General features: G+C 52.9%; 4 protein-coding genes across 15 annotated transcripts; 1 reads left to right on the plus strand and 3 right to left on the minus strand.

Moving 5' to 3' along the window:
* Nucleotides 1-453: 453 nt before the first annotated feature.
* C1QTNF6 (C1q and TNF related 6) lies at nt 454-8,670 on the minus strand. Of its 6 annotated transcripts, none has more exons than XM_039519867.1 (3): nt 8,556-8,670; nt 4,526-4,775; nt 454-3,186 (listed from the first exon to the last, which is right to left on the minus strand). In XM_039519867.1, the coding sequence occupies exons 2-3, from the start codon at nt 4,767-4,769 to the stop codon at nt 2,639-2,641; spliced, it is 792 nt and encodes a 263-aa protein (XP_039375801.1). In that variant the 5' UTR covers nt 4,770-4,775; nt 8,556-8,670; the 3' UTR covers nt 454-2,638. The 6 variants fall into 6 exon arrangements, with proteins under 6 accessions (XP_039375801.1, XP_039375802.1, XP_039375800.1 ...); XM_039519868.1 differs by lacking the exon at nt 8,556-8,670 and adding an exon at nt 8,485-8,531; XM_039519866.1 differs by lacking the exon at nt 8,556-8,670 and adding an exon at nt 8,345-8,424.
* Nucleotides 8,671-17,296: 8,626 nt separating this feature from the next.
* On the minus strand, nt 17,297-23,156 carry SSTR3 (somatostatin receptor 3). Its single transcript, XM_039494247.1, has 3 exons — nt 22,783-23,156; nt 22,622-22,683; nt 17,297-19,304 (listed from the first exon to the last, which is right to left on the minus strand). The coding sequence occupies exon 3, from the start codon at nt 19,265-19,267 to the stop codon at nt 18,050-18,052; it is 1,218 nt and encodes a 405-aa protein (XP_039350181.1). The 5' UTR covers nt 19,268-19,304; nt 22,622-22,683; nt 22,783-23,156; the 3' UTR covers nt 17,297-18,049.
* A 3,698-nt stretch (nt 23,157-26,854) lies between these two features.
* On the minus strand, nt 26,855-36,645 carry RAC2 (Rac family small GTPase 2). 5 transcript variants are annotated; one of them, XM_039511297.1, is made up of 7 exons: nt 36,445-36,645; nt 33,409-33,480; nt 31,479-31,596; nt 30,168-30,230; nt 29,182-29,341; nt 27,799-27,931; nt 26,855-27,097 (listed from the first exon to the last, which is right to left on the minus strand). In XM_039511297.1, the coding sequence occupies exons 1-6, from the start codon at nt 36,477-36,479 to the stop codon at nt 27,801-27,803; spliced, it is 579 nt and encodes a 192-aa protein (XP_039367231.1). In that variant the 5' UTR covers nt 36,480-36,645; the 3' UTR covers nt 26,855-27,097; nt 27,799-27,800. The 5 variants fall into 5 exon arrangements, with proteins under 5 accessions (XP_039367231.1, XP_039367222.1, XP_039367204.1 ...); XM_039511288.1 differs by having other exon boundaries at nt 26,855-27,104; XM_039511270.1 differs by having other exon boundaries at nt 27,795-27,931.
* A 9,176-nt stretch (nt 36,646-45,821) lies between these two features.
* CYTH4 (cytohesin 4) lies at nt 45,822-76,113 on the plus strand. Of its 3 annotated transcripts, XM_039520718.1 has the most exons (14): nt 45,822-45,961; nt 53,725-53,810; nt 54,499-54,581; nt 58,851-58,915; nt 59,421-59,487; nt 61,622-61,740; nt 62,254-62,334; nt 63,326-63,438; nt 66,484-66,632; nt 71,046-71,157; nt 71,490-71,566; nt 71,950-72,021; nt 74,188-74,342; nt 74,882-76,113. In XM_039520718.1, the coding sequence occupies exons 3-14, from the start codon at nt 54,558-54,560 to the stop codon at nt 74,952-74,954; spliced, it is 1,107 nt and encodes a 368-aa protein (XP_039376652.1). In that variant the 5' UTR covers nt 45,822-45,961; nt 53,725-53,810; nt 54,499-54,557; the 3' UTR covers nt 74,955-76,113. The 3 variants fall into 3 exon arrangements, with proteins under 3 accessions (XP_039376652.1, XP_039376651.1, XP_039376653.1); XM_039520717.1 differs by lacking the exon at nt 53,725-53,810; XM_039520719.1 differs by lacking the exons at nt 45,822-45,961; nt 53,725-53,810 and adding an exon at nt 46,689-46,822.
* Nucleotides 76,114-141,107: the final 64,994 nt, after the last annotated feature.

Genomic DNA, 141,107 nt, shown 5'->3' on the forward strand with positions numbered 1-141,107 from the left:
CAGCCAACCAGGACCAAGATCGGCCACAGAACAAGAAAAAGCATCTGTTCTCTTACAAGCGACTTCCAGCCCCCTCCCTATGTTCAGCTAAAGAACCCCCTCGAAGAATTTGTACTTTTCCCTTCGCTAGCAGTTTATTCTCCAGTAACTCCTGCATTGTTTTGGAGCTTTGGTAGCTGAGAACATTTTCTACGAAGGATCAGAAATGTCCTACTAATGACAAATCTCACATAGCGCCTTTCATCCATAGATCTCAAAGGAGGTTGAGCATCATTATCTCCATCTGACAGATGGGGAAACAGAGGCACTAAGAGTAACTTGCCCAAGATCACTCAGTAGGTGAGTGACTGCGCCAGGAATAAAAGCCAAGTCTTCTGGCCTCCTAGACCAGTGGGGCCCCCGGTCTTAACCCGACTGGAGACAGAAAGAAAAGACCCTATAGGGGAAATCATCTCAAAGTGCAAAAAAAAAGTTTTAATAAAACTGAAAAACATATATACAAAAGTTCTTGGTAGTTTTCTGTAATGTAAAGCACCATTAATTCCACAGTACTTTGTGTCTCTGCTACCCTGACACCCCTCCCAGTAAGCACCAATGACTCTCTTGAAACCTGGTTTAGCACCAAGGGGCTGCCATCTTATTTAGCACCAAGGGGCTGAAGCTGGCCCAGGAAACACACATTCTCCCTCCCCCCCAATGCATTTTAAGCACCGACCAGCTGCCCTTTTGCAGTGTTTGCGCCCCCAAGCTGCCCCTGCAGAAGTAAACAGTGACACTGGAAAGGGAGGGAGTTCAGGTCTGGAAGTTATTCAGCATTAGAGATTCCTGCTCCTCTCTGGGGAGACACAGGGACACCACATGCTGTAAATACACAACAGCTGGGTTGGCAGTCTGTGGCTTCTAAAGAGAGAGGGAGAGGAATTCAATTGCTAGCTCCTTCACTCCTAAATCTCACCCCCAGCATGCGGCTCCCTCACGACTCCCCCAAGCCCGACTCTGGAGCCTTTTCACACTCCACTGGGCCGGGAGAGGGGAATTCCAGTCTCCATGTTCCTCACACCCTGGCGTTCCATCAGACGCATGGGGCCCCTGATAGGACCAACCTTCCTTGGAGGGATCCTGCTTTTCATACCAGTTGTGCTAATGCAAGCTGTTATGAGGGTCAGGTGGGGAAGAGCCTGGGACTCGATCCTTTCCCCTCAGCCTGAGTAAATGAGGGGCAGCAATATGAACAAGAGAGAAACTGGCCTGCAGTGTTCTCGAGTTCACCTCTCCTTTCTTTCCCTCGGATGTCTTTCTGGAGTGAGTTTAGTCCTGTTGAAAACGGACCCAGTGACAGCCTGGCATCTCATCTTTACTGTGTCCTCAGGACACGTAGGCAGGGGTTTGCAAAAGCACTCAGAGCTGATTCAGCTGCCAGCGAAGCCAGTGGCAAAGCTCCCTTTGATGTCAGTGGAAGCAGAGCTAGGTCAGTGCTGAGGGCCGCAGAAAACCCCAGCTGTCACGCACAGGCAGTGGCAGCACAAGCTTTGCCATGCAGCCCTGCCAACATGTCTCACCCCTGACTGGAAGGGGTGGGAGTGTATTTCAGTCTCCATGGCTTCTCCACTGAGATCACCAGCAAAGGAGACAGAGTCAGCAGTGGGGACGTTTTAATGATGTGGACACCTGTTCACTGGGAGCAGGACTGAAATGCCCAATTCACCTTGTACAGGTTATGAAGCAACCACTGGCTATCCCTCTTCCATTGGAGTATCAGGGAGGAACTGGACCGAAGCTGACCCTGTGCATTAGTAGTAAAAGGTGTAACCTACCACCATATGCAGCCAGTCCCTCCCTATTGTGTTTTCAAAGGGATTGGAGGTGGGATTTTAAAGGAATGATTGTCTCCTAGCAGAGCTGTTCCAGCCACACCCATGGGACAGTGGAATCCAGTGCCTGATCACTGGGCCTAATTCTCTTCTCACACCAGCATGCAGGAGGGGGAACTCTGCTGAAGTTGATAGTTACACTGGTGTAAATCTGGTGGGGTGGGGGAGCAGAATCAGGTCTGTTTCAGCCTCCAGAAAAGGAACAGTCCAAAGCTGGGATGGCTTTGAACCTAACACGGGAGTTGAGACTGGAGAGCATCCCACAGGAGGCTTGGAGGGGAGCTTTGCTGATGGCCAACAGGGTCTCACTCTCTTTCAGTACTCAGGGCTAGATCCACAGCAGGTGCACCTGGGTGTAACTCTGTTGACTTCAGTGGAGCGACACCGATTTACACCAGCGGAGGATCCGTTCGTCTACATCCCAGAGGAGCAACGGTCTACACAGCCAGGGACTGTACCATCACTCCCTTGCTTTGTATCATTATCTATGTCCCTGCCGCTGAGTTAGGCCTAGCAAGGCAAGGGGTGACCTGAGGCATCCACTATCCAAGGTGAATGGGGCTTACCTGGAAGTCAATGACACACTTTGAATGAGGATGGCCCTGATTTGGATAGCTGGTGTTTTCTTTCAGGTTCCCTGGTGCCCTCCCATCCCATGACCCTCCCAGGGAGCCCCCGGTCCATTTCCTCCTTTGTGGTTTGCAGTGATTGCGGGCAGTGAAAAGAGAAAGAGAGGGAGAGAGAAGGAGAGAGAGGGAGGAGGGCCGTCATTCCAGGCTGGGCTTGATCATGTAGCCACTGAAGGTGATGTAGATGTCCACATCATCACTGTAGATGGCGTTCTCCCGCTCTCGCTTGTAGAGGCGCACCCAGACCTCGTCATTCTCCCGCAGCTCCAGCATGAGGCTCTGGCTCTGCATGATACTGCGGTCGCTCGGCTGGGCGTACAGGATGACCTGCTCCTGGTCGTTGTGCATGACGTGCATGTAGGTCTCCTTGAAGTTCCAGGTGTGGACGTTCAGGCTGAAGTAGTAGAGGCCGGCTGTGTAGCAGTAGAACTTGCCCTTGAACATGTCGAAGTGGCCGTAGAGGTTGACAAAGACGGTGTCGAAGATCAGGGCCTGGTAGCCCTCGCTGCTGTGCAGTGCCTTCTTGCGGCCCACCGAGAAAGCGGCATACTGGTGCTTGCACGGATCCCCCGGGGCACCCATCTGCCCCTTGCTGCCTTTCTGACCCTGGGGGCCCCGCTCGCCTGGTGGCCCCTCTTTGCCCCATTTCCCTGGAGTCCCAGGTTCCCCCCGATCTCCTTTGTCTCCTAGGAAACAAAGCAGAGGGATGCGCTCCATAAGATACCCAAGTGAGATGTGAAAGCTGCCAAGCACTGGGCTGTCTTGAGGAGGCCAGGGTTGTGGCCAGAAACTAGAGCTGTGTACAGAGGACCTGATTCATCCCTGTGCAGGCACCAGCACAGCTATTCTGTGCTTTCCCTGTTCAGGGGTTGTGGGGGCGAGTGCAGCCTCCCACACAGGCTATGACACTCCTCACTTGTTACCCTGTTTCACGGGCCTCTTTGGGGCTTTGCAGGAACACAAACTTCCTTGAGCACCGGTTCCCCTGGCCACCCCTCCCTGCTCTGGCCCCAGAATGCCCCCCAGTGCTGGGAGCTGTTGTGGAGGGGGTTCTGAGCGCCCCTATGCCTAGCTAGCACAAAGGGGCTGCAGAGCAATGATGAACTGGGCCCAAAGAGCAGAATCTCCCATTCAGTGCCAGGACTCACCATGCATGCACATCCTAGGCATGAAGCCTCAAATGGGGACCCTTGAGGAAGTAGCTGATCTGCACCGGAGAGCCACCCCCATTCCACCCTGAGCTAAGCCAGCAGGAGCTGCCTGGAGCAGGTCTTGGCTGGGAGTCACTCTTTGCAAATATGAGTGTGGGGGAGTTCATGCAAGCATCCTCCTAGCTGCTTGGGGAGAAAAGTGAATGTTAGGGCTCATGTCATTCCCCTCCTCCCTCTCCCAGATGACATGAGGTCCACGGAGATGGCCTCCCATTAGCCTTCCCTGCGCAGGACATTAGTGGTGGCACTGTGCCTTTGTTAACAATACACCCTCTCCTTCTTCCTGGCTGGGCAAAGACCTGCTGCTCCCTCCCGCTGCACTACAGGGCAGCTTGATCCTGAAGCAGGTTCAGATTGGCAAGAGGCAACTGCTGATGCTTCTCCCCCAGTGGCAATAAACAGGAGCCAGTGGAAAGCAGGCAAAGAGGTGGCTCCCCTGAATTCAGAGGCTACAGCAGGAAGACTGCTGGGTTCAGGGGAAAACTGGCATTCTGCAGGCTAATTCCACCTCTCTGGCTACATGGGCATAAGTCTACATGTACCAGCATGGGCACTTACCCTTCATAATGACAGACAACTAGACGTCCATCAGTCTGGACATCAGGCACTGGACATGCTGGGACATGCCTTTCAGTCTGGCAACTGGGTGTTTGATGGGTATAACTGATGCACTGTTTCCCGTCAGTATGGTGACACTGAAGTCACTGGTAGTCTGTGGGCACCTGGTATGCCAGCACAGAACCTTACCTTTCACTACAGCGATGCTGGTTCCCAAGCAGACCTTGGGTCCCAGGCACACTGGCTTGGCACTTACCCTTCAGTATGGTGATGTTGATGTATGGACGCACCTCTGGCATTGGGTACAGTGACGCATGGGGTCTGGCAGGGCCGGGGGTGACCTCTGAGGAGCCATGGGAATCCAGTGGGTCGCAGCAGCGTCTGCAGCCATTTGGGAGGGTTGTTGCTTCTTTGGGGTCAGGCTCGTCAGTAGGTGCCCCAAATACAAACAGAGGGAGCACAAGGAAGGCCACGCGAGCTCCTAGCTGAATCATTACCATAGTGACCTGGAAGACATGAGCCAGTAAGAGAGAGAGACAGAAGAAGGGGATGACTGAGCCAAGGCAGAGGCCAACATGAAAGGACAGGGCACTGCACCTCCATTCTCTGTGGCTAAAGCCAGTTCATTCATCACGGGAGCAGAGAGGGAAGGAGGGAGACAGAAAGACAGAGTTAGTCACTGTTCTGTAGAGAGCTGCTACTTTGGAGTCTAATACATGCCCGTCCCTGGAGGGCTACGGCTGCAGCCCAAGCCGCAGTGGTGTCACTGCTAGGGCGTGCCCGACTCCCTGGAGCCTGGGGTCCTGCCACTAAGAGGAGGCCTGTCCTCCAGAACCTAGAGCACCAGCGCCCATAGTGTAACCACTGGAACCCAGGGCACCAGCGCCCGGGGATTCAATCTTCAGGCTGCAATAAAAGGAGAAGAGGAAAATCCAAGAGCCCCTGGTGATGAAAACAAACTCAGGTCTCAGAGGTTAGCTCTGTGATAAGGGTCGTGACCTTACAGCACTAAAAACATCCTGCTTGGGCCATTTTCTCACCGCCTACCACTGGAAAAGCTGAAACCATACCTACTTCTGAGCTGATGCCCTGACATATCTGAGGGGTCAGGGAGGGGGGAAAGCACATTGCCAGGGTATTCCTGAGCTGTCTGCTGCTGTCAGGAAGGACAGCAGATCTGGTAGGGGAACGATACATTTGTTAGCTCATGAGAGCATCAACTCGGTTTCTAACATTGGGGGAGGGTCACAGACAAACGTCTTGCGGCTCACTCAGCAATGGGTATTTTCTTTAATTGGAGTCTTGCTCTAAATCCCATTAGAGAGCATCTAGCCAGCTCGCACCCCCGTGGGTACTGTTCCATCACGGCCAAGGTCACACGGTGCGGCCAAGTGACCCGCTCACCGGACTAGAAACCACATGCTGCCGAGTCCTCTGCCACTGACTTAGTCTGTGACCTTGGCCAAGTCACTCCCTCCCCTCTGCAGCTCACCTCCCCCCATAGGGGATTAGCAATATTTACATACCGCGGGGGCAATGAGGCTTAGTTTGCAGTGGCCAACTTCTGCTCTCAGGGGCATGAAGCCTGGCAGAGCCACATCTGGCCCTGCGGCGCACCCACAGGAGGGGCAGCGCAGAAGGGGCCGGGGAGCCGGGACAGGCACGTGTGGTTGCTCAGCTCTGCCTGGTCCAGCCTACGCCGGGGCTGGAGGGTGCAAAGGGCCCCAGCGAGGCGGGCGAGCCGCGCTTGCGATCAAACCCGCAGCCCTCGCCCCTCCGCCCCCGGCTCACCCTGCAGAAGAGGCGACAGGCGGCCGCCGGAAGGGTCCCGTGCGCTGCGAGCCGCTCACTCCCCGCTGCTGGCCGGGCAGCCTCTGCTAGCGCCGCCCGCCCCGAGTCCCATGGCGCGGGGAGCTCGCTGCTGGCAAAGGCACCGCAAACCGCTGGCTTCGGCGCAGAGCCGGGCTGCGCCTCCCTCCCCGCCCCCGGCGCGCCCCCTTCTCCCCGCGCCCCGCTCCGCTCCGCCGCCTTTAACCCTTGCCTGGGGCAGGCTGCAAAGCGAGGAGACCCCCAGCCCCCGGCCCTGCCTTCAGCCCCCCAGGGCCCGTGGCAGCAGCTGCCTGCCCGGAGAGAGCTCGGGATTGACACGCACTGGGCGTGTCCCCCTCTGGCGGGACAGTCCCTGCAGGCCTGACCTGTCCCCGCCTGCCCCGCTGCGGCCCAGTGCCCCCCCGAGCCCTGCCCAAACACCGTCCCCTGCATTAGCCCCCCTGCTGCCGCCGCTGGGGCAGAGCTGCTGCTCGCCCCCCAGGCCCAATCCCTACTGGGTGGCTAGGGCAGGCCTGCCCCAGTGTTCCCTCCTCTGCCCCATTCCTTACAGCGCCTCCTGCTGACTGGGGTAGGGATCTGTCTCTTCCCTGGTTTGGTTCCCTCTCTGGCGGGGGCACAGACCGGTCCCCTCTCTGGCGCGGGTCACATCCTCTGCCTGAAATCTTGCCCAGAAAGGGCGTCTCCAGCTGGACCCGCTCTGGAATGTGGCCTCGCTGGGGAAAGCCCACGCCACCCACTCGTCTCTCGGGCCAGATGTGTACGTGGCTCTTTGTAGCCAGCCCTGGGCTAGCTCATCATGCCATCTGCGAGGGGCCTGGGGCCGAGATGCTGCACTGTTGCAGGGCACCCTCTGCCCTCAGTTCCCCATGCAGCTACGCCAGAGGCCTTCCAGGCGCCTTCTCTAGCCAGACCTGGCTCAGGCCTGGGCGAGCAAAGCGATTTCCCCCTCCACTCCGCCAGCATAAGTGCCGACTCAGCAGGTTTGCTCCGCTCCTGTAATTCCAGAGGAAAGCTGGAGAATGTTTAACGGGCCATGGGAGCCTGAGGAAAGGAAACATTTTTCCGATTGTTTAGTTTGGGAGTCAGAGGCAGTTACAGCCAGCTCGCTTCCCGAGGAGTGGCTGGGGCTTGGCAGGAGCCCCAGCACCACTGGAGAAGCAATCAGAAAGTCTGGGAAAATATGTGCAGAGAGCATAGGAGGGAGGGGAATGTTATTGACCTCCCTGCTCTTCTGGAACCCCCACAAATGAATGCACATAGACGAATGCCCCTTTCCTCCCAGCCAGCAGGGTGGATGCACCAGGGCAGAGGTGCTCTTCAGCAATTCACAACAGTACTCCTGACTTCTAATCGAGGTTCTGCCATTGACCTGCCTGGCCACTGCTCTGTGCCTCAGTTTCCCCAACATGTAAAATGGGGATGCTAGGCCAAATTCCCTGCTAATGGAGCTGTGACAGAGATTATGGCCCAAGGACCCTGAATTGCCTACCTCCCATGGCTAGTGGTTAGGCTTAATTAGGGTTGGGAGCATCCTGTGGGGTGGGAAAGTGAAGCCACAGCACTGTGTGAACATGAAGGTAGAGCTGATCTCTGAATGATCTTGGCCTAGCTCCTCTAGGAGCTATTGAATATTTCCAGGTAGGATATTTTCCAGCCCCTTTTGCAGCTCTGCACCTTATCTTTAGGTGACATTTTCCTTGGAGCAAGGGGAGAAGGTTGGCTTCCATCTTCTCTCCAGCCTTCTTGCTACACTCTTGTGAGCTAGTGGGGTAGGTGAAAACACAGTTTACTGAAGAGTTCATGGGCTATTTTATCATCTGATCAGATGGGGACTCCACAGGGCTTTGCACAGGCGCACACACAGATGCTTTCTCTCTGCCTTGAAGCCAACACAGGAAAGCTCTTGCCAGATTGGATTCCAGTACTCGCTGCTGAAGTGCAGCTGCTCCCCCCCACCCCTCGGACACAACCTGGAGAGTGAAATAAATGAGCTTCCCCAACATCCCCTTCATTATATTGTCCCTCCCCCCCCATCAAATGCACATGACTCCTAGCCTAGCTACAGGGACTGACCCCCTGCCCTGTCTCCTCCCCCACCACCATCCCCTGCAAGTGGCCCCTAACCTATCTAGAAGGACTACTGAACCCTTCCTGGCCTAATCACAGGAGCCCCTCCAACCCCCTGCAGTCCAAGCTCTCTGCTCTGCTCCTTTTCCATTTCTCTCTCTCTCTCACACACACATACACATTCATTTCCTTGCATCTTCCACGGCCACGGAGCAGGCTGGCTTTTTCCTCTAAGCTGGAGGCATTATGCTTATCTAGACACAGGCAAATAGTCCCTTCCCACTTCTTCCCAGCTACTTATCCTTTATCATTAAGTACCTTTTCTATTGCCACCCCTTCCTACTCTCCAGGTGCTTTGCCTTGTGAGTGGAAGGTAGGGAACTCCTTACCTCTGAACCCCTTAAGAGAGGCCCTGCATTGAGCTACGTGTATCCTCAGCTGCTCCTTGTTAGCACTGCCAGAGGAGTGGGTGAGAGGAGGCCCAGCTGATTGAAACCAGCTGCTGGCCAAGGGCTCTTATGTAATTACTGTCTTTTCCATCCTCCTTGGAGAACGGTCTGGTCCTTTGTGAGTCCTTCCCCCACGCTCTGGACTGTACCAGGCTGAGCAATCTCCCTCCCTACCCCCACCCCCCATCATTACTTGTTCAACTCAACAGCTGATTCCTCTTTTAGAGCAGGGCCTACTCCTTAGGAACAGAGCCAGCTCTGTCCTGGAAAGGAGTGAGTGCTTTCTAATAGCACAGGGAGTTGTTAGTCAGGATTTTCTGTTCTCTTCCCAACCCTGCTACTGACTCACTGTGTTACAGGCAAGTCACTTAGGCTCTCCTGGCCTTAGCGAAATGGGCCGATAGGCCAAGATATTGAAAAATGACCAGTCATTTTAGGTGCCTGAATACTTGGGTACCCAAAAGACACCATAAAGAGGCCTGATTGTCAGGAAGTGCTGAGCTCCTGCCCTCTGACAACCAAGCCCCTTTAAGGCAGCTCAGGTTGGGCCCCCAGAATCACTAGTAACATCTGATCATCTCGGCCCTAATTCCTGCCTTGCAGGGGTGTTATGAGGTTAAATTACTTCATGTTTGTAGACCCTCAGAGGCCTATATTTTACACACCCAGTGCAGTGCCACCCACAGCTCTGCCGGAGGATGAATTAAGGCTAGATGGAGTCTGAACTGAGAGAAGGAGAGCCCCAGACTGGTCCCAGGTTTCAGTGGTAGCCGTGATAGTCTGTATCAGCAAAAAGAACGAGGAGTCCTTGTGGCACCTTAGGCTAGGTCTACACTGGGGGGACGGGAGTGTCAACCTAAGATACGCAACTTCAGCTATGCGAATAGTGTAGCTGAAGTCGGCGTATCTTAGGTCAATTTACCTGGCTGTGAGAATGGCAGCCACTCCCCCATCGACTCCACTTCTGCCTCTCGCCGCAGTGGAGTTCTGGAGTCAATGGCAGAGCAATCGGGGATCGATTTTATCGTGCCTACACTAGAAGCAAAAAATTGATCCCCGATCCGGCAGGTAGTGTAGACGTACCCTTAGAGACTAACAAATTTATTTGGGCATAAGTTTTCGTGGCTAAAACCCACTTCATCGGATGCATGCCGTGGAAAATACAGTAGGAAGATATATATACACAGATAACATGAAAAAATGGGTGTTGCCATGCCAACTATAATGAGACTAATCAATTAAGGTGGGCTATTATCAGCAGGAGAAAAAAAAACGTTTGTAGTGATAATCAGGATGGCCCATTTCCAACAGTTGACAAGAAGGTGTGAGTAACAGTAGGGGGGAAAATAGCATGGGGAAATAGTTTTTACTTTGTGTAATGACCACACACCACACAACAAAAACACTAACCCAGGAATCTATCATTGCAACAAAGCCTGTTGCCAACTCTGTCCACATATCTATTCAAGGGACACCATCATAAGACCTAATCACATCGGCCACACCATCAGAGGCTCATTCCCCTGCACATCTACCAATGTGATATATGCCATCATGTGCCAGCAATGCCCCTCTGCCATGTACATTGGCCAAACCGGACAGTCTCTATGCAAAAGAATAAATGGACACAAATCAGACGTCAAGAATTATAACATTCCAAAACCAGTCGGAGAATACTTCAACCTCCCTGGTCACTCGATTACAGACCTCAAAGTCGCAATTCTCCAACAAAAAAACTTCAAAAACAGACTCCAATGAGAAACTGCAGAATTGGAATTAATTTGCAAACTGGACACCATTAAATTAGGCTTGAATAAAGATTGGGAGTGGATGGGTCATTACACAAAGTAAAAACTATATCCCCATGCTAATTTCTTTCCCTTCCTCCCCCCCTCCCCCACACACTGTTACTCACACCTTCTTGTCAGCTGTTGGAAATGGGCCATTCCGATTATCACTACAAAAGTTTTTTTTTCTCCTGCTAATAATAGCCCACCTTAACTGATCATTCTTGTTACAGTTGGTATGGCAACACCCATTTTTTCATATTCTCTGTGTATATCTTCCTACTGTATTTTCCATTGCATGCATCCGATGAAGTGGGTTTTAGCCCACGGAAGCTTATGCCCAGATAAATATGCTAGTCTCTAAGGTGCCACTAGTACTCCTCGTTCTTTTTCCAGATTGGTCCGTGACCTTTGGAGGGCAGCTGCAGGATTTTAGGGCCCCTTTGGAAAATGTGAGGTGCTGCCTGCATTAATGTTTGTTTCTGCTTTCATCTGCTCTTCCTGCGCAGCAGCTCAGTGCAATGGTGCTTGCTTCATGGTGCACAGATGGTGACATTGGATCTCTGCATCTGCCCCATTTGCAGGGCCTTGCGCCCAGGCCCCCCCAGCAAGGAGCACGTTAAAGTCACCTAGATGAGAGGGGTCTCACAGACAGTTAGAGCGCAGGGCCAGCTTGGGTTCCCATCTAAGCCGTTTGCTCAGTACTGGTTATTCACACAAGGGTCCCATTTGGTCACATGACCCACTCCCCTCCCATTCACCTCATGCCCAGCCCCAAAGCCGTCCAGCACACTCAGCTACCCGGCAAAATTCCACATTGTCAGAGTGGAGGAGACTGTGCCCCTCCCAGCACAGGGCGCCCCTGTGTGGGGAGACCCCACTTCTGCAGGACAAAACGACCTCCCACCCCGAGGAAACATTCTGCATGCTTGGTGTTGGGCAGCACGTGTGGTAGTGTTACCTTGGCCACCGCCAGGAACTGTCTGCAAGGGAGTGATGGGAATCTCATGTTTTGGGCCTTGATCACCCCTACTCCTCCTGCCCCCTCTAATCCTATTTGCCCTGACAGCTGTGCTGGGAGCTCGACAGCCCTGACATGCGGGGGGCGGGGAGAGGCATGAGACCAGGCCAGATAGGGGCCAATGTGAGCAAATAGCTCCCCCTGCAGGAGAAACGGGGATCAGCACCTACAGCCACTGGTAAACTTTCCCTCTGCCTCAAGCCTTGTCCACACCTGCACGGTCTGTGCCCCGTAGGGAGCAAGTGCAGCTGCCTGTGTTGGCAATACTATAAGTCTTCTTTGCATGGGGCCCAGCCCAAATCCCACTACGGTCAATGGAAAGGCTGCCACTTCTTGCAGTGAGTGTCCGATGAAGCCATGGTGCCCAAGCAGGTTAGCCCTGCCTACTGCAGCACTTAAAAACATGGGTGCAGCTGTACCTATGGCTGACAACAGACACACAATGTGCTAGGCAAGGTGTCTTCCTGTACTGCAGTCTGATCTACAGCCCCTTGCTCCTACCTTAACAGGAGATGCCAATATAACACCATTTGCAGGGAACAGGATGTGTTGCAAGCGTGTTTCTAAATGGCCGCATAGGCACCATACATGAGTCAGCATGCACATATATGTTTTACATGTATGCATCTGTGTGTATGTTTTTAGGGTTGCATTTATGTCTAGAGTGACCAGATGTCCCGCTTTTATAGGGACAGTCCCGATTTTTGGGTCTTTTTCTTATATAGGCGCCTATTACTCCCCCACCCCCTGTCCCAATTTTTCACATTTGCTGTCTGGTCACCCTGTTTGTGTCCCACAGGCGGAGTGTATACATATTAGATGGTACATGTTATGCTGAGTGTGCATGTGTTTAGATGGGCACTGTGTCTGTGTTTCTGTGCTGAGCGTTTTGTCTGTCTGAGTGTGAGATCTGTGCGAGGTGGGTGCCTAATGTGTGCGTTTGCATATTTTAAGCTTGGGAAGGCAAAGAACACTAAGTTTTCATGAGCAAATATTTGCATATTTTCCACTTGTTCAAGCAGATAAAGGGTTTCAGTTTGCTATTGCATCCCCAGGAGAGCAGGGAGCATCTAATCTGTTCACATCTCTCTGCATTTTTATCTGTTTGGTTCCCCTGCATCAAGAACTGTTTAGAAACCACCCCCAGCCTGCAGCCTTGACCCATGCTCCCAAACAATTCAGAAGCGAAGGCACACACCATGTGCCTGCGTAGGTTTGCCATTCACCTTATCGGAGCCGCTGTTTTACCATACGGATCGTGTAAACAATGGCTTCCTGAAAATAGCTGAGAAGGACATCAAGTGCAGGCTGTGTAAGCAGCGCAGCCTTGGAACGTGCCCTCCCCTCAGTTAGGCCGAACCCCTCCATGTGGCCCTTTTCATTTCTGCAAAGTTCTCTTCAAAGAAGTTACAGCAGCAGGGTACGGTCAAGCAGAGAGCAGGTACAGCTCAGTGACTGTGTGGGTGCAGATTGTGTATCGTTAGGCTTAGTGGGGGTACATAGGGTATTGTGTTATGAGTATATTTTCAAGGTCAGTAATCAGAGCCCGGCTTTAAATACACACACACATGCGTGTGCTGGTGCGCACACACACATTCTTGCAGTGCCTGCAGAATGGGGTCCTTCTATTTCTAAGCACTCTGACTGTGAACAAACACAAGCAGGGAAGAGGCATTGCAGAGGCTGCTGGAAGCGTTGTGGCCTCTGCTAGACTTGCAGCTCTGGTCGCTACGTGATAAGAATGAAACCCTTTGTGTGGCGGAGGGTTTGATGGCACCCTTATCTCTGTGTCTCTGCAGCCAGAATAGAAAAATCCATTTCCACGTCTGATTAGAACAAATCCCCCTGAACATGTCCAGAATTCAACTAGCTGCTGTGCATGACTTCAGCCCCTATCGTTCCCAGAGCCAGCCCACTGCAGGGCCCAAACCAGAAGGGATGCAATGGGCCAGCCACATGAATGCAGTTTGCACACGTCAATACGAGCTGACTGCAGCCGTGAACTCACCAGGGGGAGGGGGAGGGAGGGCTGTGGGACAGAACTAGTTGAAAATTTTCACTCCCCTTATCCCCCACTCCTCCCCATGAAAAACAGACTTTTCATCAACATGGAAAATTTCTGCAGACAATTTTTGGTATTAAATTTTTTTTCTGACTTTTTAATGAAAAAAGTAAAAAAAAAATTGTTTTCCCATTTTCATTTTCTATTTGTTTTCTCCCCTCCCTTTCCCCCCGCCCCATTTTGCAACTGGAAAAAAGGGGGGAAACGGAGGGAACGATAGAAAACGTGGGAGAGCGAGCTTGTTTCAGTGCAAAAATTAGAACGTGTTGCAATTTTTCACGAAATATCTTGAAAAAATGAAAACTGTTGAACATGTCCCCCCAGACATACCATTTTTCAACCAGCTCCATGGTGGGAGACACTGAACGGCCTTTCCAGTGGGCACAGCCTAGTGAAATCGACAGCACTCTGAGTCCCGTCTGCAGGGCTGAGCAGCCTAGCGTTTCTGCACCTAGGTGTTGTGGGCAAAAATCTCTTTGAGGTTTCATTCCTGATCTCTCATTGCAGAGGGGGCTGCAGAGGTTGACCATGAGCTCCCTCTAATCCATCAACCTGGCAAAGGGTTTCTACTTCATCCTATGGCCAAGGTGGCATGCACAGTACATTGATAATATAATTGACAGCCAGGGATCCCTCCCTCCCTAAGGCAGGAGCTGGAGCAGTCATGTAGCCAGTCTAAAAGGAGATGGAAAACCTTCATGTGTCTGTTCCCCATGTACTCTGAGCTGCCTCTCTCCAGCTACATCCTCTTCTGGCTGCTACTCTCACTGCTCAGGAATAAGCCACCAGCTGCCTCCCTTCCCAGAAGGTCAATGCCATCTCCACTACGTCCTCCAGCAGTGCTTTCTGCTTCAGAATTACCCAGCATTGCCCTTGCTGTGATGCCACCTAATAGCAGGATCAAGACATCTACCTGGTTACCTCTATCATTGTGGGATCTAGGCCCTTTCCTCTCCAGTACCTGTTCCCTCTTGTACCATGCCATAGACGGGAACTCAGGAAGTTTGTTATGATCCCTTCTCCTCCTGGTGACCAGATGACAGCTGGAACTCTTTCCGCAATCAGAATGGCCTTTTTGGTCTAGCCACGGAGATTGGCTAACTCCCTGCAGTTGCTGTGGGTTTGCTCCTTAGACTGCAGACTGTATTAGAGTCCGTGAGAGCATATCTCTGCATGGATTGAGCCTCCAAAGGTGTAGGAGAAAGGAGGAGACTTGAAGAGCCACCACAACAAGTGATTTACAAGGAAAGAGAGCAGATACTAAGGCCCTGAAATCTCACATTGTGATATATACCTATCTTTATATGTGCACCCCTTTCCCGGCCAAGCAAAGGGAATGCATTTCACCAAAGAGAGACGTGCAATATCTGGCACAAGGGTGGATGCTTCAGGAATCAGGAAAGGGAATTTGTGGGGATTAGCCTTCACTCATGGATTGTCTGGTACCAAGATACTGGGTTCAGGGAGAAGAAAGGATGGATCTGGGGTAGGGGTAGGGTTATTACTCGCAGAAAGTTCAGTGCTAGGACTGCAGGGTTAGGGGGATCTGCCCCAATCCCACCCCAGTCACAGACAGTCCAGCACCAAGGCAGATGGGTGGTCAATATCTGTTAACCCTCCCTGACAGCCAGTCCAGCACTGGAAGACACCTACCCTAGTACACTCCTTGCCCAGTCCTGGCTGCTTTCTCTGGGCTTGGCTATCCCCACACTGACCAACAAGTTCTCATTTAGCCACATATTGATTCTGAGTGAATTTGCTCCTCAGGAACGTGATTCCATTGTTCAGTTGATCTCACCATTCAAGCCTCCTTTCTCTGCTGTTCCCACTGCATTTTTCTACTTCGGCTTCAAATCTGTTCTGTGTTTTTGGTCTTGTGGCTACTCCCTATGACGACACAAATAGCCCCTCACAGTTTCGCCCCCTCCCTCTCGGAGGTGCCTCTTGATCTGAAAAGTATTTCTGCCCCAGAGAGACACTGTTTACACATCCCGCAGGATCCTTCCTTATCTCTTGGAGCACTTTCTCTTTTTGGCTGGTCTTTAACACCCACACATCCACGCCGCCTCCAATTTCCCCAAAGCCGCCCCTGGAGGAAGGTGCCCAGAATCCTACTGAAGACTCTGGATTTAAAGTCACTCTTACTGATTGCTGTATCTTAGCAACAGCATTTATAGAAAAGTTCAAGGTATGGGGAGAGGCATTTATCAGAGCCTGCAGGAATGGAGCAAGGTAGAGGGAAAAATGCTCACACATACACCCCCATGTGCAGCCACCTCTCCACCACACACATGCAGACAAATCCAGCTTCACACCCATGCAGACCCACCCCCTGCATGGACACCCCACGGACACTGCCAGAGACAAATCAACCTCCTGCACCTGTACAGACACCCCCACAGAGACACCCAGAGACAAATCAACCCCCTGCACCTGTACAGACACTGCCAGAGACAAATCAACCCCCTGCACCTGTACAGACACCCCCACAGAGACACCCAGAGACAAATCAACCCCCTGCACCTGTACAGACACCCCCACAGAGACACCCAGAGACAAATCAACCCCCTGCACCTGTACAGACACCCCCACAGAGACACCCAGAGACAAATCAACCCCCTGCACCTGTACAGACACCCCCACAGAGACACCCAGAGACAAATCAACCCCCTGCACCTGTACAGACACCCCACAGAGACACCCAGAGACAAATCAACCCCTGCACCTGTACAGACACCCCACAGAGACACCCAGAGACAAATCAACCCCTGCACCTGTACAGACACTGCAGAGACACCCAGAGACAAATCAACCCCCTGCACCTGTACAGACACCCCCACAGAGACACCCAGAGACTAATCAACCCCCTTTACCTGCACAGACACCCCCACAGAGACACCCAGAGACAAATCAACCTCCTGCACCTGTACAGACACCCCCACAGAGACACCCAGAGACAAATCAGCCCCCTTCACCTGTACAGATATCCCCACAGAGACAAAATCAGTCCCTGTACCTGTACAAAAATCTCACATACACATACCTACAGAAAAACCGGTCCTGAACCCCTGTACACACACACACATCTGCCCACCATACACCTATATGGGAATTACCATTTTCACAAAAATTCCCACCCTCACTCCCAGTATGGTTGCCAGCTTTCCAATTTTTTAAAAACCAGACAATACAACCCCCTCCCAGTTGTGCACTCCCCCCTCCCATGGGACTCGCCTGCCACCTGCAGAGCTGGGCTGGGAGGAGCTGACGCGGCGCCTGCCTGCTTGCCCAATTGGGGCATGGCAGGGCAGGGGGTAATCGGGGCCCAGCAGAGGGGGGTTTGGTCCCTGGAGCAAGAGCAAGGGGCCACAGCAGGGTGGATGGGGGAGGTGGTCACCGGAGCGAAGGGCTATAGAGAGCCGGGCCCCGGCTGAGAAGGCGGTACCTGCCTCCTCTCCGCCAGAGCTGGGAGCCAGTTCCTAAGCTTCTCTCCAGTCCATCAGCTGAGCTCCTCCAGTAGCAGCTGCTCTTCCCACCCTCCCGGCAGCAGAGGCTGGTCACTGCAGGAACCGGACTTTTGGTGTCCGGTCAATAGTACTGACCAGACACTGCACAGGTCCCCTTTTGACAGGACTTTCCAGTCGAAAACCAGACACCTGGCAACCCTAACTCCCACATAGCTGCCTCCGCCCACAGACACCCCCATTTTTCACACCTGCACCCTCATCCTCTCAGCACAATCGTACTCACACACAGACCGATCCTTTGACATTGTTCACAGAGTCCTAAATCTTTATGTTTATTCATGATAAGATGGAGGAGGGCGGTGGAAATTACAGCTTGCAGAAAGCCCTGCCCCAGCCTATGGTGTCTTGGTCTTCTTCAGTCGTCCACCAGGGCACAATACCACCATGAAACTCTGGGATCTAGAGGTGGGGAAGGGTGTGTCTAATACTCTGCCCCACTGTCCTAAACCAGCCCTATGAGACCAGTCTGCGGGTGGGACATGAGAACCCTTTAAGGAACCAGGGTATTCCACGCGGTTGAGATAGTATCAGGTCACACAGGAGGAGGGGAGCCGTCCCCAAGAGACACTAGAGCAGCTGGAGCTGTGGGGAGGACAGCCCTAGGGGCGGGCTGCATGTGTTTGTGGGTGGCGGGGGGGGGGGGAAATGTCCCCAGGATCCTGCCCCAGAGTGTCTGGTTCCCATGGACACTGGGACAGCTTGGGCACCTGACGAGGGCACTAGAGTAATTAGCAACCACTCGTAATACTGTCTGTCGGTTGTAGGGAGATTCAGTGCTGGACTCCTCTCTGCAGCTCCGCACCCCCCTCTGCCCTTATCCAGTCCCCCTTCCGAGCCCAGCCCAGATACTGTCGCCCCGCCCCTCCCACAGGGATTTCTGAAGTCACAGGAGGCGCTCTGCCCTTCCAGACACCCCTCGAGCTCGCCCCATCTCCAAGTGGAGCCTTGGACCTGGCTGCCCCGCAGTCCACAACCCCCCATGGATACAGAGTGGAGTGTCCAGGAGACAGTGGGACAGCGCCTCCCCCTTTCATTCACTACAAATAACTGATGTGCAGTGCATTGGGTTTATCACAGCTGCCGGGCTCCTCCGGGAGTGGCTTCTGCTCACTGCCTCCTGCTGCTCCACTGGTCAGGGGACACTCCTGTCGGCCATTGCCATTCTGGGCAATCTTGCTGACCCCGCTGTCCTCCGCTTCCTCCTCCTCCTCCTCTTCAGTCTTCTCTGGGGGACGTGCCACCACATCCTGGCTCTGCACCCGGCGGGACGGCCTCAGGATGGCCCTGAGGAAGCCCTGCTTGAACCGGTAGGAGAGGAAGCCATAGATGATGGGGTTGGCGCAGCTGTTGGCGTAGGGGAGCAACACGACGAGGAAGTAGACTCCGAAGAGAGACGGCTCCTCGGGCAATGGGCAGACCACGTTGATGATGTTGAGCACGTAGAAGGGAAGCCAGCAGAGCACGAAGACGGCCACCACGGCCACTACCATGCGCGTGACCCTACGCTCTGACCGCTTGCGCTTGGACGAAAGGGCCCGCACCCTCCGGCCGGAAGAGCGGACCTTGACAACGATGAGCAGGTAGCAGAGGCAGATCACCAGCAGCGGCCCAAAGAAGCCCAGGGCGGCCGTGTAGATGATAAAGCCAGCTCTCCACACGGAGGCTGGCTCGGGCCACTGGATGTGGCAGGTACTCATCCCCAGGGGGACGTTAGAGAACACCACCACTGGCAGTACCACCACTGACGACAGCACCCACACCGTGGCGCTAACAACCTTGGCCACGCGGGCCGTCCGCCACTTTGATGATTTCCCTGGGTGCACCACGGCCAGGTAGCGGTCGACGCTCATCACAGTCAGGCAGAAGATGCTGGTGAACTGGTTTATGGCATCCACGGCCATCACCAGGCGGCACATGAAGGAGCCGAAGGGCCAGTAGGAGAGTGCGTTCTGTGCAGCCAGGAAGGGCAGACCCAGCATGAACAGCTCATCCGCCAGCGCCAGGTTGAGGATATAGACATTGGTCACCGATTCGCTCACCGAGTGGCGCAGGACCACGTAGATGACCAGGGAGTTCCCAACCAGCCCAACCACGCAGACAATGAGGTAGACCAGGGGGATGAGGACTCCGCTGACATCCATGCCTGGGCTGGCAGTTGAGGATAGGTTCCCCAGGATGGAACTTGCCCAGCTGGTGGAGATGTTCCCCTCCTCCGAAGCCACAGGAGTGGGTGAGGTGAAAGCAGGAGAGTCCATGGCAAAAGAAGGATGGGGCGATCTCCCACTGGATCAGCTGGAGAGTTGGAGGCAGGAGGAGAGGAAGAAGAAAGGTATTTACACTTTAAAAGTCAGAGCCGAACAAGCCACACGTAAAATAGCAGGCATAACGACATGTGGGCACAGACACAGGTGGGAAGGAGAGGGGAGTTCAGATGCCGGAGTCGCTGGAGCATATGGGAGAATGTCAGATGTGACCAGCTGTTTAAGAACCACTATTGGGTGATCGAGACCAGCGGGAAAATGGCCTGGTATACAGCCAAGGGACTTCCCAGGGGAAAGAGCCCAAGGGAGCAATCACAGGCCTCCATTTCCTATTGAAAATGGCACCAGGGCTGGTGAAGTTAATTTCAGGGGGCCTGATTCTCATGTATGCTGAAGCCTTTTTACATTGGACGGGATCCTGCTGTAAGTCACCAGGACATTATTGTCCACCCCCCTCCCCTCGTCCACTATTGAGGCTGAGAAATCCCCTTGAAGTCCAGAGCAAATGTCAGAAGCTTGGCTTAGTGCCCTGGAAGAAGGAGAGGCCGGTTTGCATCATCCCTGCACATGAATAAAGGAGAAGCTGGAGTATTTATAACATTCCCACTGGAGGCAGATGGAGTTATACATCCAGCCAGCACCCCCTCTCACTCTCTCTGACCCCAGCAGCAGCTCTCAGCCTTCTCGAATCCAGGTTGCTAATGGAAGGGGAAGTCCCTGCCTTACCACTCCACAGCACCAAAACAAATGTCAAGGCCTCTTAATCTTCAGATGCCCAATTGCCCGTCACATCAGGCTTTGGCAAGGAAACGCTCAGAGTGAACCCTGTACAAACTAGCAGCTTATGTGTGTGCCAGCTCTCCACTGACAATGGCAGAGATTGAACATGGGACGGGAGGGACGGGATTCTTGTCCGTCGCCTCTTTGGGGCGGGGCTGGGGCCATGTGGGAGCCGTAGCTCAGCACAGGGCAAGACGTGGAGACACAGCCTCTTGCCCCAGGCTATGCCGGGGGAGTCTATGGTGGCATGTCGGCGATGCTCTTGGATTATCAGAGGTCTGGAAGAGCCCCTCTGAGATATCAAATGGCAGCCCCATGCCTTTGTCATCCCTTGGTGTATTGATCCCACTGCTTGATTAGCTCCTCAAATAGCCATATTGTAAGTGGGGAGGACTTGCATGGAAGGGGGTGGATGCTTAGCCCCAGGAATAGATGGCACCTTCCCCACCCCAGTCTCACCTGAGGGTTTGGGCCAGGAGACCCCTCAATCTTTCAAAGCTTATCCCAGCTTTTCCCTAGTAATGAGGGCTCGGAATCTCAAAGGACACAATTTCCAGTCCTACCCACCTCCAGCAGCTCAGAAATATGCTGAGAACTATTTTCCCTCATGGTGTTTTTCAAACCATACAAAACCAGGGCAGGCAAAGATTTGATATTAAAAATCTAAAAAAAACCCCAAACATTAATCAAACTTCTGGAAGCCTCAGGCAAAGTCTGAGGTTTGGGCTGGTTCTTATAATATCAGAACGTGTTGTGAGGAGCCCCACAGAGATACCTCCTCTGGTCGCCCCGCGCCTCCCATGTTTCAAACCTTCTACTTGTGCCCACATTCCAGTGGGCACCCTCTGCCCTGGTTCTCTACCAAACACAGCTAGGACATCGTCACGTTATCCTTGTTATCTGTGTTGAATGAGCTTCTGGTTTATGACGGGGCGGGGGGGAGTGGAAATGCCCAGAGTGGGAGCTGAACTGTTTAGAGAAGTCCAAGGGGGGTGTCATGGGATGAAATTGAACAATGGGAAGCTCAGGCTGAATATCAGGGAAGGTTTCCTGACAGTGAAGTCCATTGGGCTGTGGAATAACCTTTGCAATGGAAGCCCCACCACTTGGGCCATTTAATACGAGGCAGGCAAAGCCCTGAGAATACACTGTAAGGGACTGCCCTGCACTGGCCAGGAAAGATGGACTGAATAGAAAGCGTATCCTGCATCTTGGCAGGGGGTTAGACTAGATGACCCCTGCGGTCCCTTCTAACCCTCTGGTTCTATGATTCGAAATTCTTTGAGCTCTTCCAGAGCCTTCTCAGTGATGTACATAGGTGTTAATTTTTTCAGGGGAGTGGCAGGCATGGGGGCCAGGTACAGTGATAGAGGGTATGTCCCCACTGCACAGTAAAGCCCAGGTCTGTGAGACCCGGGCTTGGGGACTCAGTGTTTCCAAGCCCACACTTGAGCATCCACACGGCATTGTAAGCCTGGGTTTACAATTGCTGGCCCCAAGTCTCACAGCTGTGCTAACATGTCCATACGGCGCTTCGCAGATCTTCTGACTCAGGTTCGTGACTTGACCTGCCTCCCCACTGCAAAATGACAGGGCTTGGACCTGAGTCTCAGCTGGACTCAGGCTCTGACCCACCCAGGTCCTAAATGCTTGCTGACCCAGGCAGGCTGATTTGTGTGTGGACAGAAGGGGGCTTGGGCTCAAACCTGAGTCAGAGCCCAGACATAGTGTGCTGTGTAGACATACCTAGAGAATAGGAATAGACTGGTGGCAGGAAGTAAGGAATGGTGAAATCTAAGTCCCATAAAGAGCGGCAGGTAGAGGCAAGGGATCTCAGTGAGCGCTCTGACTGCAGGCATGGGGCCTCATGGGAGTATTGGTGCAGTTAGACCTCTGGGAGGGGGGTGCAGATGTGGTGGACCCAATGGGATTGAGGAAACTATTGGGAGATGCCTGGGGTATAGGATCAAGAACCTGGTTACTTAGCTTATAAGCTCTTTGGGGCCAGGACTTTTTGTATTGGGGCACCTGATGGGGCCTCTAGGTGCTCCAGTAATGCAAATAAACAATAACAACAGTACGAGTGTGTTTGTGCTTAGGGGCTGGGGTCCCAGGGAGGTGGGGGGTTGTGAGTTAAATGCCATTTTCTATCTTTATCCAAGAAATCCAAAGTCTTTAGGAATAAGAAACCACATTGTCAGTGGGAAACGAGGGATAAGAGGGAGAAATTGGCCGGGGGTCAGGGAGCAGAGAGGGGAATCACCCACGCATAGATCAGCTTTGTAAATGATGGGAAACCCACCTAGAATTCCCTAAAGCAAGGTACATAACCTCCCTCTCGAATCCTGCACCTTCTCCATCCCTCCCGCCTTGACTTGCACCCATTCATTCCTACTCCAGTTCATGACTCTCTCACCTCCTGGCCATCACCAGCCACCAGTCTGTGGGGACAGAGCGGGGCAGGGGAGGCAGCAGGTTCTATTTGGGGGAACTGCAGAACCAACTTCTGCACATGAGAGCGCCTGGAGGAGAGGGTGGAAAGAGGAGGCAGATCTGCCTGGTACTTACGCGTCAATGGGATTTACATGTTCCTCCACGCACCGGGAGAATGTGTCATATTGTTTCTTCCCCTTTAAAAAAAATTTCCCAATGAAATCTCCGTGTGGTTTCAGTCCTTGGGGGGCTGGAATTGCTTGTCACACTTCTCCAGAGGTGCCTGCTGCCCTCACCTCTTCTGCTGCTCCAGAGGTGGTGGGACTTTTCTGCCTTCCTCCAGCACTGCCACATCTGTCTGGTCACACTCTCCCATCTGGTCTCCAGGGCTTGCCTGCTGCAGGGACCAGACCCAGCTACCAGCACTGCTCAGTGGAGCCAGGACTCCCCTCTCCAGTTCTCCATCCGCTGAAGTGGAGGCTTGGCGGACAGGGTTAGGTAGATCAAGCGTGTCAGTTACTCCCGGGAATGATCCCACCAGCCAATCAGCATAGACTAGGGTGGGGGGGAGAGCAAGCATGAGAGAGAGAGAGAGAATGAATGGTAGCAGAGGGAGAATGGGGAGAAGGAAAAGAGGGGAGTGCTAGAGTGATTGTGATGGAGAGAGAGAGGGAGGGAGGGAGAAAGGAAGAGGGGAAGTGAGAGAGAGAGAGAATGAGGGGGTGGTTGAGACAGATGGTGACGGAGGGCAAGCCAGAGAGGGAGAAGGAATGAGGGGGAGTGGAGGAGAGTGAAAGCAGGAAAGGAGAGATGCAGAGAGCGGCTGGGTACTGTGAGAACGCAGTGCAGGGGAGGCAGGCTGGATGGAGCAGGTGGCTGAGCCCTGCTCTCCAGGGGGAGTTTTGTATAGGGCTGCAGGCGGGGTTAGAGATTACGGATGCACAGGAGAGGTGTTCTCTGCCCCAAGCAGTTTACAGTCTAGGCAGGCACAATTGGTGCCCCTAGGGCTTCATCATGATCACAGCACATTGGTATTTATAGGGGTCCTGGGTGGGGGGGCATGAACACCGGCTTCCGCTGCACCCTTCTCCCCTCCTGTGTCCACAAGCATCTCCAATAGGACAAGGGAGAGTGAATGGGGGAGTAAGGATCTTTCTGTCTCTACCACCTACCTATCTGAGGCCATTTCCCTGCTGGAGCTCGCCTGAGGAATGAGATTCCCCGCCACCCCCCCCCCCCCCGCCATCCTCTGCCGATTGTCTCACCTCTGCGAACAGGTGATCTGATCTCGGGCACAGAAAGGGATTGGCTCCAAGGGGAGAAATCCAGCCCCCTCTGCAAACACGTCCCTCTGGATAAAAACAATAACCACACATTGCCAAGCATTGTTCCTGCTGTGGTCCTCCCATGAACTGCTTCTCTTGCCCCAGCTCCCTTCCTCACCTCCTCCACGAGAATGATTTCTGTTTGTTTCCTACTCCTCTCTGGGGGCGCATTTCCCCCTCACTCAGCCTCTGAGATCCAGCTGGATGCCACTTCCCACCTTCCGTATTTGAGCTCCTAGGGCCAAATTCGGACCTAATACGAAGGGGTGCAAGTGCAGCTCCATTGGCTGAACATACACTCACAGAAATGTAGGGCTGGAGGCAGGGCCGGCTCCAGGCACCAGCACAGCAAGCAGGTGCTTGGAGCAGCCAACGGAAAGGGGTGGCACCGCCGGCTTTTCGGCGACAGGTCCCTCAGTCCCTTTACCGCTGCCGAAAAATGAAGCGGCAGCGGTAGAGCTGATGTGCCGCCGATCACGGCTTTTTTTTTTTTTTCCTGCTGCTTGGGGCGGCAAAACTCTGGAGCCGCCCCTGGCTGGAGGGGACCTTGAGACGTCATCAACTCCAGCCCCCTGTCTTGAGGCAGGGCCAAGTAAACCCAGAGCATCCCTGACAGGCGTTTGTCCAGCCTGCTCTTAAAAGCCTCCAGTGATGGGGATTCCACAACCTCCCTTGGAAACCTGTTCCAGAGCCTACCAACCCTCGTAGTTAGCAAGTTTTTCCAGATATCTAACCTAAATCTCTCTTGCCACAGATTAAGCCCATTACTTCTTGTCCTACCTTCAGTGGACATAGAGGACAATTGATCACTGTCCTGTTTATAACAGCCCTGAACTTATCTGAAGACTTATCAGGTCCCTCCTCAGTCTTCTTTTCTCAAGACTAAACATGCCCAGTTTTTCCAACCTTTCCTCATAGGTCAGGTTTTCTAAACCTATCCTCTTTGTTGCTCTCCTCTGGACTCTCTCCAATTTGTCCACATCTTTCCTAAAGTGCGGTGCCCAGAACTGTTTTCCAGGTGAGGCTTCACCTGTGCAGAATGGAGCAGGACAGTTACCTCTCATGTTTTAACGTACAATGTTCCTGTTAATACACTCCAGAGTGATATTAGCCTTTTTTTGCAACTGCATCACACTGCTGACTCCCATTTAATTTGTGATTCGCTATAACCCCAGATCCTTTTCTGCAGTACTACCGCCTAGCCCGTTAATTCCCATTTTGTAGTTGTGCATTTGATTTTCCCTTCCTATGTGTAGTACTTTGCACTTGTCTTCATTGAATTTCAGCTTGATTTCAGACCAATGCTCCTATTTGTCAAGGGCATTTTGAATTCGAATCCTATCCTGCAAAGTGCTTGCAACCCCTCCCGCCTTGCTTGCAGCCTACAGGCTGGGATCCCAGTTCTGGGCTCTGCTGGAACCTTTTTGTGTCAGCTGAGCTGCAAGAAAAGGACTGCAATGCTGGCTTGGGTCTGGTTTACACTTAGAATGTAGATCAACACAGCTATGTCACTCAGGCGGCTGAAAAAGTCATTGTTTAATTTATCGATTAGTTCCCAAACCTCCTCTGTCAACACCTCAGTCTGGGACAGGTCCTCAGATTTTAAGCCACTCTCATGATTTTGGGGAGCCTGACTCCTGAGTTTTGAAAGCTTGGGGTTGGCGATAGATACTGGCGTTTACACCCCCCATACATATGCGCGTGTAGGGAAGACCAGACTCCACTGTGTTGTGCCTACAGTGCTCAGACCAGCTGTGAATTGGGCCCAGGCACCTCATCTCACAATGCAGGTATCTGCGGAACCCACCGCCACAGAATGTTATGAGGGGTTAATGCATGAAACATGGTGCCACAGGCTCTCTCTGAGGTGAGCCTTGCCTCTCTGAGCTACCCCTGAAGTTAACCTGTGGAACTCACCACCACCAGGGTCTAACCCATGGAATTTTCTGTTACAGGCCCTAGCTGACATTAATCTGTGAAACTCTTTGAAGCAAGGTAGACCCTGGGGAGCTCAGACGCAGGCTGGTTGCAGAGTGGAAAGCTGGTTCAATCCAGTCCCCCTGCCCTTTCCTGTGACTGCCTCTGGATTTTTCTTTACCATTTGCTTTGTCCTGAACCCTCCTCCAACTCATACAGCTCCTGGTAGTGGGGGTGGGGAAAGGGAAGCCTGGGTGAGCCTGGATCTGCAGTGCTTGGGAGAAGTATGCTCTGGCATCTGCCCTAACAGCCGTCACATAACGTTGCTTTCCCTATTCTTAGCAGCAGTCAAGGCTCCTGGCGCCCCTGCAGTGAATCAGTCACCCAGGTGCCGGCAGCTGCAAATTCCATGCCCTGCTGCTGGGGCAGCTCTCATCTGTTTGATTTCAGCAGATCCGTGGGCTATTTGCCTTGTTTGGTGACTCATTCCCGCCCTGCCTTCCTGCTTACCTCTCTGTGTGTCTGGCTATGTAAGTGAGCGCCAATGTATGTATAGGTGTGTGTATGGGTGCAGGCATAAGTGACGGTGTGTACAGGTCCCTTGGGGAAAGTATGCAAGCTCTGACAGACCATATTAGCAGGCGCTGTAGAAGATCCATAAGTTCAGGTTGTCCTAGGCTCCCTTCCTGTGCCCCTCACAACAGACTTGCTGGCCTTACCTTTCCACTGCCTTTGGGGAAGAGGCTTGCCTGGGCTCTGTCAGGCGAGGCCCTTTGGCTGGTAGGCCCCTGAGGAGAGGAGACTTTCTCCCACAGACACAGGCAGATCTGAAGGAAGATTAGTAATAGCTAAATGCAGGCACCTACCAGCTCAGCCTCAGATAGCAGGCCGCTCGCTTGCAGCTGACACTGCCTTCAGAACCCCCCACCACCGTCCCCAGCTTGAATCTCAGCTGTGGTGATGCCCAGCCAGTCTGCCGGCTGCCGGAGGGATTCAGCTGGTTGGCTGCGGTCCCTCCGAGTGGAGTGGCCAGAGATGCCACAGCCAACATGGTGCAGCCACAGCATCAAACCCGGACAGCCAAGCTTGCAGCGAAGTGCCAGAGAAGGGACACAAGGCACTGATGTCAGGAAGGTACAGTTGGTTTATTGACTCTCATTCCCTATACAGAAATTGACAGGAGGAGGGAGGGAGGTTGTGCAAATGGACAAAGGAGTGCTACAGATCCATACTGGTCCTTCTAGGCAGCAGAAACAAACAAGCGCTGTGACCACCAAGAGGTACCAAGGTCCAAGATGTTGAAACCTTCAACCCCTGTTGCATCGGCAGAGCCTGGTGTAGGGAGCGAGCTGAGCGCTGGGGCTGGAATCTGGAATCTGGAAACCAAGAGGAGGCAGGTTGTGAAGCCAGCACGTACCCTTCCACCCTCCTTCCCCACCTCATCCATCCTTCCCATTCCAGCCCAGCTGTGGCATGAGGAGAGAAGACAGCCTTTTCTCTCCCTCACCTGGCCCTGATCAGCTGTCTCCTGTCCCTGGCCACTCTGTGCCTCTCTCCTGCCTCCCTGCGGCCTTATGCAGAGGGCGGGGGAAGAGCAGAGGAAGCAACGTGAAGGGGGAGGAGAGGCAGCGGCTGCCTGGTAATGGGCAGCCACAAAGCAGCCCCTAGTGGCCAAGCAGGAAAAATACAGGGGGAGGGGCTTTTTTGCAGTTTTCCGTATATGGTGAGTCAATTATTAAGGGGAGGGGCTTAAGCTCCACAACCCCCACAACAGGTCGCCCCTGCCTCCAAGGAAGCGCTGAGGTCCCAGGTCAGAGGCAGGTTTGGGGATCCCATTGGGGGAAGCTGGTGACAGCAGCTTCTCTTCAGGGTAGAGTCAGGAAGTCCAGGAGGAGAGTGGTGTGGCAGGAAGGGGAGTTCTGCGAGGGGTCTTTCTTCAGGGCAGAGGGCTCCCCCCAGGAAGCATCAGGGTCCTTTCAAGGGAGAGAAGGGGCGAGGGGGTTATCAATGGAGACAAATCCCCTTAGTGCTGATAGACTGGGGTCTGGAGGGGAGCCCTTTCTCACCTACTCCTAGAGGAGGCTGCACCCCCGTTTTTTCGGTCTGGTGGGCTGGGGGCAGAGAACCGCTCGGATCGCCTCGTCAAACACCGTTTTCAGGCCACGTTGTGTCAGCGCCGAGCACTCGAGGTATTTCACAGAATCTGCCAGGAGAAAAGAGAGCAGCATCACTGGGAGGAAATGGGAGTGAATCCAGGAGTCCCCATCCCAGCCCTGCAACTGTGAAGGGGCCTCACCCAGAAGATGCCAATGAAGAAATCTCAGGGGCCAGTGTCAGCCAGAACAGATGCATCCATCTGTCTCTCTGTCTGTCTGCTCTGGCCCCCAACACTGCCGTGGCTGAGCATCTCACAGTCAGTAACGTCTCAGTCCTCACAACACCCCTGTGAGGTAGGCCAGTGCTATTACTCCCATTTCACAGTTGGGGAACTGAGGCTCAGAGAGACTGACTTGGCCCCAGCCCTGCCAAAATGGCTTCACAGCCATGGGAGACAGATTTGATGGATCCCCAACCCCGGTCGGGCTGTCAAGATATGTGGCCAGGCTGGTGGAGCGGAGAGCACCCTCGCTCTGAGAGGGGAGGATGTGGTGGCTGTGTGGAAATGGGAGGTAGGTTGGGGGCGAGTGCTTGTGATTCATCCCTGGGGGGACGGCTGTGCTTCACTGACTAGCCCCCTCTTCTCTGAAATTCCAGCTGAAAACACCTCATTTCTCCCTACCCTGTGCCTCTGCGTCTCCCCCTCTCCTCTCACCTAGCTGCGGCTTGGGTTTAGGGGCCACACGAGGCAAGGAAGTGCTGTACTGTACGGCGGAGCAGGGGAAAGAGAGGGACACAGATGAACAAAAAAGGGCGGGGCAGAGCTACCATCTTCCCCTAGTCGCTCGCACAAACCCCAGATCACGGGGACAGGAAGAGGAAGCAGCGGTTGGGTCTCTCTGAGACAAGTTAAAGACTTCATTGTCCCTCCTACTTCCGGACTTGGGGAGGAGGGTTCTGCCAACAGAGCAGCTGTGGCTTTCACAGCAAAGACTGACCAGCTAGAAGAGGCCAGGGAGGGATAGCTGGTGGGGGATGGGTCGGCAAAAGATCCCGGCCAGAAAAGGGGCAGAAGACAGGGCGCCGAGGGGTGGGACTCCCTCACAAAGGGTGTCACAAAAAGAAAAGGCCAGGCCTGCCCTTCCTGAGCCCTCAATACCCTGTTCCGTCACACACCCCTTGGCATTTCTTCCAGGTGCCCAGTAGCAGCTCCCACTCAGCTTCATGGGATCCTGCCCACGTTCCCCATCCCCTGCCAAGGAAGCACATACCAAACTGGTGGAGAGCACATCCACACACACACCTGTCCTCTCCCCCAGAGGCCTCGGCGTATTGCCAGTGTGGCCTTCTACCTACCGATCTCCTTGGCCAGCGCGAGGCCCTGCGGGTATGTGATGGGCGACAACTTCTTCTCCTTCAGCTTCTCGATCGTGTCCTTGTCGTCACGGAGATCCAGCTTGGTGCCCACGAGGATGATGGGGGTGCTGGGGCAGTGGTGTCGGACCTCAGGGAACCACTAGTGGGAGGTTGAGAAGGGGCCGGGAGGAGAGAGAGAGAGAAAGAAAGACACACACACTCACACACCAAATAAAATCCAGCTGCCACTGTTTCCTCCTGCACTGTCCTGTGGGTGGGGTCCAGAGGCAAAGCCCCTGACAAGGGAGCCCAAAGTGGGACTTCCCTGCCCCAGGAGTTGAGACACCGGAGCAGCAGAAGGGAGAGAGCTATGCAACAGCCTCAGGCTGCCCCCACCCCCAGCTGTCTCCCTCCCCTTTAGGTGGGAGCTGAAAGTTGGGGGGAAATACATTGTTGGGTTCCCCCCACCCCCGAATGTTGGGGGAATATATCCCCATGCCCCATAAATTACCCACGCAGAAGAGCTGTGCTGAGCTGGTCTTGGTTGAAAGTTGCCCTCTGAATGTGCAGGCTGCAGCAGTGAAAGCTGCTGGAGCCAGGGCAGTGAAGGGGCAGGAGTGGGGGGCGGGTGCTAAGGAAGCACCCACGGGGAACAGTGTGTTGCCCGCTCTCGTGTCCTGGAGCAGCACAGTTGGTGGGCCCTAGAATCTAGCCCGGTTTGTTCGTTAATCTCTCTTGGACAACCCAGAGGTTGTGGGAGGCCAATATTCTAGCTACTCCTGAGAGAGACACAAAGGAAAATAGCTCTCAGGATCCAGATAATCCATCAACTGTTACCGCCCACGCTCACTGCACAAGCATTCCTTTTTCAAGGCCAGTGCCTGTTCGTGCGGCTCTCGCTGGCTCCTTGAGCTGCACGTGGCAAGTTAGTGCAGACCTCTGCTCTCTGCACAGAGACACCTCCACGCCAGCCACGATGCGCTTACCTTGGCACGGACGTTTTCATAAGAGGCCGGGCTGACCAGAGAAAAGCAGATCAGGAAGACGTCCTGTAAGAACACAACAGCATTCGGGGATTAGGCTGAGGGGGACCCCTCCCAGCACCATGCTGAAGCATTCTGTCCAGCATAGGAGAGGGGTGGGCCGGTGAAAGGTGCTGGATTGATAGCCCTGAAGACTCAAGCTCTCTTGTTATCTCCCCCACCCAAGAGAGGTACAGCACCGTGCACCTTCCCTCCATCCCTCCCAATCTGTGCAACTCAGTCCTGACATTTGTGAGCCACCTGGAAGAGTGAGACGGTTGTTCAGTCTCCTGGCCCAGCCAGCCCTTGGTAACAGCTGACACCGCTACTGAGGGAATCTATCATTGCTAAGTGTGGCGGTGGAGTTTTTGTGATGCGGACTCCTGTTCTGCTGGGGAAATGGACTGACATCCCCATACTCATTTCCCACAGATCATCAACCAGTCATCAGATGGGGATGGTTTTGGTTTCTGCCAAGGTGGGGCCAGATTCAAACTGGTCACAATAAATGCAGGAGTGAGACCTAGCTGGTACTCGGGTACTCAGAAAAATACTTCTCTGGTGGCCGCATCACTGCAGAATTTAAACTTTAGTTTAAAAAACAAACAAACACTGAGCCTATGTTTCTAGCCCTTCCAAGTTGTGAAGGAAACCTGTTAAATGTGAACTGATGCAGGGTTGCCTTCCTGAATCTGCAACCAGACTGCTTGGGGCAATAGCACTGATGTGTGTTAACTCTGAATCTTACTGATGACCATATCAACACAATTAACTATTTCACTGCTGATTGTTTTAGCAGACTGTGGATGGAGCTTGAGTAGAGTATGACCATTCTCTCCCCCGTCCCCCGCCCATCAGACCCTGTTTAAACTTAAGAAGCTCTGTTTCATGGACTCAGAACTCTCCAGTCTCACAATCAGGACACAAGAAGACATGAAAGTCTCCATACCTCATTTGCAAATCCCCAGAGTCATTCAAATCCTATGAGAGACACCTTTAGTGCTGAATGATACTGTATGATTTTTAGATGGCTCTCCAAAATATTCCCCATAATCCCTTCACCCTTTTGGACCCCCAGATGCATAGCATATACAAAAACAGGGATGGGTCTTCGGGGGCTGGTGAGCTCTCAGAGAGGGGCAAATTAAGAGAGGAACTCTAGCGCCATCTCAGGCTGATAGTAAGTCCGACTTCTCCAGCACAGGGAGATGTCGCCAAGGGAATGCGCCCTGGGTGCAATGAGTGGGGAGCAGGGCACAGTGAGGAATGACCCACCGTCTGCGGATAGGAGAGGGGCCTCAACCGGTCATAATCCTCCTGCCCAGCTGTATCCCACAGCCCCAGGTTTACGGGCTTGCTGTCAACCATCACGTTGGCAGAATAGTTATCGAACCTGCAATGCAAAGAGAGAGAGAGAGTCGGTTCCTCAAACTAGGGAGAAGAGCACTCAGGGGGCAGGAGGCCATGGCCACAATGCACCTCTTTCTTGTGCACCTGGGGGGAAGGAGGGGAAAAGACACCCCCTTGCAGTGCTTCAGTGCTGCTGGCTCACCGAATACCTGCACCTGTCCCACCGCAACCTACCTCCCCATAGCCCAGCTGTCCCAAATTCCTTCCCAGCTCCAGCTTCTCCCACTGCCTTTGGGGCTTCATCCTGCCTGCGAAGCCCCAATCTGTTGCTTCCCCTCAAGTTCCCCTTGCCAAGCCCTCCCCACTCCCCGTTCCAGCTCTGCGCTCTCTAAGTCTTCATCTGCACCCTTTTGTTTTAGAAGCCAGACTCTTAAACAGTTTCACGCCATCCGCCTTCTCTATACCACTCAGGACCGTGCTCCCTGCCGAGCGCCCCGCTGGAATTGGGTCAGGACGCCATGGTTTGCACCCCTACTCGTACAAAACACGCTGTGGTATCTCTAATGCCTATAGCCAGTGAGGCTCTCCTGTCTTGGGGCAGAGCATCCCCTGGCACTGTGCTGGGACACAGGATCACTGGCGCTCAGAGAACAGTTGCCACCCATGCAGGTGCTCCTTGTAGGTCTCCCATCCTGAACCCATTTGTTATATTTTTCCCTATGCAGAGAGCAACCACAAGCTCTCAATCTAAAGTGAAAGAAAAGAGCAACAAGAAAGAACCAAAGTAAAGTCCCCATGAGGGAGCACACCCTGTGCATGTCTCCTCTGTTACAGGCTGCCCCAACTCAGAGAACAAAATGGCTGCCTCTCTCTGCACACAGAGCAGGGATCCTAGATATGAACAGGTGTGGTGCACAGCAAGTAGAAGGCTTTGCACAGCTACACACACCACACCGTTTGGCACACAGGAGGGGACAGTATCGCAGCACAATCCAGCCACCAAGAAGAGGCGGCTTCTCGCAGCCAAAAGCTCGGCTCAAATTGACCATGCCAAAGGGCGAGGATTTCAGGTGCTCCCAGCCCTGTCTGCACAGTGATTTAGATGCAGCTTCCCAGGGTGCTTTGCTTTGCTACTGTGGTATAACAGCAACACACACCTGTCTCTTCCAGGGAGCTGGAACCCTAAGGGCCAGATTCTGACACCCTTACCCCCACATACATGGAGTGACTTCAGTGGGACTTCTTGTACAGTAAGACGCTATTCATTGAGAACAAGGGATGTGCTCACATACATGCTAACAGTGGTGAAGGGAGAGAGGAACGTCAGCTTGTACCATCCCTAATCAAGAGCTGCTAGTAGCCTGTGCTTGGGGCCATCCTAAATTGCATCCCTGCTTCAGTGGCCACTATAGGAGTTTGCAGGGGTGCAGATCAGTCCCGGCCTTGCACCTTGCTGCCTGGATGCTCCTTGCATCCTTTACCCTGTCCCCCACAGCTAGGGCTCCCCCCAGAGGCAGCAGAGAGTTGGCTCTGCACCAGGTATGAAGGCTCCCTGTGCAAAGGCTTATGTCTTCCTTGTGGTCCCTTTAGGTCAGGCTCCCTGGTGCAAAGGAGTCACAGGGCAATGACGAATTAGGCCCCTTGTCCATTTCACAGCTGGTGAACTGAAGGCTGGGACTATCCAGATACCAGACAGCCCCACAGCCTACAAATGAACAGCTTTCTGGTGTCGAGACTTGACCCAGTACTGACTTCGGGATGCAGAGAGCTAGTACTCCCGGTGCTTGTGACCCCCTCTGCCCTCCTGCTTGCTCTCTGCCTGGCCCCCCCAGCCTCCCATCTGCTGGATACTCACACAGTGGGGATGTATTCACCTGGGAAGGCATTGGTGGTGTAGCTGATGAGGAGACAGGTTTTACCCACAGCTCTGAAAGAGACAGAAAACACACCCAGGGCCTGTTACTGTGATTCCTGCTGGGGGGTATCATGCCTTCTCCGACCAGAAAGCCAAACGTAGCAGAGGGCTGGAGGAGAAGAACAGAGAAACCAGATTCCCAGCCCTAAGCACTGCACAAGCAGGGTTAAAGTGTTAGAGGGAAAGAGAAGGAGTGAGGATGTTACATTGCGCTAGTGTCTTCTAGCCTGAAAGTTGAGGTATTTACAGACCTTACACAGGGATCACTCAGCTGAAATGCAGTCACTCTGGAGTGGAGCACAGCAGCTGTTTATCAGTGCACAGCAACAAAGAATTTCTGACAGGAAACGGAGGAGTATATGTATCCGTTTGATTCAGCAGTGACAACATAGAGTAACCGAATGCAATTGCCCAGATGGCACCCCCAACAGGACAGCACTCTCTAATGCCATGATGGGACATGGTGCCAGTACCAGGGAAAGGACACCTCACGCTATATGAGCACGGCACCATATTGGCTTTCCTGAGGCTACCTACCAAGCGTCATCGCACGCTCCTTCCAGCTGACATGGCACTCATGAGCCGGGCTACCAGCAGTGAGGCTGCTCTTGGGGCTTCTGAGCAAGCAGCCAAAGCTTCCTCCCCCCTCCTCCTCTCATAGAGTCATAAGGTTTAAAGCCAGAAGGGGCCATCAGATCATCTAGTCTGACTTCCTGTATAACACAGCAACTAGACACCTGCAGCTGGCCTGTTCTCGCCGACTCAGGCTCACGGAGCAGGGCTGTTTCTTTGCTGTGTAGAATTCCAGGCTCGGGCTGGAGCACAGTGGGAGGGTCCAGAGCTCAGGGTCCAGCCCGAGGCCAGAGGTCTACACAGCAATGAAACAGCCCTGTGAGCTGGAGTCGGCTGGCACGGACAGCCACGGGTTTTTCTTTGCTGTGCAGACCTACCCTCGCAGGCCACCAGCACCACCCAGCTTTCAATGGAGCCTGGTGGAGAACTAGGTGGCCAGAGCTGCAATACAGTCCAACCCTAGAAGAGGGCACTACTGGGAGGGACAGGCCAAAGGGACTTCAAAGAAATGCAGGGAGAGCAGGGACTTGAACCTATGTCCCCCACAGCCTGAGTGCTCAAACCACTAGGCAATGGGATATTTGGGGGAAACCAGCCTCTCTTTGTGTCCAGAAATTCCATCCTGGACCTGAGACACCATTCCAATGAATCGGCATTTTCTGTCACACAAAAAAAGGTTCCACGGAAAAGTTTCCAACCATCTCTAATGAAGGGCAAGGGAGCCAACTGTGAAGGAAAAAAGATTACAGAGAGGGAAAGGAATCGCAGCCAAGACAAACAGGGGGAGGATGGCCTAGTGGCTAATGGACTGGCCTTTCCCGGCTCTGCCTCGCTGGGTGACCTTGGGAAAGTCATATAACCTTACTGTGCCTCCATTTCCCCATCTGTAAAATGGAGATAATGATACTGACCTGCCTCCTGGGTGGGTGGCAGCACCTTAAAGCAATGGAATTAGCAGAGTTCTGGAGGAGGGTTATAGGGTTACTGTGCTGGGGGCCGGTTATGGGGATGGAGCCGTTGAGCTGAAGGAGGGAGATGGGGTGGCAGAGCTATGGGGGAGGGTTATGGGATTATTGTGTTGGACAGCTGTGTTGGGGTCAGTGGGGAGGGATATGGGGCTAGCAGAGCTATAGGGTTTAAGGGGTTAACAGTTATGGGGGAGGCTCTGGGGCTGGCTGAGTTATGGGGCAGAGTACTGGCGTTGTGTTGGGGGAGGGGTGGGGAGTTAGCAGAATTCTGGGGAGAGGTTGTGGGGTTAGTCCCAGGGTGTTTCCTGTGCAGGTGGTTTCAGGGACAGCTCTGTAGCCCTTAGTTTCTGGTCTTTACGGTACTTTCCTGGCAGGTACCACCATTTGTTTGGGGTTTGCTCTGTATTTCTTTGTCCCTCCCCCACCCTCTCGCCTGCCCCTGCCTCCAAGGTGGTTTCTATAATTTGATCGTTTGTTTGCAAACTTCCTCCTGGGGCCAGTTGAAAGGAGGAAGTGACTGCGGGGTGCAGGGCCTCTGCAAATGTCACTTCATCTGCTACTGATAGCTGCCCCAGATAACAGCATCACCAGCTCCTAGCCTGGAAGTGGCTTAACCCTCACAGTGCCAGACGCTACTCTCGCCTCACAGCTCTCCTGGGCCCTGGCTGCTTGTCTCCCAGTGCCCCGGCGGGGCAGCAGCCCACTGGGGCCCGCCTTGAGGAAGCTCCTGCTGTTGAAGGCCTTGGCTGGGCCATATCCACTGACAGCAGGGTGCACACTGGCCAAGCGGTGGAGAAGCCAGGCAATGATTATGCTGGGCTCAGATGCCCCGGGTTTCATTGCCTCACATACCTAAGGCAGACGGAGAGCATCGCGTGTCTCAGGGGCAAAGGGGAAAGAAACATCTCCTCCCTGCTGCATCCATGCGAGTCCCACTGAATGATCTCCTGGACAACTCATGGAGAGAGCGTAGGTTCTGAGATCCACAGAAGAGGACCCCCAGTGCTATCCATGCACCACTGCCATGTGTCAGTCACCGCCTCCCCCCACCCCCATGGCTTGTGGCGTGACCCAGTAGAAGGGAAACCACAATCTCCCCCACTGTGTGTTAAACCTGACTCCAGTTCTACCAGCAAAGCTGCAGCGGGGGTGGCACTGTAGAGGGGCCAGTGCCACCTTCACGTAGGGGAGATCGGCCAACCTACAAATAGTTCGTCCTTCAGAGGGCCTTTTACACCTTCCCTGGAAAATGCCCGTCCCCCATCCCGACATAACGCATGACCTCCATCGCAGACTGCCCCCCTACACGCCCTGCCTGGCAGAGAAAGAGAGCGAAAGCAGTTCAGAGGAAGTCAAAAGCAAAGAAGATGAAATGTCACCAAGAAACAGCCTTCCCCCTTCTCTGCCCCTCCCCCCAAAATAGAAGGGTACGTACCCATCTCCCACCACCACACACTTGATGGCCTGCATTTCTCTGGCCTCAGGGAGGAGGGCGGCTCCTGGGGCAGGAGGAGTCAGGCACAGCTAAGGCTCTCAGGTGACCAGAGGAAAGACCTGTACAAATGTAATGTCAAATCTAGCGTTGAAGGGAGCAGCAGATCGTGGGGAGGGAGGAAGTGGAAGAGAGAATGTTACTTAACCCTCCCTTTCCCGTCAGTCCCTCCCCTCTGGTAGTCCAGGCCACTGGCTGAAGGCGGGGCATGTGCAAACATGCAGTTTGAAAGACAGTTTCATGCGCCAGATGACTCAATTTCTTTTCTATGCTTCCTATCCTCCAGCTTTGAGCAGCAGGGGGTGCTGTGCTGCATCCAGCCAGGCGTTAAATTAAGGAGGAGAAAGGGGGAACACCATTCCCTCCCCTTTGCAGAGAGCAGAGGGAGGGGTCCCCCTTTTCTTCCTTGCTTCCCCAGAGCTCCCTTTCCTCTCGGGCAAATGCAGTGAGGACTCACCAGTCAGGGTAATCTGCTGTGGGTGCTGGAGGAGGAGCCAGCTCCTGGCTGAGAAGTTTCAGGGTCTCCCAGCCTTCCTGCTGTCAGGTGAGAGTGGTAAAGAATCACAGAGAAAGCTGAACAAGGAACTTTACTAGAATCAGGAAAGCAGCGTTATCCCTACTGCTACTCTGCCTCTCCCTCTGCTTCACTGCTCAGCTTCTGTCTAGAATCTTCCCCGCTCCCTCCCTCTCCTGCTCGGCTTGCTACTGTGAAGAAACAGGACTCACCCCTAGGTGGAGCAGCAGTAGCAGCTCCTGATGGACGAAGAAGAGGTGTCCCAGCCTGGACAAGTCTCCTATCCATCTCCTTTCTCCTAAAGGAAGATCTATCTGTACCAGGTAAATTCTTATACTGTGTCTGTCACTGTAGTATCTAAGTGCCTCCTTGGCTAGCTTCATGCTATATGGAGATCCAGTCCATCTTAAACAGGAGACTTTTATTAAACAAGTCAGCTACAACTACAGCAAAACCAGGCTTCCCTGCAGCTTGAGCCCCAGCTTTGTCTCCTTTGTTTACCAGGAACCACCTCCCTGCCTGGAACCTATACAATCCACAGAGACATCTAGTGGCTGAATAGCATAACTGCAAGTGAACGTTTCATTTCAGACCCACTTCCAGCCACTTTGCCCTGTGCGCCTGAGCAGATGGTCTCCCTTCTATCCAATCTGCTTGCATTATTCTTAAACAAGGGATCCTCAGCTGGCTGGAAGGGATATGATTATACAACAAAAGGGGAAATTAGCTTAGTCTGTGAAACACCGGCACACATCCGTGGAGGGCCAGACTGTGAGCCATTCAGTGAAAACATAACAAACCAAATAATGCAGGGGTTGCTATAGCTATAGAAGCATCTCAGACCTCCTGCCATTGTCCCAGCCAGTACACATGCCCTAACCTCCTGCCCAGCAGGGCAGGGCAGACCCCTGGATGCTGGGTCTCAGATGGTGCTCTGTGTCCCTCTCTCAGAGGGCCCAAGGACTCCTTCCTGGTAGTCTGTACAATGCAGCATCTTGAGAACCAAGCCGCATGGGGGCAGAGACTGCAGTGTTACCAATTCTACCAGCCAGCCTTGCCACCCACACTGGAATTTCAGCCTGGGGTGGGTGGTAGAGCCCCCTCTGATTGGCTGCTTCTGGGAAAAAGCAGCCAATCACAACTGCTGCAGTAAACAGGCAGAGCTTTCCCCCTACTCCAAGGGAGTTTTTGGGTAGGGCAACGGTGAGAGGGATTAGCCAACACCATTCTCACAGCAGGGGAGGAAGGACTAGAAAGCACCTAGCAGCTCAGGGCAGTTCTTCATCTCCCTCCCTCCCCTCCTGTGAACAATGGGTCAGTCTGCTCTCTGCTCCTCCTCCCCAACTCGCATTCCTGGTGCATTCCCAGGCCTGGAAGGGGGCATGGGATGCCTGGAGCTGCAGAGGGAGTAGTGGTTTACTGAGGGGCAAGGAGCAGGTGTGGGACTGGGGGGGCACAGAATTAATTATAATTTTGAAGCACCATCAGGCAGCCAGAGGTAGCCCTGTGGTGGGGACAAAGGCCATCTTAGTATATACATTTACTGCACCCCATGCCTCCCCACCCACACACACACACACATTACACTGGGGCTGGGCCGGGAGAGTTCAAAAACCAGCAGACAGACCAAAACCACAATATTAGCTATAAAAAAACCTCCTGATTTTAGGGCTAATCTCCTGATTTGGGGAGCATCTGATTCACAATTTTGAACTTTTGGGGTTAGCAAGACTGGGCTTGGGAGAGAACGGAGGTCCTTGGGAAGGTTGTTCTCCGATGTCGCTAAGCTTTCTGAGGGAAGTGCAAGACTCCCAGCAGGTAGGCAGTCCCGAGATAACCTGCCCCCAGGGGAAGTTTCTCCAGTTGCTAGAGGCTGGCATTAGTGCTGAAGCATGATGATATGCAACCCTTCCACAACTCCTGGTTACTTATTCTAGGTGGAGCTACCAGCTGTGGCTATGTCTATACTGGAGCTGGCTGGTGTCATTCCCAGCTCAGGCAGACATACACATCGGTCCATACACAGAGCAGGGATGGAAATGGTCTGCAAGGACTTCTATACAGAACTGTTCAAATCAAGAATCAATGTCCCTCTCCCAACACTCCAAGAGTCAGAAGAACGCGTCCCCTCAATAATCGTCAGCGAAGTCCGAAGCACACTACACCAGATGAAGAAGGGGAAAGCTCCAGGCAAAGATGGAATAACGGCAGAAATGATTTCCACAGGATGCAAAAAACTTTGGCAGGCCCTCGCTTTAAGATTCAGTTGATATCTTGAAGAAAGAAAAATACCATCAAGCTGGAAGGAGTCGAATACCATCTTGCTGTACAAGAAGGGGAATCGAGAAAATCTTAAGAACTATTGCCCTATATGCCTGCTCTCTCATATCTATAAACTCTTTATAAAGGTGATAACAAACCGACTCTCGCAGAGTCTGGATGAACAACAGCTGAGAGAGCAGGCAGGGTTTCGAAGAAATTTCAGCACAATCGACCATATATTTACCCTTAGACAGCTCCTAGAAAGAGCGAGGGAATACAAACTCCCGCTGTGCATTGCTTTCGTCGACTATGAAAAGGCCTTCGATGGCGTCGAGTTCAGCGCAATATTAAAGGCGCTCGCAGAGCAGGGCACTAACACGCAGTACATCAGTTAGTAGAAGGAAGCGAATACTGGATGTACAACAGACATTACCCGGTACTCTCCTTGAAACTCCCCTCTGCATCCCAATCGAGAAAGGCATAAAGCAAGGAGATATGATTTCACCAAAACTATTTACCGCCTGCCTTGAAAGGGTTATGAACAAGATCCATTGGAGGAGTGGTGTTAATATAAATGGAGAACGATTATTTCCTCTCAGATTCGTGGACGACATCGTACTAATTGCCGAAAGCACCAACCAACTACAGAGCATGCTACAAAGACTCGACAAGAAAAGCAGTCGCGTCAGTCTGAAAATGAACTGTTGCAAAACGAAATACATGCGATCAGATGTCTTACAAAAAGCTCGAATAACAATAACAGGAGAAGAAATTGAAGAAGTGGAACAGTACATATATTTGGGCCAAGAAGTTAATATGTGCCAAGACATGAACGGAGAACTCTCGCGAAGGATTATTCGAGCAGGATGGTGTGCGTTTAATTCCATTAAGGACATCCTCAAAGGAAAAATCGACAAGACCACACGTACAAATATCTTCAGTTCAACGTGCTGCCAGCCATGCTGTATGGCAGTGAAACATGGGCACTGATGAAGAGAGAAGAACAGAGGCTCTCGGTAGCTGAAAAGGCAATGGAACGAGCTGTGTTGGGAATTTCCCTTCTGGATCGTATCCCAAATGAAATGATTAGAGAATGCAGCAGTGTGAAAGATATTGTCATGGAAAGCAGATATAATAAGATACGATGGGCAGGCCACGTAGCACGGTTCACGGACAATAGGTGGACCACAATCATTACTGAGTGGTACCTGCAAGAACAGAAAAGACCACCTGGTCGGCCTCCAAGAAGATGGGAAGATGACATTGTTAAACGTTTCGGATGAACGTGGAGAAGAAAGGCAAGAATGCGAGAAGAATGGCAGACGGGTTGTGATCAGCGCAGTCTTAACGACAGCTGAAGAACAATCGATCCAGGTGAGGCTATCTGGTCACCCTAAAGCTAGCACATATGTGTAGGGTGACCAGATGTCCCGATTTCATAGGAACAGTCCTGATATGCAGGGATTTTTCTTATATAGATGCCTATTACTCCACTTCACCCCCATCCTGATTGTTCACATTTGCTGCCTGGTCACCCTACATATACGTCTACCTGAGCTGGAAATTGCACCTCCCAGCTGCAGCGTACACGTACCCTGTGGCTCCAGGCACAGGAGCTGAGAGCAGGGCCACAGTGCTCCCTCTGCTGGCACCAAGGCAGGATGGAGGAGAAGGAGGAAGCTGCCTGTCTCAAATACAAAGGAGTGTGGTGGGAGGTAGGAGCAGGAGTAGAGAGGGACAGATAGGGGGGGATAGGAGCAAGGGTGGGGAGGGGCAGAAACCAAGGATGTGGGAGAGTAAAAGCATGGCAGAGGAGGACAAGAGCCATGGAAATGGGAGGATAAGAGTGGGACGGAGTGGGGAAGATGTGCAGGAGCTGGGGACAAGGGCAGGAGTGGGAGGATGGGGCAAGGACAGGAGCCAGGGGAGGACTGGAATGGAGGGACAGGGACCGGAGTTGGACAGAGGGAGAGCAAGCAGCCGAGGGGATAGCAACAAAGGAGAGGACAGGGGCAGGAATGGGGATAAGGATAGAAGGGGACAGAGAGAAGCTGGGGAAAAATATCTGTAACCACTAGGGAACACTCCCCTACAGAACCTGAAAGTTCACAGAGCCCAAGAGTCCAGAGTTTCACCATTCCTCTGCTGTCTAACAAATAGCTGTGAAACCCCCTGGCAAAGTATGTGTCTCCATCCCCCTCTACTGGCAGGTCCACAGAGAAGATAACAGACTTCTACTGCTACCAGTTACGCCATTACTTCCAGCCTAGAGGACTGTGCTGTGAATCCAAAGATTCCAACCCTGCGGATGACCCATAGGGTTGTGGGGAGGACAGTCAATATGGTTCCATGTGATGAAATTATTGGCTTTTAAAAGTTTTAAAAACTTAGAAATTTACATTCTGAAAAATCTGTGTTAAAAGACCATTAAGGTTGCAAAGTCAAGCACTGCAGTGTTAAGACAGGCCAACATTAGACTAGGAGAATTGGTGGCATCTGCCCCCTTGAGACCTACTAATGCAGGTGCCATGGGCTTGGAGTAGGGTGACCAGACAGCAAGTGTGAAAAATCGGGACGGGGTGGGGGGTAATAAGAGCCTATATAAGGAAAAGGCCCAAATATCAGGACTGTCCCTGTAAAATCGGGACATCTGGTCACCCTAGCTTGGAGACCCATGGGCGGAAGAGGCTTATATCCTGGAATTACTTGGCACAGCTACATCCTCAGCACGCTGTGATTTGCCTTGTGCCCCTCTCCAGCCACCAAGGGGTGCTCTTGGCCAGGGTTTGCTGCCCGGACGGAAGTGGGGGAAGGGGATGCTGGCTTCCGGCATGTCTTGTTTCTTTCTCTCACAGAGTTTGAGGAAGAAGCTAGGAGGAGGAAGAGGAATTTGTTGGTGAGATGGCTGGGCTCTGACAGACTCACCCAGGCCTTGCTGTATCGTCTCTGCAGCTTGGGGACCCATAGGAGTGGAATTGCTGCAGAACCCAAAGGGGAGCAGGGGTCAGGCGGTGGAGGAGATGGGGGTTCAAATATGAGGCTTCCCCAGCCTGTAAATCCAAGGGAGGAGAGAAACTTGAATTACTCCATTGCTCCCCGTTCCTGTCATCCCAGATGTCACCCTGTCCCATCGCCCAACCGTTGTCCCTGCCCTTCCTTCTGACCTCAGTGTACCCTGTCCCGTCCTGCCAGGACCAGCAGGCGCGGCGGCGGCGGGGAAAGGCTCTTCTGGGGGGACTGTAGGAATGACTGGGAAGGGGAACTCCTAGCCCAGCACAGAGACATGGGGAAAGCAGGAAGTGGGAGAAGATGAAGAGGCCTGGACCCTAGCCCAGGGGATGGGAAATGAAAGTGGGAATAGATGAGGAGGGGGTGTCTTGTATCCCGGCACAGGGACATGAGAAAGAGGACTCTACCAATCCAGGGGCGGCGGGGAGGGAGAGATTTGTACCCAGGGCTCAAATGGCAATTACTTCACAAGAAGGGATGCAGCCTTCTCACATCCCACCCCAGCCCGGGGGACTGGCGCATCCTTGACTGTGTGTCTGGCCGGTGCAGAAGGGCAGCATGATGGGTTCCAGGCCAAGAGCAGCCCCAGCTCTATTCCCCTTTTGCCCGCCTCACTTCCTCATCAGCTCAGCTTCCCATCAATTGCCTCCTGCTTTTTGTTCTTCCTTTACTTCCTCCCTCCTGCGGCTCTTTCCTGCTCGACTGATCTCTTTCTGTGGTCTTTGATTAACTGACGTGTTCGTTTCGCCTGGGTTGAATTCAGACATAAGGTCACTAGTGAAATGAGTGCAGGGAGTTCTCAGACCACTCATCCCTGGATGTTTAGCTGCAACACCAATTCCCCAAGACTCAGAGGATTTCCCAAGACTGGCTGCCACCAATAAGGAAAGAACCTGGAACGGGAATAGCAGAGGGGACGCTGGCAGAGTTGGTGAGGGGGCCAAGAGCGAGGGGAACCGCAGGGCTGAGTCAAGGCGCAGTGGCGGAGCTGTGTCAGCAGCTAGCACTGGATGAGCAGGGAGAGCTGCAGGCCAGGGATGAGGTGCCTCTGAAGAGCCGTGTGGGGATCCCAGTACTGGGATAGGAAGGGGTGCCGCAGGCCAGGATACAGAGCTGTGGGAGGACTGGAGAGCAGGTCTGAATGAGGCTCATTGGCAGAACTTGGCCAGGGCCTCTGGGGCTGAAGTGACGGGGTGTGCTGAAGGACTGAGCTGCATTGCCTGCACTGTGTGGGTTTCGTGCAGAGGCTCCTCCCCTGGGTTGTGGGACCTAGAAATCTCAGCTTGCAGTTAATAAAAGCCCCAAACAATAAGTTTCTAGCCTTTTGCCTTGTGAAAATGGCCTTGGACATGTAAACCTGAGGGGTGAGGGGATTTGTCACTGCTTCTTCCTAAAAATCGTGGGTTATTCATGATCATCCCCCCACCCGTGGCTGCTTGGGTTTAGTCTTTGGGACACCTGTAATCCACAGCTGTGGGGCGCTGGATTTGTGGGAGGACCCCAGGCCCCACCTGGGCTGCCACAAGCTCCCTTCCCCCTCAGTGAGCCCCAATCCTCCAGTGTATTTGGAAAATTGTCCCTTGAACAGGGCCGGCTCTGGCTTTTTTGCCACCCCAAGCAAAAAAAAACCAAAAACAAACAAACAACAACAACAAAAAACACCTGCGGGCAGCCAGAGCAGCGAAGGGGGAAAACAAACAAACAACCTGCCCCCAGGCTGGAGTGGTGAAGGGGGGTTAGGGGGGACACAAACCTGTGAGCCGGCTGGAGCGGGGAAGGGAAAAAAAAAACCTGCCGGGCTTGCTACAGATCTGGCACCGCTCCCAGCAGGGTGCTCCCCTCCTCCACGCTGCTGCCCCCTACAGGGCGGCCGGAGCAGCAAAGGGGGAAAAAAAAAACTGCGGGAATGCCACCCCTTGGAATCTGCCGCCCCAAGCACGAACTTGCTCAGCTGGTGCTTGGAGCCAGCCCTGCCCTTGAAAACCTGTTTTACACGGTAGCAACTGTGCACAGAATCCAGCCCAAGTGGCCAGACTGCAGCTTTGCAGCAGGAGGCTGAGGGTGACCTAAGGAGCTTTCCAATCTTCTCATTTTATATAAAATGAGCCAGTTAGCTTTGGGGTTGCCCCATTGAACCATCTTCCAAACCCTCCCCACAACCTGATGGCCAGTCCCGTGCACGGTGCAGTGAGTATAGCAGGCAGGGATTGGGGAAATGGCTTTGCAGGCTGCTCAAGAGAGGTAATGTTAATTCAGTAGCAGGGGGTGCTCTTGGACCGAGGGGCCTGGGCATAGTTGGTGGAGGGCAGAATTGGAACAGCACAGCATGCAGCAGTGAGGTGCATAGGCAGAGCTGGGGGTGGGCACAGGGCTGGAATAGCAGGGGGTGCTGCAGGGCTGAAGTGAGGGGCCCAGGCAGAGCTGGGAGGCAGAACTGAAGAAGCATAGAGTGCTGCCGGGCAGGAGCGAGGTGCTCTGGCAGAGCTGTTGGATGTGTGGAGGAGAAGCCTGCCAGACACCTGCTCGTGTTGTGCTCGGCTTCAAGACAGCTGGCATTGTCTCACCATCCTCAGCCATAAGCCTGACAGAGAAGTAAGTGAGAGGAATCCCTGTGGCCAGCCACCAGATCGCTTCTACAGTGAACTGTGTAAAGCCCTGTGAATCCCTTGCCCTGCAAGAGGCTCTCAGAATGTTGATGCCAGCTGTCGAGCTCCCCCTGTGGGCACAATACCCTCCCCTCCTTCCCCCTCAGACCATGTCAGGACCATCATGTACAGTAGATGATAGACTGGCAACCAAGTGCAATTACCTCAAGGGGAAGTGTGCCGCCTTCCGGGGCTGGGGGGAGGGGAAGAGAGAGCTTGACACTGACAGCCCTGGTGGTTAAAGTCCTATACTTTCCAGAACAGACATAGCACAGGCAGGGCCGGGGCAAGCTCCCTCCACTGCCCTACTGGGGCAAGGCTTCCACAAGGGAGGGAGCGACTCTAGGGATGAGAGGGGAGCTCACTTTCCATGGCCCAGTCAATCCTTGCTGAGGACCCTGCCCAAAAGGGACCAGTATGGGATGGGGAGAAAGGAACCTGGTCTGGATACAAGTCCATCAGCTGTCAGCAGGGGGCAGTGCAGGACCCGGCCCACACACATTTTGGAATACTCACCTACCCGCCACCTATTGCTGATTTCTTCTGGGAGCTTAGCGCAGGGGTTGGGGGGTAAACGTTTCCCAGCACAAAACCATCCACTAACAAGTTGGCTCTTTGAGTTGCCAACTTCCCTCTTCCTCCCTTCCCAGAGCACGCTGGATCAAACCAGATGACAGTGAATCTCGAGACCAACCCCCACAGCAAAGACCTGAATGACTGCCCATGTTAAAACAGCATGGCTTTTGCTCGTGGCTTGGTCCGTTTTATTTTTAGGAAGTAACCCAGAAGGGTTTGTACGCTCTGAGAAACTTGAGTTCATCACTGCCGTCACCAATATGAGCAATATGGGGAGGAGGTGGGGGTGGAGCCTCAAAACAACGCAGCCGTCCAGCTGAAACACTTTTAGCTACTAGGCTGAAGTAGTGCTAATTGTGGCAGGCACTCACAAGAGCAGTGGAGAAAGAGAAACTGACGGCTGTTGAAAGAATTCTTCTTTCAGCGGATCTCAGGATGGATGTTTGTCCCGTCGGTAAGTCTTTCTCCTGTCTTGTTGCTGCAAGTGTTGCTAACCCACTAGGCTCTGGCAGGGCAGTGTCACCAGCTGGAGTGGGGTGCTGGGGAGGAAAGGGGAGACGAGGAGTTCCCCAGATGCTTTGGGTAGGATTTATAGCTTGCAGGTGTTGTGCTATTTTCACCTCCCTCCATCCCTCCCAGTTATTCAGGACCTGATCCAGGTCCCTGCAGATGTCACTGGGAGCCGACCCACTGACATTAATGGGACAAGCCGTTACTGAGCTTTGTACAGACAGGATATCTCTGAGGAGGAAAGCTGAATCCCTCATGTCAGTGACCCTCAGACTAGCTAGACAAGAAGCAGGCATGGAGTATGCCAGGGCCAGGCCCAGCCTGGGGCATCAGAGGTACCTGGTGCTCTGACTATAAACAACAGATTCCTTTGATGCAGCCTCGGTGTGACAGGAACAGAGGTGCAAAAGCATGACTTGTGAGTTCAAGAGTGAAATTGTGAAAGCCTTCATTTCCCTGCCCCAGCTGGGGCTAGTGCAAAGTGAGTGTGTGTAACCCCCAGCGTTCTGATTGGGCAGTGCGTGGCACTGGTGTTAATAACTGCCTGTGGGGCACAGTAACAGTAAATCAGCCCCCTGACAGAGGAGACAGGGAATGGCCCACAGCTATTGCCCTCTCCTCAACAGCTGGAAATGGGGGGTGGGAGAGAGGGAGCCCAAAGACCAGTAGCTCAGCTCAGCAAGAAAATCATAGGCCTGGACATATCCCTGCAAACCACAAAAACACGATGGACTCCAAAAGAAGCTAGAAAGACAGAAGTAGCTGGGAGGCGATGAGCAAGATAAAAAACTTATTTCCTGGTTTGGTAAGTGGTGGGCAACGAGGAGGGGAGCCAACAGAGAAAAGGATCCTGGCTGGCCTCACGCTGGCAAGGTCAATTGTCCAAGGAAAAGGTGGATCTCAAAACTGGTTGTCCAGCACGAATATATGGTTGCTCTAATGTTGTTAATAGCCGCAGTGAGTTACTTGACGTTATTAATATTGTTGTGCTTTGTACTGCAGTAGTGCCTGAGGCCCTGATTGTAAACCAGGGGCCACAGTGCTAGGTGCTGTACAAACACACAAAAAGTCCTTGCCCTGAGCAGCTTTAGTGGAGTCATTGTATTTCTGTGGTTCGCGTGGATATATCTAGGCCTATGATTTTATTGCTGATCTGAGCTATTCGTCTTTGGGCTTAGTTTGACATTGGCAGACATCTGGGAAAGGGTCTTCATTGGCAGGAAATCTGCCTTGAGGCCTTTGGAGCAGTGAAAGATACCCACCCATAACCCCACCCCGGCCGGGGACCCACAGCTGGCTGGCACCGGTTCAAAAGTCAGTTGTGCTGGGGCGGAGGCGTGGTCAGGGGGCCAAGAGTTTGGCCCAATCGAGTGTATCCCTCCAGCAGCTTTCAGTGAGGAAGCTTCTGCAGTTTAAGGTTGCCCAGCCCATGGCACGACCCCAGTGAGGGGTGGGGGTGTGAATACTCCCTTGTCCTCTGCCTGGAGTGAATCCCACTGGGGCGCAGCAACCCCTGCTGGTGCTGGGGGATGCCCTTTGCACCTCTCTGGGCCAGCTCCGGGGAATCAAGCCCATTGTCTGTTTCTGTGGAGAAAATGTTTGACTTCCTCTCCTCCTTCACAGTTCATGGATGACTGACAGGGCAAGTCTGAAAGGTGGCGACTCCCATCCAGTGATGAGCTGCCAAAATCTTAACAACCGGTTCCCTATAAAAAGTTCTGATTTAAGGGGTGGGAGCGCGGGAGGGGCCAGGGCGGGGGGGAGACATACCCGTGGGGCCAAGAGCAAATTGCCCCACTTGCCCCCCTGGCAGCCCTAGAGCTTGCAGCCCCCTCCCCCCTTACCTTGTCGGCAGCTCAAAGCAGCAGGACGACTCAGGAGCTCAGCTGAGCTGCCCAGCTGCTGGCCGTGCTGCGGCTCTTCGGGGTGGGGGAGGGCCAGGGGGAAGACATCCTCATGGGGCCAGGGACCCCTGCAGGGCCCGAGCCAATTGCCCCACTTGCCCCCTCCCCTCCCCTCTGGCCAGCCCTGGAGCTTGCAGCAGGACCTGCCCCCCACCTTGCCGGGCCTCTCAAAAAGTGGCAGCAGGATGACTCGGGAGCTCAGCTGAGCTGCCCAGCTGATGCTGGCGGCTGGCCACGCTGCAGCTGGGGGGAAGTGGGGGAAGGGCCGGGGGAGCCTCAGCCTCCCCAGCTGGGAATCCTGGGAGCAACAGGATGATTCGGCCTGCGCACTGGAGTTCTTTGCCCACCCCCTGGCCCTTTAACAACCGGTTCTCCATGGAGGTCTAATTTTAGCAACCGGTTCTTGAGAACCTGTGGGAACCGGCTCCAGCTCACCACTGCTCCCATCCCTTTCCCTGGAGGTGTGTGTGGTGGGGGGGCAAGGTGAGCAACTTCATCTTGTGTGTGGGAGAGAGCTACGCCGGCAGGGCCATGGGCTGGGCTGTGCGATGGAGCCCGCGTTCATAGGATGGAGTATGGGGAGATGATCATGTCAGAATCAGAACAGTGGTGAGGCTGGGAGAGGGATCCATGCAAGGAGGTGGGTGAGGAGCTCCGGGGTCTGCTACTGCCTCTCATTGGCTGTAAACTCAGCCTCATACCGAGGTAGACCAAAGGCCTGTGTATTGTGAATCTTGCATTTAGCCTGGCTTCTAGTATTGCCAGCACAGTTTTGTCCCCATTTCTGATGGAGGAAGGAAATTGCAGGTGCAGTTGTTCGTGTCTGCAGCGTTATGCATTTAGATGCCTAGCTACAGTGTGTGGTTTTCGGTGGGTCTGACTAGTTAAATCATTGTGATCATTATTTGGCATGCGTGCTGTGTGGTCACCAAATTTGCACCATCTACGCTGGAGATGGGGTTTGAAAATACAGGTCTGAGCCTGTCTGGGGGAGATGATAGGAGCTGATGAAACCTTTTGGGGCACTGACTCACTGATGCATTGGACTTGATTTAACTAATTCCTGTTCAGTGTGGGTGAAATTTACCCCTGGGCAGAGGGCCCAGACATGGTCTATGCATCATTTATGTCCCAGTTAATTCCTCAACATAGGGCTTACGTGGAACTTAGCTAGTGCCTAGACTCTGTGTGGTTCCTCTGTACCAGATGTGAACTTCTTCACCCTGTGATTGCAGTGCTACGCCCAGGCTCATCTTTAAGCCAGTGCAAAGATCCACTGGGACTCGCCTTTCCCAAGTTCCCAGGCTCCGTTTTCTATAAAAGCAGGGAAAGAAAGAAAGGGGAACCATTGTGCTGCTGGCAACCTCCTCTGCTGTTGGGAAAATAGAGGCCAGCTGCCTGCACTGGAGTCGATGCGCATTATTATTATTTATTATCACAGTGCCTAGGAGCACTAGGCATGGACCAGGACCCCATTATGCTAGGCGCTGTACAAACACCGAACCAAAAGACAGCCCATGCCCCAGTGAGTTTATAATCTAAGTAGAACAATTGCCCTCATTTAACCATTCAATTGATTCAATGGACAGTTCTTCAAATAAACCACTCGATTCTGGCTCATTGCAGGATTTTGTGGGCAAACGGGTGAATTTTAGGTTATTTTCTCTCCTTTCCCCACCGATTTAACTACAGAATCCAAAGCAGGCAACAAAGGACTCAAACTAGTCCTCTCGTGCCTCCGCTACCAAAATGCAGAGGTTTGCGATACCTGCTAGGGAAGCACAATGCAAGAGAGGCGCATACATTAAATTCACATACTTATTCAGTTACTTCCAATCGGAGTTAGGCACCTCACCTGCTTAGGTGCTTCTGAAAATCCCACTAGACACCTCTCTGCATCTTTAGGTGCCTAAATCCCTTCGTAAATCTGACCCACTGCCCCATTTCTTGCTCACTCTCATCTTTATTCCCCTTGTCTCCCCTTCCATGTCTGATTCAGTCTGCCCATCACTTTCTCCCTGCCCCCATCCTTGTGAAAGCGGGGGAATGGTCCCGCTATTATGGGAACTTTCCTGGCTTATACGCTGTCCCAGTGAAATGGGCTAGCAAAAGGGTCTGAGTCCTCACTCCCACTTCCTTTACCCAGAGGCCTCCCTGCCTGCCCTTGAGGGCTCCCCTTCCACTCTCCTGTGTGGCAGAGTCCTCGTAACCCCAACAAGGCTGGGCCCAGGATTCCTGGGGGGCTCGACCCCCAACCCTGCTGTGGTCACTTAGGGCAGGGGCTAGGGTGACCCCACTCCAGGGTGCTCTCTCTGCACTGGATGCTTCCCTGACCCACTGATCATTACATACAGTTCAAAGCAAATACAAAGTATTAAACAGCAATCAATTTTAAAAAATAAGGAAAAATGGGAAAGGTTAAAGGAAAACACGTCATCCCGCTCTGTGGCACGGGGACATCACAACCAGCGTCTCTGGAATGTCAGGGAAGTTCAGTCTCTTCCTCACAAGTCCCAGGCCTCCTTCTCAGGCCCTGGCTGTGCTGCAGGGATGCTGCAGGTCGGACACTTGCTCTGGCGGTGGCCACACGCTCTCAGGCTCTAGGTGGCAGGATCCCTCTTCCCAGCATCGCTCCCACCCCATTGGGGTTACGATCCCCCTCCAAGTCTGGCCTGCAAGGCATCTTGGCTGGGGGCGTCTCCCTGAGCTGGGCCCGCTGCCCAGGGTCCCCCTTGCTCTCCCCAGCTGCTCACCACACCCTGCTCTGGACTGCTTCAGCCCCAGCCCCAGCTCCATCACTCTGCCTCAGCTCCAGCCCCACTATACCTCAGCACAGCTGCAGCTGCTGCTGCTCTGCCTACAGCTCCCTGGGCTGCTTCTCTGGCCCCTCTGGCTCTGGTTGCTGCAGCTCTGCTCCCAGGGCAGGTCTGCTCTGTGGGCTGTTTCTGTGACTCTGCTCCCAGCACTGACCTGCTTCCTGGGCTGCTTTTCTGGCCCCTCTGGCTGGCACAGCTCTGCTCCCCAGCTCAGCTCGGGCCCCTGCTCTCTCCTTAGCTTGGCCCCACTCTGTCTGACCCAGGCAATTCCAGCTCACATAGAGAACGGGACCGCTCCCCCGGCCTCCTGACTTCCTGATTAGCCTGCCCGCCCTGTCAATCAGGCTGACCTGGAGCATTGGCCTCTGCCCATTGTTCCTGGGGACGATCAGTCGCAGGAACCTGATTTCCCCTTGGCACTGGGAGCTAGCCAACCAAAACACCCCCACTCAGTTTTAGTAAGGGGGAAAGTCCCCTTACATTTGTCTACCCTTTTCTCTTCCAGTCAGTTGTGGTTTTTTTTTTAAAGTGCAAATTATTTATAAACACTATCAACAAGGCAGGCAGGGGATTCATTTATTTCTTCGGCTGTTTGGCAGCATTCGCAAGGAGAGGGAGCCCTGTTATTTCCAGCCTCAGCTTGGCCACGTGGGTCAGTGGATGTCCTCTGGGGGCCAGATCCTTGGGCTCGCTACATGCTTTAAGCTGTTTCACCAAAGCAAAGCAGCCGTAGTGCCGGCTTCACTGGTCAGTGGAAGATACCCCCAAGTGATGCAGCCCATCCGTAGCAGCACATCAGCTGTTACAGCACCACAGCCATGAGGGTATGGAGCATAGCTGGGGGCGAGGCTAGGGAATATGTGCCCCCCCCCCCCGCGCTGCTCCCTGGCTGCCCGAACAGCCCCAGGCAAAGATCGTAGCAGCCCTGAGGCTGCTCTTGCTCACACCAGGGGCTGGCCGGGTCTCTTGTTGACCCTGGGATAAGGGGGCATAAAAGTCACATCAAGCCACCTTTACCCCTTTCCCCTTGTGAGCTGCACTCGGTACAGGATTGGGGCTGGGATTTTGAACTGGAGTTAGGCAGCCCGTTTGCCAGGCAGTAAGCCGTCGAAATTCACTTGTCAAGCCTGCAGGTCTGGTTGCCACAGATTGCTAATGCAGCCCTAGGATGCATGAGGGGAGGTGTTTCCAGTAGAGATAGGCAAGTGTTAGTACCATTATACAAGGCACTGGTGAGACCGCATCTGGAATAGTGTGTGCAGTTCTGGTCTCCTGTGTTTAAGAAAGATGGGTTCAAACTGGTGCAGAGAAGGGCTACTAGGATGATCAGAGGAATGGAGAAGCTGCCTCCTGAGTGGAGACTTAAGGAGCTTGACTTGCTTAACTTAACAAAGTGCTTCCTATAAACACATCACAGGGGCAAACACCAGGGAGAGAGAGGAGTTATTTAAGTGAAAGGCTCATGCTGGCACAAGAACAAATGGATATAAACTGGCTATCAATAAATTTAGGCTAGAAATGAGACAAAGGTTTCTAACCATCAGAGGCGTGAAGTTCTGGAACAGCCTTTCAAGGGGAGCAGTGGGGGCAAAAACCCTAACTGGTTTTAAGACTGAGCTTGATAAGTTTATGCAGGGGATGGTATGATGAGGTTGCCTACAATGTCATATGTCCCATCCATGACCGCTATTAGCAAATCTCTCCGATGGCTAATGATGGGACACTAGATGGGGGGCAGCTCTGAGTTCTACAGAGAATTCTCTCCCAGGTGTTCGGCTGGTTGGTCTTGCCCACATGCTCAGGGTCTAACTGATTGCCATATTTGTGGTCAGGAAAGAATTTTCCCTCTGGGTCAGATTGGCAGAGCCGGTGGGGGGGTTTTACTTTCCTCTGCAGTGTGCGGTGCGGGTCACCTAGAGTAAATGGTGGATTCTCTGTAATTTGAAGTCTGTAAATCAAGATTTGAGGGCTTCAGTAACTCAGCTAGAGGTCATGGGTCCACTACAGGAGTGGGTGGGTGAGGTTCTGTGGCATGTGGTGGGCAGGAAATCAGGTTAGCTGGTCATGATGGTTAGCCTTGTGGCCTTAGCATCTATGAGTCTGTGAGAGCAGGCATTTTCCCATCCTACCTGTGTTGAATGGGGACTTGGACAATGCAGCTTCCCGCAGGTCTCCACCAAGGCTGCCTCCAGAGTTGGGGGATGTGCTGCTTCCCAGCCCTAGGTTTCAAGCTCCCATCCAGGCAGCTGTCCCCAGTCTCAGTGGCCTCAACTCAGTCAAGGCAATTTGTGCACATGTGCACATCTGTCTGCAGGAAGCTGGGTAAGGGCTACTGCTTGGAGTGACTCTGCCCCCTTAGTCTGCGTTGGGCTTCCCCAGGGCATGCGAAGCCTGGAAGGAAACCAGTAGAATTCAGTGAGCAGTACTGGGGGGCATGAGAACATGTGGTAAGACTCTAATGGGGCTGCCCCATCCCTCACTCTTCTAGGACGCTGCAGGAAACAAGCCCCTGTGCTCTGAGATCACTGTTCTTTCTCCTCCTTCTCTTTTCTCTCCCCTGCCACAGCTGATTCCTTCCCCTTTTCCACCCTATTTTTAGACATTGTTCCGTGTGTGCGAGGCACACTAAGAAAGTTTCCAAGGCAGCTGGTGAGACTTCCCCTTTCCCCCCAGACACGGGAGGCCCAGGGGATTTGGTGTGTGCACCAATGGAGCAGGATACCTGCTGGACTGACCTGACGCAGGGGCAGGGAAGATGTTTGCCTACAGAGAAGCTCCTGGCCTGGGGCTGAATGAGAGCTCTCGACAAGGCAGTGCACGTGGGTTGATCTGTGGCTCCCCTGAACTCCATGCCTTCCCTTGCCGCTGATATGGACTCTCAGTTTCTGCTGCTGCAGCTTCCTATTTCTCCTCTGATTCTTGCTGAATGCTGTGCTCTGGCCAGAATATATTTAGCTGGTCTGCTGTGACTCCATATCTTCTTCTAGGTCTTTTATGAATCATTCTGTGGTCTTCTCGTCTCTGTCATCACTTGTCTTCCTGTGAAGAAGAGAGGAAGCAAGAGCAGTGCTAGGTACATCTGTGTTTAGCCTGTGGTCATTGGAATATCTTCCCAGACCCATCACTCCTCTTCCTCCGATGACCCCCCCAAATTCCCTCCTCTCAAAATGGCATCAATTTAGACTCTCTCTTAAATCATTTCTCCGTGTCCCATTTGCATTTGTTTCTTGCATCTGTTTCTGCATTTAATAGAAGAGCTTGAATTTCTGAGAGATCGAGAGAGATCAAGCCAATGGCTTTTGATTGGGTTAGATTTTGTATTTAGGTCACTGCTTTATCAAGTTCATTTGTCCTGATCTTGCTCGTGAAAGAAGCTCGTTTGTATGAGAAACCACAAGACAAAATGTAGGAAGATTGAACACTGCTACTTAGGAGAGTCCTGGGAGTGAAACAGAGGGGTTGTTGCAAGATCAGGGCTGAGGGACACTAGCATTGAGGTTTGGTGCCCAGGACTGGTGTGTCAGGGGGTGATGCAGGATCAGGAGGAGCATTGGCAGAGCTGGGATTGGGTCCCAGGACTGGAATAGGAGGGCAGGGTGCAGGGCAGGAGGGAGGTGCCATGGCAGAATGTTATGGGCTGGAGCAGCTCAGGACTGGAATGGCAGGGGTTGCTTTGTCCTGCCTACAACGTTGTGGGGCTCCGCTTGCCCTGAGACAACTCCCGTTCTCACTGGCATTCATTTTCCCTTTTGTATTTCCAGGGTCGTCTGATCTGAGCGAGGCTGAAGAGGCTGAAATAGACACCATCAAGCGGCACAGGATGGCACTCCTGGAGGACATTCAGGTATGGGCCACCCCACCCCTGCCCATCTCTGGACAGACAGGTCTTCCCAGAACCTGCTCTCTGGGGGAACTCTTTACAAACATCCCATCCCATCTAGAACAGTTCCCTGGCCTGGCAGGAGATACTTTCCCAAGCACCATCAGATCTGGAATGCTGAGGTTCAAATGGCATCAGTCCCACCAATTAGCAGCATCCAGCCTGGGGAACTCCCCATTGCAAGAGATCATCAAAGCAAACACTATAACTGGACATTTTGAAAAGGCTGGCGAACTTTATGAGCAATATTACTAGCAGCCCAGATCCTCAGCTGGGATAAATGGAGGTAGCTTTGTTGACATGAATGGAATCTATGCCAATTTACAGCAGCTGTCTCAATATGTGGAGTTACTATTCATTAGCACGTATTACTTGTGTAGTGCCATAGCTGTGCATGGCAGTGTACAAAACCAAAACAGTTAGTTTCTGTTCTATTCCATGCCCATTGTCATGGCATCTGAGCCCCTGCCCTATGTCAAGCTGTCTGGAGTGGCTCACGAACGCAGGTGCCAGCCAGAGCACAACCCCCACACTGGTTGTGTGTTTCTGTCATTAGATTTAACCACCCATCAAGTGTGAATTCCACAGGCACTATAACAGCCTTAACACGGAGTCACAGACAGTCCTCTTGGGCACTTCAGTCTATCTTGCCACCCAGGCAAGCCTGCCTTTGTGACAGATGGTCCCTCACACCAAAAATCACAATATTCAGGTTCCTCCCAGTCCCAAAGGACCAGTTACTTACCCCAGGTCATTTGTACCTTAAATCCAACACCAAGGACAATGCTTTTAGCCAATCCTATATTTAGGGCCCTACCAATTTCACTGCCGTGAAAAAAGTGTCATGGACCATGAAATCAGCTCTCCCGCAAGAAAACCGATCTCCCCTGCTGCTAGGAGCCCAGGGCTCCTAGCTGCTAGTCCGGCTGCACTGGGGAGGGACAGGAGTTGTCCTTCCCCTGCACAGCCACTCCTGGTGGGGAAATCAGACCCACCTCCAGAGGCAGCACAGAAATGAGGGTGGTACACCCTCACTTCTGCAGTGGAGCAGCCCAGGAACTGAGCTCCAGGCTTCCATTCCCCTTCCCTCTCCCCCCCCTCCTGCCACAGCTCCCACCGCAGCACCAGGCACCAAGCTTGGGGTTTCCTCCCACAGGCTCCTGCCAGGCTGGGAGCTTTCGCTCACAGCACTGCAGCTGGAGCAACCTGGGCCCTGGGCTTCCGCCCGCCCTCCCACTGCAGCTGGAGCTTGGGGCAATCCAGGCTTGAGGCTTCAGCCCTGCGGCTGCAGTCGGGGCACCTAGGTTTGGGGCTTTTTCCCCTGTGGCTCCTGCCGGGACTCGGGGTGACCTGGTAGGGGCGTCTGTCCTGGCACTTCTTCCAGGGCTGGGGCACCCATTTTTCCTGGTGGGCCCACAAATTGGCATGGGGCCCCTGCCTTTATCTGTCCCTGGCATGGACTATCAGCTAGGACTCCCCAGATGGGGTGCTCCCAGCAGCATTGGGGGACATCTTACCCACCTCCACCTTCGGGAATCTCCTCTAACTGCAGGAAGCTGGGAGGGTGCTGCCTTTAGAGCCCAGCTCTGAAGGTAGCACAGAAGTGAAGGTGGCCATCTTGGGACCCACCTTCAACTTTGCAACCCCTCTCATCCCCCATGATCCCCTTTTGGGTGGGGAACCCCATGGTTACAAACTCTGAAATTTCAGATGTAAACATCTGAAATTGTGAAATTGACCCATTTAAAAACTCTCTGGCCGTGAAATTGACCAGAATAGACCATGCATTTGGTAGGGCCCTACCTTTATTAAACTAACTAAAGGTTTATTAACCGGGAAAAAGAAATAAGGGAGGTATGACAAGGTTAAAGCAGGTAAACACACACACACACACATGAGTTACAATCATAGGTTTAAAAAATAGAAGCTGCTGTAATGTTCAAGCACTAGCTGTCCTTTAGGGTTAATCCAGCTAAGCAGCTTGGGGATCCCTTGCTTATGCTTAGAAATACTGCCCTCTCCAAATTCCAAGAGCCCAGTGATAAAGATCCTTCTGGTCAGGGATTTTTATTCCCTTCCCCCAGAGTTCAGACTGTGATGAGATGAGGGGTTGTGCAAGTCCCTCTTCATGGGTGTGGGGGGGGAACAATCAGCAAAGTCTTTTGTCCACTGATGTTCCATGGTGGTTCATCTGGTGTCTATGGGCCTTCTTCTGTTGGGCAGGAGATGACACCTCTTGTGGTAAATTAGTATTTCATGCTTGGTAATGCTTCTTTCCTGACTGTGCGGGTTTCCAGTTTCATAGCAAACACTTAAGTATTACCTTATAGCATGGGGTACAGATATTGCCAGTGAGATTAATGCATGCAGCAACTCACAAGCATTCCATAAAGTCCAAACACATCTCTCTAAATCTAATACCCATTTTAATAATACTAATACCCAAGTGAGCCACTGGTTTCCAGCTATGCATTTGTCAGTGTTCAGTGAGGCCTAGGGGCCTTGCCATGAGCTGGCACCTGGCCTGCCAGCATCACACCTTGAAGAGCTTATTGAGCCAGATCGATGGGGCTATGTTGATTTGCATCAGCTGAGGAGCTGGCCCATGATCTGCAGGTGCCCGGATGCCCAGGTGACTAGGACAGAAGGTTACGCCAAGTGCTACCAGATGAATAATCCCACCTCGTGCTTTGTGGTGTGAAGTGATTGCCATAGAGTCAGGAATGCAAGCCCCCTCCCCCTTCCAGGTACAGCTTTACCCAACTGTCCATGCGCAGTGTTTGTTTGCCATACCACTGCCAACGTAGGAGGCAGGAAACCTGAGTAGATGGACCAGAGGGCTGACCCAGTGTGACAGGAGACAAGATACTGGACTAGATGGGTCAATAGTCTGAATCTATCATCTCTCCAAAGCTGGTTAGTAACCAGTCACTGCCCACTGGGGCAGGAGGTACCTAGGTAACAGGGTCCCAGGATGGAGATTCGTCCCTTTGGGAATTTCTCCAGCAATCTTGGTGCATTATCACTGGGGTTAAACAGCTGGGAGATCTCAAATTGCCTATTGAGCAGCTGAAGGATAGCGCCAGGAAATAGGAATAATAACAGTAAATCGTTTGTATCACAGTAGCCAAGTTCAGAGATCCATTGTGCTAGGTGCTGTACAAACATGTTCACAGGGAAGGGCTTAAAATCTAAATCAACTCACCAGGCAAAGGGTGGGAGGGGAAAGAGAGGCATGGAGAGAACCCCAAGAACTTGGCTCCCTTTGTAACCCAGAGGCAGCCAATTAGGATCTGGGAGCTATGAAGTGTCCAAAGGAGCTGAATTCCATGTTTAAATGATAGAATATAGTGAGGAGCAGCCCCACCAGCTCATCAGTCGGTGCGGCAACTGCTGAATGACAGGGGCACAAGCAGCTCCCTCCAGGGGCGGCTCTAGGAATTCCGCCGCCCCAAGCAGGGCGGCACGCCGCGGGGTGCGCTCTGGCAGTCGCCGGTCCCGCAGCTCCGGGGGACCTCTTGCAGACGTGCCTGCGGAAGGTCCGCTGGCCCCGCAGCTCCGGTGGAGCATCTGCAGGCATGCCTGCAGGAGGTCCACCAGAGCCACGGGACCAGCGGACCTTCCGCAGTCATGCCTGCGGGAGGTCCACCGGAGCCGCCTGCCGCCCTCCTGACAAAATGCTGCCCCAAGCACGCGCTTGGTGTGCTGGGGTCTGGAGCCAGCCCTGGCTCCCTCTGATACAGGATCAGCACACCCAACTCCCAGGTGACTCCCCCTGCTTGGTAGCTGGTTCCACTGCTTCTCTGCACACCTTTCCCGGCTGTGTGGCCGGGCTACAGCAGGGAAAGGGGCATGGCGCAGCACCCATGATCCATTCCAGAGCAGGCACAGACATTCCAGAGCAGGCACAGGCCTTGCCATGAGCTGGTACCTGTTCTCTTGCTCCCTGGCTCTCTCTGCACTCAACTTTTCAGACACATTTGACAATAGGTGTCGGAACATTTGCTCCCCACCCCCGCCTTCAGCCAGTGTCCAACATGGGTGGAGAAGGCGACCTGAGATCAGCCCCCTTTTTGATAAGACACCCTGGCTGGTCCCGTTACAATGGCCAGTGAACTGGGCTGGCCCTGCCCATGCCAGCAGTGCTTGGCAGCCACCCAGAGGTGAGGTGAGACATCTGGTCTCTCTTCCATCCCCTGGCTCGCTCACACCCCCTGTCTCTTCCTCCCACAGAAGCTGAAGGAGGAGATTGCACAAGTGTTTGCGGAGATAGATTGCTTCCAAAGCGCAGAAGAGAGGTGAGGATCCAGCCATATGCTTGCAGGGAGGTGGCAATTGCATGGTTGTTCCTCTGGTGCATAGGTGGCATGGCTCTTCTTCAGGGTGGAGAAGGAACCAGGGGCCTGCTTTAATGCCCTAGCTGGAGCCTTTCCATTGACATCAATGGGGTTTGGTTCATGTCCCAGGAGAGGGGAATCTTTCTGGGCACAGGGGAAATGATGGAGACAGCTGGCTTGCGCACTCTCTCTCTTCCCTTTACTTCTCTTTACTAGAGAGCAGTGAGTTCAGTAAAACACCAGCCCCTTGAGAGATTCCAGTCTCCATGGGGATTAACACCCCCCTGCCTTAGGATGGACACAGGCAGGCGTGGGTGAGTGGCTTATCTTCTCGGCCCTGGAGCAAGCCAGAGCTGAGATCCGGAAACTCTTGTTGGGAGCCCTCCTCCTGCCCCATCCTTTGAGGGGAATACAGCTGGCTGCTTCTCTTTGTGCCAGGCTTGATTCTCCACCTTTGCATCTGCAGCAAAATGGTCCAGAGGGACAAAGATCTGTGTGTGGGTCGGAAGAAGTTCAACATGGACCCTACAAAGGTAAGGTGTACTGGTCCGACTGCCGCTCATTGCCATCCCATATGGACCCCTCTTTACTACGGCTCAGATGCGAGTTACCCACTCCAAAGACATTCATTCTGCCATCGGGGCAGACACATGCCGGGTGGGTCCCAGGAACTGGCGATGGGGTGGGGGTAGGCTGGTTTCTCAGCCCGACATAGCACTATCAGGCAACGCCCCGTGCCACGATATCTTCTGAGAGCTCTGAGCGATGGTGCCTCCCCATGACACATGGTGCTGACACGTGTCAATCAAAGCACCCCCAAAGCGGAAGAGAAATGGAAGGAGGAGAGACAGGGCCAGACTTAATCCAACCACTGACTCTTCTGTCTGTCCAGGGAGCACAAATCCAGAGAGCCCCCAGCCCAGGCTCTCTCACCTATAGATTTCTCTAAAACCTATTCCTGGGTTGCCTGGGTAGGGAGGGAGGTCACCCGACAGGATGTGAGGCTTTCTCACACTCAGAGCAGGCCCAGCCAAGCCAGGCCGCCCCTGCTGCTGGCCTGGGCATGAGAGTCTGCAAAGCAAATCCGGGTCTCCCACCCACTGGATAACTCCCCCCAACCCTCCGCCCAGCGCAACCCGCACTCCCCACCCCACTAGCAGGAGACTCAGAGCAGGGTGTAAAGGCAGAGGTGAATGTGAATAACAAGAAGAGACCTAAGGGCCGCTTTCTCTCCCCTCCCCCGCTCTGCTGGACCACTCAGTCTGTGCTTAGCAAAGAAAACCACAAGCTACAACAGTAATATCAGCCCCCATCATTTTAACCACAGCAACCGTCTCACTGGCTCCAGCTCAACTGCTGCTGCTCTGACCAACTTTCCATCATGCCTCCGCCCCCTCCCACTGGGACGCAAAAGAGGACCCTCCAGCAGAGCCGGTACTAGGCAGACTAAGCAATTGCTTAGGGCCCCGAGCAGCTCAAGGGGGCCCCGTATTCCCTTTTTATGATGTGTTGTATGGGAGGGGGGGAGACTTCCTGCTTAGGGCCCCCAGTGGGCTAGCACTGCCTCTGCACTTCAGTACCATCACAGCAATTGCTGGCAATACCCACCAGCCCACCAAACGGGGAGAACAGTCTGGGTGACATTCACTCCAGAGCACCAGCAAACCAGCATTAGGACTTCTGTCTGTTTACATCCCACCTGGCAATCCGGCCCCTTGTGGTCTCTTACGTAGAGTTAAATCAAGCCCTGTTTTGAGCCCTTCAGTGGGACTTTAGTGATGTCTGGTCTTTGTGCTGGCCCCTGTGTGCCGAGGGGGCTGCACCCATAGAGAGTGCAGACTCCACCCAGGGGTGGTGGGGCAGGAGGGGGGCAGTGGGTGCGACTTTGGGATCGAGCTGGTTGGAAAAACTTAGAGGGGGCTATTTTCCATTAGAAAACGCAGCTCTGTTGAAATCAAAAGGCGTCACAAAATCATGTCGATTTCATCGAAATTCTGTTTCAGAGAAAAAAGGCGTGTGCGGGGAGAAGGGAGGGGAGTGCTGATGGTGTCGAAACACCCCACTTGGACACATTCAGAATGGAACGTTTCCATTTTCCTTTTGAAAAGATGTTTCCTTTCGGAATGGTTTAAACTGTGCATGATGCCGTACATTATAATAGAATCTGCCTTTTAAAAAAAAATCAGAATGGAACCAAACCAATTTTGTGGGCACAAAACATTTTGATCAACCCAAAATGAATTTGGGGGGAGAGGGGGAGGTGTCATTTTCTTCGGTGGAGAATTTTGAGATTTTCCGGTTCCATTGGATCTAAACAAAGACAAACTGAAATCTCAAAATCCTGCTTGAAACAGAATTTCCGCACTCCGCACAGCTCTGCTCGGGAACCTGGCAGCTCCCCGACAGTAGGTGTCCTGGGCCAGGCCAGGATGGGTACAACATTAGCTCCTATGTGGAACATGAGGGGAGGGATTCAGACAGCAAGTCTGGCTGTGTGCTCCCTGGCTGCGTTCTGAGGGGGAGGAGGAGTAGCTGGATTTGGGAGGAGGCCTGCAGAGCTGGGGAAACATGATGTCCTGAGATGGTCGGGCTGGACCCCCACTAAATTGCCCTTCCCTGCCCCCCCTGAACCCCCTCACTCACAGCCTGGGTGTGCTCTTCCCCCAGGGGATCCAGTACTTGACCGAGCACAAGGTGCTGTCCTCAGACTTGCGAGAGATCGCCCGGTTCCTCTACAAGGGAGAAGGCCTGAACAAGACAGCCATCGGGGATTACCTGGGAGAGAGGTGAGCCTCGCCTACCTGATCTAACTCTCTTAGGCCTTGTCTACAGTGGGGGTTAGACCCAACTTCAGCAGCCAGTGCAGCTGAACTGGAGCAGCCCCTAGCATAGACAGGCAGAGCTGCCACTTGCACTGGGGGAGCTCGGCCCTGCTTGAAAGGGAGATAAGCCGTGTATAGCTCAGCTTCCGGCTGGTTACCCTGTAGATGCAAGGGGCTAGCACTGGGGCAGCTGCACTGGTGCTGATGGATGTACTTGGGGGGAATTCCCGGTGCAGACAAGGCATCAGTGTAACAACCTTGCCAAAGGTCCTGGTGTCTTTTTGTGGGGGGAAAGGGAGCTGAATTTGGAAAGCAGGGAGAGGGGGTGTGCAGAGATGTTCCTGGGGTAATCAGAGCTCTGAGGGGGCTGAGCCCAGCTCTGCTCAAGGTCACATAGAAAGGCTGCATCATAAAGCACTGAGTCACAGTCTCCTTCTCTCCCCACACCCTCCCACTCGGCCCTGTTTCCTCTACCAGGGACCCAGCGAACCTGCAGATCCTTCAGGCCTTTGTGGAATGCCACCCGTTCGCCAACCTCAACCTGGTGCAGGCACTAAGGTGAGTGAACACCCAGGCAGAGAGCAGCAGAGGCCTGGGAGTGGGTGCTCAGGCCTCGCTGCAAAAGCAAGCGAATGCACACCAGAGCGGGGACGGAGCTTCCCGAGCATTCGTCTGGGAGGGAACCCCCGCACCCATTTTCATACTTGAGTGTCCGACTGCACCAATGCAGGGGAAGCCACTTCCCGGGGTGGTGTCCCATTGCTGTGCGGTGCATTGGGGAGCATGAGCCCCATTTCCCTGGGGGGCATCTTGCTGCGGTTCCCTGTGTTAGGGAAGAATCACCTATATGTCATAGGAGTGCATCCTACTCTGTCATAGGTTGGCCCCCCTCCTTCCTCCTGGGGTGTCCCAGCATGGGGGGAGAGGATCAGCTGTTTCCAGAGGTGGCCATGTGGGTAGTGTCCGTGTGCTGTGGGAGAGGGACACCTCCCCTACCCCGCTTCAAGGGCATCTCATTGAGCTCTCACATTGCCCATGCGGGCTTCTCGTCGGGCTCTTGTGCACTAGCAGCAGAGGGAGCCTGTATCCTTGAGGGAGGCGTCTCATTTGAGGCAGTGCAGTGGGGAGAAAGGTCCCCGTTTGCTAAGAGAGCATCCTGCTGGACGCCTATGTGATGGGGAGAGAGGCCCCGGGCTCTGGAGCAGCTGTCCTGTCCTGCTCCCTTGTTTTGGGGGAGGGTTCCCCGTTTCTGAGGGACAGTGTCTAGTTGTTGCCCTAGGAGCTGAGGGAAGGGTTCCCTGTTTCCCAGGCGGGGTGTCCCATTGGGTGCTGAGGGGAAAGCTGCCTGGGTCCTAGGCTGGGTGTCCCATCGCAGCCATCTTGGGAAGAAATGGGCCCCTGTTGCACATAAGGATGTCCTGTTGCCTTCCCTGTATGGAGGGAGGACACCCGCACGTCCATGGGAGGAAGGAGGGCGCCCCTGTGCATTAGGAGCATGGAGCCTGCCTGGCCATTCTGTGACTAGCCCACGGGCCCGGTGTCCTTGCAGGCAGTTCCTGTGGAGCTTCCGGCTGCCCGGGGAGGCCCAGAAGATTGATCGGATGATGGAGGCCTTCGCCAACTGGTACTGCCAGTGTAACCCAGGAGTCTTCCAGTCAACAGGTAGCTGCAGAGGCGGGGAGTGGGAATGAGCTGCCAGATGTTTGCTAAAGTGGAGCTATGAATGTAGTGTTTGAACAGTAGAGATGGCACCTCCAGCTTTAGCTTCCCTTAGGTCAGGTGATTTGGCCCCGGTCCCATATCACTTCTGCCAGTTCCTACCTGTAGGTGTTTTTTCTAGAGACAAGGGACAATGCTGCTCTCCATTTCACTGACAGAAACCCAGTGGGCCATGTCCGCAGCTGGCGTGAACCCACTCAACTGCGGGGAAGCTAGTGGAGTCTACATGGATTGACCCCAGCTGGGGATCATTAATGATCTGGATGATGGGATGGATTTCACCCTTAGCAAGTTCGTGGATGACACCAAGCTGGGGGGAGAGGTAGATACGCTGGAGGGTAGGGAGAGGGTCCAGAGTGACCTAGACAAATTAGAGGATTGGGCCAAAAGAAATCTGATGAGATTCAACAAGGACAAGTGCAGAGTCCTGCACTTAGGATGGAAGAATCTCATGCACTGCTACAAGCTGGGGACTGACTGACTAAGCCAGGGGTTGGCAACCTTTCAGAAGTGGTGTGCCGAGTCTTCATTTATTCACTCTAATTTAAGGTTTTGCGTGCCAGTAATGCATATTAACATTTTTAGAAGGTCTCTTTCTATAAGTCTATAATATATAACTAAACTATTGTTGTATGTAAAGTAAATAAGGTTTTTAAAATATCTAAGAAGCTTCATTTAAAATTAAATTAAAATGCAGAGCCCCCCTGGACCAGTGACCAGGACCCGGGCAGTGTGAGTGCCACTGAAAATCAGCTTGTGTGCCGCCTTCGACATGCGTGCCATAGGTTGCCTACCCCAGGACTAAGCGGCAGTTCTGCAGAAAAGGACAAGGGGATTACAGTGAATGAGAAGCTGGATATGAGTCAACAGTGTGCCCTTGTTGCCAAAAAGGCTAACCGCATATTGGGCTGCATTAGTAGATCGAGGGAAGTGATTATTCCCCTCTATTCGGCACTGGTGAGGCCACATCTGGAGTATTGTGTCCAGTTTTGGGCCCCCCACTACAGAAAGGATGTGGAAAAATTGGAAAGAGTCCAGCGGAAGGCAATGAAAATGTGTAGGGGGCTGGAGCACATGACTTATGAGGAAAGGCTGAGGGAATTGGGATTGTTCAGTCTGCAGAAGAGAAAAGTGAGGGTGGATTTGATAGCTGCTTTCAACTACCTGAAGGGGGGTTCCAAAGAGGATGGAGCTCAGCTGTTCTCAGTGGTGGCAGATGAGAGAACAAGGGTCTCAAGTAGCAGTGAGGGAGGTCTAGGTTGGATAGTAGGAAATACTATTTCACTAGGAGGGTGGTGAAGCACCGGAATGGGTTACCTAGGGTGGTGGTGGAATCTCCATCCTTAGAGGTTTTTAAGGTCAGGCTTGACAAAGCCCTGGCTGGGATGCTTTAGTTGATGTTGGTCCTGGTTTGAGCAGGGGGTTGGACTAGATGACCTCCTGAGGTCCCTTCCAACCCTGATATTCTATGATTCTATGATCTAGACCAAGTTTCTAGTCCTACAAAAGGAGTTGCCTCTTGTTGCCTTGATTTCCCTTTTCCTCCCCTATTATCTCTGATCTCTTCTTCCTTCTTTCCCCTGGCCAATCTCCTCTCCTCCTCCTTCTTGCCACTCTCCTTCCTTTCCCCTCGTGTCACACTCCATCGTCACTGTCCCTCTTCAGGCAGTTGGCTCCATACCAGCACCCAAAACCTTAGGATAGTGCAGGGGTCAGCAACCTTTGGCACGCGGCTCACCAGGGTAAGCCCCCTGGCGGGCCGGGCCAGTTTGTTTACCTGCTGCGTTGGCAGGTCCGGCCGATCGTGGCTCCCACTGGCTGCGGTTCGCCATCCCAGGCCAATGGGGGTGGCAGGAAGCTGCAGCCAGCACATCCCGCAGCCCGCACCACTTCCCGCCGCCCACATTGGCCTGGGACAGTGAACCGCGGCCAGTGTGAGCCGCAGTCGGCCAAACCTGCCGACGCGGCAGGTAAACAAACTGGCCCGGCCTGCCAGGGTGCTTACCCTGGCGAGCCGCGTGCCAAAGGTTGCCGACCCCTGGGATAGTGGCTCCTGGCCATCTGACAGCAGCAGTGCTGTTAGTGATCTGCACTCCGATAGCTGAACCATTAGATGCCAACCCAACCCATCCTGTCCCAGCAGTGGAAAAGCCTGTCACCACCATCAGGCTTGTGTCTCTGGCTCACAGCTCCATGCTCTGGAATAATCGGCCCAGGCCACCCCTCTGTCAGTGTATTCCTAGCTCCCACCAGTCATGCTTCACGTTCCAGCATTTCATGTGGGTTGGGATGGGCACAATAACTGTCCCAGCGACTGTGGCCTCCCACCGCGATGCTGTCCTAAATCAGCATCTGTGCTGGAGGTCAGACAATGGTTCTCAATCAATTTACCATTGTGGGCCGCATTCAATACTATCTGTATGGCCCTGAGGATGTCACATGGCCTGCAGCTGTGTGCTGATTGGGCTGCAAGCAGCCCATGGGCCGCAGGTTGAGAACCACTCGTGATCACAATGGTCCCTTCTGACCTTAAAGTCTATGAGCGTCGACAGCCACCTGTCTTAAATCAGCATCATCACGAAATGGCGCAAGGTTGAGGAGGCAAATAAATATCACATCCTCTACCTGGGACTTGTGTCCCTTCCACACACATGATGCTGGCCCTTGACAGGCCCCGTGTGCCGGCCACCAGACCCCAGTGGGGTGAGCACCCTCCCCCACTTTCCAAGGGCTCCATGGGATCCAAGCGCTCAGTACTGGAGACCAAAGGAACAGGCAAGCGAAGGGCCATTAGCAGACCTCAGGCAAAGGGAGACAGCCTCCTCCCACTGCAGGGGGGGAACCCTTTTAGAGCTTCAATGGGAATGGAGAAACCTCCCATCCACCTCCCCCCAGAACCCCAGGGGCACAGTTCCCCCTGCAGGGGTGTCTGGAGTGGCGATGCTGCCAGGCACCCACACCCCTCTGCGCTCTCTCGCTCACCGGCAGATACGTGCTACGTGCTCTCCTTCTCCGTCATCATGCTGAACACCAGCCTGCACAACCCCAACGTGAAGGACAAGCCCCCCTTCGAGAGGTTCGTGGCCATGAATCGAGGCATCAACAATGGAGGGGACCTGCCTGAAGAGCTTCTGCGGGTAAGTGCTCCTGCCTGCTCGCCTGGCCTGCTGCCGGGTGCTGAGCTGGGAGAAATACCCAACCCAGCCAAAGGCATCATCGATACCTCTCCCTGGGGCATCGTGCCGATTTCTGGGTGGTCCCTTCCTGGAGCATCCATGGTTCCCATGAGTGGGAGAGTCCATGTATTCCTCCCTCCTCAGTGGCTCTGAGAGTGCAAGGAGACAAAGGCCTGCTGGGCCCAAGGTATATCACCCCACAAGGTTGTCAGGTGTCTAGTTTTTTATCTGAACCATTAAAAGTCCGGTTGGTGGCACAGACAGACTAAGGCAGACTCCTTGTCTACCGTGGTTCCGCGCGGCTCCCAGAAGCAGCCGGTATGTCCCACCCCGGCTCCTAGGCATAGGTGCAGCCAGGGGACTCTGCATGCAGTCCCCACTCCAAGCACCAGCTCCACAGCTCCCGTTGGCCGGGAACCACGTGGCCAATGGGATCTGCGGGGGTGGCACCTGCGGACGGGGCAGTGCACAGAGCCGCCTGGCTGCGCCTCCATATAGGAGACGTAGGGAGGACATGCCGCTGCTTCCGGGAGCAGCCTGAGGTAAGTGCCGCCCAGAGCCTGCCCCCTTCATCCACCCTGCACCCCTGCCCCCCTTTCCCAACTGTGATCCCCCTCCTGCCCTCCAAACCCCTCGATCCCAGCCTGCACCCCAAACCCCTCATCCCCAGCCCCACCCCAGAGTCCACACCCCCAGCTGGAGCCCTCACCCCCCACACCCCAACTCCCTGCCCCAGCCCAGAGCCCCCTACCGCACCCTGAACCCCTCATTTCTGGCCCCACCCCAGAACCCACATCCCCAGCCCAGAGCCAGTACCCTCTCCTATATCCCAATCCCCTGCCTCAGCCCCGAGCCCCCTCCCATACTCTGAGTTCAAACCCCTTGGTTCCACCCCCCAGCACGGAGTCCCCTCCTGCACCCCAAATCCCTCATCCCCAGCCCCACCCTGGAGCCCGCACCCCCCAGCCAGTGACCTCACCCCCTCCCACACCCCAACCCCCTGAGCCAGCCTGTGAAAATGAGCAAGTGAGTGAGGGTGGGGAGAGTGAGTGACAGAGTGGGAGCAGTGGAGTGAGCAGGGGCAGGGCCTCGGAGGAGGGGTGGGGCAGGACAGGCCTCGGAGGAGGGTCGGTACAAGGGTGTTCGGTTTTGTGCGAGTAGAAAGTTGGCAACCCTAGTAACCCAGCTGCTGAGGAAGGAGGAATAAGTGGACTCTCCTAAGCTGGGGGAGCAGGGGTGCTCCAGGAGGGGGTTGTGGGTGTCTGGAAGATGAGAGAATGTGCTTTGGCCCGGGGACAGGGAAGGTACATTGGAGAGAGCCTGCCAATGTGGCTTTGCTGGCCAGGGTGTGCTGCAGACCAGGAGAGTGTGGGGCGGAAAGTGTGTGGATGAGCAAGTGTATGTGTGTGTGTGTATACGACAGAGAGAGAGAACGAATCTGCAAGGGTTGCGTGCGCCTTTGCAAGTGTGGTTAGCGGTGGGTGTGTCTGTCAGGGTGTGTGGGTGGTGCGTGTGTCTGCGAGTGTTTATCTCTGTGTGAGCATGCCTGCCTTTGTCGGGCTGGGTCTTTCAATGGGACCTAATGGAGTGAGGCACCCAACACCCAGCAACTTGCCGAGCGAGCTGGGCACCTGACTCCCTTAGCCCCAGCCTTTGTCTGTAAGCTGTTCAGGGCATGGTGTGTGTACATCTGGGGCATCAAGATGATGATGATGATGATGATGATGATGATGATGATGTCATTGTGGGCCAAATTATGAACACCTTACTCACACTGAGTAGCACCCAGGAACATCCCCATTGACTCCTGGGGAACAACTTGCGGAGTAAGGTGCTGACGTGAATAAGGGTCTCAGAGCCTGGCTCTGCGATTGCCATGTGTCTTCACTGGGGAGCGTTTGCTCAAGGAAGGACTCTGGCGTCTCTTTTGTGCTATTTGTAGTTCAGGTTTCTCTGATCCCGAATGGCCTTGTGCCCCTGGCCTCAGCCTCGGAAAGCCTCAAGGGATTTATTTTACCTGGTGAATTCCTGTATTGCCCGGGGGCCATTCTCCCTCTCGCTAGACCTCCCTCTGCTGAGGATCCTGATGGCACCCCCTGCAGGTTCACCTTCTGGCTCCCTTGGCAGTATCAGTACCCAGATCAGACGGGGATCCATACTTACGAGAGGGAGTCGTTAGGCTTGGGCAAGGAAGAGCCTTAATGGCCAGGTTTCCAAAAGAGCAGAGCAGCACCCTGTGGCCCTTGTTCAGGGGCCTAAATGGAGGCAGAAAGTCTGGCCCTAAGAGACCCAATGCTGCCGCTGGCCTGCACTGGCAGCCACGAAGCAGAGTGTGCGTATCCTGCTTCTCCCGTGCAAATCCCAGAGCTGTGGAGACCAGCCACTGCATGGCTGCTGCTCAGGGAAGGCAGCATGACAGCTCCTCCCTTCTCACACAATGCCTGGGGAGGTCAAGTGCAGCGGTTCTCAAACTGGGGGTTCGGACCCCTCAGATGGTCGCGAGGTTATTACATGGGGGGTCATGAGTGTCAGCCTCCACCCCAAACCCCACCTTGCCTCCAGCATTTATAATGGTATTAAATATGTTAAAAAGTGTTTTTAATTTATATGGGGGGGTCGCACTCAGAGGCTTGCTGTGTGAAAGGGGGCACCAGTACAAAAGTCTGAGCACCACTGCTCTAGTGTCTCCTGCTCAGGTTTAGCCTGTGGAGAGGGGCCCTGCCCAGTGCTGCAATTGTAGCTCTTTCTTGGGGTGCCCAGAACTCTAAAGCGCTGTGTTACCCCCCTGCCAGTCTTAACCTGGCCTTGTGGTAACATTCAGTGAACCCGTTCCCAAGCCCCCAGGAAAAGTGTTCCTCTGCAGCAGCCAGCCCCAGCCCTGGATGCCCACAGAAATACCAAGTCTGCTGCTGCCTCCAAAGAGACAGACTCCACATCAGCCAGCTGGCTCACTGAGGACACCCTGTTAACCTCAATACAAGCCTAAGTGTCTGAGCACAGAGCAGAGACTGAAGAGATCCTAAGCAGGAGGAAAAGAGATGGTTACAAACACCACAAAAAGCCACGTTTTCTAGTGACTCAAACTTAACCGTAGCAAGCAGGGATCTGCCTCAGCACCTCCATCAAGCTATCTGCATCCCCAGCCCCTCAGGCAGGAGGACCCACGGTTCACAGGCAGGGCCAGAGCGTGCTTCCCCCTTTGTCCCCTAAGTGATGGATAACAAAGAAGTCCCCTTGCTTCTTTTTATAGACCAAAAAGTCTTTGAAATGTATTCTCCGAAAAGTAACCCCAGGCTCCTCCCCTCAGCTGCTTGTTCTTCGGGGTGCAGGCGATAAGCCCACTCCTCCTCCTCTGGTCAATTGACTTTCTCAGTTGGCTCGCTCACTTTGGATGCAAATGTACGTTCCTTGGCCTTTGCTTGTGATCAAGCCATGCTGTTGTCCCAGAGCTTGAGCCATGCTGGCAGGTAAAGCCACATTCCTTTCTCCAAGGCAGGTTCCTTGCTCATCAACCTATTGTAAGAACATATTGCCAGTGCCCATACACAACTCTTTATACACAACCCATACATACATCACACAATGATCTTCATGTCCAGCGTGGCACCAGTTGTCATATGATACCTTACAAGACAGTGTTTGGCTAAATATTCTGACAGCCATGTGTTGGGTGTAGTGAGTTTGTCAGGCCTGCTGGGTTATTGTTACATAACCATGCACCCTTTGCCGGTTGGCATCAGGGGGCTCGTACAGGCCACAGGGATGATTTGGCATTCAGAACCCTGTGTCGACTGTGTCCTGCTCATGACACCCACCTACCCCAGCAGCAGCCCTGGCGCTGTGTAGCACCCCTCTGCCCCACTCCTCCCTCAGTGGGAAGGGCTCAGCTTTCTGGCATCATGTCACTTCCTGACGGTTGTTTGGAGGAAGTTGCAAGAACCTTTTACTCAGAACTTTGCGTAATAAATGATGTCAAATCCCAGTAGCACAGTGTCATCCCCATACAGGACGAGACGCCAGAATCCCCCTCCCACAGCTGTGCAATGTACTGGGGTGTGCCTGGTAGCTCACACGTGGGTGTGTCTGCTTCTCATTGCTCCCCTCTGCGCTTGTGCGTGTCTGTGCAAAATAGCATGCTGTCCGCATGGGCATATGTGTCGTGTGTGTGTGTGCGTGCATATGTAACTAGGGCCTGTTTCGGCACAGGGATGTTGAGCACACACATACCACTCCCATTTTGTCCCTGTGAGATGAGCATCAAGGGGTACCACGTAGCCAGCAACCCTGTCCATCCATATGTAGGGAACGTCAGTGAGTTAAGTCAAGTCACCCTATGCCAGCTTTTTAATTTCTCTCCCTCTTTCTGTGGAGCAGAATCTGTTCGAGAGCATCAAGAACGAGCCATTTTCCATCCCGGAAGATGATGGGAATGACCTCACACACACTTTCTTCAACCCCAGCCGTGAGGGCTGGCTCCTTAAACTGGGTACGAAATGCCTCCTTGTGCAGCTCACCACCATGAGCATCACCCCAAGAGTTTCCTATGCAACCCTGTGGAGGTCTGCATCAGCCGCCCTTCCTTCTGCTGCCGCGGGTTGAGTCTGACCCCTGGTGTTCAAACCTACCGGCTGTTCTCTAGCCAGCCCACGCCTGCACCTCCCAAAGCCAGTCTGCTGAGAAGGATGCCTCCCCTCCCGCCAGTTCCGGGGGTGCGTTCAGCATGGGGTGGAGGTTATATCCCTGGGCACTAATCTTCAGGGGGTGATTGTGAGGGGGAGCTGTCAGGGACCGACACATTTTGAATCTTGCTGCCCCTAGGAGGCCGGGTGAAGACCTGGAAGCGCCGTTGGTTCATTCTGACTGACAACTGCCTGTACTACTTTGAATACACCACGGTAAGGCTGCACTCCAGTCAAGCAGTTCTCTCCCAGGGGGTCTGTATTTTCCAGGGGTAATGAGTGATGGGGATACACCCCACTCTGTCATCCCTGAACTGCGGTCAGACTGAGCCCCACCATTCCCAACCCCCGCCCCAAGCTATGGCCCACAGCTGCCATTCCAGACTGATTAGAATCAACACCATGGTACGTTCTGTCAGGCAGAACTCTGGCCAGCTATAGCCATGGGCTCCAAGCGCCCCTTTGATTTGCTAGTGTGTTTGTGTTGGGGGGCCTGCTTGGCCATAATGTGTATGCCAGGGCAATGGGGAGCAACACGTCATTGGTCTGGGTGCTGGGAAGATGTCAGAGCCTCATACTTGTTTCTCATTGGCTTCCAGGATAAAGAACCTCTAGGGATCATCCCCCTGGAGAATCTATCGGTTCGGAAGGTGGAGGACCCCAAAAAGCCAGTAAGTCTCCACTGTTTGATACCGGGACAAGCATGTGTCATCAGAGACACTAGCAGGTTTAACTCCTCCTGCCCCGCTCAGCGGCATTGTCCCAGGCAGCACTCTGCTGTCTTGGAGGCGGAGTGTCTGCACTGCCCCACCCCAGGACCCAGCCCCAGGCAGATTCTCTTTAAAGCACCACATGAGTGCAGGTGAGAAACACGGGATCAACAGCTGCAGAGACCAAGCCCTCCCTTTACCCCCAAGACAGGGGCAGGCACAGCATGGGCAGCGGCAGGATAAACTTCCCACACACCTAAGCCCTGCTGATGTGCTTCAGGTCTGTCTAGGAGGGGCTGCCACTATGGGTGGCAGGGGGAGTTCATTCCCCATAGCCTGCTCAGTGCTTGGCCTCTCTGCTGAGGCTGTTGTCGAGGTTGCAGTTGTAGTCTTTGTTACGCTGCTATAGACCAGGAGTAACACGTGAGTCAGTGGCCCTTTACTTGGGTTACACTGGTGGAAGATCAGTATCAAACTCAGTACGTTTGAGTTGCCCATTGGCAGTCCTGTCTCTCTCTATAGCAGCTACTGGTACACTGGAGCAGGGGCTGGAACAAGACCTGATTGCTCAAGGCACAGAGGTCTTGACTTCAGGCCAGGAAGTTATGGTTCTGTTAGAGCTGGGTGGGAAAATTCCAGTGAAGTTTTTCATGGGAATTTGCCAACTAGTTGAAATTGAAACATTCTGTGGCGATGGTTCGATATGGACGGAGTTCCTCCAGAAACCAGGCAGCTTTCGAAACCTGCCTGGCATCCTGCCAGCTCACCCACCCAGCACCTCTCCAGCTCACTTGGTGGGCAAATTGTCTCAGAGTCAGGGACCCCAGGCTTTCCCTTTCATGGGCACTGCTGAAATGTCTGGGTTTTGTTCTGAGTTTGAATGGAACTAGATTTTGAAATATCGGAATCCTCCACAAAACGAAACAACCTTTCTCTGCCCAGCTCTAGATTTGGTTCCTTCATCAGGAGTTTGTGCCACACCATAGTGTGCTACTTTGGAGGAAGTGTATAAACTGGCCTGCGACAAGTTTAGGCTTGAAATTAGACAAAGGTTTCTTACCCTTGGAGGAGTGACGTTCTGGAACAGCCTTCCAAGGGGAGCAGTGGGGGGGAAAGCCTAACTGGCTTCAAGACTGAGCTTTAGGGGGGCAGGGGGAGTGGTATGACAGGACTGCCTACAATGGCATGTAGCTGATCTGCGACTGCTAGCAGCAAATCTCTCCAATGGCTGGTGATGGGACGCTAGATGGGGAGGGCTCTGAGCTACTACAGTGGATTCTTTCACGGCTGTCTGTCTGGTGGGCCTTGCTCAGTGTCCAACTGATCTCCATATTTGGGGTCGTGAAGGAATTTTCCCCCGGGTCAGATTGGCAGAGACCTTGGGAGGTTTTCGCCTTCCTCTGCAGCATGGGGCAGGGGTTACTTGCAGGTTTAAACTAGTGTAAATGGTGGATTCTCTGTAACTTGAAGTCTTTAAACCATGATTTGGGGACTCCAGTAACTCAGCCAGAGGTTAGGGGTCCATTACAGGAGTGGGTGAGCAAGGTTCTGTGGCCTGCAATGTGCAGGAGGTCAGAACTGATGATCATGATGGTCCCTTCTGGACTTAAAGTCTATGATTTAGAAATAGCGCTGTGCTGTTAGAGAGGTTCCCCAAGAAAGCTTACCTCAACCAGCCCCCCCTTTCTGTCTGTCCCTTGTGCATAGCCAGTGCTGGTTGCAGTATGACAGGTGATGCTGTCCTGTCAGAGGTGCCCAAAAGCTGTTAGGCAATGTTCCTGTATAACTGTCTCTGGCAGGCTGCGTGGGGTGCAGCACAAACCACAGGGTGTTTTCCAGAGTCTCCGCCATTGTTCTCTCTCTGTAAAACATGGTTTGGTGGCCGCGGCGGTGCAGGAGTCACAGAGTGCAGAGTATTGTGGTTTTTACTTGTGAAGTCTCTGAGCTACTGGAATCTAACTCAACAGTGCTGAGATCCCCAGAGCATGACAGGCAAAGCCCTGGCCCCAGTTCAGGAACAGACAAGCCCACTGCCACCTCTGCAAACTCCCTTAGCGTGACCTCCCGCAGCTGGGCCCCTGGAACAATGGTCTTACTGCCTGACTCCCTCCATGTCTCTCCCTGCAGAACTGCTTTGAGCTCTTCAATCCCAACTGCAAGGGGCAAAAGATCAAAGCCTGCAAGACTGACGGGGATGGGAAGGTGGTAGAAGGCAAGCACCAGTCCTACAAGATCTCGGCAGCCACGCCAGAGGAGCGCGACCTGTGGATTGAGGCGATACGGTGAGGGGACGGGCCCTGAGGGAGATGAGAGGACCCCCCCAGGCAGGGTGAAATGGGGTGGAATGAGGTCAGGGGAGACATGGCACTAGCAGAGGCCAGAGCTGCCTGCGGTGTGCCAGCGGGCAGAGAGGTGAATGGCAACGCTGTGCCAGCATGCAGACCTGGAGGCCTCACCTTGCCTCTCTGGGGCACTTGGGCATTAGTGAGTTCACATGCAAGGGAGCAGAGGGGCATCGTCCCCAGGGAGATAAATGTTCACACCTGTGGGCATCCTTCACCCCCTCGCCTCTCCACCCCTATGCTCCAGTGCATTAGCCATCTAGGGCCTGGAGGCCCTTGCAATGAACCTTCAGGCTCCTCCTCTGGCCTGCAAAGCCTGACTCTACACTAGTTGGAGGCGCCGGGTGCTGCTGAGGGGCCTGCAGATCCCCTGTTCTGGAGAGGGAGGCGCTCCATTGTTTGTAGGTTCAGAGAGACCCTTGTGGTTTTCCATGCCGTTTCCCAGCCCTGAATCTCTCTCTCGTTCCTCCTCTATCCAGGACCAGCATCACCCAGGATCCCTTCTATGACCTGGTCTCAGCCCGTAAGAAAAAGATCGCCAGCAAAAACTGAGCCAGCTCCCAGCCCACTCGTTGCTGCCCAGATGATTTTTAATCGCTGGGCCATATCCTCCCCCATTGGGCTCTATCAGCGAAGGTTGCTCAGGGACCAGCACCTTCCCCTACCTCCTGACTGGCCAGAAGGTGACTGACAGGCTGACAAGCCCCATTTGGCTCCTCCCTTTCCAATCCGGGAGTTCAAATCTGAAGGGGAGTAGGTTGATGCCAATGTGGATCTGGAGGCCGGGGCTATGGGCACAGCCTCTCCTACACTTGAACTGACAGAGGCTCTATGACAAGACATAGCCTTATGTACGCCTCACACTGGCCTTCTCACGTTGGACAAGCTGCAGGGGTCTCCAGCCCCCAGACTCGGCCAGGACAGTCCTGCAGATGTCTGGTTTCTCAGACTCCCTCCCCAGCCACTGAGCTGGGCAGCAGGCCTGTGGGCTCTTCTGGGGGAATCCCAAGAAGGTTTCCTCCCCCCAGGATTGTCCAAGCCAGCAGCAGACTTCAAGAGCCAGCTGCATCTCTTCTACGCAAGTAAACCTGAGAAGTGAGAGGCCTATGACCACAAAGAGGTCATCACTGGGTGAAACCAGAGCCCAAGGGACGTGACCCCATGCACTGGGGAGCCCTCTCTGCACCCTGTCATTCCAGGGTCCCCCACACTGTGCCCCTGAAGACAGCATTAATCGTTTGGAGTCCCCAATGGGTATACATGTGTACATTGACAATGGGTTGCAGGAAGCCAAGGTGGTTTGGTGGGGACAAGAAGAAATGGTGCACTTTGCTACGGTACAGTTGGGCCAGGGTAACAGCTTTGCTCTTCTACCTCCCAAGTCTCTCATACTCAGGGCCTGGCAAACAGGTCTCTGTGAGGGGCTGAGGCTCTGGAGAGAAGCCTTAGTGTGGGTCTTCAGGGTCTTCTCCCAGCCTGTAGCGCTCCCAGGGGTCACTCAGCTGCACCGTTTCAGAGGGGCAGATTTCTGCATCCCAGCTGCCCCCAACCAGAAGCGGGGAGAGCAGGGACTGCCCAGCACATACAGTGTCCTGGGGTTTTGAACTCTGGTCTCTTGTGTAAAAAACCCAAACAAGCCGCAGGGTGGAATAATCATTAAAAGATAAGAATTGCACAGACGATATCAAAGGATGTCACATTGCCTTCTTTAGTAAGCTGCATGCACAGGGTGATGATTCAGCGCAGTATCGGGACACGGAAAGGCACTGAGTAGCTGGATGCAGGCAGGAGGGGGGCGGTGAGCGTGGTAACAGGCCAGGGGAGAAGTGGCAGGGAGCCATGGAAGACCATGATGCCTACTGGGAGAGGTCCCCACAAGCCAGGGGACGGTAGGTAGGAGGTGAATTGCAGGTTAGAATCACACACGCTCCCAAGCTTGTAGTTTGCAGGGCCCCTGCGTCTCTTCCTCTCTCCTACCATCCATGTTTTCTACCTCTCCCTGGCTCCTTGCTGTGCCCTCCTTCCACCCCCTTTCCTCCTGCAGGGGGCTCTGTCCACCAGGAAATCTGCAGCAAGCCCAGCGCAGCCAGATTAGTTATTTTGCCAATGCACCAGGGATGAGGAATTAATTTCAAGAGGCAGGGACTGTATCTCGGAGTCAAAGCACGTGCTCACCCATGAGAAGGAACGTGAATGTTTTTGTCTGGTCTCTTTTATTAATGTCTCTAGGATTGAACCTCCGAGTGAGTCTCTCATCTGTAGGGGCTCCAGTGTGGGGAAGGCTGGATCATGGGGGGCAGGGGTGGGGTGGGGTATGAGGGAGGGGCTTAGAATCTTGCCCTCAGGTGTCAACTTCTCCAAAAATCCTCTGTGAATTTTAAAAGATGCCACCAGCTTCCCGGCCTTGCCCAGAAGAAGAGATTCTGGGGATCGTTTTCAGTCCTTGTTTCCCAGTACCTGCCATATTCCACTCCAGGGGCCACAGGGCTCCAGTTCAGGTTCTGCCCTTCCTCTTGGGGGCATGGACCCAGAGTCTAGTGCGGAAATCTAGTGCAGGGCTCTTATCTCAGTCCTCCCTTGGTTAGCTCCTGCAGTTCCCCTTGGGCTGCCCCCCATGCACTCCACAGCTAGTTCTCTCCAGAGCAGGATTATTTCAGGGTGGAGGGGGCAAGAAGGGCAATGGGGGGGTTACACAAAAGGAGATGGAGCAGGCGGCTGTTCAACTCATCCATCCAACTCATCCAGCGAGACAGGAATGGAGGTAGAGGGTTTCCCTTCTCCAGGGGGTTGAGGAGGGGAGGATGGGGGCAGAGTTTGTCATCCTTCCAAGACTCCAGTGTAAAAATCTCATCTCCCAAGTCGTCCATGCACCACCCGCTCTACCCAGCACAGCGCCAATACACCACCCACCTAGTGCATGTCACCCACCGACAACACAAGGCACACTAAGTTCACTAGACAGGCACACCCGCTTCCCACACACCCTGCCTGAACACATGCCTACCGAGAGCCCAACCCAGCCCCATGCACACACAGAATGGGCACAAGTGTCAACATTGGCCCCCCCCTGGCCAGGGATGCCTCATGCTGGACAGCCAAAACTTGAGTTTCCCCCAAATCAGCGTGCTGTTGGCACACACATTCACAGCACCCACAAACTCACTACATGAATGATTTGTGTGGCTCCAACAGCCAGACACTGGACGTTTGCTGTGTCTCACTGGCCACAGACACCCATCCTCCTGTCTCGCTGCTAGAAATCACAGCACGCGCACACATGCCATTAGATAGTAAATTTGACAGATCGATGGCTAGCAAAAACGCGCTGCTCTCTCGTCACCGGCGGCGCGGGTGACGTGCACACACACACACAAGGAGGGAAGGCTGACACTTGTCCCCCTCCCATCAAGGACTCCTGCACACAGCTGGTAATTTATTTTCATAATAAATGGCCATCGATCTTGGTAAAAGGCCAGGAGGAGAACAACGCAAAGCCAGGAAATATGGCAGCTCACTGCATTGTGCCTCCTGCGCCTGCCCCTCCCACGCCTGTTTATCGGCTCCTCCTTGGAAGGATAATACATTTTAAATGGCTTTCTAGAAATTATTTGCCAGCAAGGGAGGTGGCAGCTGGGAGGGAAGCCAGGGGTTTCGGGCACTTCAGCTTAGAGAAGTGTATATATAGCAAGGTACATTAAAAGCACAGCACAGAGGAAGGTGCGGGGAAGCTTATAGGAGAACTGGATACCTGGATGGGCCCAAAACTGTATTCCGGGTTAACCTTCTGCTCCGGAGCCAAATGCCATTTGCACCTATGGCTATAAAAAGGACTCACTGGATCCTCATGCCCAGCCATGCCTGAGCTCAGGGGGTTGGATTCTGAACCAACTTCAGTTCTGTAGTTTGTCACCAGGGGTGGTTTGTCCCCCATTCTAATGAGCTGACTGGTGCATTTCTCTCTGAGGCCTGGCTATAGTGCCCCTCACTACAGCATCTCAGTGCTGCTGTCACATGTTAGCCCCCTCCTGGGTGGAATCAGCACTGCTCAACTATGTGTCATATGCCCCGTACTGCCGGAAACAAATGAGGGTTCTCCTTTGGCAGGGAAGTGGGTGCTTTTTGCTTTTGGAGTGGGAGAATCTGTGTTTTAGGGGAAGGGGTGCAGCACAGGGAGAAAGGGGAGGATCTGACTGGGGCAGGGGTTGAGGGTGGTGCTCAGTTGTACTATGAGCCACCCACCCCTCCTATTCCCGAATGTCAGAGGGTCTGAGCGGCTTTCCCCACCCCCCCAGGGGAGGCTGGCTCCAGAAGGGGGGAGTGCCGTGCCGAGGTTCCTGAATGGACAGCACCATAGGTGCCCACGCTCTCACACAGTGGCGAGGTGGCGGGGATCTAAATGACTGTGACAGGGATGCGCTGCAGTCTAATCTCGCCCTGCCATTTCCAGTTCTTCCCCTGCCCATTGACGAAGATGAATGGGGCCTGTCTCAGGGACTCACACGTCATTTCATTCTCGCCGGGCCAGAATGTGTCCCCTGGACCTTCTCCTCCCACTGCATGCTGCCCCAGGAGACCGGATGTGATGCAGTGGAAGGGGCAGGGGGAGTGATGGGTCCTCATTAGCCACCCAGCACCCCCATGATACCCCCAGGTGTCTGGGTTGCCTGCATGGCCAGGAATAGCAGTAAAAGGCCTTCCTGGCTATGGGTCCTTCTGCTTAGCTCCAGCAGGTTGTGCCTCCCCAGGGCTTTGTGGCACTGTACAGACCATGAGACTGGGGCACCAGCCATAGCCCCCTCCTTCCCAGGGAGAAGGCACTCGGCCCTCCTTCCATATCTCTATGCTCCCGGGCCCCTCCCCAACCCCTCACCTGGCTGGGCTGCTCCCTGCTGGCACCAGGGGGGCATTGCCATTCTGCACGCGCCTGCTCCCCCCGCCCAGCTGGGGGCAGCTGCAAAACCAGCAAAGGCATCACTGTCCAAGCATAGCGGGGAGCCAAGAGCTGGCCCCCTCCTGGCAAGGTGAAGGAATGGGGCTGGAAACCTGCCTGGCTCCGCTCCTCACCCCAGCTCTGCCTGCAGGCCCAGTCGCAGCTCCCGTCTCACCTCCCAGGGGGCCGCAGCCGGGGTGGATCTCTGGCCTGTAGAGACTCACCCAGTGGGGGAATGGGGAGTCGAGATTAGTGAGAGGGCTGCTAGCGTGGGGCGGAGGGGAGTCGGAGGATATGTCTACACTGCAAAAAGGCATGGGCTTAAGTCCTGAGTGGGGCGTTCCACAGTGTAGACACATCCCAGCTGAGTTGGAGAGAGAGATCGATAGATACAGCACCATTCCAGTCTGGCCCAGGGGATTCTTCGGAGGGGGCAGCTATTGAGACAGGCCTATTTCTGGGGTGGGGCGTGGGGGCTATTCTGGGACAAGGAGCTGTAGGGTGAGAAGATCCACGACAGCCTTTTCCTATTAAGGACAGAGACCTCCTAATAATACTGGCAGGAGAGACACTTCTTGCTGCTGCCTTTTCTCCCCGTGCGGGTCACAGGCTCATTGAGCTGGGTGAAGAGGGGGTGATTTGGGTTGTAATTATGGCTAATCAATTATATGAATATTTATTTCTATTAAGCAAACTTGTCAGCTGTAGTCACAGCCCTGACAGTTTGGCATCTCACACACACACACACACATACACAGAGCGCCCCCCCCTTCCCCTCCCCACACTCCTCTTTGCGCAGCGCGGGGGCCTCTGGAGTGAGGGGTCCAAGAGGGGCCAGTGTGTCTGTGTCAGGGAGATTGGAGATTGTTTCTGTGTCGGGGGGGGGAGGGGGTTGTGAGCTGGTTGATTTTTGTGGTGCAATGAGAGTGTGTGAAATTGGCCTTTTTCTACATGAATTTACATGTGTGTAAAATGGTTATTTTTTTCCTATTTTTTTCTGCTATTTTAACAACTGCCCAATCCACTCCCCACCCCTCAAAAAAAATCTAGTTTAGGTTTGTTTTCTTGCCCCCTTCCTCCACTTCTCTCCCTTTCCCTGTCCTTTTTCAGGGGCAAATGAGAGAGGAACGGATGAGGGAGGGAGAGAGAGAAAAAAGGAAACAAGAAAAATATCTGGGAAAAATGTTTGGTTTCAATCATCAAACCAGGTTCCATGCTCAAGGGGAGGTTTGTCACAATCACTTCAAGAAAACTAGTGTTTTTTTTTCATGAAACACCCCTATTGTTTCTCAACTAGCTGCTATCCCAAGAGTTTGTACCCTCACCCCTTCTCTGCCCTCGCCCCTCCCCAGAGCCCCCTCTGCCCCCCCCCCCCCAGCAGGGGTGGTGCTGCCTCTAGAGCTCTCTGAGGGCACAGAAGGTTCCCCGAGCAGGCTGCCTTCAGGGAGTGAAGGCCCTTTCTTGGCAGGGCCCCGGGAAAGCCCCCGATTATCACCGGAAGGCAAGCCGCTGAACTGGAGCCAGACTCCACAGCGCCGGCTGATCACCTGCAGCTCGGCTCTGTGCTGAAAGCTTTGCCAGCAGTCTGTTATTACCTAAATGGAAAAGATACATGGCTCTCTCCAAGCAGAAGAAAGTGGAGGCAGAGATTATAGTGATTTGTCTGGAGACGGCAGGGTTCCTCTGCCTCAGTTGCTGCCTTTTGACTGGAGAAAACACCTCACCACTCTTCCAGAAGCCAGCACTGCACAGGGCTGAGCACCTGGAAAGCCCAGGCCTGCAAGGAGAGAGGGGAACTGTCTCCTGCACTGAGATAACCACATTGACTCCTGCAGGGTCCCTCTGGATTTACACCGCTGACACTCAGCTAGGGTTGCCAGGTGTCCGGTTTTCAACCAGAATGCCCAGTCAAAAAGGGACCCTGGCGGCTCTGGTCAGCACTGCCGACCAGGCCATTAAAAGTCCAGTTGTCAGCACAGTGGGGGGCTGGGGCTAAGGTAGGGTCCCTGGATGCCCTAGCTCCGCGCAGCTCACAGAAGCAACTGCTAGGTACTTGCAGCCCCTAGACGCATGGGGGGCCAGGGAGGTTCTGTGCGCTGCCCCTACCCCAGGGCCGGCTCTGCAGCTCCCATTGGCCAGAACCGCAACCAATGGGAGCTGTGGGGGAGGCGCCTGCGGGTGTGAGGGCAGCATGCAGAGCCTTCCTGGCCACCCAGGCATTTAGAGGCTGTAGGGACATGACGGCCGCTTTCTGGAATCTGTGGTAAGCACCGTGGGACCCCGTACCCTGAAACCTCTCCCGCACCCCAACCGCCTGCCCCAGCTTGGAGTCCGCTGGACATGCACAAGTCCATGGGGCCAGATGCAATGCATCTGAGGGAGTTGGCTAATGTGATTGCAGAGCCATTAGCCATTATCTTCGAAAACTTGTGGTGATTGGGGGAGGTCCCAGATGATTGGCAAAAGGCAAATATAGTGCCCATCTTTAAAAAGAGGAAGAAGGAGAATCCTCACCTCAGTCCCTGGAAAAACCATGGAGCAGGTCCTCAAGGAATCCATTTTGAAGCACTTGGAGGAAAGGAAGGTGATCAGGAACAGTCAACATGGATTCGCCAAGGGCAAGTCATGCCTGACCAACCTGATTGCCTTCTATGATGAGATAACTGGCTCTGTGGATTTGGGAAAGCAGTGGACGTGATATACCTTGACTTTAGCAAAGCTTTTGACGTGTTCTCTCACAGTTTTCATGCCAGCCAGTTAATGAAGTATGGATTGGATGAATGGAGTATATGGTGGATAGAAAGCTGGCTAGATCATCGGGCTCAATGGGTAGTGAGCAATGGCTCAATGTCTAGTTGACAGCCAGTATCAAGTGGAGTGCCCAGGGGTTGGTCCTCGGGCCGGTTTTGTTCAACATCTTCATTAATTATCTGTTTGCTGGGGGAAAGGTAGATATGCTGGCAGGTGGGGATTGGTTCCAGAGTGATCTAAACAAATTGGAGGATTGGAGGTTCAACAAGGTCAAGTGCAGAGTCCTGCACTGAGGATGGAAGAATCCTATGCACTGCTAAAGGCTGTGGACTGACTGACTAAGCGGTAGTTCTCCAGAAAAGGACTGGGGGATTACAGTCAATAAGAAGGGGAGAGGGATAGCTCAGTGGTTTGAGCATTGGCCTGCTAAACCCAGCGTTATGAACTCAATCCTTGAGGGGGCCACTTAGGGATCTGGGGGGGAAATCATTACTTGGTCCTGCTAGAGGAGGCTGGACTTGTTGACTTTTCAGGGTTCCTTCTAGTTCAAAATATTTATTTATTTAAAGCTGGAAATGAGTCAACAGTGTGCCCTTGTTGCCAAGAAGGCTAAAGGCATATTGGGCTGTATTAGTAGGAGCAGTGCCAGCAGATTGAGGGAAGTGATTATTTCCCTTTATTCGGTACTGGTGAGGCCACATCTGGAGTATTGTGTCCAGTTTTGGGCCCCCCACTACAGAAAGGATGTGGAAAAATTGGAAAGAGTCCAGCGGAAGGCAATGAAAATGTGTGGGGGACTGGAGCACATGACTTATGATGAAAGGCTGAGGGAACTGGGATTGTTTAGTCTGCAGAAGAGAAGAGTGAGGGAGGATTTGATAGCTGCTTTCAACTACCTGAAGGGGGGTTCCAAAGAGGATGGAGCTCGGCTGTTCTCAGTGGTAGAAGATGACAGAACAAGGAGTAATGGTCTCAAGTAGCAGTGGGGGAGGGCTAGGTTGGATATTAGGAAACACTATTTCACTAGGAGGGTGGTGAAGCACTGGAATGTGTTACCTAGGGAGGTGGTGGAATCTCCATCCTGAGAGGTTTTTAAGGCCCGGCTTGACAAAGCCCTGGCTGGGATGATTTAGTCAGTGTTGGTCCTGCTTTGAGCAGGGGTAGGACTAGATGACCTCCTGAGGCCTCTTCCAACCCTAATCTTGATTCTATGATTCTAACCCCCACACACCTTTGCCCGTACACATCTACACCTCAAGAGATACACCCCCTGCTCCATCACCACTAGCTGCTTACACTCCTACCCCCAGTATTCCGCAATCATGCCTCCACCCCCAAATCCTGAGATTTGTACCTTGTCGGGTCTTTATCTTTGCCTTCTGGTTTCTGAGTCTATAGGGTGCACTTGCTTTACATTTTCAAGTGTTTCTCAGCAACCATCGGGGCTAGGCACTTGCTTTTTTCTTTAAATTGACCCCATGACTCCAGGAGCTGGGGCTTTTAGAACAACATCACATATCATGGCAGTCATGATAATATTGCAAGCATTGGCAACACTGCCCACCCCTACTCCTGTGCCCTCTGAGCATAGCCACCCTTCTGCTGACACCCCTAAAGACACCCAGTCCCAACAATACCTATGACTCTAAATGCATGCACACCTATGCCTCTAATCACACATTTCAGTCTAGATAGGAATACACTCCCACGCCCGCTGTCATAAATATAACCCCTAAACACCCAGAGCCCTACATCTCCTACCCAATACAATACAAACACATATCTCTAATAGTTTTATATTTTAGAGAGAAGGCATGGCTTAATGTTTAAAGTATGGCATCTGGGGTCTATTCCCAGCACTGCCACAGATTTCCCCTGTGACCTTGGGCATGTCACTTTGCCTCTTTGTGCCTCATTTCCCCTCCAGCTGTCAAACAGATACTCAACTAACAGGAGCTATTCTGAGTTCAGATTCATGAGTGCAAAGCACACTGGGATTCCTGGGTGGAAGGTGCTAAAAATGTTGCTGAGGGAAGTGGCGACTCAAGCCCCTCCTCTCCCCAAGCTATCCAGACAGGGAGAACTAATGTGTCCCTTCCACACCGAGTCAATGTACCTACCCAGAGCACCCTGTCATACATCTACATGCATATTCACGCTGATGCAACTGTACTCTCAAGCCAGACAGCAAATCTGTGACCAAAAGAGAGGTGACAATCTGGCTGGTCCATCTTTTCTTAATTTTTGAAGAAGCACCCAGAGGCTGCAGTCAAGAGCAGGACCTCACTGCACTGGGTGCTGTACAAACAGCAAGACACGGTCCCCACCCCAAAGACCTTGCAGGCTAGTCAAACAAACCAGGACAACTGGCCTCATGTCACAGACGGGAATGTTGTGACTGTCCAAAGCCAGTGCTGTAAGCACAAAGCACACCAGCGACATTAGGCAGCTGGAGGTGTGGGACTCAGCAGGCAGCTCTCTGACCCAGGAGGAGGAGGATGTGAAATCCAGCCTAGGTGTGGGCCCATCACAAGTATCACAGTGCAGGACCAGGCAGTGCACCGGGCAGATGTTCCCCACGGCTCTCTGCCAGGGGCTCCCAAGGGAGACAGCTGCACCCCATGGCCCTGCCCCTCACTGCCTTGATTTCCCAGCTGCTGAGCAGGACAGTAGCTGAAGGGGAGCTGCCAGCGCTCAGCAGGCCTGCCCGTGTCTTTGCCGTGGGTGATGGGCCGTTCTCCGCTAGCCCGGGAGCTGATGCTCCCCTCCCTCCCCAGCCGAGCTACGGCCTGCCAGCTTGGAATTGCTGAGAGATTGAAAACCTGTTGGTGTGAATTACAGAGGCGCCTAGCAGGGGCAGCTGGAGCAGCGGAGGGTTCAGTGTATTAAACTCACCGTAGTAAAACCATAATGGGATTTTGCACGCTGCCGCGACCAGAATGCCCAAACCAGCTCAGCAGCTCGCCAGGCTCGTGCTGCGACAGCCACCGCCCCCTCTGCAGCATGTTCCTCAGCCGCCACTGCTGCAGGACCGGGGGCAAGGAGACGGGACAGCCTGGGGCCTGCTTCCCACAGAGAACACAAAGGGGCATCTGCTTCCTGGGCAATAATGGCCTGGAATCTTTGGGGGAGGAGGGAGATTCGGGGAAGGTGGAAGGAGAAAATTGTTCAAGGTGGGGAGTGATCCTTGGGAGGAGGGTGGGTTTGTGAGATAAGGAGCGGTGCTTGGGGAGAGAGAGCCCAGGAGGGGGAGATTCTCTGGGGGGAGGGTTGCTCCAGGGGAAAGGGAGTCCTGTGGTGGGGAGGGGGAGATCCGCTAGGGGAGGGTGCTCAGCAAAGAGGAATGTGGAGCTCTTTCCCTCCCAGCCTATTGCAGGGCCCTGTTTCCCATCCACCCCAGTGCAGTGCCACCGGGAGGGAGGAAAACAAAGCACATCAGGCCCCGTGGGGGGTGAGTCTTGCTGCTTTCAGAGCTGGGTAGAGGGTGAAGAATGCTGGCGCCAGCACCCCACTGCGATCACAGGCTCTGCACCAGCACCCTGAAATGAATGGGCGGTGCTGCACCTGCTGCCCTTCTCTCCAGCTCTGGGTGCGGGGGTGGAGAGAACTGGGTGACTTTCCATTCACGCCCCCGCCCTGGGTGTCTAGCAGGGAGCACCAGTGAATCCGCCTGGACGAAGCTCTGTGTGCTGATGCCTGCCTCAGAGCCAGAGAGAGCAAGGGGCAAGGATGGAAAGAGACGGAGAAGGGGAAGGAAGAAGGACCAAGCAGGTTAGTGAGGCAGAGCCAGAGGACTTGCCTCAGAGGGGCCAGGCTGGGAGGGCTCAGTGTGGGAGACTCAAGACACTGCTGCATTCCAAGGTGCAGTCTCCAGCCTGCTTAGACTGTAAGCTTCTTGGAGCAGGGACCTTCTCTCACAATGTGTATGTACAGCACCTAGCACAGTGGGGCCCTGATTGCAGCTGGGGCCTCCAGGTGCTGCGGCAATACACAGACTAACAAGGGGGCTGAGGGGCTGCAGTTTCAGGAATGGCTGGTTCTTTGTGCTATGAAAGCTCAAACAATAGCAAGGTAAACCAGAGGCCCGGGGGGGAGTTCAGACCTCCCCACTCTTCTCTCCTTTTCATCTACCCTCTTTCCCTCTCCTCTTCCGCTGTGCTTTTCTCGCCCCTCTCCAGCTTTCTGCTTGCTTGTGGCTTTCCTCACTCTCGCTTTGACTTCCCCTCTTTTCTTTCTGGCTTCTACCTGCCAACTCTCCTGAGGTTTGGACTGGGAGGGATGAGGCCACAGTTTCTTGGCTGCTTCTTAACAAGCACTGTCCATTTAAGCTGAAATGAGTTCATTACCCTTTGGAGGTGTCCTGGTAACTGAATCATTGTTATGGAAACTAACCCACCAATCCGATTCAGAGCATCCTGCCCCACGACGCTGGAGATGAAGACTCCTCTCAGCCCATTACCCAAGCCCAAGCTATCCCGAAACAGCACCACCCACGCAGAACCTGACCCAGCTTCTCCTGCTGAACCTCCCCCTCCAGAAAACCCTATCTTACCTCCAGCACAAGGTGGAGAGACGGATGCAAGTTAAAGCGGAGTCGGGGGTGGTAGGCCTTCTTGTGCAAAGGCCTTGCATAGACCATAGGCAGGGGGATACTAATGTTGTGGCACTTTAGGCTGTACCATGGGTGGGGCATTGAGGGATGGAGGAGCTTTGCACGAGTACCTCCCAGAACTGAGACTGGGGATCTTCAGCCAAGGTCAGTTGCCATCACTTGGGTCACTGACCAGAGCCCAGGAGGGAAGGCTCTTTGGCTAGCTGGGGATGGGCTGCCTGACCTGCTGTCCCTAATTGCTGTGAACATGGCAGCCAGCCATGGGGAGGAGACATGGGGTCCAGAGATAGGAAAGCCAAGGGAGGCCGGGAGGAGACCAAGGCTGCCTAGTGAAGGAGGAACATTCCCTCAGGGGCTTTACTCTGACTCCTGGGGGGGAGGTTCGGGATTCACTCAGGCAGGGGGTGGGTGCTGATGGAGCCCATTCAAGCCACCCTGCTGCACACTGCTCTCTGACACTGAAAGGTGGGCGTGGGCAACCTGGGTGGGACGCTACCTGTCCTCCTTCAGCTTTCCACACAGTACCCAGACTAGCCACTGGGTGTCGCCATTGCTCCACAGATAGCCCCCGCGGCAGGTGCAGTGCCATGGTTGGGCAGGCCAGAAGGGGTAGTTGGAGGAGGGAAATGGGGACTGCTCATTGCTCCAAGAAGGGTCTTTGGGATCCCATTCAGTTCCTCCATCTCTCTCACCAGCTCAAAGATATTACAGTCATCTCACCCTCCCCCATATGAAGAGCTCTGGACCAGGTCTCCTCTGGAGCCCCGGACCAGGTCCTGTCTGGAGCCAGTCTGGACGGGGTCCCAAGCAAGGGCTGGATGCTGAAGGACAGCAGCACATTGTCACCTAGTGCTGTGCTGGGGAGCAGAGCGGGTGGTACCTCCATCCTCCAGGGCTGGAGCACAGCCAGATAAGGAAGGAGAGCTTCGCTGGGCTCCCTGGCAGGGAACATGCCCAGGAGGCATAGGCTAACCACTACCCAACACTTCACTGCCTAACACCGTGATGGGGCGCAGGGAAGACAGGGCGGGCTCCAGACTGCCGTTGAGTATCAGAACCTGCCTCCCTCTTCTCCAGCTTCAGAGGGAGACCTGCATGCCCTGTGTCTACCAGCCCAACCCACTGCCCAGGCCCAGCAGGTTGGGATGGGAGCAGAGACCACAGACCTCCAGCAAGGAGAGCAGCACCCTCATTCAACAAACCAACTGATGCACCCAATTGCCTGTTGCCTCTTCCTTTCCCCTTACCCCCTGCCCCATTCCCCCCCCCCCCCGACACACACACACTGGATTTGTGATGTCAAGGAGGGGACTCATGCAAGTGAGCTCCTTGATGGGGTGGGAAGTGGCTTCTGCAACTAGCATACACAAGCTGCTGGCTCTTCTCTCTCCCCCTTCGGGCTCCATGTGCCAGGATGAGATGGATCCGGAGAGGTACCGTTTTGCTAAATCTTGACGCTGACACGTTTAATATCCATTAGCGCCGCCAATCTGCCGGAGAGCATTAGCCGAGATATACGGATGTCTCTCTCCCCTCTCCCCTCCCCGCCAACCCAACACAGCTGCGGCATCAGCTACTGACAACTTAAGAGGCCTTGGTTATTTTTGAAACCTTCCCCCTGCCCCTACCCTCCCCCCCAGTCTTGTTTTATCTCTTGGAGAAAGGCTGGTGCCCACCTCCTCCCAGCCTGAATGCAAGCAGGATAGGGTAGCAGGGTGCCTCCCAGGTGGGTGGCACTGTGTGTGGTGCTCCATCCCCCCAGGGCGGCTGTTATTGGCTTTCAAAGATGGCAGCAGAGCTAAGGAGGCACAGGGATGAGGGAGCGTGGAAGGAGCTGGGCTTCAAGGGGCCCTGGGAGTGGGGGAGATGGGGGAGCAGAGGGATGGAAGGGATGGAAGGGACCAACAAGATCACCCGAGATCACACGCTGCCACTCCTGAGTGTGTGTGGAAGCCAAAGGACAAGCAGAGAGGTTGCGCCCTAAAGACTCAGCATTCCTCCGTTCAGTCCTTATTCATTATTTGCATTGCAAGAGTGCCCACAACAAACCCTGGTGCTGGACACAGACATAGTCAGAGACGGTCCCAGCCCTGAAGAGCTCACTAGCTAAAGAAAGCCTCGAGATTAGTGTCTTCTTCTACAGATGGGAAACAAAGGCACAGAGAGGGGACGTGAGTTACCCCAGGTGGCACAGAGTCAGTGGCAAAACTGGGAATTTAACCTAGATCTCCTAAGAGCCAGTCCAGTGCACCAATCACAGCTCAGGCTTCCTTTCGTTCTGCCATCGACTCCCTGCCCAGCCTTGGGCACATCACTTAACAGCTCTTCACCTCAGTTTCCCCCTCTGCAAAACAGGGTTAGCCTCACAGGGGTGTCACATGAGGTTGAATCTGGGCTCTCTGGCGAAAGCTGTCAGTCACTCTCGAAAGGCCAAGTGCTCACTTAGTGACAGGAGAGAATCCGTGATGCATTCAGGGAGGTACCACTAGGTGCACAGGGCCAGAAGCATGAAGCAAGGTGCTTGGGGGAAGTGATTAAAGGCACCAAGGAAAGGGAAAGAGTTTGACAGGCTCCACTTTGTTCGGAGAAAGGGACCAGCAGGAGGACTCTCCAGCTGGATTTTCAGCTGGCTGGCTGGCTCCAAGCACCGACACACATGCTCATGCAAGGCCAAAGAGGAGTCTAAGTCAGACACACTTCCCCAGAGGTCATTCCCTTCTTCTTCCTAGGCTTATCGCTGAGTTCCCCCCAAGTGGAGGGTTTTATGAAGGCACTGGGGACCTGCAGATGCTAGAGCCAGTGCAAATGAGGCAATAACCATCTGTCACTAGCACTCAGCTGTAGTGAGTCACCCCTGTAAAGTAGGGAATAGCTCCATTCTGGGGAAACCGAGGCACAGAGTACCTGCGTGACTTGCCCAAGATCACACAGGGAATCTGTGGCAGAGCTGGAACTAGAGCCCAAGGGTCCGGCTGTAACCACCTTAAGCAGGCATAAGATCCCAGGTGTGTGCGGGCCCGATGGACCCAATCCCATCATCACAGTATCTGAGCATTTCACTTGGCGGCAGCAGCTGCTGGGGGGGGGGGGGTGGAAATAGAATCTTTCTCCTTCAGCTCTTGGCTCCCTGACACCCCCTGATGCATTGACACCATTCACCATGTTCCCAGCCCACCAGTTTGCGCTGAGAATCTTTAGCTGCCTGGTGTTGGCACAGCTGCTTCCCTGCCCCTCACCCCCAACCCCAGCTGGTGGCAGAGGTAATACTGCCAGGCTGGCGTTACCTGTGCCCTGTCACAGACATAAAGCCATCTGGGCACTGGTAATTTGAATGGCCTGCCTGTTGTCGTTTTTCTTGGCACTGTCCTCCCACAACACCAGCAGCAGCTGTCTTCTTGCTCAGCGTTTCCTTTGAGGCAGTTATCCAGCTAAAGCCCTTTCCACACTCTGCTTCTCTCTGACCTCTGCTGCCTACCTTGGCGGTGGGACTGGGATGGTTGTGCATGTAACATACAAGAGCATGCAGGCACGGGAGAGATTTGTCTGTGTCAGTTTGTGACACAAGGATGTGTGTGTGGGTGCTATGTAGGACTGTGTGCAGGCTGCTGTGTATTTGTGTGACAGTGGGGCATACATGGAGGAGGACCTGCATAGCTCAGTTACTGAATATGATCCAGCATGAATGTGTCAGATGGTATGTGATATGGGACTACATGTAGGCATGTGGCAGCGCAGGCCTATGAAACGGGAAAGGGTGTGGGTGTGGCAGAAAGAAAGAGATTTAGGAGAAAATGCAGCTGTCAGTACACGGGTGCAGTATAAGGGTGGGCGCACTGGATTGCCAGTGTCGATATGAAACAGGAATACAAGCCTAATTTTCAACGATGCTGGGCACCCATGGTTCCCGTTGACTTCAGCTGGAGTAGCAAGAGGTCAGGACTTCTGAATACTGTAGAAGACCTCCTCTATGCGTGTATGGTATCGGAGACCATGTGTATTAGAGTTTGTGTGCGTGCACCAGTGTGTGTGTGTATGCACCAGTGTGGGTGCCCCAGGAGACTGTGTATGCCAGTGTGCATGATATAGGAGTGTGTGTGTGTGTGTGCGTGTGTGTAATTGGGGAAGATAAAGGACAACATGTGTGTTTGTGTTAGTGTGCGTTTAAATACTTGCATGTTGCACCCACGTGCAGAAGCCTTTCTCTCTGTGAAATATAGAAATAAGTGACTGAGTGTGGTGGAAAATATGCATGTGCTTGTCTGTCATATAGCGGAACATATGTGCATGTCAGTGTCGTGTGTGATGCAGTGGTGCCTGTATTTGTCAGTACTGTGTAATTCTAGGGTATATGCCGCTGCATGTTACTATACACATGTGATGTAGCAGAATATGCATGTGCATGTCAGTTTGCGAGGCATTATTAGGAGACTACGCACGGGCATGCCTATGTGTGAGATAATACATGCATGACAGTGTGTGTATTACAGAAGTGCATGCATGTTGCTATGTGTGATATCAGACTCTAAAAATGGCACAGGAGTGCATCTGTGTATTCAGTATGCTGGGATATAAAGGTACATGCATGTGTGTTTGCAACAGAGGTGCATGCACATGTATATCAACATGTGGTTGTGTGGTCCAGAAGTCCAGTGCATGTGTGTGCATGTGTTTGATACAGGAACAAGTGCCTACGTGGATGGGAGACAGACTAGCATGGGCTCACAATTTGGCTCATGATCGGATCAGGAGCTGATTGAACCCCAGGGTGAGGTCCTTAAGTATATCAGTTCCCATGCTGGCTCTGTCTCCAAAGCACCAATGAGTTATTTTCACCTTGTTATCACTCCCAGACCTGATGAGATGATCACTGGGAGATAAGTGCCCATGTGTCTGAGAGACAAGCAGAGAGAATCACAGGCTGCAAACCATCCGTACAGCGTTCGTCATATCATCTCTTGGGAAAACCCTTTCAAGGGCTTGGCTGCCTGGGATCTGATAGCCAGTTTAAAGTCTCTTGTGAAGTCTCAGCCTCAGCCCCAGGCGGGTTGCTCCCCTACCCCAAACCACCAGCTCCCTGTTCTCAGCTGCTGAGGAGCTTTGACGCAGTTTCAATCAGGGAAGCTGTCAGTCACTCCATTGCTGGCGCTAGATGTAGAATTGTGCATGTTCTTGAGTCAGTGCCCTTCTGAAAGGAACTTAATAGCTTGTCAGAGAGTCAGCTTCACGCTATGGGGAAGTCAACAGCTCTAGACTGTCTATAAGGAAGGAAATTACACCCCCACTCTGGGCACCACCCACAAATTCATCTACATTTCAGTCTGGGGGGGAAAATGTCATCTTCTTCCCGCCAGCTGATTGGCATAGCCCATGCATCCTGATCAAGGCTGAAGTACCATGGCAGAGCCAGTAGCAGGGGATGCTGCAGGTCAGGATTAAGGGTCACTAGATGGGTTGTACTGGGAGCCAAGGACTAGAATAGCAGGGGGAGCTGAAGGCTGGCATAGAGGTGCATTGGCAGAACTGTGGCATGGCCTGGGAATGGAATAGTGGGGAGCTGCCGGGCAGAGGTAAGAGGCATTGAGGAAGCGGGGTTGGGGTGTGTCTCTGGTCTGGAACAGCAGGGGATGCTGCAGAGCAGGATTGAGGAGCATGAGCAAGGGGGAGTGATGGAAGCTCCTGAAACTCTTTGCCAAGCTCTAGCTCGACTGTAGAGTTTTGTTCACCTAGCACTATAGGTGGCCGTGGTGCTGTACAGAGATAAAAGAATGCACGGTCCCTGCCTTGGAGAGTTTCCAGTCTCAGCCAGCAAACTGGCCCTGATTCCCACCTGAGGCCGATAGGCTGTACCGTAATACCCCGTTAATACCACTAACAGACTAATAAGAATAACAATAACAGACCCACGACTTCACTCTCCAAACGTCCTTGAATTCATTCCAAATGTAACAATAACCAAGAGGGAGGCAAAATCAAGCACAAAACCTTTTGAAGCAAAGGAGGGAGGGAGGAGGAAATTACCTGTGATCAACCCTGCCTTTATTTCGACAAACTACCGTGGGCAGGGGAAAAGGTCCCTGATCTCTCCCCACACACATACACACAAACTTGCTAATTTACCACCTGGGGTTTCCTAAGAAAGAGGGGGAAGGCCAATACCTGCAAACACACACACACAAAGCAGCGTTTGAATCAAGCATCTGTCACAGGCACAGAAGAGGTGGACAAGTGACTCTGTCCTTGAGGGACAGCAGCTGCTGGGCTCTGCTTCTCGGGCTCAGCATGGGATGAGATTAATTCACGGTTCATTTGTTCCCCGGAGGGGCCCTTTTAGCTGCGGACAGCCCCTTCCTCTCTTGCTTTCCTCAGCCCGCCTCTTGCGAGATGCAAATGGACGCCTGCAAACCTAGAGAAAGCCCAGAGCACCACTCGGCCTGTTGCCCTTTTGGACTGGTGCTCCAAGCCAGACCCATTGTGCCAGGTGTGTGTCTCCCCATCATGCTGCTGAGTCGTGACACAGGCCTGTTCAGCTGTCCTAAGATGTGGGAGACAGCTGTGACAATGGGGGGCCGCCAGCAGATTTTGGGGACAGACAAAGGAGACTGGGATGATTCAGTGAGATTTCTCCCTTGCTCGTGAAAAGCCACAGAGCTGTGGACGCTATCATAAATCTGTGCCTCAGTGATCTCTTAATGTGGTCTGATCTACTGTGTATCTCTCCGTTGTGTCTGTCTGTCTAGGCTATCTACAGGAGTCTATAATGTGATCCATTCGGCCACCCATCTGAGTGCCTCCCATCACCGTGGTATCCGGGCACCAAGCAGCAGTGCTTCCGCCACTCCCCAGAAGTGACTGCATCGAGGTTTGCTGCAGCCATTCCCACTCTAGCATCCTGGCCTAGGAGAGACTCCGCTCCCTTCAGAGAGGCTACAATGATTTGTTATGCTCAGATAAATTTGTTAGTCTCTAAGGTGCTACAAGTACTCCTGTTCTTTTTATGGATACAGACTAACACGGCTGCTACTCTGAAACCTGTTACAATGATTCAGTGACTCCATGATATGCCAGCGAGCACTTGCGTAGGTTAGGTCCATGGATGGCCAGAACACTGTGGAGTGAGATGGAAGGGACTGGTTTGAGCAATCCCAGTCCTCACCCGACATCTCTGTAAGCATTCATGCCACTGTTCCGGCTGGCCCTTTGTGTCTCATGCTGGTAGCAAGGATATTTTTAAGTGAGCCCAATTTACCCACTCTCCCTTTCCCTTTGAATGTTCTTTCCACCCACTCAGTGGGCTCTAAAGGCATGGCATACTCTGGGGGCTGACTTAAGGACACCAGGGTACGATGGTGCCAGCAGGGCCGGTGCAACCATTTAGGCAAACTAGGCAACCACCTAGGGCGCCTAGTGGTTGGGGGTGCCTAAAAGCCCGCTCAGGCCAGGAGGTGGAGTGGAGGTGAGCTGGGGCGGGGGGCGTGGGGAGGGCCGCCTGCAGTAACGGGGGGGACGCACAGGGGAACCGCTCCCTGCCCCAGATCACCTCCACTCTGCCTCCTCCGCTGAGCACGCAGCCCCCGCTCTAAGTCTCCTCCAATTGTTGCCACAAGCCTGGGAGGGGAGGAGAATTAGAGCGGCGCGGCGTGCTCAGTGGAGGAGAGCTGCAGGGGGCTCCCCAGGCAGGGTTAGCTGCCGCGGTGGGGGGAGGGAGTCTCCCCAGGTGGAGTTAGCTGCCATGGTAGGGCTCCTCGGGCGGGGTTATCTTCTGCGGGGGGTGGGGGGAGAGTCTCCCCAGGCAGGGTTAGCTGCCGCGGGGCATGGGGGGGGCTCCCCAGGCGGGGTTAGCTGCAGAGGGGAGGTAGCTGCTGCGGGGGGGGGGGGATCCCTGGGCGGGGGGTGGCGGGCTCCCCGGTGGGGGGCTCGGTTAGCTGCCACAGGGGGCAGGGTTGGGGGGGCACAAGGTGGAAGTTTCGCCTAGGGTGCAAAAATTCCTTGCACTGGCCCTGCGTGCCAGGTTTGTGGGGTGATGACCTCCGGTGGCAATGGGGCGTGGCAGGACTTCATGCCATGATATTGTTATGAGGACAGGGTGCTGGCTGGCTCAAGGTGATACAGGAGCTGAGGGACATCCTGGAGTGCAGGGAGACAGCATCTGGGGGCAGTGTGAGCATTGGGGGGATATTGGATCCTGATGGTGCATGAAGAATATCAACTCCCACTGTGGGGGACATGGAAGCAAGGGGTGTCAGGTTATGATGGTGGCATGAATGCAGGAGTGGCAACTTTGGGCAGGCAATAAGGGAGCTGGGGGCATCTAGTTCTGGCCATGCCATTAACATTATGTCAACCTCGACATGAGTCAGCAATATGATGCTGTTGCAGAAAAAGCAGATGCAATTTTAGGTTGCATCAACAGAGGTATAGCATGCAAGTCACGGGGAGGGGGGTGATAGTTCTGCTCTACTCAGCGTTGGTTAGGCCTCAGCTGGAGTACTATGTCCAATTTTGGTCACCAATGTATAGAAAGGATGGAGAGAAACTGGAAAGGACCCAGAGGCAAGCAACAAAGATGATCAAAGGGATGGAATGCAAGCTCTATGAGCAAAGGCTGAAGGAACTGGGTATGTTCAGATTGGAAAAGAGGAGATAAGTGGGGGAATATGATAGTGGTCTTCAGATACTTGAGAAGCTGCCATAAAAATGATGGAGAAAAGTTGTTCTTTTGCCATAGAGGGCAGGACAAGAGGAAATGGGTTCACACTACAGCATAGCAGATTTACATAAATCTCAGGAAAAACTTCCTACCTGGAAGAACAGTAGGACAATGGAACAGACTCCTAGGGAGGTTGTGGAAGCTTCTTTACTGGAGGTTTTCAAAAGGAGGCTGGATCGCTGTCAGTGGTTTAGACACAACAAATCCTGCATCTTGGCAGGGGGTTAGACTGGATGACCCTTGTGGTCCCTTCTAACCCTGTGATTCCACCAGGCCACCAGCTGGAGTTACCACCCACTGTGACGATGACAGGCTGCTCCCTGCTCCTACAAGGCCAAGTCACAGGCAAGTGAGTGCTTAGATATTACAGTGAGGAGGCAGGAATTGTAAAAACCAGATAGATAGACAGATAGACACTAAACAGCCCTGAAATCACATCAAGCTTAGCAATATGCTCATTTTGGCCCCTGGATTTGCAGTGACTGCAGTCGATAATGCAACCCCAAGAGGTGAGTAATGGGCCTCCTCATGGGATCACCTCTTTACCCAGCCTCGGTCTCTTCCTGCAGCCTTCACCCTATTTGAGGGATGAATACATTCTTTTATGATCGAAACAACGCTGATAAGAGGCAGGTCTTCAAATTAAGAATCTGAGACTTGATTGCAGCTCTTATCATATTTTTCCATTCCTCCCCCGCCCCCACTTCCCACCAGAAAATAAATTGCTTCAATAAATTACATCTTTAATCTGCACAGGGGACTGGCGGGCTGGGCTCTCCTTCTAACGTGCTGTACGGTGAGATAATCATCCCCTTCCTCTTGCTGCACGGAGAAAAGTAATAGATTTTAAACAATTCCATTATTTGACGATTTCTGCTTTTATTAAAACAAATTGCCTCCACTCGCTTTCAATTAGAGGGTTTTTATTTTCTAATAAATCCTAATCAGATTCTTTTAAAAGACACCTAAAAATGGGGAGGATACAACAACTTCCAGTTAAACAAAGTGCCAATGAGATGCTCGTTCCTGGCCGCCCTCCATTTTTTGTCTCTGTTTTTCTCTATCGCTCCCCCCCACACACACACACACCCTGTCTCTCCTCCTCCTTCCTCTCTCAGGTTCCCCTCCCCCTCCCCCCCCGCCCTACCTCATCTTAACAGAACCCACTTTCTTCTTTCTCATTGGCTTCTTTGGAATCAAATTGTGTCTCCCTGTCTCAGATAAGGAAGTCAATAAGGTTCCCATTAACTCCATTGATTGCTGCCCTCTTCCATTATTCACACTGGGTTCCCAGGAGCTCTGCCCACCAGATTGTGGCTTTTGTGCTGTTCTGTCGAGGTCCCCTTGAATGTCCTGATGTGAGAAAACTGAAAGCTTGGAAGCCATGTTAACTTCCAAATGACAGGTGCCTACTGTAGTGCTGCATGCTTGGTTTCCAGCCAAGGGTTCCATTATTTCTTGGTGGCATATTAATTATTATTAATAACAATTCCAGTAGAGCCTAGAAGCCTCACATGAAGTCAGGGCCCCGCTGTGCTAGAAGCTGTACATATAGAGTACAAAGAGTTTACAGGGGGTGGCCAAAAGGAAGTAGCCCCATGATTTAGGGTATGTTTACACTGGAAAAGGGAGGTGTAATTTCCAGCTTGTGTAGACATACCCATGCAAGCGCTGAGCAAGCTAGTGTGCTAAAAATAGAAACAGAGCCACAGTGGTGCAAGGGGCTAGCCATCCTGAGTGTGATCCCACCTGAGACCCTTGATAAGCACTCAGGTGACTAGCCCCTCCTGGTGCTCATGCCGTTACACTTCTATTTTTAGCACTCTAGTTTGATCCGAGCTAGCACCGGTATGTCTCCTCCAGCTGGGTATGATGCCTCCAGCTCCAATGTAGATGTACCTACAGATGGAGAACAGAGAAACAGACACTAAGTGACTTGTTCAAAGTCACCCAGGGAGACATTGGCAGAGCTGGGAATTGGACGCATGTCTCCTGATTCCATACAGTTAGATTGCTGCTTCACCTGGAGGTCTCAGGACAGTATTAGGCTGATTAGGCCTCAGCTGGAGTATTGTGTCCAGTTCTGGGGGCCACATTTTAGGAAAGATGTGGACAAATTGGAGAAAGTCCAGAAAAGAGCAACAAAAATGATTCAAGATCTAGAAAACATGACCTATGAGGGAAGATTAAAAAAAATTGGGTTTGTTTAATCTGGAAAAGAGAAGACTGAGAGGGGACATGATAACATTTTTCAAGTACATAAAAAAGGTATTTACAAAGAGGAGAGAGAAAAAATTTTCTTCTTAACATCTGAGGATAGGACAAGAAGCAATGGGCTTAAATTGCAGCAAGTGAGGTTTAGGTTGCATATTAGGAAAAACTTCCTAACTGTCAGGGTGGTTAAACACTGGAATAAATTGCCTAGGGAGGTTGTGGAATCACCGTCACTGGAGATTTTTAATAAAGGTTAGACAAACACCTGTCAGGGATGGTGTAGATAATAGTTAGTCCTGCCACTAGTGCAGGGGACTGGACTAGAAGACCTCCTAAGGTCCCTTCCAGTCCCATGATTCTACTGTTGTAAATGTCCTGTGTCCCATGAGCATGAGCCATTAAAGAGCTGCATGTTAATGTAGTGCATTGTGTTGGTGTCACATAATGACTGTGCCCCAGGACACGCAATAGTGTCCTGCAGTGAGGCATCATCACAACTAAAGATGCAAACAATTCAACACAGTATCGTGGTGCTGTGGCTATCATGCCAGCAGGATACCAGTACTTGCCATTGATGCACTTCATGCGTTGTGCTTTATAGAATACATACGTACAGACAGAGAGACCATTCATCCCAGCGTGAAATGCAGCTGCTTCTGGGGTGGAACTTGGCAGCCAATTTGCACCACAATGGTGTGACAGAGGCAACAAAGTGAAAAATGTCTCCTCTTGTCACAACTGCAGGGGCCAGATGGGTGAGCAGGATGCAATCACCCACACTGGCCCGGACAGGAGGGTTAAGCAGTGAGGAAGTGGACTCTTTAGTGATCACACATGGTCAGGACGTTGGTTTTAAGCTTCCTCTGAGAGATGGTGGCACAGTGTCCCCTGAGCATCATGCTGTGGCGCTGGTTCAATACTGACTCCGAGGGAAGGACTTGGCCTCCTGCATCACCAGCCCAGGAGCGAGAGCTCACCCTGGATGGCCCAGGAGGTGTTTGGCCTCTCCTCTGGGGAGGGCTGAGTCCAGAAGGGCGTGCTGGGTGGGTGTTCCAGGAGGCACAGCCCTGCGGCAGGCCTCTTCCTTCTGGGCCTGCCAGGGAGCATTGCTCAGCTGCTGCTGTTCTCCCCAGAGGTTCGGCCCAGCGAGTCGGCAGCTGCTATGGCAACCAGCCTTGGCTGGCGAGAGTGAGAGAGAATGAGTAGGGGTGGCAGCGGGGGGTGGGGGGGCACAGCCTGCTTTGGGGGAATTGATATGCAGAGGTCGTTGCCTGTCACCATCCTCCATCCTTAGCACACCAGCCAGCTACAGGGGATGCATGGCTGAATGTCAGAGGCAGGGGTGAGGCAATGCTGTTGGGAGCAACACGCGTTTGGAGGGGAACACAAGGCTCCCACCCACCGATGTGCCAATGTGCCACTGTGCCCATGGCTCACACCAGAATGCACGCTCACCTACATCCCCCCAATACATACCCCACAGAAACACACATATGCTCCCCAAATCACATGCACAGACACCCCCTCATCTGCACACACCCAGAGCCATGCAGTTACATCACTCTCCTATGTGCACAACCCTGCACCCACATCCCTGCACACTTCCATCACCTGCAGACACACAACCCTGCACCCATACATCACCCACATACACACACCCCTCCATGCACACCCATGCACTTACCTCACCCACATACACACACCCCTCCATGCACACCCATGCACTTACATCATCCACATACACACAACCCCACCTACACATGCACCCCCATAAATATACTTGCGTGTACACCCAGTCCATCCACACAAAGACATGCACACATTTACACAGACCCCCACCAATAATATGCACCCAAACACCAACACAAACAGACTTGCATCCCCACATCCACCCTCGCTCCACCCAGCTACAGCCGCCCACGCAGACACATACACCCCCTCCCCTCCTCCTAGCCCTCAGTGAGCTGGTGGAGCAGAACAGATGGCTTTAGCAATGAAAAAAACAGTCATTCACTCCCCAAGTTCCTTCCTCCACGTTCTGTTTGTTTTCGGAGCGCATCCGCCACCGGAATAAAAACCAGACAAGATGGTCTGATACAAACACCCCAGGCCTGTTCCCACCAGGTGTGAAGTCCCACCCCCTCGCGGCACCCTCTCCTTCTGGCTCCCAATAACTTCTTTCAGCATCCCCTCTCAGATCCCGGCTGCATCTTCAGGCCCCAGCCCTGCTTCCTGGCTTGCCACGGACTTGCAGGTTAACCCTTTGCTTGCTAGAGACCAGTGAGGGCCTGGGCCCTCCATCACATCCTGGTGCCCACCTCCCAGCAAACGGAAACTCACTCCAGCAGGTACAGACACGCACCCCATCCACTCAAAGACAGCCTCCTTCTCCTGCCCCCTTCTCTGTCCCAGCTATCGCACTGTGGAATACGACCACACAACCCTATGTCCCGCACTGTTCTGACCATTTGCTTCCCATGGCAGACAAATCCCAATGTGCAGTCAAGACGAAGAGAGGCCCTGACTCTGGCCCCACTGGAGGGTTTCTCCCTGAGCAGCAATGGGACCAGGCGCTGGCCCCTGCTAGGGGTTTTACACTTTCTGCTGCTGATAAGAGATGGCATTTGCTGTGCCAGCGGGTCCACGTGAGAGAGGAGACGCCCAGCTCCCTCCAGCTGCAAGGCTGGGTGTGATGGCCTTACCACAGGCCTCCCGTGCCTACGTTCTTTGGATTGCTGTAGCCGGTGTGGCAGTCAGGCAGGGGTTAGTGTCCATTCTCTGTCACTGGGGCACTCCCCCTATGTGGGGCCATCAGTGGGCAATGGGCAGACAGACCCCCTTCCGGGGCACTTTACCCCATCAGCGGGCCTGCACCCAGCGGGCTGGCTCCTGGATCCCCACATTTCAGCAGCTGAGCCTCAGCCTCACACACATATTCCTGTGACAGGTGAGCAGCGAGGGGGGCCTTCCTCCATCTCTAAGCCAGGAATTGAGCAGAGCATCCCCAGGCCCAGAATTCCCGCGGGGCCTAGGAAATGCCCACTCTTCTGGGAGAGGGCAGGGCTTTGTCGCCCTCTAGTGGCTGGTCCACGAAAGAGAATTATGGGTCCAATACTGCCCTGGCTCATGGGCTCCATTGTTTAGCTCGTGTAGTAAAGGCTCTTGCTTTCGGCACAGACGATCAAGGGTTCACACCCCACAGGGAGCCCAAGCAGCATCAGACCCCGGCAGGCCAATTAAGAAATTGTACGTCTGTTTCTGAGTCGACACCTGATGCGAGGACTCAACTCAGGGAGCCCAGGAGGTGACAAAGAGCTGGCAACAATGTGGTAGGAGCCGCCAGCTGGGGTCGCTGTCTCTATACCTTACAGGCTGAATCATCTCGACTCCCCCTCCTCCCCCCTTAGAACATGAAGCTTTGCCTTTGCCATGTTTCCTTATATAAAGGAGCGGCAAAGCTCCATTTCATTGCTGAGAAAAGGGCTGATGTGCCAGAACGCAGCCAATTAAAAACTGTGCAACAGATAAACAGCCTTTGTATTTCTAGATGGGCCGGGGTCCCCTCCCCCCATGCTGTCTCTCCCCTCCCCCTCCACGTGAAGGAAACAAACCATAAAGAGAAAACCTTCTGAGAGATGAAAAAGAATTTTTTAAAAGGAAGGATGGATAAGGAGGTAATTGATAACACAGCTGGTGCAAGACGAGGCGGGGGGGGGGAACGTATGGTGTGGGGGAAGAGGCGAAGGTTGGAGTCAATATTTCATAAGGAGGAAGCAGGCCAGAGCTCTGTAACCTGGTGTATTTGGCAGGTAATTAACAGCTGTCAGGGCAGGGGAGCTGAGAACACAAATTTGGATTGCTCTGGAAAGCAAAGCCCTGCAGAGAGAGGGCGTAGGGGAGAGAGGGGAGTGAGTGAAAGGGGTTGGAAAGAGGAGGAGTGGATACATTCTGGGGGATGGGTGTTCAGAGTGCACTATCGGGGGGAGTGCAAGTTAACCCTAAAGAAAGGCCTCTGTTACCAGAGCAACAAATATACCAAACCTATTTCCACCATATATAGACACACATACAAGGATGATACACCCTCAGTAAAGACGTCTTTCCTACACGCCTGTGGCCCACTTATTGCCAACAAAGCAAGGTGGGTGAGGAGGGGGCATCACAGGTGGTATGCAGAGCCATGAGGAAATCAGGACAGCAAAGAGGCATCCTCTGGAGCTAGGGTTGCCAACCCTCCAGGATCAGCCTGCAGTCTCCAGGAATTAAAGATTAGTCTTTAATTAAAAATTATGTCATGTGATGAAATCTCCAGGAATACATCCAACCAAAATGGGCAACCCTATCTGGAGCTGTGTGATGCTAAAAGAGGACTGGGGAGCAGTGGAGGCAGGGGGGACATCTGAGAGCAGGCAAGTGAAAGAGATCCGTAAGGTTGCTGGCTCGATAGTGTAATGGCTAGTACATGTGTGTTACTGCTGTCTGGTGGAGGGGCTCAGAACAGCTCACCTGTGTGCCATAGGCCTTCCATTGCTAACAGCTAACGATGCTTTTCCTCCAGATCAAGTAGCAGGGGCCTGTGCTTTTGGAGAAGGAGAATCTGAGATCTGTCTCTGCTGCCACCATGAAGCTGTGGGTCATCAGAATTTGTGGCATAGTGACAACTGGGAAGTCCTTGGTGGCCACCGCTTTGTTGGAATATGATGTACAGGAGTCACAACAGGCCAGACAATGGGAAGGGGCAGGAAAAGGAGAGTCTAAGACCTCCCACACTTAATCCTGTTGTCATGTGAACAGGAGGCCTGGAAGAGCAAGGTCCAGCCACACGCGGTTAGAATCCAGGTCCCATATGTTAGCTGGTCTAGGGAGGTTCAGACAAATGATTCCAGATGAGCCTTGTCTCTGTTGCCGGTGCAGAGTCTGACCTGCCCCTCAAATTCTGCTTTGCTCCTCAAATGCTGGGGATGGGAGGAGTTGTGGTTTGCACTAGAAATGAAATTGTTCGTCTCCCATCAATAGGGTGGTAAGAGGGGAAGAATGGCCACAAGCCTCCACCAGGCACCGCAGGGGAGCCCTGAGGCCTGTGTCTGCCCCATTCACACTTGGCCACACTTTGAGGGGATTGGGCAGTGATAAAGGCCTGTGGCAGAGCCCCCCCCCCCCATGCTGCAGGGTGGCTCTGTGCTTCATTTAATCCCCCTGTCAAGCTATGCCTCTGCCCCATGGCAAGAGGGGGAACTGTCTATTCCTCTCCCTCTCAGAATCCTCCCTACCCCATGCACAAGCATGAGCCTCCCCATGCCTCATGCCTATTCCACCAATTCCCCGGAATCAGGCCCCGCGCCCAGTGAGAATCCCTTCCCTGGCTAGAGGCGTCTTTTTAATTTTTACTCACCTGGCGGCGCTCCGGGTCTTCGGTGGCACTTCGACGGCGGGTCCTTTAGTGCCTCCGAAGACCTGGAGTGAGTGCAGGACCCGCTGCTGAAGTGCCGCCGAAGACCCGGAGCACCGCCCTGTGAGTATAAGCCCCAAGTGTTGTGGTTTTTTTAGTCATCCCTGCCGGGGCCCTGTCAAAACTGTTCGAATTGGGCCCCGCACTTCCTAAAGCCGGCCCTGGCCCAGGAGCCCTGATCATTGTGCTAGGCACTGTACAAGCACAGTCCTGGGAGAGAGGGGAGCACTAACCCCAGCAGACAGATACCCTCTCTGCACACAAGTGACTTGCCCAAGCTCACAGACATAGCAGAACCAGAATTCTAACTCAGGGCTGTCTAATGCCTAGTCCCCTGTTCAGCCCACTAGACCAGGGGTTCTCAACCTTTTTCTTTCTGAGCTGAGCCCCCCCCACCCCCCCATATGATATAAAAACTTCACGGCCCACCTGTGCCACCACAGCTGGTTTTCTGGCGTTAGGGGGTAGCCAGCAGGGCAATTGCCTGGGGCCCCATGCCACAACAGGCACCACAAAGCTAAGTTGCTCAGGCTTCAACTTCAGCCCCAGGTAGCAGAGCTCAGGGCCCCAGGCTTCAGCTCTGCACAGCGGGGCTTCGGCTTTCTGCCCTGGGCTCCAATGAGGCTAACACTGGCCCTGCTTGGTGGACCCCCTGAAACCTGCTCAGGGCCCCCTGGGAGCCCCAGATCCCTGGTTGAGAACTGCTGCACTAGACACCACTTTCCTTTGGGAGGCTGCCTTCATAAATCAAGATCTCACTATCCTGTGCTAGGCAAAGGATTCTTACCCATCTGCTTAGCCTGGGTCAAGGAGGGCACTATTTCTCTGCCTCTCCTCTCTAGGTCACCCTGGGGGACATCACAAGGAATAAATGAACGTGGGGACAGGTTTTCCCCACTGCCTCAGCAGAGCATACGGGTGCAAGCTGGGGGTGAATGCGGAAGATCCTTCCTCCCATGGAGCGGTGTCCTCCCCCCTTCTGTTAGCTCCCCATCTCCTCTCCTCCAGAGGGACTCCCTGCCGCTGGGGACCTGGCTCAGCAGGGTATTGATTTGCCATTTACACTGAGAAGTGACCATCTCCATTTTTTCCAGCTATTTATTACTGCAATGGGTCATTATGGATAATTGTTCTCACCGTGACTCCATTTACTAGGGCAAGGAGGGGAAGGAGCCCCCATTCCAAATGACAGTAAGCTCATCCAGAGAGACGTATGTGCCTTCTTTAATGTGCAGAGATGGGGCCCACGGCAGGCTGGGTAAGGCCTGATGGCACCTGCAGTAGTGAGAAGAAACAGGGAGGTTGACTGGGAAAGGAGGGTGGAGGGAAGGAAAAGCAGGGGAACGGAGGAGAAGGCAGAGAGCTGCTGCTGCTCATACAGCCCCTCTCCTAGGGTGACCAGATGTCCCGATTTTATAGGGACAGTCCTGATTTTGGGGTCTTTTTCTTATATAGGCTCCTATTACTCCCCACCCCCATCCCAATTTTTCACACTTGCTGTCTGGTCACCCTACCCTCTCTTGAGCTCCTGGTCTGCATGGCGCTGCCTAACTGTGGAGGTCCCTACTAAATTCCTAATTCTGGCAGCTTTTGTTTTGCACTGGGCTTGTGTGAGCCTGACAGCCCTTTTGGTGATGTTAATAAGCCCTTCAAAGCAGAGTGGTGGCAGGGCCCCTGGGGAAGCCAGCAAGGAATTTGACTCTTTCAAACATATGCAGGAGCTGCTCTTTACCCAGCTTGGATGCAACGGCTTTCCCAGTATGTGCCTGTGTCCCTGGCCCGTGTGTGTGTGTGTGTGTGTGTGTGTGTGTGTGTGTGTGTCACTGTGCACACCTGTTTCTTGGGCAGCTGGAGGAAGGTGCGGCAAATGTGGGAATTTTGGTAATATTTCTATGGTGCGTCTCAGTTTCCCTCTGGTTTGTACTGCTATGGACTGGGTGTAAACAGCGGGAGATATGAGATGTTTTGTCATGTAGCTGTGTGGGGTGATATGAATGGACCGCTAAGGACTGGCTGGGACCAATCCATTTCAGTGGAAGACCAGGAGACAATGGAAATCCCAATGACTGAACAATTTACTTGGTTGGGTGATCCTAGCAGGACAATGGGAGGAGATGATTACAGGAGGCATTGGTAAGAACTGGGCTCACACATGCAACAAACCTCGATGCCAACTCTGCCCACATATCTACACCAGCAACACCATCACAGGACCTAACCAGATCAGCCACACCATCACCGGTTCATTCACCTGCACATCCACCAATGTAATATACGCCATCATATGCCAGCAATGCCCCTCTGCTATGTACATCGGCCAAACTGGACAGTCTCTACGGAAAAGGATAAATGGACACAAATCAGATATTAGGAATAGCAATATACAAAAACCTGTAGGAGAACACTTCAACCTCCCTGGCCACACAATAGCAGATCTTAAGGTGGCCATCCTGCAGCAAAAAAACTTCAGGACCAGACTTCAGAGAGAAACCGCTGAGCTTCAGTTCATCTGCAAATTTGACACCATCAGCTCAGGATTAAACAAAGACTGTGAATGGCTTGCCAACTACAAAACCAGTTTCTCCTCCCTTGGTTTTCACACCTCAACTGCTAGAACAGGGCCTCATCCTCCCTGATTGAACTAATCTTGTTATCTCTAGCTTGCTTCTTGCTTGCATATATATACCTGCCCCTGGAAATTTCCACTACTTGCATCCGACGAAGTGGGTATTCACCCACGAAAGCTCATGCTCTAAAACGTCTGTTAGTCTATAAGGTGCCACAGGATTCTTTGCTGCTTTTACAGATCCAGACTAACACGGCTACCCCTCTGATACAGAGAGAGACCTCTCCTGGGACTAAGCCCTGGTCTACGCTATGAGTTTAGGTCGAATTTAGCAGCATTAGATCCATTTAACCCTGCACCCGTCCACACAACGAAGTCATTATTTCTGACTTAAAGGGCTGTTAAAATTGATTTTGGGGCTACTCCTTCCCCGATGAGGGGATTAGCACTGAAATCAGCCTTGCCGGGTCGAATTTGGGGTAGCGTGGTCACAATTCGACTGTATTGGCCTCCAGGAGCTATCCCAGAGTGCTCCATTGTGACCACTCTGGACAGCGCTCACAACTCCGATGCACTGGCCAGGTAGACAGGAAAAGGCCTGCAAACTTTTGAATCTCATTTCCTGTTTGGCCAGCATGGCAATCTGCAGGTGAGTGCAGATCTCATCAGCAGAGGTGACCACGATGGAGTCCCAGAATCGCAAAAGAGCCCCAGCATGGACCAAACAGGAGGTACGGGATCTGATCACTGTATGAGGAGATGAATCTGTGCTATCAGCACTCCATTCCAAAAGACAAAATGCCCAAACATTTGAAAAAATCTCCAAGGGCATGAAGGACAGAGGCTGTAACAGGGACCCACAGCAGCCTACCAAAAAAATAGAGAGGCAAACGGCCGCTCCGGGTCAGAGCCCCAGACATGCCACTTCTATGATGAGCTGCATGCCATTCTACGAGGTGCAGCCACCACTACCCCAACTCTGTGCTTTGACTCCGTCAATGAGGCTAGGACTCTTAGGACTAGAAAAAGAAGAAGAAAGAAGAGAAGGGAAGGACATGGACATGATATAAAAATGATGAGTGATAGTGATGTGGAAAAAGAAAGTTATTTTTACTTATTCATCACATAATACACATCAAGTCACCAAATAAAAAAAAGCAGCAGGTTTTAAAATAAAATAAAAAAAGTTCTTTCTTCAAGCGCACAGTCAAACAGTCAACTTGTGAACCTGAGGAGGGAGGAGGTTGTGAAGGTTAGGACTATAATGTTTTAAAGGGACTGGATAAATTCATGGTGGCATAAATGGCATAAATATTTATAGCCATGGATGGGTAGAATGGTGTCCCCTCCTCTGTTCCAGAGGGAGATGGGATGGATGAGAGGAGAGAGATCATGATTGCCTGTTGCCTGTTACTCTCAGGGGGGGGGCTGCTGGCATTCACTGTCGGTAGAGACAGACTGGGGGAGATGGACCTTTTGGTCTGACCGTGGCGGCCTTTCTTATGTTCTTATGTTCTTATGTTCTTATGTTATGTTCTTAATGGAGTAGCACGCAACAGGGATGCGGGTTTTGGGGACGAGGAAGATGATGAGGAGGAGGAGGTTGAAGATAGCTCACAGCAAGGAAGCGGAGAAACCATTTTTCCCGACAGCCAGGAACTGTTTCTCACCGTGGACTTGGAGTCAGTACCCCCCGAACCCACCCAAGGCGGGCTCCCAGACCCACCAGGTGGAGAAGGGACCTCTGGTGAGTGTACCTTTGTAAATATTATAAATGGTTTAAAAGCAAGCATGTTTAATGATTAATTTGCCCTGGCATTCGTGGCCATTACAGCTACTGGAAAAGTCTGTTAACGTGTCTGGGGATGGAGCGGAAATCCTTCAGGGACATCTCCATAAAGCTCTCCTGGATGTACTCCCAAAGCCTTTGCAAAAGGTTCCTGGGGAGAGCAGCCTTATTCCATCCTCCATGGTAGGACACTTTACCACGCCAGGCCAGTAGCACATAGTCAGGAATCATTGCATAACAAAGCATGGCAGCGTATGGTCCCAGTGTTTGCTGGCATTCAAACAACATCCGTTCTTTATCTCTCTGTGTTATCCTCAGGAGAGTGATATCATTCCTGGTCACCTAGTTGAAATAGGGTGATTTTATTAAGGGGACATTCAAAGGTGCCCATTCCTGCTGGACTGTTTGCCTGTGGCTGAACAGAAATGTTCCCCGCTGTTAGCCTAGCGGTGAGGGGAGGGGTGAAGTGATCATCCCAGAGAATTGGGTGGGGGGGTGGGTTTAGTCGGGTTTGTGCTGCACATTAACCCGAAAACAGCAGCCTCTCCTCCTTTTAAATGGCCAACTCATTTTAAATGGCAAACCCAAAGGCTGCTTGGTATGGGAAATGAGGGCACTGCTGTTTGAAACCATTCCCACATGTTATGAAGGTTAAAGAAGCCAAAAGACTGTGTCTTACCATGGCTGTCTGCAAGCCGAATTCTGTTGCCCAGTCCTGCATGAAAGATCTCTCACACCAAACTGGCATACCCTCAATAAGAGGCAAAATGCGACCTTGTACCGAAAGCACATATGCTATGTAAAGTTAACAGGGTTTACCATGAAAGAGTCTACCCATTGTTCTCTAAAATGTGTCTTTTTAACTACCACTCTCCCTTTTTCCCCCCTCCACCAGCTGCATATGTTTCTCCTTCCCAGAGGCTAGCAAAGATTAGAAGGCAAAAAAAAACGCACTTGCAATGAAATGTTCTCTGAGCTCATGCTGTCCTCCCACACTGAAAGAGCCCATCAGAATGTGTGGAGGCAAACAATGTCAGAGTCCAGGAAAGCACAATATGAACGCGAGGACAAGTGAAGGGCTGAAGATAATAAGTGGCGGGCTGAAGATGATAGGTGGCGTCAGCTTGGTGACAGAAGGCAAGAGGCAATGCTGAGGCTACTGGAGGAACAAACTGATATGCTCCGGCATATGGTTGAGGTTCAGGAAAGGCAGCTTGAGCACAGACCACAGCTACAGCCCCTGTGTAACCAACCGCTCTCCTCCCCAAGTTCCATAGGCTCCTCACCCAGATGCCCAAGAACGCGGTGGGGGGCCTCTGGGCACCCAACCACTCCACCCCAGAGGACTGCCCAAGCAACAGAAAGCTGGCATTCAGTAAGTTTTAAAGTGCAGTGTGGCCTTGTCCTTCCCTCCTCCCCCACCCCACCCGGTGCTTCCATCCTCCCCCACCCCTCCTGGGCTACCTTGGAAGTTATCCCCATATTTGTGTGATGAATTAATAAAGAATGCATGAATGTGAAGCAACAATGACTTTATTGCCTCTGCAAGCAGTGATCGAAACGGGGAGGGGAGGGTGGTTAGCTTACAGGGAAGTAGAGTGAACCAAAGTGTGTGTGGGGGGGTTTCATCAAGGAGAAACAAACAGAACTTTCACACCGTAGCCTGGCCAGTCATGAAACTGGTTTTCAAAGCTTCTCTGATGCGCACCGCACCCTCCTGTTCTCTGCTAACCGCCCTGCTGTCTGGCTGCGTGTAATCAGAGGCCAGGCGATTTGCCTCAACCTCCCACCCTGCCATAAACATCTCCCCCTTACTCTCACAGATCTTGTGGAGCGCACAGCAAGCAGTAATAACAATGGGAATATTGGTTTCGCTGAGGTCTATCCCAGTCAGTAAACTGCGCCAGCGTGCTTTTAAACGTCCAAATGCACATTCTACCACCATTCTGCACTTGCTCAGCCTATAGTTGAACAGCTCCTGACTACTGTCCAGGCTGCCTGTGTATGGCTTCATGAGCCATGACATTAAGGGGTAGGCTGGGTCCCCAAGGATAACTATAGGCATTTCAACATCCCCAATGGTTATTTTCTGGTCTGGGAAGAAAGTCCCTTGCTGCAGCTTTTGAAACAGACCAGAGTTCCTGAAGATGCGAGCGTCATGTACCTTTCCGGGCCATCCCACCTTGATGTTGGTGAAACGTCCCTTGTGATCCATCAGTGCTTGCAGCACCATGGAAAAGTACCCCTTGCAGTTTATGTACTCACTGGCTTGGTGCTCCGGTGCCAAGATAGGGATATGGGTTCCATCTATCGCCCCACCACAGTTAGGGAATCCCATTGCAGCAAAGCCATCCACTATGACCTGCACATTTCCCAGAGTCACTACCCTTGATATCAGCAGCTCTTTGATTGCGTTGGCTACTTGGATCACAGCAGCCCCCACAGTAGATTTGCCCACTCCAAATTGATGCCAGACTGACCAATAGCTGTCTGGCGTTGCAAGCTTCCACAGGGCTATTGCCACTCGCTTCTCAACTGTGAGGGCTGCTCTCATCTTGGTATTCTTGTGCTTCAGGGCAGGAGAAAGCAAGTCACAAAGTTTCATGAAAGTGCCCTTACGCATGTGAAAGTTTCGCAGACACTGGGAATTGTTCCAGACATGCAACACTATGCGGTCCCACCAGTCTGTGCTTGTTTCCTAGGCCCAGAATCGGCGTTGCACAGCATGAACCTGCCCCATTAACACCATGATGTCCACATTGCCAGGGCCCGTACTTTGAGAGAAGTCTGTGTCCATGTCCTCATCATTCTCGTCACTGCGCTGCCATCGCCTACTCTTGCAGGTTCTGGTTCTGCACATACTGCAGGATAATGTGTGTGGTGTTTACAGTGCTCATAATTGCAGCAGTGATCTGGGAGGGCTCCATGCTTGCCATGCTATGGCTTCTGCCCTGAAAGAAGGCACAAAATGATTGTCTGCTGTTGCTCTGATGGAGGGCAGGGCGACTGACGACATGGCTTACAGGGGTGTCACACAGAATGGCCCCCTCAAGGATTGAACTCACAACCCTGGTAGCAGGCCAATGCTCAAACCACTGAGCTATCCCTCCCCCAACTATTCATGGACGGGGGAGCAAATTAATACAAATGAATACAAAACAAATCTGGTCTCTATTGTTTTGATCCACTTCATCTCTCTTATACATCTTAGGCTGGCAGCAAATGGTGCAGTACGATTGCTAGCCATCGTCCTCTCCTGGCTTCTTGCCAGAAGACGGTGCAATACGACTGCTGGCCATCGTCTTCTCCCATTTATGTCCAGGCACCCCCGACCGACCTCACCGAGGTCGGCTAAAAGAGCACCCAGGAGACGACGACGATGGCTACCAATCGTAATGCACTGTCTGCTGCCAAAAGGCAATGAGCTGCTGCTGTGTAGCAATGCAGTACCATGTCTGCCAGTACCCAAGAGACATATGGTGATGGTGAGCTGAGCGGGCTCCATGCTTGCCATGGTATGGCGTCTGCACGGGTAACCTAGGAAAAAAGGTGAGAAACGATTTATTGCCATTGCTTTCATGGTGTTGGGGGGGGGGGAGGCTGATGACATTTACCCAGAACCACCAGTGACAATGTTTTTGCCCCATCAGGCATTAGGAGCTCAACCCAGAATTCCAATGGGTGGCAGAGACTGCGGGAACTGTGGGATAGCTACTCACAGTGCAACGCTCCGGAAGTCGACGCTAGCCTCGGTACTATGGAGTTAAATCTGCCGAGTTAATGGTCTTAATGGTCTTAAGTGAGTACACACACAATCGACTGTATAAAATTGATTTCTAAAAAATCAACTTCTATAAATTTGACCTAATTTTGTAGTGTAGACATACCCTAAGACAAGGGAACAGACACAGAGAAAGGAAACTAAGATGGTTCCTAGCAGCCTGGCAAAAGGGAGCCCGGGCTTTGGCCAGTGGGAACTTTGTCTTAACCTTTGCTTCTCTGTGCTAACCTAAGAACAACCCAATACTCGTTCTGATTGACCAATAAACCCTGCTCTGTTCTGAAAGGCTGCTTGGTGTGATGTCACTGCAAATACTTGCTGAGGTGCACTGGACCTTGAAGAAGGGGAAAGTCTCTGACCAAGAGTCTATCTTCTCAGCTGGACTCACTGTGCAGAGCTCATGGGGTGAAACTGGAGTGCTGGATCTAAGAGGCTCAGTCTCAGAGGTGCTGAGGCTTCATGACCTGCCTGTAAGGAAGAGTGTGACCCCCCTTGGGGGTCTTGCACTCTGAGAGACCCTCCCAAGGGATTGTTAAAAATCCAGGGCATAGCACAGATCATTGGATCCATGGCAGAAGGTAAAGGAAGTGTGTGGACATCTGTGCACCCTAGTGTGGGGTTGTGAACCAATGGAGTCTCACCAGCCCCAGTGAGTTTGGAAGACAATCACAAAGGTGACTTGGCCATCCAGCTAAGTTCCAAATGCCCCAGCAAGGGCCAGAATAAGACTTATGAGGAGAGGCTGAGGGAACTGGGCTTGTTTAGTCTGCAAAAGAGAAGAGTGAGGGGGGATTTGATAGCAGCCTTCAGCTACCTGAAAGGGGGTTCCAAAGAGGATGGATCTAGACTGTTCTCAGTGGTGGCAGATGACAGAACAAGGAGCAATGGTCTCAAGTTGCAGTGGGGGAGGTTTAGGTTGGATATTAGGAAACACTATTTCACTAGGAGGGTGGTGAAGCACTGGAATGTGTTACCTAGGGAAGTGGTAGAATCTCCATCCTTAGAGGTTTTTAAGGCCCAGCTTGACAACGCCTTGGCTGGGATGATTTAGTTGGTGTTGGTCCTGCTTTGAGCAGGGGGTTGGGCTAGATGACCTCCTGAGCTCTCTTCCAACCCTAATCTTCTATGATTGTATGATAAGCTGACCACTACAGAAAAAGCAGGAGGGTGGGGGCAGCAGATCCTGGCCCCCGGAGGGGGAAGAAGGAGAGAAGTCAGAGATCATGTAGGAGTACTTAGAAAAGGGGTAGATCAGTATTTAGTTCAGTATCACCTATACCCAAAGTCACTAGTCCCACTTCCCCCATAAAACCTCTCACTTCTCAGACAAGTCCAAAGTTTCTTAAGGTGGCAGGCCCCAGCCTGTGCCCAGCTCTCTGCAAACTCAGTACCTTTTCCCCCAAGGTGATTGCCTGGTTTTCCCTTAGTAATTCCTTCAGCCCAGTCTTTTTGGGTGCTGCCTCACTATCTTCTCTCTCACACACACTCTGTGGCTGGAATGAGCTGGCTGGCTTCCTGGTTTATGTACGCTCCAGACCACGCCCACTCCCAGCAGCTTCTGAGAGGACTGGTTCATTGGAATCAGCTGCTCCTCAGGTTATTTTTTCTTCCACCCATGTGACAGTTCACACTGTTACATTGGTAAAAGCAACAAAGAATCCTGTGGCACCTTATAGACTAACAGACGTTTTGCAGCATGAGCTTTCGTGGGTGAATACCCACTTCTTCAGATGCAAGTGGTGGAAATGTCCAGGGGCAGGTTTATATATGCAAGCAAGAAGCAAGCTAGAGATAACGAGGTTAGTTCAATCAGGGAGGATGAGGCCCTGTTCTAGCAGTTGAGGTGTGAAAACCAAGGGAGGAGAAACTGGTTCTGTGAGGAAACTACAATGCATGGGTGACCTTCCAGAAAACACCATCCTGGCCACCATGGATGTAGAGGCTCTCTACACAAACATCCCACACACTGATGGAATACAAGCTATCAGGAACAGTATCCCTGATGATGCCACAGCACAACTGGTTGCTGAGCTCTGTGCCTTTATCCTCAGACACAACTATTTCAAATTTGATGACAATATATATCTCCAGATCAGTGGCACTGCTATGGGCACCCGCATGGCCCCACAATATGCCAATATTTTTATGGCTGACCTGGAACAACGCTTCCTCAGCTCCCATCCACTCACGCCCCTTCTCTACCTACGCTACATTGATGACATCTTCATCATCTGGACCCATGGGAAAGAGACTCTGGAAAAATTCCACCACGATTTCAACAGCTTCCACCCCACCATCAACCTCAGCCTGGACCAATCTACACGGGAGGTCCACTTCCTAGACACTACGGTGCAAATAATTGATGGACACATTAACACTACCCTATACCGAAAACCTACCGACCGCTATGCCTACCTTCATGCCTCCAGCTTCCATCCCGGGCACACCACAAGATCCATTGTCTACAGCCAAGCACTGAGGTACAACCGCATCTGCTCTAACCCCACAGACAGAGACCAACACCTACAAAATCTCCACCAAGCATTCTCAAAACTACAGTACCCGCACGAGGAAATAAGGAGACAGATCAACAGAGCCAGACGTGTACCCAGAAGCCTCCTACTGCAAGACAAACCCAAGAAAGAAACCAACAGGACTCCACTGGTCATCACATACAGTCCCCAGCTAAAACCCCTCCAGCGCATCATCAGGGATCTACAACCCATCCTGGAGAATGATCCCACACTTTCACAGGCCTTGGGTGGCAGGCCAGTCCTCGCCCACAGACAACCTGCCAACCTGAAGCATATTCTCACCAGTAACTGCACACCGCACCATAGTAACTCTAGCTCAGGAACCAACCCATGCAACAAACCTCGATGCCAACTCTGCCCACATATCTACACCAGCAACACCATCACAGGACCTAACCAGATCAGCCACACCATCACCGGTTCATTCACCTGCACGTCCACCAATGTAATATATGCCATCATATGCCAGCAATGCCCCTCTGCTATGTACATCAGCCGAACTGGACAGTCTCTAAGGAAAAGGATAAATGGACACAAATCAGATATTAGGAATGGCAATATGCAAAAACCTGTAGGAGAACACTTCAACCTCCCTGGCCACACAATAGCAGATCTTAAGGTGGCCATCCTGCAGCAAAAAAACTTCAGGACCAGACTTCAAAGAGAAACTGCTGAGCTCCAGTTCATCTGCAAATTTGACACCATCAGCTCAGGATTAAACAAAGACTGTGAATGGCTTGCCAATTACAGAACCAGTTTCTCCTCCCTTGGTTTTCACACCTCAACTGCTAGAACAGGGCCTCATCCTCCCTGATTGAACTAACCTCGTTATCTCTAGCTTGCTTCTTGCTTGCATATATAAACCTGCCCCTGGACATTTCCACCACTTGCATCTGAAGAAGTGGGTATTCACCCCGAAAGCTCATGCTGCAAAACGTCTGTTAGTCTATAAGGTGCCACAGGATTCTTTGCTGCTTTTACAGATCCAGACTAACACGGCTACCCCTCTGATACTTGTTACATTGGTGTGTGCCCATCTGTGCATCCAAACACTGGGTTGTGTGTACACACATCTCTGTGTGTGTGGCCACGCACTGGGGTGAGTACAGCCATCTGTGTGCCCAAGCATTGCGGGGGTGGGGAGGACATGCTGAGGTATATACACACATCTGTGTGCCCATGCATTGGGGTGCGTGCACGTGTTGAGGCGTATACACACATCTGTGTGCCCATGCATTGGGGTGTGTGCCCGTGCTGAGGTATATACACACATCGGTGTGCCCATGCGCTGGGGTGTGTGCCCGTGTTGAGGCGTATACGCACATCTGTGTGCCCATGCATTGGGGTGTGTGCCCGTGCTGAGGTATATACACACATCTGTGTGCCCATGCGCTGGGGTGTGTGCCCGTGTTGAGGCGTATACGCACATCTGTGTGCCCATGCATTGGGGTGTATGGATGTGACAGAAGTGGGAAGTGTCTGTAATAGTTTTATGACCTAGCTGCAGGACCCTCTACCTATCACCTTGGTATTGCTCCTCAGAACATGCCGAAGGATTAAAAAGCTGCCCATTAGGGACAGCAGGAGACCACCTGAGGTGTTTTGTCATGTATGTCATGATATGAATGGGCCAGGGTTACTAAGGACTGGCTGGGGCCCTACAGAGACAGTGCAAATCCCAGTGACTGACCAATTGGCACTTATCAGCAGGAGGCTCCCAGCAGAATGAACATATGAACTGGGCTTGGCTTTCCAGCAGAACAATGGGTGGCGGTGACAGAAGGCAGTGATAAGAACTGGGCTCATGGAGACACTGTAGGACACTTCTGCACTATGGCACTACAGCAACATAGCTACAGCGCCGTAGCTGGGCCACTGTTGCATCCGTAGTGTAGCCAAGCCCAGAGAAAGGCAACCAAGGTGGTTCTTCATTAGAGCCATTGGCTTTAGCCACTATGGACTGTGTCTTAACCTTTGCAGCACTATGCTAACCTAAGGATTTCCTGCTGCTGTGTTCCAGCTGACTAATAAACCCTACCATGCCTGGAATCTCTGCAGATACTACCTCAGTGGGACTCACTGTGTGATGCTCACAATGTGAAACAGGAGCATTGTAGCCTGGAGGCTCAGTCTATGAGGCATTGAAGCTGCGTGGCCTACCCTTATAGAAAAGCAAGACCGCCTTGGGGATCAGCACACTGCAGGGGTCCTCCCAAGGGACTGCTTAAAGGCCAGGGCATAGCACGTATCCTGTAAATCACACACATCTGTGTCCATGCACTGGAGGTGTGTATACAGCTGTGTCCATGGGGGGGTGGAGGGGGGGTGTGCACACATCTGTGTGCCTATGTGTTTGGGTGTATTCACCCATACGTTGGGGAGTGTACACATCTGTGTGTGCATGTTTTAGAGAGTATATATGTTCTGGGCTACAGGTGTGCTCATGTGAGATGGGCATGTGCTTATTTGCAAGGGGATGTGCACATCTATGTGAGCGTGTAGTCGGGGGGTGTATGTATATTGGGGCTGGTATGCTTATATGCTTATATGTTGGCAGATGTCGGGGGGGGCTCCCTCCTGTACCAGCTGAGCACCATTGGAGCTGCAGGGTGGATGATGTCTGGATGGCAGCGCTGCACTCACAGATGCTGTGAATGATACAGGCCGGCTTTGGCAGTTCTCAGCCGCTCAGGATGAGACGCTTAACTCACACAGACAGCCAGCGCTGGGGGCAGCTGGCAGGGGCTGGAAGCCGATTGGTTATGACAGGGCTCTGCGAGGGGTGGTCGGGGGCTTCTGCTTGTCTGGTTTCCACCAAAGACTGGTTACCTAGCATCCAGCTAACGGGGACATCTCCGACTCAGGCAGATCCGAGGGGACAAGTGCAGAGCGAATTAAGTGGAAGCCCATCAGGAAAGCCAAAGCATTAAAGAGCCAAACGCTCCCCACTCATAACACCACTGATCCCACCTCTCCCTCTGTCACTGGCCACCTTGCACACGGCCACTCCCTGGCTTATTCCTCTGTCCCTCGCTTCTCCCTCTCTCTGCCTCCTACCCCAGAGATTCTCCTTCTCCCAGAGCCCCTCTACTCTCCCAGCCCTGACACTGCCAACATCTGAGCTAGTGGCATCAGTGGGACTTGTCATTTCACTGCTGTTCGACAGGGTCTGTGTCTACAGTAGGTTTCCCCACCACTGCCCCCTAATTCCGACTGTTGCCAGCTCCAGTTCAGCTCCCACTAGCCACAGTGGGAGCCCTATTAACAGGTTGCCAGCTGTCCCTGCCGTTTTCAACACCCTGCCCTGCTCTGCCTGCACTCTGGTGTTATTCTAGGTGGGCGGAAGTATCCCAAGGGAGGAAAAGTCCAAGTGTCTATGGGCCAGAGCCTGCTGAGGAGAACCCAAGAAGGGGTGAGCCTCAATGGGTGTACAGAGGGTATCAAGGACAGGAATGGGACAGGCCCAGATCATACAGCACTCCAGGTGACCACTGCAGGACCGTTGCAGCCAGCATAATCTAGAACTATTCCTGTAACTGCTTTAAGTTACATCAAGGGCCGTTTTGGCCCCCAGTGGCCCCAGGGTCAGGGAAGCAGAAAGGTGGCCAAAGCTCAGCCCAGCTGAGGATCTGGCTGGCTATTGATCACATGCTTTCTGTGGGGAGGGGGGTTGCAAATGTTTTTCTCCTGTCTACACTAGCAGCCAAAGTGCTGTCAACACCAGGTGAGGGGATACAAGGGGGCTTGTTGCTAACAACCCTTGTCAGTGATGGGAAGGAGGGATGGAAGGAAGGGGAGAGGCAAAGGAGGGATGGAGGCAAAGGGGAGAGGCAAAGGAGGAATGGAGGCAAAGGAGAAGGAGGAATGGTAGGTCAGCCATTTTTTTTAGTGTAGACATCTTCCATTCTCACCCAATATTCCCCCTCCTCAGGTCTCCATCCCTCCCACACATTCCTCTCTGCTGTCTCCCTCATCCCACTCTCTCCCTCTCGCTCTCTCCTTCCCTCCATGAATGAACCCTGCGACTGCTGGTGCTTTCTCATGCCACATTTCCTAGCTTGGCGAGGCACCTGATTTCTCCTCCCCAGTGTTCCACAGACTGAGAAAGAAAGGAAAAGCAGCAGAAAGCATGACTTGGCTGGGAGAGCAGCTTTGCCAGCCATCACCTCATAAATCTCACGCCTGTTGGAGCTTTTAGTGCTGGAGTCACTTAAAACCTTTGCATTTTATCAGGTTAAATTGATTAATGGGGCAAGGAGAGATGGTGTCCAGAAAGCTCCGATGGGGTACTCCACTGGTCCTTGCCAATGGCAGAGTCCCTCCCTCGGCCTTATTCTGCTTCCTCTCTTTGCCACCGCTGCCTCATCTCTTTAAATAAGGAGTAAGCACTGTCCAGGTTAGTGCCTGGAATAGTCAGAGTCCTTCCTCAGGGAGACCCAGAAGGAGTTATGCTCATGTTCAAAACTGTTCAATAAAGAGGGGACAAAGGGAGAAACAGTGTACGAGGGCTCACTGGGAAGGGATTTCTGTGCCACCTCCCTCTCTGGGCAGCAATCAATGCCCTGTCATTGTGCCAGGCAAGGTTTACACTGAGACAGGCTTGAATATCAGTGTGGACATTCTCAGCGTGGAGGGGATGTGGGGTCTGTCCAGGGCAGCACTGGGACCCCTTTGTGAAAGCAGTGTGGAGCACAGCTTGGGGGGAACGGTTTTCCTGTCTCATGAACATTTTCAAGGTGGTGACATTTTTTCCCATTTTTAATGAGGCCAAAATGTCAGAATCTCAAACATTTTTGCAAACCAAAAATTGGGGGGGAAATATTCAGTTCAGGTCCATCACCGCATTTCATTTTGATTTCAACCGCTGCTTATATATATTCTTTTTTGCTTATAATTCGCTTACATTTTGTTTTAAAATGTTGCTTCAAACCGGAAAACCCCAATTTTTCCATCTGTAAAATGTCAACACCAAGCAGAAAGTGTTTTTCAGTGAGGAATTCACCAACGTGCATACACACGTGCGCGAACACACACACACTTCCTCAAAACACACACTTCGACAAACCAGCATTGTCTGACCAAAAAATCCCCAATATTTCATGAAAAAGTTCCCAACCAGCTGTAGCATGGAGGGCATTGGGGCCAGTTCATCGCAGCAGGGCAGAGTTGGGCCCCCACCATGGATACCATGTAGGTGGAGCTGGGGCCCATCCAGGGAAGAGTTTTGACCCCCCGGCAGCCAGTAGGACCAGGTGGGTAACCCTCGGTCAGAGTGCATCACTGGCTCTCTGGATCCTTCCCTCTCTGGTACATTTCAGGGATTTCTGCCTGATTAGATTTCATTTCTTTTTTGTTTCTGCACTACTAATGGCAAAACTCCAGTGTCACTCTCTGATAACGTGAGGTGCCGTTTTCCATTTCCTTCTGCTCTGGGATCAGACACTGCCGTTTTCAGACTCTACCTGTTCCCTGGTCTGGCCAAGGAAAAGGTTGAAATCGGCAAGCTGGTGTCCCCTGGTATTCCAGGCCTGCTCTCCTCCTTCCCCACTGCTCCCCTCCCCCACCTCCCTGCCAGTTCATCTCCCTCCCAACCGAGCAGCACCACCTTCTATCCCTGGACCCAAATCCCTGCTCTGCCAGTACCCCTCAATCCTCACCTGATGCAGTCCCCACCCCCCATACTCACTTCCAGGCTTCTTCTATGTAGTATGTTTGGCAGTGCAAGTTTCTGCTACCTCTTCCCTGTTAACGTCCCCATTGCAAAATCCTCCCCGGCCCTTACATCATTGTTCTCACGGGTGCAGAGCTGATTGGTAATGAAGATCACTAGTCACATTTCCCATCTCGTCTCCGCTGGGCATACGGGGGTCACAGGCCTGAGCTTCATGTGGCAGCTGCCATACACATTCCCCAGGAGACCTAGCTCCCACATCCCAAGCACAAGATGCGCTGGGCTCCCGGCACCAGACTCTCTGGGCCAGCTGAGCTGGCCCAGAACCAGAGTCCAATGGGGTGGGGTGAGGAAGGAGGCTTTAAATTAGGGGCAGGCCCAGTCCCCAAGGCTGCTCTAACTTACCCCAAGGGCTGTTCAGGCAGCAGGGGTCCGGGTTTGCCCTCTTTTGACTGGCCACACCCCACTACTTTGGGGGACTCTCTACTGATTGGTTTAAGATTTCTGTGTGCCACCAGAGTAGCCCTAACACACTGGAGAATCCAGGCCAGGGAGTTTAGTCTAGTGGCCAAGAAGTCCCAGCTGCTAGCCAGGTTTCCCCTGGCTTAACAAAGGTTCACAAAGGCTGGTTGGACCCTAAGGACCCCACAATGTCAACTGGCAAAGGGGTCATCGTTCTATAACAGCAACTTCTGTCAGGCCTGACAAACTCACTACACCTGGCACCCCCCTTTCCCAGCACCTATCCATAAAGAATGCTGTGTGAGATCTTGAACAGAAGCCAGGATCGCAATGGTAATTAATAGCGCTCTGAAACGTAGGTACTGACCTGCTGTAAGAAGTCACGTGTAGCTATGCTGGGAAATGTCTTTTAAAGTCTGAATCAAGGCAGGGCTGACCAAAAAATGTCTGCCAAATAGAGGCTGTGTATTCACCTGTCCACTTCGGTTCGCATGTAAATTACGCATTGCAAGCCGACACAATGGATGCCCTGACATCAACATGAGGCTGGGAAATCAATATGGGGTCAGCACATGGAAGAATGAATCCCAGGAGTCATCCTGACCCTGGTCAAACAATGAATTTTGGAGTACCTAAGGGAAAGGCAAAAAGGCCCCCCTTTATCCTGGACCGAGGAAGCGAAAAGGACAGCGTGTTTGCACTCAGGAAAGAGGGATCCCAGCCATGTTGGTTGGAGATGCTGGGAGATTGCTTTAGGTGAGATAAACTACTTTGGAGAATGGTTGAGCCTCTTAAGTTTAGACTGGAAGCACATTATGCTTTTGTTTTATATGGAACCATTCTGTTTCCATTATCCTGACTCACTGCTCCCTTGAATCTTCGAGTCTCGACTCTTTGTTACTAAACTTATTTTTCTTTTCGCTACAAACATATTTCGGTGCAGTGGATTAAGTGAAATGTTGCTGCTGGATTGAAATCCATCTAGGCGGTGGGTGTGTTCTCCCTCCGGGGACAGCAGGCCTGGTAATTCTGTGAGTGTCAGGTGAAGGGGTCTGGACACTGCAGGGACCCCTCGGAGGACTCCGGGCCTGGGGTGTGCCTATCACCTGAGCCAGTGAGGTCTGCAGGGACCAGGAAGGCAGTGGAGCTATTGCAGGTACAGACAGGACTGCCTCACATTACGGGCAGGTAGTGGTGAGGTGCATCACAACAACCCTGGGGAGTGTCACCCACTGCCACCCAGCTCTCCTCCTGATTCTCCACCTGTCACAGCCCACATGTGGGACACAGCGTATGCCGAAGGCCCAGCCTGAGGGACACACCATTGTCGCCCAGGCAGGAAATGTATCATATGATGAGGCCCATTCCTTTCATGTCAGTGACACTCTACAGCTTCCATTCCGGTAGTGTCTATTTCTGATGTAAATCATTTCCTACATCAATAGAGAGGGGGAAACCAAATCTGTGTGCGACCTGGGGTACTCTGTGTCTAAAACGAGCCACCGCCTTCAAAAAGAGGAATGTTGGAGAGGTGTGTGAACCCAATGCGCTCAAGAGTGTCTAGGAGATGCTCTGGCTGGGCTGTTCAGAGGGGCCTACAGGATTCAGGCACTCAGTTCCCACTGAAAGTCAATGCCACTGACAAAACTTGCCCAATTTGCCAGAACCGCTCAGGGCCGGCAGACCACAATCCACTAGTGACTTGCTACCTCCCCTGGGGAAGTATGGTGGGAGAGAGAGAGAAGGGTGTGTTGCAGTGCTACTCCTGGCTGGCACCCATGCTCTTTGTGCCTCAGAACAAGGGGAGAAATCTGGGGATCCTGCAGGGGAAACCAGAATATCGGGGGGTGGGGGTGGGGATCAATAAATACAGGAATCAACATACCTCCTTGGTGCTTCAAGGGATTCTCACTGAGGTTTCTGATGGAACTGGAGGTGGTGGGCGAGGTCAGGGATATGTAGGATTCCTAGCGCCACATGTCTTTAGCTAGCTGGGATTGATCCGATATATCCAATGGATGGGCAGGCTAAACAGAGCAGAAAGGTACACAAGCAGATAGATAGGAAGGATGAGGAAGTCAGACGATCCTGGGGAGGCATGGCTAGCCATATCATCCCTCCCGCAATGGACCCCAGTGACAGGCTCCGATGGGCTGTGGCATTTCTAAACACTGGCAGCACTGATGAGTGGGACCACCAGGTTGGGTTTGCCGCCTGGAGAGAAAGTGCAAGGAAGGAGGAGAGGGGAAAAGCAGAGAGGGGGACTGCCGGGGGAGCTGTGACTTCAAACAGCTGCTGGCTCCTGTTCGCTCTGCCTAGATTCTGGGTGCAGAATAGTAGGATGCACCTGAATGCAGAGCCAAAACCAAGCCACTCAGGTTACGTCTACACAGGAGGTGGGAGGCATAATTGCCCACTCCGGCAGACAGCCTGGTGTGAGCTCTGATCCAGCTAGCATGCTAAAAATAGCAGTGCAGCCATGGTAGTGCAAGTGGAAGGAGGGGCTAGGACCCCGTGTAGGATCCCATGCAAACCTACAGGGTACATACTCGGGCGGCTAGCCCTCCCACTGCTCATGCCGTTGCAGCCACACTGCTATTTTTAGCATGCTAGCTCAATCAGAGCAAGTGTGGGTATGTCTCCTCGAGCTGGGATGACAGTCCCCATGTTGGTGTGGCCATAACCCCATATGTGGATAATCCCTGCCAGAGAGACGGGAGAGCAATAAAGCTCCCTTTCTGTCCCGCACATCTCTGCATACCCCTATGCCGTGGCTCTGGGGTCAAACAGGCTCCCAGAGGTGCCTGCAGCCACTCCCTGCTCTACCTCTGGCTGCTTAGAAAGCCTGCAGGAGTCCTGGCTTTCTGGAGGTGTCTGAGAATCCAAAACTTCAGCCCTGCACTTGAACCTTCCCCTCTCCTTTGTTTTCAGGAACCTCACATTTACTCAGTGGTGGGACAGGCGTTCAGTGGCCCAAGACCTGATTTCCTTCAGCTTCTCTCTGCTGAATGTTCATCGCTCTTTAACCAACTCACCAGTTGGTGGGGGTTGTTGTAGGGAACGGGGCGGGACTCACGGGAGCACTGGCTGTGGGAAGGGGATCCTGTAGGGAATGGAGTGGGAGCGTTGGCTGTGGGGGTTGCTGTAGGTAAGAGGGAGGAAGCACTGGCTGTGGGTGTGGATCGCTGTTGGGAACGGGGCTGGAGCACTGGCTGTGGGGGGAGTCAATGGAGGGAACAGGGTGGGAATGCTGGATGGGCAGGTCGCTGCAGGGAACAGGATGGGAGCATTAGCTTTGAGGGGAGTCCCTGTAGGGAACGGGACACGAGCGCTGGCTGTGGAGGAGTCACTGGAGGGAACAGAGGGGAAGGGGCGGCTGTGGGGGGAGTCACTGGTGGGAATGGGGTGGGAGCACTGGCTGAGGGGGCTCATTGTAGGAAACGGGGCAGGAGCACCAGTTGTGGCAGCAGTATGGGGTGGGAGCACTGGCTGAGGGGGCTCATTGTAGGAAACGGGGCAGGAGCACCAGTTGTGGCAGCAATCACTGGAGAGAACGGGGCAGGAGCGCTGGCTGGCTGGGGGGGGGGTCGCTGGAGGGAATGGGGTGGGAGCGCTGGCTGTGGGGGCGTCGCTGTACAGAAAAGGGCGGGAGCACTGGCTGTGGAGGGAATCACTGGAGAGAATGGGGCAGGAGCGCTGGCTGTGGAAGGAGTCACTGGAGGGAATGGGGCAGGAGTGCTGGCTGGAGGGGGGTTATTGTAGACCCAGGGTTCTCAAACTGGGAGTCAGGACCCCTCAGGGGGTTGCGAGATTATTACATGGGGGTTCATGAGCGGTCAGCCCCCACCTCCAGCCCCGCTTTGCATCCAGCATTCATAATGGTGTTAAACATATTAAAACGTGTTTTTAATTTATAAGGGGGGTTGCACTCAGAGGCTTGCTGTGTGAAAGGGGGCACCAGTTCGAAAGTTTGAGAATCACTGGTGTAGACAATGGGGCAGGAGCACTGGCTGGAGGGGAAGTCATTCTAGTTCACAATATGGAAGCTCCACATATGGCCCCCACTCCCGTACCTCACGCTCCCCCCCCAGCTGTCAGAGGCCCCGCCGCAATCCTGCCTTGTGCGCTACAGCGTGCGAAATCTCCATATCATTCCAAGCAGGTGCCTCCCCTTCCCCTTCGGCCGTGTGCAATCAGCACCGCGCACAGACGGCGTAGGCTGACTCGCTCCTCTCTATGTCATGGCTCGGGCTGCCTAGTCCATCTCCCCTAGTATCATTTTGATGAAGAGAGAACCAGAAGTACTTCTCCTCTACCCCTCCTGCAAAGCCCAACTCATTTCCCCCAGTCAATGGCAAGAACATTTAGCTTCTGTCTCTCCCTCTCCCCCCCCCCAACCCCGTGCTATATTTTCTCTTCTAATAAGGGCAACATCTGCTTCCCAACCACATTTCAATATCCCAGAAACCTTCCCCCATGCGTGTGAAACATCGCAATTGGAACAGGGCAGGAGCTACCACAGTCTGTAGGACAGTGCGGCATCTCAGGTCCACATGCACACATCCAATGCCCCTTCTCCAGTGCCCCCACCCTGCAGCCTGGTCTGGAGCAAGCCTGCAATGAACTCCAGCACATGGAGGAAATAGGGAAAGAGAAAGAGAGAAAGGGAAGCTCTGTAATTAGCTTCCTGGGGAATGAGAGAGGTGGGGGAATTGGGGGTGGTTGGACAAAGGTGGGGCAAACAGCACCAAGACGGGACTGAAGGAATAACAATGAGCTGGCCAAATCTGTGGGGTACATCAGACTAGGAATGAGAGGTGGTTCAGGGTGGGGGCAGCGGTGAGCCCCAAAAGGGGTCCACAAAGGAGTCTCATGGCTGGAGATGGAACCTGGGGTTAAGTTGCTATGGGACTGGATATGAAGGGCTCAACCACCTGGATGCAAAGCTCTAAGAGTCCCACTGCCCCCAGCCTCCTGTGTCCAGTATAATCATGTGCCTAGTAATAGATAACACTCACCGTGCTCCATCTATCCCATCCAGGCTGTTGTGCAGAGGGCAACACCTCCTTATAATACATAGGGCCAGGCTTAGAACCCATCCAGTTTATGGGAGGCAGATTCAGGGTGAGCATGATATCTGCACATCTTGTGCCATCCTTAGGGGAGATTCTGCATCTCCTCCACCTACCCCATCCATCTGTCCCCACTGAGGGAGCACTATGCCCCTAGTCCCAGCCCATGGTTTGATGAGTTCGTACTGCAGGCCAGAGCACCTCAAGCCTCTAGAAAAGAGGGGCCAGGAGACATGATTCAGTGTATGGATCGCCCGTCGAGAGACGATGGGGTCACCATTGCCAGAGGTGTCCCCAAAGAATCTGGGCAAAGCTAGGTTCTGAGGGCCAGCGGGGAAGCCTGAGGCACGGCATTCACAGGAGTAGCATCAAGGTGCATCAGACCAGCAGTGAGCACCTGTCCAAAGAGAAACCTGGTTCTTTCACTCATGCAGCACTCAAGGCAGCAGCAGCTGCACAGCTGAACCTGGTGAGAGCGCATCTACAGGAGCTGTGCTAATTAGGAGCGCAGGGAGAGAGAGGCAGAGACAGAATGATTGTGAGGGAGAGAGAGACAGAGGGAAGCAGACAGAGGGATGGAGAGACGGGTGGAAGGACATGCTGAGGGATGGAGTGACAGAGAGGCAGAGGGAGACAGAGGAGATGGAGTAAGTGAGCTAAGCAGAGAATAGGGGAGAAATGAAGAGGGAAAAAGCTGGAGGGAGAAACGCAGCGAGCAGAGGCAGTGAGCGAGGGCTGGTGTCATTGGCGAGGACTCTGTTAGGTTGCAATATAAATGGAAATTCTCTCCAAGCGGGATCAATGCGGCATTGGCAAATGAAACAAGGAGGCTGTGGAAACAAACAAAAAGAAGACAGCCAGGGCAGCCTAGCTAATCCCTTCCCAAGACCCCTCAGATAGCTTTGCCCCATTCAATTAGTGTAGCCTGCCTGGCTGAGTGGGTGCTGTCAGCGGGCAAGACACTGCCTGCAGCTCATCTCAAGTGGGGGCAGAGCATTGTCTCCCTTGCTCTCCTTATGGGTAGATCAGCACATCCATCTACTGGGATCCCTCTCCCCCTCTTCCTCTGGTCACTGACTGGCCAGCTCTGGTAACTATGACAATCCTGCCAGGCTTTACGCCTCCCCACCTCAGCTGCCCCTCCCCTACCTTCCACAGAGTCTGTTATGCTGTGTTGGCATTTCTAAAGGGCCCTCTGGGGGCCCATCAAATACACTAATGGCCCCTGGAGCCGTAGCCACTAATTATTATCCCTCAGTAATAGAATTAGTCCTTCCCCAACAGGTCCCAGTGGAGATGGAGAGGCTGGGCCCAATCATAGCTCATGACTTACAGAATATGTTGCTGTCTAAAGACCAGGCAGTGCCTGGAGAGGGGCTCTAATCAGTAGGACTGGTTGTGTACATATGGTGGGGTGGATGAGGAGAAGATCCCTTACAGTCTAGATGAGTTGACCTAGCCCCTGGAAGACCTCAACATACCCCCAGGGGTACGCACATCCCTGGTTGAGAACCACTGGTCTCGAGGACCATGGTCCTCAGGTGATCTGGACCCTCAAATCCTGCAGCACATTCACCACCTGACCTTGAAACTTGATCATGACTTTTTTCTTCTTCTCTCCTCTAGCTCTCTTTCCCCCTCCATCTACTCTTGCCCAATCCCCGGCACTCCACTCTCTTCTAGCTTCACTCCCTGTTCAGCCTCTTCTGGGCTTTTCCATCTCCTCTGGTCCAATTCCCAAAATCACCTTTAACCTCCTGTCTCCTCTAGGCCTTCCAGCTCTTCCCTTTCCACTCAGCCCAATTCCCACTTCCAGGGTCACCTCTAGGCCTCCCCCTCACCTCCTTTAGCCTCACTCCCCCAACCCTTCATTGTCTCTAGCTCCCTACCTTCCATCTTCTCCCAGCTCCTCCCTGCAACTAATGTTGCTGGAGCAGGAGTTTATTGCATGGAACAGGGTGTGATGGTCATATGCCCTTGTTTCTCTCATGCCCTAGCTTCATTAGCTGCTCATTCCTATAGCTGCCATCCAAGGGGAAAGCAGCATGGCTGTAGGAAAGCAATCACTGTGGCATTAGGGAAATGGGTCTCACTATATTAGCCACCATCATCTTTTCCCTTGGCTACAGCAAATTTGCTCCTAGGCCACAGGCAGTGTCAGTCCTAGAGCTGGAATGCTGAGAGGGATGGGAGTCTCTACTTCCCCGCAGAAGAGAAAGGGGGGAGTCTAGCTCCTGGCAGGTTTTATTTCCATAAATGAAAATGTTGCTTACCCATCATTCCACAAGGCATGGGAGAGGACATGGCTTTAGCAGAGAGGCATATGCTTTATTGGTGAAAGGATCCCCTTGGCCTAGGATTGAACCTGGCTCTGATTGCTGCCATTACCACCTGGCAGAAGGTTTACATCAAAGTGAGGCCACATCAGTGAGCATGAGGCAACCTGTGTGTCATCACGATGGCGCAGCCTCCATGACACGCCCTGTGGAGTGAGACCCGGAGGATTCCCTCCCTGTGCCACCTCAGTCCAATAGCACCAATTCCACAGCCACCAGGGAGATAACGGGGCAGCTTCCCTTGAGCACTGTTAGACAGAGTGGGCTTCCCCGGCCAGGGACGTGGACGCAGTGCCATGCTGAGGGAGCAAAGGCTGGTCAAAGAGAGAGGGGATCTGGGGGATTCAGGTTAGGTGGCTGTGCAAGCTCTATACTGCCCCAGGTAATCAAGCCCCACTCTCCCAAGTGCAATAGGATGAATATCCAGGTGCCTGTAAATTTAACTCCACTCTCCCTAATGCAACAGGATTTACCTCCTGGTGTGCAGGGATTGAACCCCCATCTCCCCAGTGCAGTAGCATCTATACTGCAGTCCCTAGGAATCAGGCCCCACGGTCTCTTCAATGCTATTAAATCTCTGCCCACGACCTGGAGGTCAAATCCCAGCCTCTCCAGTGAAGTAGGAGCTCAGTCAGGACCCACATCCCAGTTTGCCCACTTTGGCAGAAGCTTTGCCCCTAGGACAAGAACTGTGGTCTGCCCCGTGTGGCAGAACCTAGGGCCCAAGCAAGCCCTGGGAATTGAAGCCGGATTTATCTCCCCAGCCCTGCCGGCTGCCTCTCCGCAGCCGCTCCGAACAGATTTCAGCAACTCTGGAGCTGTTTGTTTCTCTCTTGATTTTTCACAAGTGATTATGAGAGTCAGAATTTGTCACCCACACAATGAAAGGAAAATGAACCTTTAATCACAGAAACACTGATCGACCGGCTGAGACACAGTGAGGTGGGGGGAGGAGGGAGAAAAGGGGGGGGGAAGAGCAGGGAGAAGAAGGCAAGAAAGAGAGAGAGCGGAGAAGAGAGAATGGAACAGACAGCAAAGAAATGATACAGGGACAGGGGGAAAAGCATCAAAGAGATTGAAATGGAGAGCAAAGAAGAGGAATATAGGGAAAAGTGGACTAGATAGATAGATAGAATAAAGGCGAGAGAGAAGACGGATCATAACGTTTTGAGATGAAGCAGACTGAGTCAGTCGTCAGGTCCCTTCCCTTCCCTCTTCTCCCACCTGGCCCAGCCCCTCTCTTGGCCCAGCTCAGGATTGGTCCCTGCAGCATATTTGTCAGTGTTTGCCCCATCTGGTTTTAAATGCCCCATCCCTCCCCTGGCAGTTGTTCCTCAAGCTAACTGCTCACTCTGGCAGGTGGTGCTTACTGCCCTTCAGCCTAGATGGCTTCTCTCCCCCCCCCCCAATACAGCCCCTACCCTATGCACTGCCCTAAATAATCCCCCTCCCTCCTTGTTGTTCTCATCCATCAGATGTATAGATGGTTATCACACGTGTTCTTAGTCAGCACTTCGCTGAGCTAAACATATTTAGCTCTTAATCTTCCTTCGCAAATCAGCCTCCCTTTCCCCCGCCCCCAAATTTTGTTGCTCTTTCCTGAATGCTCTCCAGTTTCTCTCCGGTTCAGTTAATAAGTTGCCCAGCCATGCAGAGCCCTCTAGAGAGGGGCTCTCAGCTCCCTGCACCGGGACCACGACGCCTCTGCACAGGCAGCCCCAAAACGGCAGCCGAATGATTGTACCACCCTCCTGCCTCATGCACTCCTGTCTAATTTGCCATCCACAGCGTTGCCAATTCGGGAGATTGTAGCACATTCGTAATCTTTGTTGTTCTCCTCCAAGCCCCAGCGCCCAGAGTCAGATGATTAGGTGAGACTCTCAGCTTTCAGTAAAGAATAAAAGTACCTGTGCTAGCCCTTTGATTTGCAGAGAAAAGCTTAAAAATGTGATCAGTGTGTAGTGCAGAGGCTTAGAGACCAGGAAGGGAAATATAAAGAACCCAAGATATATTATTACTTTTTAAAATAACATGATTTTAAGCAAATCCCTTTTCCCCCACCCTTGCGGGAGGAGGGGGGGGGGGGAAAATGACTCATGAATTTTGAGCATTTAGGGTTGGTAATACTGCCTCTGGTATCACGCTAGGCCTCTTAAGATCTGCTCTCTACACACTGCTCCATGGCATACGTTCAAGCTGTTCTGCCCCCAATACAATCCCCCATTCCTGCTCCAAGCACAGGGATGGAGCACAGTTGCCAAACTTTCACATGGTAAAGAAGCACCTCGACTTTCACAATAAGCCCAAAAAAATAAATAAATATCAAGCTCATCCCCTTTCAAAACAAGGCCGAAACAACCCAGTCCCTAAGAACCCCAATACTCTATGTCCGTGGTTTTCAAACTTTTTTCCTGGGGACCCAGTTGAAGAAAATTGTGGATGCCTGCGACCCAACAGAGCTGGGGGATGAGGGGTTTGTGAGGGGCTCAGGGCTGGGGCAGAGGGTTGGGGTGAGGGTTGTGGGGTGGCGCCGGGAATAAGGAGGCTCTGGGCTGGGATGGGGGTTGGGGTGCAGGAGAGGATCAGGGCTCTGGGCTAGGGGTGAAGGCTCTGGGATGGGCCAGGGATGAGGGGTTTGGGGATCAGGAGGGGCTCTGGGTTTGTGGAGGCTCTGGGCTGGGGCAGGGCTCTGGGTTGGGGGTGCAGGCTCTGGGGTGGGCTGGGGATGAGGGGTTTGGGATGCAGGGAAGGGTTCCAGGTTTGGGACATAGACTTACCTCTGGCAGATCCCAGGCAGCGGTGCAGCAGGGGTACTAAGGCAGGCTTCCCGCCTGTCCTGGCGCCACAGGCTGCGTTGTGCCCCGGAAGTGACTAGCAGCAGGTCCGGCTCCTAGGCGGAGGTACACAAGCGGCTTCCTGTGACTCTTGCCTGCAGTCACGGCACCCTTCCCACCCACCCCGATGCCACTGGCCAGCAACTGGCCAATGGGAGTGCTGAGCCAGTGCTCGGGGCAGGGGCAGCGCGAAGAGCCACATGGGCCCCCTCCCCACCTAGAAGCTGGACCTGCTGCTGGCCACTTCTGGTGCGCAGCACAGTGTCAGAAAAGGTAGGCACTAGCCTGCCTTAGCTGGGCAGCACCGCCCATGGGACTTTTAACAGCCCAGGTGGTGGTGCTGACCAGAGCAAGGTGACCCAGTCCCTTACATGCTGCAACCCAGAACTGGGTTAAGGCCCATGGTTTGAAAAACACTGCTGTGTGTGACTAGATCCCCCCGGCGTGCAGTCTGGGACTGTGGTGGGCCTGCTGTGCACCCCGGACTCTCCCCCCACCTTGCCCCTGCTTGCCCCACCCTCGCCAGGAGCCAATCAAAAAAAAAAAAAGAAGCAACAAGCCCAAAACTAGCCAACAAGCAGATCACAAGCCAGTTAAGCCAAAAACAAGCCCAATTTCTGCTTTTTTTTTTTTCCTGCGGGTTTGGCATGTCTGGGATGGAGCAAATCAGTATCAGGGCCTGTGACAGGGAGCCAAACAGAGAAAGGGCTGGGGAGGAAAAGAGGAGAGTGAGAGGCAGGGATGGAGGAGGGGAGTGGGACAGTGGGGAGGGTGATGGAGGAGATGCCTCCCCCACTCCAGGCAAGAGTGCATACAGTAGTGGAGGCTGTGCTGACTCATGTGTCAGTGCTCTGGAAGACAGTAGCACATGGGGGTGGACTGGTGGAGGTCCCAGTCCCACGGCAAGCAGCTGAGGAGACTGGGAAAGCAGTGAAGTTGATAATGAACTGTCATGGCATGAAGGCGACACATGAGCCAGATGTTCCCCCTCTCCTTCATCCTGCTCTGTCTTCTCCTCCACAGAGCCATTCTCAGTGCTCCTGCGGTGTTTCTCTCCCTTCAGAAGGGCTGCTTGGAAAGTTCATGATGAAGAGAATTGATCTTAGAGCTGGGATTCGTTTTCAGCGTGGGGAGATGATTGCTCAAGGAAAATCCCGAGAGCCAGGGCTTGCTTTTCCTCTCACCTAGCCTGGGGCCAGCCAGAGTCCAACAATCAGGTCCACTGCATTGCTCAATCACTGTGTAACCTCAACAGCTTCAATTGCATCCCAGCAGGACACTAACACCACATTCATGGAAAACACACACCAGCACACCAGGGCGGCACACTCAGACCCAACCATAGAGAATGCACACAAATGCACAACACATCGCACATCTACACAACACAAACACCATGCAAAAAACACTTATCAGCATGTCATGCAGCAAACATACACACTGAAACCCGGCACAAAGATGAACACAACTAACCCTCAGTCCAGATACACACAGAGACTCAGCACACAGACAGAATGCAAGTACACATAACAACGCAACACTCAGAGCACACATACTCTGAAACCCAATGCAAACACCCCATGCTAACACCCAGAACAAATTCAGACAAATCCCCTGATACTCAGCATGCCATCACAGAATAAAAACGCCACACACACAGGTGCAACATAAACACCGACACACGATTAGCAAACACATATCAGCACAACATAAAAAGTAAACAAGCTCACACACGCTACAACCCAAACCACGACAGCTAATTACAACACATTCTAGCATAGCATAATCATACACACAAACACTAGGCAGCAGCACTACACACACTGACCCAACACACAACTACACTGGCAGGGCAAGGGTAGGCTGCATTGTGAAGAGCAGTGTGATAGTGACTGTAGAGGTATTTAATGATTGCTGCAGGGCTCGGATTACTGTTTTGTTCATCTAAGGAGCAAAGTCCCACAAGATGTCAGCTGAAGTACTTGTCTTGGGCTCTCATTTAGACCCCAGTTATGCTGATCATATGCAGCTCTCTCCTCTCCATGTTCACCACTTGTTCTGTCTCGTTGTCTAGCCCATCCTTTCCTTTATTCCTCTCACTTAGCTAGTCTCAAGTGAGACAACATATGACTAAGCCAGACACTCAGTCCCTCTCTTTTCTAAAGCCACCAGCCCTCTCTCCCCTCAGTGCCATCAACCTGTGTGTGACTGGGGAGGATTAGCCACAAGTAGCCATCAGAGAACCTGAGCTGCCCACCCACCTCTCTTGCTGGGCAGAGGAGGTGGGCAAGTGCAGAGAAGGATGACAAGAAAATCGCTCCCGACTCCCAGTTGCTCCCCATTGAAGTCAAAGGGAGTTTTGCTGTGCCTACTTCGATAGGAGCAGGACCCTAATTAGGAGCACGGCCTGACAATGCTAGACCCTGGGCGCCCGGGGGCTTGAGGAGAGAGAGCCTGCCAAAGGATCAGTTTCATTAAGGTGAAGAACAGCAAAGAGCCCTTCCTGAACTGACATCCATCTGTCAGCAGAGTCTGCATGCAGAGACAGAGCTGACAGGGGCCCCAAGGAGAATCTCATTAGGCAGGTTCGAAGGAGCCTCCTGGTGAGAGAGATGGGGCTTGTTTCACTTCTGCAGGGGGCCTCTTGTGCCTGTCAGTTTGTTCCCTCGCCACAGTGGCTGAGCAGGACGGATGGGTAATACCAACGGAAGTCATGGGCACAGAAACGTGACCAGGGAGCAAGGGGGATTGTGCTGGCTGGGGTGACACAGGTGGGAATCAGAGGGAGACATTCCAAGGGTGGCCCCACACCTGGCTCTGAGCAGACAGCCTGGGCAGTGGTCTAGGGCAGAAAAATATGTGAGTCAGTCAACTCCCCAGTGACTGTGCAGTGAGTCTGGGCCACCGCGGGTGGACTTTGGCTGTGACAGCAGCCCCCCAGTGCTAGCCAGCCATAGGTGGCTCTTGCATGGTCACGGGCATGTTCAGCATCCACATGGTGTGTGTTCACTCCGGTTGGTTGGATCAGACCAAAGCCCAGCATGGGGTGGATGTGGGGATAGGTTGTGTGCTTGTCCCCCACCCCCCGCTGGACCAGAAATGAGGAGCTCTTGCACTTCTTCTTAGTGTATATGCAACATGCCTCAGGTGACCAGGATTCATCGCTGAATTTGAGCCGCTGGTTGGATCGTTAGCTTCCCTGGCCCACATCAGGAACTGACAGGGAGTGCGACATGAACGCTGATCCATGCCCCCCGCTCTTCCACTCCCTGGGCAACAATGGAAACAGGGTGGTATGAGCATGTGCTTCCAGGGCTGTATCTCAGTGTCAAGGGTCTAATCCTTCTGCAGCAGCCCTTGAGGTGTGACGAGAGCACGTGCTCACTCAGGCTTTCTCCCATCCACATTGGGGCAACTAGCATGACGGGCCCATGGGTGGGGACTCAGCCATCCATCTGCACCCTTCTGGAGCTTACCCTTGCTGAGGTTCCGAGGAAACAAAAAGAAAGGTGCAGGCAGGGACAAAAAGAAACAAATCAGTCCCCGAGGAGCCACCGGCTTCTTTTCCTTCAGGTGGGCCTTGGGCAAGTCGCAGCCCAGCTCAATGTCCTCCAGGCAACCACCAGCAAGTGCCTTGGTAATCAGAGACCATCAGGGTTGGAAGGAACCTCAGGAGGTCATCTAGTCCAACCCCCTGCTCAAAGCAGGACCAATCCCCAACTAAATCATCCCAGCCAGGGCTTTGTCAAGCCTGACCTTAAAAACCTCTTAAAGGAAGGAGATGCCACCACCTCCCTAGCAGTGGCGTATTATCGCCTAGGCCAACAAGGCCTAGGCCTAGGGTGGCAAATTTGAAGGGGCAGCAAATTTGAGCACCCACGGAGAAGCTCCCCTGCTCCAGCTCACCTCGTCTGCGAGCGTGCTGCTGCGTCCTGTTTCTCTCCACTCCCTCCCAGCGCTTGCGCCGTAAAACAGCTGTTTCGTGGGGAAGGTAGGGAGGGGGAACACTGCGCGCTGGGGGAAGAGGTGGGGCCGGGGCGGGGATTTGGGGAAGGGATCCAATAGGGGCAGGGAGGGGGTGGAGTTGGGGCGGGGTCAGGGGTGGGCGGGGCGACAATTATTTCAGGGCCTAGGGGTGGCAAAATCATTAATCTGCCACTGCTCCCTAGGTAACCCATTCCTTCACCACCCTCCTAGTGAAAACGTTTTTCCTAATATCCAACCTAAACCTCCCCCACTGCAACTTGAGACCATTACTCCTTGTTCTGTCATCAGGTACCACTGAGAACAGTCTAGATCCATCCTCTTTGGAACCCCCTTTCAGGTAGTTGAAAGCAGCTATCAAATCCCCCTCATTCTTCTCTTCTGCAGACCAAACAATCCCAGTTCCCTCAGCCTCTCCTCGTAAATCATGTGCCCTCCCCCAAACATTTTTGTTGCTTCCTGCTGGATCTTTCCGATTTTTCCACATCTTTCTTGTAGTGTGGGACCCAAAACTGGACACAGTACTCCAGATGAGACCTCACCTGGAGACCTCACCTGGAGACCTCACCATGCCGAACAGAGGGGAATGATCACGTCCCTCAATCTTCTGGCAACGCTCCTACTTATACAGCCCAAAATGCCATTAGCCTTCTTTGCAACAAGGGCACACTGTTGACTCATATCCAGCTTCTCATCCACTGTAATCCCCAGGTCCTTTTCTGCAGAATTGCTGCCTAGCCACTCGATTCCTAGTCTGTAGCAGTGGATGGGATTCTTCCATCCTAAGTGCAGGACTCTGCACTTGTCCTTGTTGAACCTCAGATTTCTTTTGGACCAATCCTCTAATTTGTCTAGGTCCCTCTATATCCTATCCCTACCCTCCAGTGTATCTACCACTCCTCCCAGTTTAGTGTCATCTGCAAACTTGCTGAGAGTGTGGTCCATACCATCCTCCAGATCATTAATGAAGATATTGCACAAAACCAGCCCCAGGACCAACCCTTGGAGGCAGGGGCGGCTCTAGAAATCACGCTGCCCCAAGCAGCGCGGTGCCGTGCGCCGCCCTTTCCCGGTCCTGCGGCGGGTCCCCTCTTCCCGCAGCTCCGGTTGAGCTCCCGCAGGCATGCCTGCGGCGGGTGCCGTGGTCTCGCGGCTCCGGTTGACCTGCCGCAGGCATGCCTGCGGGAGGCCCAGCCGAGCCGCGGGACGAGCGCCCCCTCCGCAGTCATACCTGCGGCAGGTCCACTCGTCCCGGGCTCCGGTCGACCTGCCGCAGCCATGACTGCGGGAGGTCCCCCGGCCCAGCCTCCCGCCCTTCGCGGCGGCAGGGGACGCCCCCTACATTTTGCCGCCCTAGGCACCAGCTTGTTTTGCTGGTGCCTAGAGTCGCCCCTGCTTGGAGGACTCCGCTTGATACCAGCTGCCAACTAGACATGGAGCCATTGATCACTACCTGTTGAGCCTGATGATCTAGCCAGCTTTCAATCCACCTTAGAGTCCATTCATCCAGCCCATACTTCTTTAACTTGCTGGCAAGAATACTGTGGGAGACTGTATCAAAAGCTTTGCTAAAGTCAAGGAATAACACGTCCACTACTTTCCCCTCATCCACAGAGTCAGTTATCTCATCATAGAAGGCAATTAGGTTAGTCAGGCATGACTTGCCCTTGGCGAATCCATGCTGACTGTTCCTGATCACTGTCCTCGTTTAGAGCCCAGCCCACCTCTCTCTCTCAGGGAGCTCAGACAGTATGTAGGCACGGGAGCAGGCTCTCCCTTGGAGCTAGGGGAGATCTCCCAGCACTGCCTCCTACTGAGTTTGGCCTCTCCCTTGCAGGTGTGGCAGGGCAGGGCTACTTGAGCCCAGAGCATCCCTTAACCCCTTCCTGTCTGGTGCAGGGTTTGTACAGACCCACCACACTCAGGAACACCTGGCTTTCGGGACCTGATCCAAAGCTGTCAAAGTCAATGTGTATCTTTCAGTTAACTTCAATGGACTTTGTATTGGCCTTTGTTTGGTAAGCCCTTTAGGGCAGGAACCTTATCTTCTTCCAGGTTAGGACAGCACACCGTGAGAACCACTGGAATACAAACGGGTAATAGTAAGTTGAGGATGTCAAAGCCATTCTATGGCACTGACACACACATCTCCCATTAAAATTAGCAGGCAGGTGTCTAAATCCCTAGCCACTTTTGACCATCTCATTCATCATAATGTCTGCATTCACCAGTGACGTCATCCCTGAGTATTTCTCTTGTGCACGCTGGTGATATGGATAGTTACATGGAAGGCTTTCAGAGAGGGTGTCACATTGGGACTTTCAATGGGTGCACTGACGTTGGCCCTCTGGATCTTAGGGCATAGTGGGTTTCCACGCAAATTGAGGGTGTCATTTGGGGTCTTGTCTAGTGGCTCACATTGGTGATGTCATGGTGTTTTTTTTTATTATTATTAAAGACTTGCACTGATGGTAGCACTAGGTGCTTTTAAAGTTTGACACTGACAATGTCAGTCTCTGTCTTGGAAAACTTAGAAACTCAGAGAGTAATCATCAATGGCCAGTGCCCGGTCCTGCCTCAGCATGGGGAGGTGCACCAGGTGATTCCTCGAGGTCCCTTCCAGTCCCACATTTCTACAAAAGCTCATGCTGATGATGTGCCTAATATGTTTACAGCGATTGCCCTTCTGGTTTCTTAGGGGCCTGCACAGATGAGGTCATGGTCTATAAAGGTTTGCAGTGATGTCATTCTGTGTCTTTAAGGGCTGACACAGATGATGTCACTATCTCTAAATGTTTGAATGGATGACATCATCCTGCCTCTTTAAAGTCTCAAGCTGATGATGTTACACGCTGGTACTTTCTCCCATTTTGACGGTATCATTCAGATCTTTAGGCTTGCACTGACGCTGTCACTCAGGGTCACTGCAGGCTGCTCCGGGGGCCTATTTCACAGCACAGTGGCTGTGAGACTATAGCTGAAGCAGTCTTTGTTTTCTCAGTCTTCCATGGCTTGGTAAGAATCCATCTTGAAGCCCTGACCAAGACTAATGAGCCTTGGCACACCAGCCTTGAGCCCCTAACCTCCCACGAGCTGTCAGCACTGGTACAGGCACAGGCGGACAGATCAGCGCCTGGAACGTAACCTCTGTCCATCAGCAGCTTTATCTCGGTTCTCTCCGAGGCCTCGGGAGCTTCCATCTCCAAATCAAACAAGCCGGGTGAGCACAGGGCCAGGAAAGGTGATGCCAGCTGCCAGCATACAGCAAACACGCTTCTCTGCCAGCTGCGGCATGCTTCTACCGCCTATCTCAGCGCTCTCCCCCTAGGGCTCCTTTCCCCTGGTGCTGGCAGTGCACTCGGAGCCAGTGAGCATATCCCGGCTAGTACCCAGGAGACACCTCCATTCCCCAAGCTCTGAATCTCAAGGGACCACACACACACACACACACACACACACTCCCAGAATGCGTGTGAGATCTCATGCTAGTGGCTGGCCCATAGAGAAGATAAGGAACCCGCTACTACTGTTAGCGAGGGGTGAATTCCTTCAGCTCAAGTGGCGCAGGCTCCTGCTTCTGGAGCTCAAAGACAAGGCCCGTCATCCCCAGCTCCTGTGTGACAATTAGTAGCTGTGTCCACACCTGGTGGATTCATTACAAGTGCAACTTGACTTAGCGAGAGCGACTCTGTGCTGACAGCAGGCAGCCTCTCCTGCTCTCTGTTCCCTCTGGAGAGGCAGCGGGAGCTGGCTGTGTGATGGGTTATGGCCACGCAGGTGTCAAGAAAGGACAAGATGTCCCCACTTTCTAACCCTGGGCCACCATGGCTTTTCTAAGCTGATTTCGCTAAGGGCAGGACCCATATTGACTGCACTTGGTGTCCCTGCTGGCTGGGGTAAGGCAGAACCTTTCACTTTCTCCAGTCCCCAGGGAAGTGCACAAATCACACACCCAGGCAGCTGGACGGGCAATACAAGCAGCAAAGCAGCTGCTCTCTGCAGAGGACGTGCGCCTCTGATCCCCTTGAGGGAGGGATGGATACTGTCAGCCTGTCACCTGCCTCCTCCCGCCCCGGCCGTCACTGCCCGGCTTTTTCTCATGCAGCATTGGCAGCAGCAGAGGGCAAGCACCAGCGCAGGGCAGCATCTAGATGAAAATGAGGCTGCTGCTTTGCTCCAGCTGCTGCTGACATAACTAACTGGGCTAACAAAAAGAGTGAGTGCCTGTCCCTTGGGCCACCAGATCCTCTGCAAACGCCAGTCACCCACTGCCGCCCTCAGCCTCTACGCAGATATTGTATTTTTGCAGACACTTGGCCCTGCTTGGCTGTGATCCTGATAGCATTATTGTCCTGAGGTGTGGATGGGGACTTCAGCTGCACCACTGTCTATGTTTTAGACCAGAACTGCAAGGAGCCAGACACTCACTCAGCCAGGGAACACATTGTCCCTGCCCACCTTCAGGTTAGTAGGTTCTCATGCGCTGCAGTATTCCTGGCTGAAGGCCACTCCCAAACACATCTCAGAGGGAAGATACTCCTGGGGGAATTCTGCGCCAAAAAATTAAAACTTCTGCGCACATTTCAAAATTCTGCATATCTTATTTGTCAAAATAATAAATCACACCAGTTTCAAATTATTTTGGTAATTTATTTCAAATACATACAACAAAAAAGATCCAGGGATTTTTTTTTTTTTGGGGGGGGGGACAAATAGATTCCTTACTAGGCATATTAATACAGAACTTTGAGTAATAATTAATTTAAAGTATAATACAGACTTCAAGTGACAGAGAATTCACCATTTACACTAGTTTAAACCTGCAAGTGACCCATGCCCCATGCTGCAGGGCAAGGCCAAAAGCGCCCAAAGTCTCAGCCAATTTGCTCCAGAGGAAAATTCCTTTCTGACCCCAAATATGGTGATCAGTTGGACCCTGAGCATGTGGACAGATATCTGGGAAAGAATTCTCTGTAGTACTCAGAGCCTTCCCCATCTAGTGTCCCATCTCTGGCCATTGCGGATTTTTGCTACTGGCAATCGCCGATGGGCCACATGCCATTGTAGGCAGTCCCATCATACCATCCCCTCCATAAACGTATCAAGCTCAGTCATGAAGCCAGTTAGGATTTTGCCCCCACTGCTCCCCTTGGAAGGCTGTTCCAGAACGTCACTCCTCTGAGGGTTAGAAATCATCTAATTTTTGGCCTAAACTTGTTGATGGCCAGTTTATATCTATTTGTTCTTGTGTCCATATTGGCATTTAACTTGAATAACTTCTCTCCCTCCCTGGTATTTATCCCTCTGATGTATTTATAGAGAGCAAACATATCTCCCCTCAGCTTTCATTTGGTCAGGCTAAACAAGCCAAGCTCTTTGAGTCTCCTCTCAGAAGGCAGGTTTTCCATTCCTCTGATCATCCTAGTAGCCCTTCTCTGCATCTGTTCCAGTTTGAATTCATCTTTCTTAAACACAGGAGACCAGAACTGCACACACTATTCCAGATGAGGTCTCACCAGTGCCTTGTATAACCATACTAACACTTTCCTGTCTCTACTAGAAATACCTCACCTGATGCATCCTAGGACTGTATTAGCCTTTTTCACAGCTGCATCATCATGACAGCTCAAAGTCATCCTGTGATCAACCAATACACCCAGATCTTTCTCCTCTGTCGCTTCCAACTGATAAGTCCCCAGCGTATAGCAAAAATTCTTGTTAGTCCATCCCTAAATAGGTGATCTTGCACTATTCAATTTCATGCCATTTCTATTACTCCAGTTTACAAGATCATCCAGATTTTCTTGCATGATATTCCAGTCCTCCTCCATATTGGAAATACCTCCAAACTTTGTGTCATCCACAAATTTTATTAGCGCACACTCACTTTTTTATGCCAAGGTCAGTAATAAAAATGTTAAATACGATTGGTTCCATAACCAATCCCTGAGGAATTCCACTAGTAACCTCCCTCCATCCTGAGAGTTCGCCTTTCATTATAACCTGTTGCAATCTCCCCTTTAACCAGTTCCTTATCCTGCTTTCAGTTCTCATATTAATCCCCACCTTCTCCAGTTTAACTAATAATTTCCCAAGTGAAACTATATCAAATGCCTTAGTGAAATCCAGGTAGATTAGATCTACTGCATTTCCTTTGTCTTAAAAAAAAAAATCACTTATCTTCTCAAAGAAGATCAGGTTGGTCTGGCATGATCTACCTTTTGTAAAACCATGTTGTATTTTATCCTAGTTACTGTTCACCAGGGGTGGCTCCAGGCCCCAGCACGCCAAGCGCGTGCATGGGGCGGCATGCTGCGGGGGGCGCTCTGCCGGTCACCAGGAGGGCGGCAGGCGGCTCCAGTGGACCTCCCGCAGGCGTGCCTGCGGAGGGTCCACTGGTCCCGCGGCTCCGGTGGAGCATCCGCAGGCACGCCTGCGGGAGATCCACCGGAGCCACGGGACCAGCAACTGGCAGAGCGCCTCCCGTGGCGTGCCACCGTGCTTGGGGTGGCGAAATGGCTAGAGCCGCCCCTGCTGTTCACCTCTATATTCTTAACTATGTTCTCTTTCAAAATTTGTTCCAAGACCTTGCATACAATTGAGATCAAACTAACAGGCCTGTAGTTTCCTGGATCACTTTCTTCCCAATAGGAACTATATTAGCAAGTCTCCAGTCAGAAGGTATGACCCCTGAGTTCACAGATTCATTAAAAATTTTTGCTCTTGGGCTTGCAATTTCATGTGCCAGTTCCTTTAATATTCTTGGATGGAGATTATCTGAGGCTCTTGATTTAGTCCCTGTCTGAAGTTGGGTTCCCCCTCGGATGTGGTAATGTCTACCTCCATATCCTAGTTGCCATTAGCCACCCTATCACTACCCCAAGTAGTGAGTTCATTAGCCTCATTAAAAGCTAAGGCAAAGTATTTGTTTAGGTGTTGGGCCATGCCTAGGTATCCTTTTATCTCCATCCCATCCTCAGTGCTTAGCAGTCCCACTTCTTTCTTGGTTTTCT

This window comes from Mauremys reevesii, linkage group 1 (assembly GCF_016161935.1).
Source record: "Mauremys reevesii isolate NIE-2019 linkage group 1, ASM1616193v1, whole genome shotgun sequence".
NCBI lineage: Eukaryota > Metazoa > Chordata > Testudines > Geoemydidae > Mauremys > Mauremys reevesii.

Coding starts and splice junctions, on each gene's coding strand:
- SSTR3 (XM_039494247.1), bottom strand. CDS start 19,267: ATGGACTCTCCTGCTTTCACCTCACCCACTCCTGTGGCTTCGGAGGAG.
- C1QTNF6 (XM_039519865.1), bottom strand. CDS start 5,849: ATGCCCCTGAGAGCAGAAGTTGGCCACTGCAAACTAAGCCTCATTGCC. Junction 4,776..5,795: donor TAAGCCTCATTGCCCCCGCG/GTATGTAAATAT, acceptor CATGTCTTCCAG/GTCACTATGGTAATGATTCA. Junction 3,187..4,525: donor CAACATCACCATACTGAAGG/GTAAGTGCCAAG, acceptor TTTGTTTCCTAG/GAGACAAAGGAGATCGGGGG.
- CYTH4 (XM_039520717.1), top strand. Junction 58,916..59,420: donor TTCCAAAGCGCAGAAGAGAG/GTGAGGATCCAG, acceptor TTGCATCTGCAG/CAAAATGGTCCAGAGGGACA. Junction 72,022..74,187: donor TGGAGGACCCCAAAAAGCCA/GTAAGTCTCCAC, acceptor CTCTCCCTGCAG/AACTGCTTTGAGCTCTTCAA.
- RAC2 (XM_039511297.1), bottom strand. CDS start 36,479: ATGCAGGCCATCAAGTGTGTGGTGGTGGGAGATGG. Junction 30,231..31,478: donor CCCTCTCCTATCCGCAGACG/GTGGGTCATTCC, acceptor GTGTTCTTACAG/GACGTCTTCCTGATCTGCTT. Junction 27,932..29,181: donor CGCGCTGGCCAAGGAGATCG/GTAGGTAGAAGG, acceptor TTCTCCTGGCAG/ATTCTGTGAAATACCTCGAG.